Below are 121,896 nucleotides of genomic sequence, written 5' to 3' on the forward strand. Positions count from 1 at the left end.
CATAAATTCTGGAAATAAACTCGTGCAGCAGTATGAGCAGAAACTGGATTGTGGGATAGCAAACACTTTTCTGAAATATTTAACTCCATTATTATCATAACATTTCATTCAAAATCAAGCAGATTCTAGTGTAATTTTTAATATATGTTTTAATCCCACAACTGAATGCCGTAATTTAGAATTTTATTTATAATGTCATTGCTTTTTACTTTTCTCGTGTAATGATCAGACAGTTAGGATCCAAATGCAGGAGGCGTGGATGTTTGATTAGGAAGCTCAATTTGAAGTGAAGGATAGGCAGGGTCAAATGCGATTAGTCAAAGAAGCAAAACTATCCGCAGATTCAGGTACAGGCAATGGGTCAGTAACAAGAAGGCAACCGAAACCAGGAAAGGCACAGGCAGGAATCGTATTTCGTAAGTCAGAAACACAGATCGTACACAGAATGGCTGTTATAGACGTAGGAACCACTCAGTAAGGTGCAGGCACTGAATACTTCACGAGGTCTTATGGGAAGCGCTGGTCTTATATTCAGAGTCTAATTACTGGTGATGCATCACAGCAGTTAGTACTTTGGGGAAGGCGACTGCTGGAGGTGTGGCAGTTTGGGTGGGGGTGGGCGTGGTCGCAGCTGATCCGCCACGGATGTGACATCTCATCAGTATAAAAAGCTATAAATTTTCAATTTCCACCATTTATGTGTGACCCAGCATAATGAGAGCATTCTAATAATGCTTAGCCTCAATCCACTGCAAATATCCAGGTCAAAGCCGTAATGCTAAGGGAGTATTACGTATTTAGAAGCCAATTTATTAGCCGAGCACAAACTGTAATAGATGAAAATATGACTTTTTCTGGGCTAATTCAGAAGGGGTGTTTTAATAGCATTGACTATCAATAAAAAGGTAGAAGGTCATTTGACCGTTTCATTGTCCTTGAGATTTTGGGTTCAGTATTGGGGTAATTTTTGCTTGTAAGAAGGTCACCATTCTTTTACCTTCAAGAAGGGCAACAAATACATCTAAGGGACATGGAGCAGGTTTATTTGGAGGTGTTTCCCTTTTTTGGGGGGGGGGGGTGGATGTGGCCAAAATTACACAAAGTTTAAGTCAAGGAGACTGTTTGCTGAAAGGGAAAGGAGGGGGCAGGGGAAAAGGAGCCAAATGAGCAAGGACAGGTTCCCAGGCCCGGGACTGACATCAGCTCTTTTTCTGGGTTACTGAAAGCAAGCAAAACAGAGCAAGCATATAGATAATTCTTGTTACTGGACTCCCCCTCCCAACCTGGCCAGAGTCCAGGCCCCCCACCCACCACCCCTCGCATTACCATTTCCCTCATTTATGGAATAAATTACCGTGTAATAACGGGTGGCACTATGGCCCAACACCTCCAGGGTTTGGTTGTTTGAACCCTGCCCCCTCTGTCATGTGAGTCCCATTCTGTCATGTGAGTTCACCTCTGTCATGTGAGTCCCCCTCTGTCATGTGAGTTCCCCTGTTATGTGAGTCCCCCTCTGTCATGTGAGTCCCACTCTGTCATGTGAGTCCCCTTCTGTCATGTGAGTCCCACTCTATCATGTGAGTCCCCCTCTGTCATGTGAGTTCACCTCTGTCATGTGAGTCCCGCTCTGTCGTGTGAGTCCCCCTCTGTCGTGTGAGTCCCCCTTCTGTCATGTGAGTCTCCCTCTGTCATGTGAGTCCCGCTCTGTCGTGTGAGTCCCCCTCTGTCGTGTGAGTCCCCCTCTGTCATGTGAGTTCACCTCTGTCATGTGAGTCCCCCTCTTTCATGTGAGTCCCGCTCTGTCGTGTGAGTCCCCCTCTGTCGTGTGAGTCCCCCTTCTGTCATGTGAGTCTCCCTCTGTCGTGTGAGTTCACCTCTGTCATGTGAGTCCCGCTCTGTCATGTGAGTCCCGCTCTGTCGTGTGAGTCCCCCTCTGTCATGTGAGTCCCGCTCTGTCGTGCGAGTCCCCCTCTGTCGTGTGAGTCCCGCTCTGTCGTGTGAGTCCCCCTCTTTCATGTGAGTTCACCTCGGTCATGTGAGTCCCCCTCTGTCATGTGAGTCCCAATCTATCATGTGAGTCCCGCTCTGTCATGTGAGTCCCCCTCTTTCATGTGAGTTCACCTCGGTCATGTGAGTCCCCCTCTGTTATGTGAGTCCCCCTCTATTATGTGAGTCCCCCTCTGTCATGTGAGTCCCCTTCTGTCATGTGAGTTCACCTCGGTCATGTGTCTCCCTCTGTCATGTGGGTCCCGCTCTGTCATGTGAGTCCCCGTCTTTCATGTGAGTCCTGCTCTGTCATGTGAGTCCCGCTCTGTCATGTGAGTCCCGCTCTGTCGTGTGAGTCCCCCTCTGTCATGTGAGTCCCGCTCTGTCGTGCGAGTCCCCCTCTGTCGTGTGAGTCCCGCTCTGTCGTGTGAGTCCCCCTCTTTCATGTGAGTTCACCTCGGTCATGTGAGTCCCCCTCTGTCATGTGAGTCCCAATCTATCATGTGAGTCCCGCTCTGTCATGTGAGTCCCCCTCTTTCATGTGAGTTCACCTCGGTCATGTGAGTCCCCCTCTGTTATGTGAGTCCCCCTCTGTTATGTGAGTCCCCCTCTGTCATGTGAGTCCCCTTCTGTCATGTGAGTTCACCTCGGTCATGTGTCTCCCTCTGTCATGTGAGTCCCGCTCTGTCATGTGAGTTCCCGTCTTTCATGTGAGTCCTGCTCTGTCATGTGAGTCCCGCTCTGTCATGTGAGTCCCCCTCTGTCATGTGAGTCCCCCTCTTTCATGTGAGTCCCGCTCTGTCATGTGAGTCCCCCTCTGTCATGTGAGTCCCCTTCTGTCATGTGAGTTCACCTCGGTCATGTCTCCCTCTGTCATGTGAGTCCCGCTCTGTCATGTGAGTCCCCGTCTTTCATGTGAGTCCCGCTCTGTCATGTGAGTCCCCCTCTGTCATGTGAGTCCCCCTCTTTCATGTGAGTCCCGCTCTGTCATGTGAGTCCCCCTCTTTCATGTGAGTCCCCCTCTGTCATGTGAGTCCCCCTCTGTCGTGTGAGTCCCGCTTTGTCGTGTGAGTCCCCCTCTTTCATGTGAGTTCACCTCGGTCATGTGAGTCCCCCTCTGTCATGTGAGTCCCAATCTGTCATGTGAGTCCCGCTCTGTCATGTGAGTCCCCCTCTTTCATGTGAGTTCACCTCGGTCATGTGAGTCCCCCTCTGTTATGTGAGTCCCCCTCTGTCATGTGAGTTCACCTCGGTCATGTGAGTCCCCCTCTGTCATGTGAGTCCCAATCTATCATGTGAGTCCCGCTCTGTCATGTGAGTCCCCCTCTTTCATGTGAGTTCACCTCGGTCATGTGAGACCCCCTCTGTTATGTGAGTCCCCCTCTGTTATGTGAGTCCCCCTCTGTCATGTGAGTCCCCTTCTGTCATGTGAGTTCACCTCGGTCATGTGTCTCCCTCTGTCATGTGAGTCCCGCTCTGTCATGTGAGTCCCCGTCTTTCATGTGAGTCCCGCTCTGTCATGTGAGTCCCGCTCTGTCATGTGAGTCCCCCTCTGTCGTGTGAGTTCCCCTGTTATGTGAGTCCCCCTGTTTTGTGAGTCCCACTCTGTCATGTGAGTCCCCCTCTGTCATGTGAGTCCCCCTCTGTCATGTGAGTCCCCCTCTGTCGTGTGAGTCCCGCTCTGTCGTGTGAGTCCCCCTCTTTCATGTGAGTTCACCTCGGTCATGTGATTCCCCCTCTGTCATGTGAGTCCCAATCTATCATGTGAGTCCCGCTCTGTCATGTGAGTCCCCCTCTTTCATGTGAGTTCACCTCGGTCATGTGAGTCCCCCTCTGTTATGTGAGTCCCCCTCTGTCATGTGAGTCCCCTTCTGTCATGTGAGTTCACCTCGGTCATGTGTCTCCCTCTGTCATGTGAGTCCCCCTCTATTATGTGAGTCCCCCTCTGTCATGTGAGTCCCCTTCTGTCATGTGAGTTCACCTCGGTCATGTGTCTCCCTCTGTCATGTGAGTCCCGCTCTGTCATGTGAGTCCCCGTCTTTCATGTGAGTCCCGCTCTGTCATGTGAGTCCCGCTCTGTCATGTGAGTCCCGCTCTGTCGTGTGAGTCCCCCTCTGTCGTGCGAGTCCCGCTCTGTCGTGCGAGTCCCCCTCTGTCGTGTGAGTCCCGCTCTGTCGTGTGAGTCCCCCTCTTTCATGTGAGTTCACCTCGGTCATGTGAGTCCCCCTCTGTCATGTGAGTCCCAATCTATCATGTGAGTCCCGCTCTGTCATGTGAGTCCCCCTCTTTCATGTGAGTTCACCTCGGTCATGTGAGTCCCCCTCTGTTATGTGAGTCCCCCTCTGTTATGTGAGTCCCCCTCTGTCATGTGAGTCCCCTTCTGTCATGTGAGTTCACCTTGGTCATGTGTCTCCCTCTGTCATGTGAGTCCCGCTCTGTCATGTGAGTTCCCGTCTTTCATGTGAGTCCCGCTCTGTCATGTGAGTCCCGCTCTGTCATGTGAGTCCCCCTCTGTCATGTGAGTCCCCCTCTTTCATGTGAGTCCCGCTCTGTCATGTGAGTCCCCCTCTGTCATGTGAGTCCCCTTCTGTCATGTGAGTTCACCTCGGTCATGTCTCCCTCTGTCATGTGAGTCCCGCTCTGTCATGTGAGTCCCCGTCTTTCATGTGAGTCCCGCTCTGTCATGTGAGTCCCCCTCTGTCATGTGAGTCCCCCTCTTTCATGTGAGTCCCGCTCTGTCATGTGAGTCCCCCTCTTTCATGTGAGTCCCCCTCTGTCATGTGAGTCCCCCTCTGTCGTGTGAGTCCCGCTCTGTCGTGTGAGTCCCCCTCTTTCATGTGAGTTCACCTCGGTCATGTGAGTCCCCCTCTGTCATGTGAGTCCCAATCTATCATGTGAGTCCCGCTCTGTCATGTGAGTCCCCCTCTTTCATGTGAGTTCACCTCGGTCATGTGAGTCCCCCTCTGTTATGTGAGTCCCCCTCTGTCATGTGAGTTCACCTCGGTCATGTGAGTCCCCCTCTGTCATGTGAGTCCCAATCTATCATGTGAGTCCCGCTCTGTCATGTGAGTCCCCCTCTTTCATGTGAGTTCACCTCGGTCATGTGAGTCCCCCTCTGTTATGTGAGTCCCCCTCTGTTATGTGAGTCCCCCTCTGTCATGTGAGTCCCCTTCTGTCATGTGAGTTCACCTCGGTCATGTGTCTCCCTCTGTCATGTGAGTCCCGCTCTGTCATGTGAGTCCCCGTCTTTCATGTGAGTCCCGCTCTGTCATGTGAGTCCCGCTCTGTCATGTGAGTCCCCCTCTGTCGTGTGAGTTCCCCTGTTATGTGAGTCCCCCTGTTTTGTGAGTCCCACTCTGTCATGTGAGTCCCCCTCTGTCATGTGAGTCCCCCTCTGTCGTGTGAGTCCCGCTCTGTCGTGTGAGTCCCCCTCTTTCATGTGAGTTCACCTCGGTCATGTGATTCCCCCTCTGTCATGTGAGTCCCCCTCTTTCATGTGAGTCCCGCTCTGTCATGTGAGTCCCCCTCTTTCATGTGAGTCCCCCTCTGTCATGTGAGTCCCCCTCTGTCGTGTGAGTCCCGCTCTGTCGTGTGAGTCCCCCTCTTTCATGTGAGTTCACCTCGGTCATGTGAGTCCCCCTCTGTCATGTGAGTCCCAATCTATCATGTGAGTCCCGCTCTGTCATGTGAGTCCCCCTCTTTCATGTGAGTTCACCTCGGTCATGTGAGTCCCCCTCTGTTATGTGAGTCCCCCTCTGTCATGTGAGTTCACCTCGGTCATGTGAGTCCCCCTCTGTCATGTGAGTCCCAATCTATCATGTGAGTCCCGCTCTGTCATGTGAGTCCCCCTCTTTCATGTGAGTTCACCTCGGTCATGTGAGTCCCCCTCTGTTATGTGAGTCCCCCTCTGTTATGTGAGTCCCCCTCTGTCATGTGAGTCCCCTTCTGTCATGTGAGTTCACCTCGGTCATGTGTCTCCCTCTGTCATGTGAGTCCCGCTCTGTCATGTGAGTCCCCGTCTTTCATGTGAGTCCCGCTCTGTCATGTGAGTCCCGCTCTGTCATGTGAGTCCCCCTCTGTTGTGTGAGTTCCCCTGTTATGTGAGTCCCCCTGTTTTGTGAGTCCCACTCTGTCATGTGAGTCCCCCTCTGTCATGTGAGTCCCCCTCTGTCGTGTGAGTCCCGCTCTGTCGTGTGAGTCCCCCTCTTTCATGTGAGTTCACCTCGGTCATGTGATTCCCCCTCTGTCATGTGAGTCCCAATCTATCATGTGAGTCCCGCTCTGTCATGTGAGTCCCCCTCTTTCATGTGAGTTCACCTCGGTCATGTGAGTCCCCCTCTGTTATGTGAGTCCCCCTCTGTCATGTGAGTCCCCTTCTGTCATGTGAGTTCACCTCGGTCATGTGTCTCCCTCTGTCATGTGAGTCCCGCTCTGTCATGTGAGTCCCCGTCTTTCATGTGAGTCCCGCTCTGTCATGTGAGTCCCGCTCTGTCATGTGAGTCCCCCTCTTTCATGTGAGTCCCGCTCTGTCATGTGAGTCCCGCTCTGTTATGTGAGTCCCCCTCTGTCATGTGAGTCCCCCTCTTTCATGTGAGTCCCGCTCTGTCGTGTGAGTCCCCCTCTGTCCTGTGATTCCCCCCCTGTTATGTGAGTCCCGCTCTGTCATGTGAGTCCCCCTCTGTTGTGTGAGTCCCCCTGTTATGTGAGTCCCACTCTGTCATGTGAGTCCCCCTCTGTCATGTGAGTCCCCCTCTGTCGTGTGAGTCCCCCTCTGTCATGCGAGTTCCCTTCTGTTGTCCAAACACTTGCAATTAGCATGACTGGCTTCTAAATGAGTGTGAGTCTATGTGCCCTATAATGGACCGGTATCTGGTCCGGAGTGTACCTTACTATACCTAGGAGCGTACCTCACTGTACCTAGGAGTGTACCTTTAGGCTCCACCCCCAACCCATTGCTGAAGTGACCTCCACACTGTTTTTACAGTATGAAGTGCTTTTACAAGGAAGCAGTTGTGGAGGAGTGCAGTAGATGATGTCGAGATCAATTGGGACTGTGTTGGAGATCAACCAGCTGGAAGATGGATGGCTATTGCCTATACTTTTATTTCACATACCTAAAATATAACTTGATAATGCATTGATACATTTATGTAAACTCTGTATAACAATTTTTATATGATTTGTCAAAGAACAGCAAATCAAACAGGAAATTTTCAGGAAAATAAAAATGCATAGCACTGATTATAAATCGTGAGAATTGGGAGCAGTGATAAATCCAAAATAATCAGCTCAAACTCTAAGGCATTTTCTTCATTGTTACATGCTAAAAGGGTTTTGAGGAGAACTCTATGGATAGCACGTGGATTATTGCGATCCATCCTATTAAGCTAGGTCATATGCCAAAGTACAGTCAGAAATATGAATTTGAAAAGAAATGCTCACCTCCTGCTGAGGATTTCTAATACTGATTCTAACACATGGTGTTATTTATCGATATTGCACAGCTGTGGGGTGAAAGAAGTTCAAAATATGACAGCCTCCCTTGATTTATTCATTCAAATGCTGTGCACAATTTTAGATTTTTAAATAATCAGAAGAACATCAGAGAACAAGATGAAAATACAAATAAGACACATAGTTACATACATGATTTTTTAAAGAGGTCGACATGAAAAGCTATTTTGGTTAAATATGGACTGTAAAATGCTGCTGCTTACTTTATGTATTGCATATAATTTTGGAGAGCATTTTGGGAAGGTTTATGATGAATTTCTATCCAGTTTTATTGACTGCCCTGTTCCAGCTGTTAAACAGCAGTACACACTTAACTAGGCTGCACACTCTCCATTCCACCTTTGGTGCTTCCTGGTTGTTTTGGAGGGAAACCGGCCTGTAAAGCCTGTTGAGATGCACTGCTCTGCTAGGGCAGATTTGCTACACGGTGGTCTCAGCTACTTAGAGGTATTTTGACTTTAAGTCTCTCATCAGATCCCCGGTCATCCCCGTTTTGACATGTTGCCTGTCCTCGATTTCATGCTGCCGCGATCATCACTCCGTCTACTGCTTTCTCGATGCTTCCTGAGTCAGCTTAGCTGGTTTCCTGTTGCATTCGGTGTTTGATTCATTGAACCTTTACATCCCCGATCATGCCCCCTGGAACCTGCCACGTCTCACCTGGCTATACTGCCATGCTTCTGCTGAGGGTAACCCTCTGGTTACCTGTGGCTCAAGACCTGCTAATAGAGGGAAAAATGAGAATCAACCAGCTATGTCCCTTCACTGTTATTGGCAGATTAGCAAAGACCATCATGCATTGCGATTTGGGAATTCTTATTATGAAAAGTAACCATATTAGAGGACCCTAATCTCAAGGGAAGGCAGCGAGAGGCTGAGTGGGCTGAGCCTCCATGCCTGTGATCAGAAAATCACTGTTTTGAGCCTTACCATCAGTAGAATAATCAAATCCCTACAGGCCCTTGAGTGAGGCTTCTAACTCCAAGCTCCACGGGCACTGCACACTGGGGGGCACTGCACACTGGGGGGCACTGCACACTGGTGGGTACTGCACACTTGCTGACCCTGCGCTGTGACCCTCAAGCTTGCTGTCACCTACATATCTCTTGCAGAGCAAGATAAGTTAGGCAAAACAAAGCATTCCACGCACTCAAGTTGCAAAATAATTACTTATAGCACAAAAGTAAGCAGTCGTAAATATTATTTGCCTCAGCCCATTTTTTTACTCTCTGCCATTCCCTTTATAAAACCTGAAGGTTGTTTACTTTTAAACTGTTTTAATTATGCACAATGTTTTTAATATAATGTGCAGCTGTTGTTGCCTAACATTATAGTAAAGTAATGTTTTGGTTAAGTCATGGATATGAATATGTTACTCCTTACATTATAATTTTTGAAGACTGTTAATAATCCCACAGGCTGTGCACAGGCCAAACATCAAAGATCCAGTTCAGAACTATCCAAATTTGTGTCCGTGACCAGCAGGTCACTAGCTGAAATTCCCTGGCCAGTGAATGGTTAATACCATTGGAACACTTCATGAATGCCCTTAACCCAAATCGCTGCAGAGATAACAGCAGACCCAACTCTCTGACCCACCCTTATATGTCGCTTTGAAAAAAAAGTGTCTTCTAAATAAATGAAACGAAAATTAAATTTATGTTGAGGTTGCAAAGATAATTACTTTTTTAGCCTCAAATTTAAAGTGGTCCCCTAAGGACAGTCTACACTCATTTGATCATACTTATATGCCTAGTTCTGTATTTCATTTACTATTATTATCATTAGTAGTAGTAGTAGTACAGTAGTAGTAGCAGTAGTAGAAGTAGTACTTCATCTCCTACTTAGGTAAATATCAAATTTCAGAGATATTTGTTTTTTGCTCAATATTTAAAGGATTTCGCCCTCAGATTCACTTCAGCATCACGGCATAAACACCAGGAGTATTATTGACTGAAAAGACTCATTCTCAATTCACACTGCAGTTTCCCTTTGCCGGTGGGTTTTGCAAGCCGACAATGAAGCAGAGAACAGAAATATTACTTGCTCTTAGGGTCTGTAAAGAAAACAACACAGTTTTTCCCCCTTGGCTTTCCAATATCACCGTCAAGCTAACATCACGTGCTTTGATAAGAGTCTGTTGTTTTTGCTGAAGTAAAACAACACCCAGTATATTGTGAGTCTAGTTTGCTGCACCAGAAGAAGAGATCCATTAGAAACAGGTTTTGTCAACATGTCCATTGGTGAGGAACCCAACCCCTTTCATTATAAAAGCACCCCTCTGCTGTTACTGTTGGCCCTCATAGATACCTACAATCCCTTTCAATCTCTAAGAGGTATTTATTGGACTTTACACATAGTGTTTTACTTTCTCCTCTTGTGTTGTGCAATCTCATATACAAGGAGTCAAGTTTAAGTGATGAAATAATATTATACTTGGCCAGATCGCTTTGTACATACAAAAATTCTGAAATGCTGTCCAACTAGTCACATTGCAAACTACTTAAAGTAGTAATTTATAGAACACAGATTATATGTCTTTTCTCCTTAAAAGTTTATTGTAGTTTATTTGGCATCTATTCTATCTTTTATATTGTTCATTTTATTGTTTGAGATATATTACTCCTTTTCATTTTGCTATCTAGTGTTCATCGCGTCCGTTGGTGTCTCTGTCTGTCTGTGGAGTTGTAGCAGAAGCAATTTCCCTCCGGGATCAATAAAGTGTTTTTCTGATTCTGATTCATTCATTTTATATGCCTGCCTGGCCTGTGCAGGGTGATGAGGGTTCAGAGCCTATCCCAAAAGCACAAGACAGGGAGTAACCCAGGAGAGGCTGCTGACCCATCACTGGGCACACTGGTAGCTCCAATTCACTCAAGAATGCTTTAGGACTATGTGGGGAGACTGGAGAACCAGGAGGAATCCCCAAAACAACTCAGGGTGAACATGGAAACTCCATACACATATAGCCTGGGGCTGAGATTTGAACCCTGGTCTCCAGAGGGCTGAGGCAACCACTGTACCACCATGCCTGCCCACACATGCAAAATATTATGGAAGATCTGGAGATTGTGAAAATATGGTTAAATAAGATGATCTCTTACACGAGCAAGTCAACAGATTTTGGCATTTAAGAAAACGTTTGTTTTGAATTGTGTGATACAATTCAGTTTCTAAGCAAACATATTGCTCAAGTGTGAGTCAATATGGACGAAAAAGAAATAATACTGAAAAATTCAACACAGGAAACCTGTGAACCTCATCTGAGCTGGATTCATATTCTCAGCAACCAGGTGAGATATCTAAAAAATAGCTGAAGACCACTGGCTGAATATCCAAGATCAGCTTCCTGTCCCATGCGGCAGAGGGCATCCTGGGTAAGGGTCCTTGTTCCCAACAACTGTTTGCAACTTTTCTTCACAACCAGTAGCTCTATAATACTCTATGTTGCGCATGTTTTGGTATGAACCAACGACCAAAAAAACTTTACCATTATTTATTAAAAAGGTTTTTTTGTCTCATTCCCTTCTGACTCCTTTTTACCCTGAAAAGAGAATCTCTTAACAAGTGCAGTTTCAAACTCTACATGTCACGTCGTTCTGCTTGTCAAGCCACCCAGGCCTTTCCACATTTAGCAAATGATCATGAGAAACATAATGAACCACCATCCTCGTCTCTGCTGTTTTAAAAACATTAACAGGTTTCTTCAGATGTCCAGACCAAATGTGTTTCTAGCCCTCCTGAGAGGTTTGGATGCGAGAAACTCTTTTTGAGCAGATGAGAGAACCTTCAATGGCTTCTATAGCTTTGATACTGCTGCTTTTATTACCAACTGTTAGTATCGGTTCAGGGCTATATTTAAACTTCCAATATTGCTCGCCAGATCTCAAAATCAAATTCAGGAGGAAATATTTGAATAGAAGCCAGTATTTCTCACTTTAAAATTTCTTGTGGAATTTAATTACACTTTAATCTAAAATTTCAGCTAGATTTTTAACTGAATTTTAACATAAATTACTTTTGTTTTCTGCTATCAAGTATATTAATTTAAACTCATGTAAATCTGTTAATGACTCCTGTGTATTTTATGTGAAACAAATCATTTTATATGTCTATTCAGTATAAATGGAAATACCTAAGTAAAGAATTCTCCCTCTTTGAAGAGCTGCATTTGGCTAATAATGGCTAAATTCAAATGAAATTCAGGAGCTCTATTTTGCATTTAACACCTTCTGTGTTTCTTCTCCATTTCAAATCCCAAATGCACAGGGAATACATGCAGTGTCCTTAGTGTTATGACAGTTCTTTAAGCTGAACCTCAGAGAAAAAGCAATATCTCAGTGATATGCAGCGATTAAGATCGTGAAGATGAACTAATTGGTGGATTTGGTCTCCGTGTCACAGGTGACTTACCCCTACTCACAATACTACAGCCATTACGTTTGAAAGCCAAGATTAATCTCACTTGAAGGATCCCAGCAAAATGGAAGCCTTCAGTACATTTGAATCACAGAGCATACCGTGGAACTATTTTGACTTCTTTTAACACTTATGCTTAGATTGGAGTATGCCTGAAGTGTGATGCACTTCCGAGTGGCAGTTGTTTCAAACAAGTATTCAGGCACTTGTCCTGCACTAGCTGACAGATGGAGCACAAAATTCATGAAGCATAGATTACAATCCAGATCACAATGTTGTGCTCGCCAGATGAAAAGCAAATTAACTTTATTTACATTTACAGGGAATACATTTTTTTTCATTCCCACTGTTTGTGTGAGCTATTCTAGAACATTTCACTATTATTATATAACTACACTTCCAGAATCAAAACTTCCTATGTGCTGTGACAAAATGTGTTTTGACATCTTCTGCTCAGAACTTGGCACAGACACCAAGTTAAATTGCCATTGATTCTGAATGTTATTGACTCCAATATCCATTGAAATTTAACTAATGTGTGGTAATAGCCCGGAGATTTAAACCTTAGCACAAGATGACAGTCTCAGCCTTCTCTAAATTTTTTTTCTTCTTTTTAGTGAGAAAATCATCTGGGCGCTTTTTCTGCTGCTGTGTTCACAACTGCCTGTAGGTTCAGACAAGCGCAGTTCTCGTAGATTTTGTCTTCAAATGCTCAAGAATAAAGCAGGAAATGTCTTAGGCTGGGGGCAGAGATTAGTACCAGAAGGATGGATAATGCCAAAAGCAGTACGGATCTGTACTGGAGAGCTACAGATTAAAGTTGAGACTGGCTGTTGTGGTGACTTGCCTGATTCGTGTTAGATTCCTGCATAATTCTAGGCACGTTGGCCACAGTGTGCTAGACTCAAACACACAGTGGTTGTTCTTTACATATATTTGCAATACTCCTCAAGGATTACCCAGACACTATATCCCCTTCACATACATTAAAAATAGCTGCCTGGACAATAAGCCTAATATTTATAAGTTATATATGCTACATATTTTGCAAAGATGAGTCATGGAAAAGGACACCTGGCCTTAGAACTCATATGCACATTATGATGCAATTAGATCTGCAATGCAGCAGCCCGGTTTGAGTCTGCACTGGAGCTTCACAGAAATATGAAATGTCATGACCTATACAAGACACCGACTGATCAGAAGAACCATGATGTTCTCCTCCTGAAGCATACAGGCAATAATGCCGCATCACCTCCCATCTGCCGGCTGGCCGTCGCTGTTGTATTTTCAGCCGGGGAACGGGAAGCCATAAGTGTTTAGCGTGAGCGAGCTGTTGGCAGCGCCAGACTCAGATCCACCGTGCGCCTTCGCGGGCGAGAGAGTGGCTCGGCTGTGCCACCGAGTCGAAGACCGGCTTCCCTTTCTGCCAAATGTCAACATTTTGAAGCTCCCATTCGGAGGCAGCAGTCTGGCTTCGCTACGGCTTTGCGGCGTCAGCCAGTATTGGCACGTGAAAGCGCGATGGGACGGGAAGCGCACTGCCTGCCGGCGGAGTAACGGCGGCGTGTGCCGTAGCAGATTTCAGGATGCATTATCAGCGGCGATTCTGAGGAATTCACGAGGTAGGGGACATCCTGGATGGGATGCCAGCTCATCAGAGACATCAGACCATTTCCTGTTTGTTTTTCCCAAACAATTATGGTCAGGGCCAACAATAACGTACACAGTATAAACCAGGAGAGGAGAGTAAATCATCCAGATGACCTGGAACAGAGACTAATAACTGACAATATACATCCACCTATCTTCCAGCTGTTTATCCAGTACAACGCTGCAGGGGGATATATATATATATATATATATATATATGCATGTATGCTTGTGTATGTCTGTATATGTATATATATATATACACACACACACACATATTTTTTGGCACTATTATGCAGCACAAATGTAACACTTCAGCCGAAAACCAGGTGTGTTTCCTTAAATAACGGCAGCTTATCTAGCTTGTAGTCCAAAGGCAAAGGATCTTGACTCTTTTGCTGTAGCTCTCTGGTGTTGGGGCACCATTATAATTCGAGGTCTTTTGTGTCTCTGCAAACTGATGGCTGATGCATGACTGATGGCTTTGTGACACTTTTAAAGGAACCGGAACAATGTGGACTATTGCTCTTGCTGAAGTTTTTTGGTTTGGTAAATGACATTGAAAAGTAATGCTTTCACTCACAGCTCACAGTTGTGCCCATTTATACGAATTGAAATTTCACTGGAACAGCTTATGTTCTCTAGTCCACTCTGGACAGGATGGTGCTTCAAACAGAAGCCAGACTCAACAAGTGCACATTCCCACATTTATACACACAAACTCTGCATGTACAGGAGTAGCTCCTAGCTTTATATGCAGACAAACACCTATGGGAGTTTTACTGACATAAAACTGTTCTGAGGGCAAAAAGAAAAATGATTGGTTCAGAGAGACAACCAATCAGATTGTAGAAGAGGTGGGCCCAAGCAACTAGAGGAGGTGGGACCAAGACATCTGACTGGTTAGTCCCACCTCCTGTAGTTGCTTTAACCCACCACCTCTACAATCTGATTGCTTATCTCTCTGAACCATCATTTTTCTTTCTGCCCTCAGAACATTTTTGTGTAAGTAAAACTCCCATGAGCAAATTAAACACCCAAGGCGTTTACGCAGGAACGAACAAAGCCGCCCGACGCTGGTGAAAATGAAGGAAGGACTTCAAAGTACGCCCATTTGTGAGACTTAATGATCAGCTCCCAGATGCTGTGTTTAGCCATGCCTTGTTTTCTGATTGTGGCAGGCAGGAGGAAGGCAGGGGCTAGAGGTACCCGCATCTGGTACCAGTCCCTAAACACAGTGGAGCACCCCCATCCCACCCTATCTCATCCCTTAACCTGACAGCTTGCCAAGCAGTCACTGACCTCCAGTCACAGACCATCTGTCACAACCTCTCACTCTCAATGAGCTGAATAGCTTGCCCGACCCTTAGCAATGCAGCATATTTTATTTGTCAATTTGTTCTCCACATTCTAACGTGCAGAGCTCCTGCAGGCCATTGGGTTGCCTTCTAGCATGTGACTATCAGGGAGCCATTTGAGTCATGTGACCTGAAGACCCATCCAATGACAGAGCTCTCAGTAAGCAGTCCATTCCCCTGTCTTACCACTAATGCAGGGGGTGACCACAGAAATGTTTCATTAATTGACCACCAGTTCAGAGTGTGAAAAATTCACAGGGAACCCTCATCAGAGAACGACCTATAAAGTTCTGGGTCTTTAGTTCTTAGTTACTTATGCGATTACACGTTAGAGGTGGGGAGGGGGGGGTCACTATTTCTGGTTTTCTTTCACTTCACTTTAGGATACATCGAAAATCCATGCACTAATGCGACTGCTGATGCATCACTGCCCACTTTGTCATCAGAAATTTCCTGCATGATGTTGAATCAAGACCAAAGTAGTTGATTTTAACTATTTTTAATTGGCATTCTTTGGGGAGTCTGCATGATTTATATGAATGACTTATTTAATAAGGAATTGATGTTTTTTTTTTGTGTCCTGCTATTTTGTCGGCTATCCTCAGGAAATGCAGTGGCATCACAGCAAGGCCAGACTAATCCTCGCCTGGTCATTCAGAAACACTCTGATTAGCACACATCCCCACAGCATCACGCCATTACAGTTTTAGTTACCATCTGTCTTTCAGGCATGTTTTTGTTTGATAGTTCAACAGAGAGTTGCTGTCCTGATTGACTTTTACAGGATGTATGTGCTTATTGATTCCACTCATAAATTTTACTGCATCCTCCTACTTGGCATCTAGGACCTAGAATTCACTCACGATACCATGGCTAGCAGTACTGGTGGTGGTGCCGGGGGGGGGGGGGGGGGGGGGTTCCATAGTTCTTGTCATTGTAATGAAATTTTAGGTGTAAATTTGAAGGCAATCAGGTATTTCCAGCTGTCAAATCAGTCAGTGATAATTTACAGCCTGGCATGGGGGAAACAGTGCAATTATCCAGCAACAGGCTAGAATTGGCGAATTGCAATGCATATTTTACATAATTTGAAAGAAATGAACAATGGCCAATTGTTTGGCTAAGTGCCATATGTCATTATCATCACTGCGGCATATTTAGCGTGCATAACTAAAAATAGGCTTCAAATGAGATTTAATTAATGTATAGAAAATGTTAACACATAGCCAAATATTGTATTTGTGTTTTTGCTCTTTGTCCGCAAGTGGGTCCACATACCCCACACATATTAATGATTGGTTCAGGATTTGATCCTTATGATCTGCCAGTGGGTTCTGCTTCACATCGAAATGGTGTGAGCAGATTTGGCTTAATGCCCAATGACGGGGGGGGGGGAGGTTAGACAAAAAGGACCATAAGAGGCACTCGCAGATGGTCAGCCATAGGCTGATGCCTCAAGCTATAGGCAGTGCTGGGACCACAGCGATCAGTTTGGGAGGGGCCACTCTTAGTGGAACATCAGTGGCATCTGACCCAAAGAAACACTCACCGCAGGACTAATATCATCCACCAAGCTCAGTTATGGCCCATGACCTCTCACCCCTATTTGTAATAGAACCCATTAAAGAAGCACTACTTATGTGGGCAGTGCCCTGTGACATCGCCACCTGCAGCATGTCGCCAGCTTCTCTAGCCAATAGTCGCTTCATTCAAATCAACCCTGGGACGAGAAAATTGGGAAATGTAGAAATATCGCACTAGATGAACCTCAGCCTCTGAAACACTTTTTTTATTTAGCTCATTTCTGCTTGAGTCCCCTTTGGAGGTGCCTCGTGTTATTTTGGCTTTATCTGTATCCTCATTGCCAGAATGGCGCCCGTCTGCGTGGCAGGCAAATAAATGCCTGCGCTAATGACTAGCATTATAGTGGGCTCTCAGCTCTATAATTTTAGGCTTTAATATTCTCCCCTTTGTCACTGAGTGATAGATAGTGGACAGCCTGGCATTTCGCTTTTAATCATGATTTATGTTATGTCTAAAATTGCCTGTAATACTAGCTGTTTAAGCCCTCGTGTCCCACAAATCATGGAACATACAGTGAACATCCACTAATTATAATCTGCTGCTAGGACTAAATGAAATATAACCCCTATAGAAATTATGCAGCATTTTTGTATCCGCTTGATAAATGCAAAGCGCGGAAGATTACACACGCAAACATCTACAAAGGACTTATGTTTGTGTGTGTGCTTCTCCTCCGTGCATCTCAACAGAGCATGTGCCACTGCATGTAGATGCGTGCAACACACAATCAAATTCATAAATAGCAGCCGAAATTCCCTCGTTGGATATTTCTTCCAACTCATTTAATCAGCAATCATCTTGAGCTAAAGCAAAGCGCCCTTGCAGCAGTGGGTATTGACGACCAGACACAACAGCAGGATCGCGGAGCAGAAGTGCAAATGGAACATGTTAGGACAAGCATGAATGGCTCTGATATTTTATTAGATTTTATTGTTGTGATCCCGAATTCGGTGCCATTCCTCCAATCAATGCATTTGAAAGAGCATAGGTACCACGCATTTATAGCTATGTCAGGCAGTATATTATGAATCTGCTACCCACACAAACACACACCCCTAACTTCATAACTTCTTCATCAGGAATCCCCCCCATAACCAGTTACCCCAATGGCCTACCACACAACAAATCATATCTCACATATTCATTCCTGTAGAGAAAAATTCTGCTTTGTTGCCCGTATCCCGGCAACACGTCTCCACGATCTCTTGCTCCGAGCTCCTGCACTCTAATGCCTGTCAGAAAGCTTTCCTCCCCGGCATGCTGTTCTTCCCTCTGACACGGGCAACGTGGCTGTTAAGCATTAATGGTAAAGTGATTCATAATTACGTTTTGCAAAGGTCACTGAGATTGGTAAGGCCAGAACCACTCTCGAAATGTTATTTTCTAGTTCACTGCTCCGTAACTCTTTACGGCTGTTGTGCTTAGCTACGGCAAACACGACGTTTTAATCAGAGCAACATCCGATGCCGCCCGCGAACCCCCCAATAAAAAAAAAAAATCATCTATCGAAAGCTTAGGGGTTGAAGATGTAACACGTATACAGTATTTTCAACAGACATGCCGCTGCTGTGGAGTGAGAGTGCCCCTTGGTGGTGGAAGTTGACATCGCAACCCGTTATTACAATGGGCTTAGATAGCGGGAGTTCACAGCTGTAGAATGCTCCCTGTATGGTGAGGTCCACAGAGGTATCTGTTATTTTCTGAAGTTTACCATACAGCATGAGCGGGCCTTCACCTCGACCCTCCTTCGCAGTCTGCTTCCCTTGTCTCTCGTGCTTCAGCGTCACACTTCTCTAATTGCTGTGTTGCCACCGTGGCAGGGATAACCGTTTGTCAGGGCAACCAGAGCACTTCCACGCTTCTCAGCCTTGAGGTGTTTTAACAGGAACACCTATTTATAACAGCCTTGCTCGAAGTACGACCGCTGGCAATTAATAGAGAGAAGCCCAGGAGGAATCCAAGTTTTGCTGGAAATTGAACTGTAGTTACAGTGGTGGCAGGTGCTGGGAGCAATCTCACCCAAAGCCATCCTTCTATTTCCACTTGGTAACAGCCTGAGGAATCTATGGACCAACATGTCTCCAGCATGGCCACCATCTCAGTGATGGTACCTTCACTGACTGGGAATCCATCTGCAATTTTTCACTCTTTCTATAAACTATTTCCTTAATATCCTCGCAATATAGCTGTACAAAAATGCTGTCTCACAAATAAGGTCAGAGCATTATGTCCATAACAGAAACTAGCTAATCCCCAGGGTAAGCCCAGCAGATGCTTTAGTGCCGACATATCTCACGATAAAGTAGCCAAATAACATTAAATAAAGTCGCCAATAAGCATTTACTGGATTAAAATAACTAGACTATTCCTGGTGTTTACTTCAAGTGAGAAACATTCGAATTTTAATTATCTAACAGCTTGCCACAGCAGCTATACAACCAAAATAGAAGTGAACGAATAGATTTATGGAGCTGAGGAAGAGATTGTTTTACTTGTAACGCTTATTTAAAACCTCTTTTCCAATGTGGAAAAATGTATAAATTGGGAAAATACTTGGTAACACTTTCTATAAATGCCATGGATATAAGAATCTTTTAACACATTTATAACACATTATGCTATAAATATTTATAAAAAGGCATACCAGAATATAGGCAAGTTTATTATGCATTATGAATGCTTTATGAAGCTGTTGTCTATAATGCACTATAGATACCTTCATAATGCAGTACAAAGCATCCTTAATCCTTATACCGAGCATTATAATGTTCTTCATTGCTCGTTCTAGCCCGGTACTGATACAGTAATAGTAGATAAATAGGGATTAGCAGGCTGTTTATGGTTCATTACTCTTGGCACGGTAGCAGGAAAACAACCAAGGCAGATTAGTAGAGTAAAGCTAACAGTGAAGTTTTCATGGTAAGATAATTTTTTTTTAACTAATGTAACTTTTAAATATTTGTTACTAATTATTTTGATGTATTTCTTTTAACTCTCAATGAAGAGGATTTTCGGTACTCATTTTACCTGACATATGAACAGAGGCAGTATTAAAACCTTCCCGACTGTGTGAGCAACTCCGCAGCAATGGCATCACTAGATCCGAAAACCTGTGTTTTCTGTTGTGCTTATGTAGCACGGGAATACATGCCCCTATCCAGCAATCAGATTTCAGCTAGTAATTACAGTGCACATTTCCATTCACTTTGTCAATGATGGGGAGAGAAAATGAAACATGAAAGTACAAAAAAGGTCAATATGAAGAGAAAGGGTTCTTTTAACGCCTCAGTGATCCTCCACAGCTACATTTGTGCGTTTCCTCAGCATTGCTGAGCTGAAGTCTTCTTCTTTCCAGACAGTGCATTCATAATGTAAACAGTGTGAAAAATGACATAGAATATGCCACAGTGCCAGGAAATTGTGTAAAACGTAATAAGTAATCAATGTGGCTCCGAATTGGATCCACTGACATCAAAGTGAGGAACAAAAAAGTCCCGTGTTTAAACATGAGCAGTAAGAAACATGAAAGCCAAGGGGCCAAGCATGTTATGATGAAAAAAGCTGTAAAAATAATACAGGGGAATGGCTTCTATCAGCAACTGCTATTCTGTGCAAATAATAACAGCCACTTCTACACTGAACTCGAAAATGCAGGAAAACTGGCTGGGGAAAAAAGTTAATATAGTGGAGAAAGAAACTCATCTTGCATGAGCCCTTACGCAATAAAATAAGCTTAGTTTCAGGGGAAGGTTTTGCTTCCGTGTTTCCTGATCACTGTCTGAAACATCCAGTCATGAGGAAGCAGATTCATTAGGGAGGAGCTTCTGTGCAGTGAGGAGATTGGCCTATATGAAGCCCCCCCGGCACTGGTACTGATGGGCTTCTCACTGGACCTTTATGGTGCTCTAATGGGGCAGCCATGCAGCAGGACAGAGACGGGAGGTTAGTTTCCCAAAAGCATAGTTGCTAACTATATTGCTAAACCATAGTTGCTAATTTTGTTGCTAACTATGTTAGCAGCTTACATAGTTGGAATCGTTCAGTTGCAAGGTTACAACTATGTAAGCTCCTAACTTTGCTAGGAATTATGCTATTGGGGAATGTACCCAGGAATGGGAAAGGAGAATTCTTTTGGTAGGCATAAAGGGAAAAATATTAGTTTTTCTTTCGTTTTTATTGGAATGTCCTCTGAACAAACACGCTATCAGCTTTAAAATATAAGGCACACTTTCGCAAGGTATAGTACAGCCATTAAGATCCTTTGTGTCGTGGGCAAACTGAAGAGCTGTTGGCATTGCATCTAGGTTTACTCCAGCCTACGGAACTTCACTTGTTCCATCCTCAGCACATCTTATGAAAGCAATCTAAAGCTAATAAAAGCCAAACTACTAGCTACATGATATGCGGCAGGTTTCCCATCGTGCGACACCGCAAACTGATGTCTTACACATTTTCTTTTGTAATTCTCTCTACCTATTCACCTTTCCTGCTGTGGTCACACCTGATATTGTCAAAGCTTGATTCGCCTTACTTTTTGTGGCTGCTGTTTAATTAGAAAGATGATGTATCAAGAGACCCTGACGAGGCTCTCTATCAATTCAGGCTTAATCATTTCCTCTGAAGCTAATACAAACATGAACCCTTCACCTTTATGGTATTGTCTCTCCAGTCAGCAATGACTGCAAAGCGAACTAATTTCGGTCTCAATCCTGCGGCGGCCAATGTGTTGATTCTGGGCTGTTTAAACTCCACACAGAAGCCAGACGTCTTACTGTTGTTTAATAAGAAAAATGCTATCTAAGAAGGTGGCTTTCTTTGTTCTGATTGGCCTTATATAATGAGATCTGCAGGGTTCCAGTTCAAAATCCAGTGGAGACTGCAGTATTCCAATTACCCCAGAATCACGGGTAGCAAATAAAATACCACAAGGTCAAAGGCTTTTTGGGCATTTTCACAGAACTCCAATATCAGCGAGACCCTTTTTCCATTATATTTGGATAATGTGCTATACACAGCAGTGGGCTGAGAATGCAACATGGCACATGTCATACACCCTAAAGTCGTGTAGCTGAATATACTCCTGTACAGCATGAAACACAGTATACCCCGCTGTCATATAATGATTACCTTTGACAAGAGACAGCTGGCAATGGCGCGTCTCACTCCTTAATGCTGAGCTGTCCGTAGCCTCACATCTGCCGCAAAGTGCTACGTTAACACGAGCCTTAGGAAGGGCTGATGTAGAGGGATGTCATGGCACGTCTAACCCCTAGTAATGTTCTCCTGCTATGAACATTCCTCCAAGAGATCCCACCGTGGTCTTGTGATAAGCCACCCTAGAGAAATATGGGATAATCAACCGGCCAAGGGAACGTGGGACATTTAAGTCCAGGAACTGAAATATCATGTTTGGGTAGGGCCGGAACTTTGAAAGGTACCTGTGCTCTTAAGTTACTGAATTAACCTTATGTCACTGAGTCTATTTTAGGGGATAACTGCTCAAGAGAGTATAGGGATACAAATACTGCAGTTTTAACCAAAAGGTTACTGGTTCTGATCCAAGACATTGAATTTATGGTGTACCCTTCTGCCAAATATGATGCATTAAATGGTAAAATTTTAACCAATGTATGTTATTTTGGATGAAGACATTATGTTAGCCAAATAGATAATAAATAAAAGAAGGTGACATTAAAACATTGACATTTCCTCAGGCAGGGGCCAGATATATTTTGCAATGGCTGCAAGCTGGGTCCTCCCTGCCAGCTCTGAGGCGGACAGGCACAGGGAGGGCTGTCCGTCAGGCTGGCTCGCACGTCACCGAGCCTTGTCACCCCAACGGTGGATGTTAATTAACTAAATAAACTCCCACACTGTCATTTAATTCCCTTTAGGTGGCACTCTGGAAATTGCTTCATTTGAGTCATCTGTCAGCCAACCATCTTGGGTTGGGGTTGACTGGGGGGGGGGGGCAAGGCAGAAGGAATATGTTGAGAGGTACTTCAAGCAACCTGCAACTGCCATATTATTTATGTATGTGTGAATATATAATATATTCATATATAAAATTCACCCATTCATTTTTAGTTATGGATACCCACATGGTTGCAATGCATTCTGGGAACTTTGACAAAGCATTTTCCCAGGTTGTGCTTAGACAACATGGTGGCATGTTCTCCAGCTAATCACAGGCCTCTGTTACGAAAAGGCCCCTCCCATTGCTTTCTACCGTAATCGTGTAATATTCTGATGTCATTTTATTCTCGTAGTGGCCAGATGGATAACTTAGTGCGCCTTTCACATCCGCATCCTCGAAGATCCACAGCAGTAAAGCACTGCTTCCATCCGACATAAAAAAACAGATATAATGGCCACGCTAATGGAGAGCCACACTGCTATCCACTTACTGTGATGAAACCCCTCTACACACATTTACAGTAAAACTTTTCTGACAAGAAAACAAAAGTTTAAAACCTTTCATTTGAGCTGAGAGGCGAGACAACCGGTAAGCCTGTTTTCCTGAACTTTATTGCCAGATGAATAATGTACTTTTTTGTACTTTAGGTAATGCTGCTGCTCAGAATCCATTTCTGTTGTTCTGCTTTTTGAAAAACAAAGCAAATGGCCACACAGAGGTGAGTTCTTGTGCACTGTATGTCAGTTTATCTAACATAAAGTTCCTGAATACGGTGTTACATAGAAATAAAATAGTTTTTTGAGACCATGCGTCAGCTTATCAGCCCTACCCTCTGCCTGGCCTACTCCTCCAGTAAGCAGCTATAAAAGGTGGAGTTTGGAAATCTTATCTTCCATCTGTGTTGTCACAGCAAAAGACACAGACTACTTGCTAGCGGTCAGCCAGACTCATTCTGTTTCTTCCTTTTCCACAGATGCGGTCTCAGCTGGTCTTTGTGTCAGGCTGATGGTGGACTGCAGGTTTGTGCCTGACCTTTCCATTTATGGTAATTCTGAATATGTGATAGTTTGAGTGACTCTTATTGGTCCGGCTCAACAGTAGTGCAGTGCTGAGAGGCCACCATATTGCCAGTGCAGATTAGTGAGATTGTGCTTCCTTTTTGAGTCTCTAACTGGCGAATTTTCTCGTTCATCTACCGAAAATGTATGTTTTTAAGGCGTTCTGCGCGCTTGTGGTTCACCTCTGCAATATTGCACCTGCAAGGTTTAATAGGATGCCTTGTCACATGGTGGGGTCCGATCTGCCTGACATTAGGCATACTGGCTCGGACAATGCCAGCAAGCATTTTGTATCACATTTTAATTTGGATCTTGACCCTGCAGAAACTGCTTGACGCTGCAACTTTACTTCAAGATATTTGCGCTTAACAGTTTTCATTTACCTCAGTGCCGCCCATTTTAATCGCTCACTGTGCATCTGATCTTCTATTCGTGTTTCATTTTCTCTGTTTGTGTTTTTCACTCTCTGTAGCATAATTCAAACGTCAGCATCGCCGGGGGGTGTAAACACATTCGCAAATTGTTAAAAATGTTACCACGTGGCCGCTTCCCTTAGTCCTTCACCATCCAAAAAGATTGCCGTTATGGAAATGATCAAAACAATTAAAAGGGCTAGAAACTAGGTTGGAGCTGTGATCCCCCATCACGGCTAGACCAGGCTGCAGTTGAGTACGTCTTTATTATTGTGCTTTGGAGCAATAAATCTGTACTGGGGGAAAAAAATCCTCCCTGAGCATGAATTTAAAGGTTGCAGCCATGTTGCATTACTAGAACTTTTGTGTTTGCATTATATTTCACAGTTTATGTGGCTTGGTGAGTGATGAATATGACTGCAGAAGCATAACTGGGAGAAGGTGTCCAGGGATGATGTAAGATTCATAAGTGTTGATATCATTAAACAGTAATGTGCAGTTGTCTTTTACTACTCAGCCTCTCAGTCCTGCAAACTGTATTTCCTTGCATTTGACAAGAAATGCTAAAAAAAGTAATGTAATGCCAGCTTCTCCAGACAGTGGATCATCTATACAGTTTGCAGACGGGGTCAAGAGGTTCAGTCTCTGTGCGGTTAAGCATGAAATACATGATCAAAGTGAAGGATTACCTGTGTCTGCTTCCTCTTCTTAAACTTACCATCAATCCTGCACTTGCTATAAAAGTATATGTACCAATGTTAATTGGTCCATATCTAACTAGAGTTTATTCAATTTAAGGACTTAAAGGTTAAGATGACTTGAGGCTTTGATCTTTAATTAAATTAATCATTGAAATTTGGCTTATTTGCATTATACAGCGTATCTTAATTCTGTGAATATGTGCTGAACAGCTGTCTGGTCTGTCTGAAGAAGTTTGATGTCTTGGTTGTTTTATTGGGTGCCTTTCCTTTCTTGCAGTCCTTTTCTCTGTGTTTTTGGCTCTCTCTCTCCCTCCCTCCCTCCGTTTGCCTCCGTGCCTCTCTCCTCCTGTGCCTCTCTCCTCCTGTGCCTCTCTCCTCCTGTATGTTATTGTTAGCCTCCAGCAGTTCCAACGTGGGCCCAGCCAGCATCAGGCCGTTCCCCTGCTTCCATCTTCTTCTGCGCCAATTGAATAGAAGTATAGATGTGACCTCTCCCGCCTCGATTTAGCATTTCCCCCCCGCGCCCACATTACCCAGAGCTATCACCATGTTGCGGCACCACTGGAGTGACTCACCACGTAGAATCTGAGTGTGTTTCAATAGCCCTGGGCTTTTATTATAGAGCTCCATTATGTCTGACCTTTGCACAATTTAATCAATGCATCGCAGTAAGCAGACGGAGCCTCCATCTTTGGCCAGCCTGCAGAATATCTGGAATACTACTCAAGCAGCGATACGGAAATGTCACTTCCACAAAACAGACTCTCCCTCAAGAAATACTGTGTCCATGTGGAGCATGGTGACTATGCAGGAAGTCCCACCGCTATGAGTTTCTTCAGTACCCATTGCGTTAAAAATTGAAAGTATGACAGCTATTTTTCCCGCATTACACTATCTGTGCTCTAACTGCAGGACAGGCTTCTGGCAAGACGGTCCATTTGTGGGGTTTATTTTGGCAATAGACAAAAGTGTGTTTATTCCTGTCAGCCTTTCGGAGCAACACTTACTACCATGGGCTAGTGTTCAGCGTCACTATCAAAAATCTCCCACAGAACTCGACTGTGGTGATTGTCAGCTGCTCAGCTGAGAGGGGATGAAAACTAGGCCTTTTGGAACTCATTTAATTTTCCCTGCTGGTGATTTCCATACAGTGTTAAGTCCAGAGTTGTAGGACCATCACACTCATACTCAAGAACAATCTCTGAGTCATTTGAATGAGCACATACACGTTATGCAGAAGTACCATCTGGCTGTGTACATATTAAAGCCTACAAAAGAGTCATCCACTCATGTGCATTTTAAGCCATACAACAGCCCTATCATCCTGTGTGAATGTTAATTACTATTTCACATTACGTTCTGTATTTGCTTTATAAATTGATTCCTCTATAGTGTCTGCTTATCCTACAATTTCCTACATTTAAACAGCTCGAAATGTCAGCTGAGGCTGGTTTAATTTGAGTGACACACCTAGAAGCAGGACTTAAAACCTTAAGTTTTTAATAATAAGTCCTGCTCGATCATTATTGTTCAGCTGCAGAGAGCATATGAGGCAGGGATTTCTATAGGGTTGGAGCCACAGGGGCACTGGCCCCCTGTCAGTCACCGATTCACAACATATCATTGGCTAATGATAAGATTGCCCCATTTGTATGAATTATGACCCCACTTATATTCCCCCCCCCCCCCCACCCAATTATGACCCCATCTTATATTCCCCACATTTTGGTGACCTCAAAATTCTAGGATCACCCCTGATGTGGGGTGACAAAGGGATATCAATCTATCTGTACCAACATCAATATAAATATCTAACTACGTATATCCGTATCAACTATATCAACACACGGACAGAAGGCATGTTTACTATCAGCTAAGCTTATAGCATGCGCATGCTGTCAGATACATTCACAGGTGGGCAGACGCAGAGCCCCAGAGATGTGCCATGAAAACATACAGTAATATACTCACAGTGTGACATGCATGCAGTTGTGCGTGCACATTCGCGCGCATGCATGCAGTTGTGCGCGCACATTCGCGCGCATGCATGCAGTTGTGCGCGCACATTCGCGCGCATGCATGCAGTTGTGCGCGCACATTCGCGCGCATGCATGCAGTTGTGCGCGCACATTCACGCGCATGCATGCAGTTGTGCGCGCACATTCACGCGCAGTTCTCGGTTATCAGTCATTCGGATTGACGGACAGTTCTAAGCATCCTTCTCAATAGCACCGCTGTATTGCTTGATTGACTGACGCGCTGCGAGCACTAAACGGATGTCAATAGTAAGAAACGGGAATCTTCCAGGAAGGCAGGGCACTGACGAGCAGGCAGGAGAGGTAGGCACGTCAGAGGAGAGCGTTATCGGCGGGATGCTGGAACTCCCGGTATCTGTAACATGCTGGTGCGGGCGGGGGGATGGACCGCCCCGTGGAACATGCAGTCGTGAGCTCTCGAACATGCCAGCTACACAGGTGCAATGCAGGATTAAAAAAATAAGAAAGGGTAAGAAGCAAGAAAAAACAACCCACGTGCACTCTGGTGTCCGCCATTGCCGCCACCACTGTATCTGCAAACTTTTGCCCCAAGTTTGAGGCTGTTTAAATAAGGTACATGGGGGGGGGGGTGGGGGCATGCCTCACAGAGCAAACAGGAACCCCCACAGGTTCTAAAGGCACCCATCATTTCCAATATTCCTCTTGGGACACATAGCCTGGAGTGAAAACCACTAATCAACCAAAGTTTTACACACGACTCCATCCAATACCAGATTTTCTCCCCTTGCCATCGCCCCCCAACCATCTTTTTTCAGGCCTTAATTGAAGGCAGCCAGCAGAAGACAAGGGAAAGCTGATTAGGCAGCTACATTCTATTGTGACCCTGATAGCAAATCCATCATGTAATAAAACCAAGATAGATTATTGCTTTTCTGCAGTGTGACCAAGCTGCAGCCCTGACTTTCATGGGCACTTATTGCAGTTTTTAGTGCCATGGCTACACTGATTTCAGATCAGTAGTTTGGAGAAGACAGCCAGGAAGTTCGGAGTTCTTTCTCCAGGGCAGGGGTCACCAACCTGGCAGGATGCCCCTAACATAGCTGTGAAGTCTCCCTTTTTGGCTGGGAAACTACCGTATTTTACTCCTCTTTCCCGCCATCCTCCCATATTAGTATTTTCCCGTAAATCTCCCGTACTATAATATCATAAAAAAAAATTCCTCTGCCTCTCCAAACTGAACTGTCAGTAGCCTCGCGAGAACTGCCACCTGCAGCAGTCTGCAGGTCATTTACAACATTAACCAGGTCATAAATGCGGAGGTTAAAATGGCAATGCTGTGTGCCAAAAACAACGTTACTTTCACCTTCTGTGACGACTTCAACACGGATACAAAGTCTGCAACAAATCTGTATAATAAGTCATTAGTGAATGCCAGAGTGCCACATGAGTGAACATGAGAAATTAAAAGAAAATGCGTAATGAAAATAAAATGTAAATGACAAGTGGTTATTTTAGATTTCTTGTATACCTGTCTTAAAATGTAAGGGATACTGGAGCTTGGTTGGGGTGGTGGGATGGCTCGCGATGGGTGCTGGAAAATTTCCCTTATTTTCAAATCCAAAACTTGACAGGTATAGCCCCTAAGGACCACGTGAGTCGCCCGCGGACCTGTTCTAAAAATAGCACAACTCACCAGTGAGCAGCGTCTAAAATTTTATCCTGTTATTATTCTTCTTTAATCACACTTGCATTTATATAGACTTGAAAATGACAATATCTAAAAAAAAGCATTTCAAACATGTTTATTATACATGAAGTTTAGATAAGTTTAGGAGGGCGTTTCAAACTGGTAGCCCTTCGTATGGCTCAGTACCCATGAAGTAGCTCTCAGTTTCAAAAAGGTTGGTGACCCCTGATCTAGGGTGTATTCTGTATGCTTTTAAAATCTTTAATCTTTTAAATTTTCTTTCTCTTTTTACTAGCTTCCATTAAAGTTCCAGGCAAAAACACACACTCATGGGTTTTTCACATATATTTCACATACACAATAGAGTATGGGGTGTTATTTTCTTAATATTTCTTAATATTAACAAGTCTGGTCTTTAATATACTAATTTTGGTAACACTATGAATGCCATGTCTATAAGAATCATATGAACATTCATAACACATTGATAAAGCATTATAAATATGGCTATAAATAATTATAAAAGGCATAACACATTATAGTCGTGTTAATTATGCATTATGAATGCTTTATGAAGCTCTCATCTATAATGCACTATAGATATCTTAATTCTTATACTGAGTATTATAGTGTATTATGAAGGTATCTATAATGCATTAAACATGAGCGCTTTAAGTAAAGTGTTCCCATAATTTTCTTATTATCTTAACCAAATTCACCACAATGGAAAACTCAGTCTGGAGACATGGCAACATCTTCGTTGGCGATGGAAGATGACATAAAATGGGTACACAAGAACGGTCAAGTACACGTACTGAGAAACACCCTCATTCTTTACAAAAGCGACATCCCATCACAACCCGTTTTTTGATCATTTACTCACTCAGATGCTGGAGTCCGTCAGACAGAACCTGTGATTCCCACTGTTAATCCGGAGGGTCCAGAGACCTGACACAACATATTCTGTAAAACTGAGAGAGGACTTTTTTTTTTTTTATCAGGATCTTTAAATGACATGAGATGTCCCAGCTCTGCAAGTGTGACCCAAATGGATACATTTCACCCTCTCAGAGATGGTACCCATGACTGGGAATTAATTGAGTTTCACCAGCTCTTTCCCCCAAGACTGAATGCTTCATTTCATGGGTCATCAACTTCATATCTCCCTGGTATCTCAATAAAATTTACACTATGTGAAGATGTATGTATATACAAATGCATATACAGTGTATATGTAAGGACAACACAACCTTTTAAAAGTAACATTTTTTCTGTATTTACACTCTGATAATGAAACGTATTACCTCAGATTATTTGAGGCTTATATATGGTAATCAGCAACATTTATCTGACGACCAAAAGCAAACATATTAATTTAAAAAAATAAATGAAAAGAGCTTGGTGGGGTTGAGTGTGTAGCCCTTAATAAGAGTCACTGTTAATAAGCTTATCTATGACCAATTGCCTTCCAGATGACACAAGAAGCTATTTATCCTCCACATGTGGTCAAGTGTAATGACTGTGATTAATTCAGAATGAAGGCAGCCGTTCCCTGCATCTCAAAGCAAAGACTCGACAACTTCAGAAGATCCCTGGAAAGGGCCAGAAGAAGAGAGGGCTATAAAACCATTTCATGGGCTTGAAAAATACCTTGTATCACTGGCAAGATAGTTGCTAATAAATGAAAAGTATATTGCACCACCTAGGCCTTGTCAGGATAGGTTGTCCCAACAAATTGAATCAGAAAACGAGGAGAACACAGAGTTCACTAGGAGTCCAATGGCCACTTTTGAAGGAGCTGGAGGCCTTTCCACCTGTGAACAATGCACGCTGCTAAAGCAACAGTAGGGTAGCTAAACATCAAAGAAGTAAATGGTCTGGAGTGGTCTTGTGAAAGCCCTGACTTCAATCATCCATGTTATGACTTGGGGCAGTCCATCTTTTATTCTCTCAGGGATGTTTATATTTATCAAGTAAATATTCTCTATTTTTTTTACAGCTTATTTACTTTCTGAAATTTGGAGAGCTTGTTTTTGCTTATAGATCCTGTGCTGCAAAATGTAAATAAAGGTGGATGAAATTCTAAATTCATTTGTCTTTGTTTTCACCTGTCAGTTTAAAAAGGGTATTTCCTGTCTCTGTGCCTATATATTTCATAAATCCAGCTTGGTTTTTATTTAATAAGGCTAAAACAGTCGGCATGATTTCTGCATGTTTTAAGGTTAAAGACCAGATGTAAATATTTTGATTTATCAGGTGATTGATTATTTAGGTATCAAAGGGATTGTAAAAGCCAGTGAACAGACCCAGATGACATGCAGATGGGACCTATTCAGGAAAATGAACACAGGGTGCAAAAGCAGCATACAGTACATGGGAAAATGTTAAATAAATGTTTTAGTGAGACAGAGAAACAAAATAAAACACAGATGCGTCAGGGTAAGAAAATGTACCATAACAGGCATCAAGATTACTGAACAACTGGACAAGCAATAGCAGCAATCAGTCATTAACACTGGGCCAGTTAAATGGACAAGCAGGAATAACGCTCAAGGAGACCATGTTACCTCCATTCACCCATGAGCAGAGGTGAATAGTCCAGGTCCAGAAAGTAAAAATTCAGACCAAGATTCTGTTTAAACCAAGCAGTTGAGTACTTGTGACTGTGACTCTTTACTCAGCTGGCTGCCTGAAACAAAATCTTGGTCTGAATTTTTTACTTTCTGGACCTGAAATGTCACCCTCTGCCCCAAAAATGCTCAGAAGCAGTGTTTTGAGATTTATTCACATCCCTGTTTACTACTGTTTTATCCACACTGATAACATAGGACGCATGTTCTCTATAGGAGAGAAAGAGAACCAGAAAAAAATAAAACATAAAAAGGTGGAAAAAAATAGGCATCAAAAATATGTGGGCAGTGGTGGCTTGATGGTTAGGGAAGCGCACTTGTAATTGAAAGATTGTTGGTTTGAATCCCCGACCAGCAAGGTACCACTGAGGTACCCTGAGCAAGGTACCGCCCCCAAGCACTGCTCCCTGGGTGCTGAATTAGCTGCCCCCTGCTGTGTCACGAAAGTCACATATGGGTCAAATGCAGAGGACACATTTTGTTGTGGTGTGTTGACAATGACCACTGATCACTAAATTCTAATTCTAATAAGGTGGCCCTGGGCTTGCAGTTTCTAACTCAACGCTAACATCAACCCAAGAGTACACCAGATGAAATTCGCTTTTGGATCAAGTCCAAAATGCTATTTAATATAATGCATATGATCTCCATATGACACATTTATGTGCTTAATTCCAGGGAAAAAAGTGATAATGCATTGATAATACATTGTTTGCGGCGGCCATTAATCATCCTCCAAACAGATTAACAATGATCATATGCATTGCAGCAGCTGAAAATACATGGGGAGCAGAACTGAAGTATTTGTGGTTTTTTTATTATTTTGAATTGAGCTACACAGATGTATAATAAGTACTGTAAATGAATTTAAAATGCAAAAGAACTGCTTATACTTTTCAGTTGTTTTCACTTCGTTCTGTTGAGTGATTTTGTAAAGAAGTGAAATGTTTTTGCAGACAGTTCAAATGCCTGAGCTCACCTTGACTGAACTAGATTACCAGGACTAAAATTACTAAGGGGCAGCCCTTGGTTGATGTTCCCATGTGTTGCTATTGACCTACGGAACAGGATGTCAGCTACATAAGCTTGGAGACACTGCAGGCACAATTTCAAGGCAAGACCCATTTAATGAGGAAAGCACATTTAAGGCGGAGCCAAACGACAGTTCAAGGTTCCTCTCTGTGCCTGCATATTTTAATTAGCAAATCTAATTGCGGAATAAAATTGTTTGAGCCGAAACTAAAATAAATTAAATAAAGCCAACTGATATTAGATTCTAATTTAGACCATGGTGCTGATGAATCGAAATTACATTCACCTAAATTACACAAAGATATGCAAAAAATGTTATCAGTATGTACTAGCTTGTTGCCTTTCTTTTGCAATGAATTTATAATTTTTTATAACTCTTAACAATAATGAAATATAATTTGCTGATGCTTTTCATGCTCAGGCTTTGATTTCCATTTATGGTCACATGTTTTCTGTACCAGGCCACAGAAAAAGAGCTGATTGGTTACTGCCAGCTGCTCTGTGGCACAGGAAGCTGCCCAATAAGGTGCGGCCTACAATTCCTCGCATGTGCATCTCCCCCAGCCACACCTTTCCCACAGCAGCTGGTACAGGTGTATTTTTGGACTGAATCAGGGAGCGGTGCGAGATGGGGGGTGGGAGTTGTGAGATCATGAGGGAAGCGGAAATGAGCAGTGGCCACACACAAGGACACGCCAGAAAAAGTCCACGGCACTGAGCGGAGAGACGTCCTGTAAGAACTGAAGTTTCATGCCCAAGGTCTAAAGGTGAGCTCATCAAATCCCTCATTTTTATTACGCTCCCTGGCAATCTATTTTAAATGTGGAAAGCTGAAAAAATTGCTGAAAAGGGCCGTGGCAGCAGGACGGGATTGGCTTTCCCTCATATAACTGAGCCTGATGCATTCCGTTGAATGCAAAGGACCGTGTTAAATTCACAACCATGTGGGTGATGAGAGGCACGACGAAATAAGGAATAGATCTTGGATCAGTGTGTCAAACTCCCCACTGATGTCACACGGTTAAAAACGATTCTTTACCCAAATTTAACCGGAATCTCTAAACCTAGAGAAAGGAATTACAGTTGTAAATCCCTGAGTTTCCTCAAAGGAATCTGCATGATCACTCATTTCTGAATGCCATGTGCTCACAATGTGATTTTCTTTTATGCAGTTCTACTGCTTTTATGCAATCACTATCAAGGAATAGTAAAATATTAATACTGCCATCAAAAACACAGAGGAAATATCTGAAATTGTTGATATACAGTAGCAGTCAAAAGTCTGGACATTGAAAATCATTTGCTTTTCCACATGATAACGACCCTAAGCTCACCTCGAAGTTATGTAGTAAATATTATTCTGTGAACAAGGAAAGAGATGGAGTGCTGTGACAGATGACGTGGCCCCCACAACCCCCCCCCCCCACCACCACCACCACCACCACCTAAACCCTATAGAGCTGCTTTGGGATGAGTTGGATTGGATTGAAGAGTAGGAGCAAGGTAGCCACCTTGTGGCCAGAACTTGTGGAAACTCCTTCAGGACTGTTGCAGAAGCATTCTAGGTGGCTACATCTGGAAGCTGGTTGATAGAACGCCAAGAGTCTGGAAAGCTGATATCAAAGCCAAAGGGGACTATTTTTAAGAGTCTAAACTTTAAGAAAATGTTGAGATTTTGAACACTTCTCTTTGTTGTTGCAGTATTTGATATGTATATTATTACTCCATTGCCTTGAAACCTATAAGGTGACTAGCATAGCTGAAATAGAGACAAATGCATTAAAAGCTGGTGTGTCTGGACTTTTGACTGGTACTGTATTAACCCCCTGGAGTCTGCGGCCTCTCAGCTGCTTTCAAGGTAGTCTGACATGCCTTGACATTTTTAAATATTTCACCTATCTAAGAAACATTTATCCCAAAGTGCAATTTTACACGTATTCAACTCTCTATATCATCCACCCATATTCTGACTCCTATTCGGGTTGCAGGGGGTCCGGAACGTATCCCAGAGACTACAGGCGCAAGGTAGGGAACAACCCAGGATGGGGCACCAATCTATCGCAGCTCTCTGTATCAGTCAGATATAAACATATGTAGCCATTTTGGGTCACACTCAAAAATGGCTGTATTGTATGGCTTGCTGTCCATTTGCCAGAGGTCTGGAGTACATCTTAACCTCCACTCTTTAAAAATACAATGGCATTTTTAATTGCCTGTCTCGACTTAATTAACTGACCATTCATCTCTGTTAAAGGTTACAAGCAGCTTCTCTTTAGGCTTGGTAGACCTAAAAGCCATATAAAATGGTCTAATGGATTTATATGTGTGAAGACTCCTATTCAAGGCCTTCCAAGATTTTCTAATCTGGGCAAAATATCGAATGGAAATTTGCTTCTAAGATATGAATCTTGACTCGAGATCTGTGATGACTTGAAATTAGTCTGGGACATAAGCCAAGGATGGGATAGCTCTGCAAGATGCTTATCAAGTCAAATCAAGTAGGTGTATTGTCATTTCAGCCACATACATAGTATATAGTGAAATGAAACATTGCTCCTCCAGGACCATGGTGCAACACGAAAAACAAAAACAGAAACAACACAAGACAACACAAGTGCAGGCAGGCCAGCACTATACAGAATAAAGGAGATTATCTTTTAAGGTATTTTTACATTATAAATAGCAGTAAGAGTTTGCCTCAGAGCAGGTGGCAATAGTGAGCGATGTTGTCCTTATTGTCATGATGCATCGCACATCTAACACACTTGTGTCTTCACGAGTAGCTCGTCACCATGTCCAGAAGATTCTGGCTGGGCTCGACGGCTGGTCGTCGTGGAGACCGGCAGGCGGTAGGATCCGTCGCCGCCTGTTCCCAGGAGTACCCCTGCCTCGTCTTCGGGCCCTCCTAATCTCGCAGCTGGAGAAACAGCGGCCCAGTCCAATATACGGCAGTCTGAGAGCCGTCGTTAAGCCCTGCGACGGATATCTCCCTGAGATCCTGGAGCCGCGGCTGATAATTGGAGTCGTGCCAGAGGATTCTGGGGAGGTCTGGAGGGCGAAGGAGAAGGCTCGCTGCGGGTGGGGGCGGGGGATAATACATTGTTTGCGGCAGCCATTAATCATCCTCCAAACAGATTATTTTTGTGTTTCCAAAAAGGGACAAGCATGCCAAAGAGGAGAAAGTAGCTTGTGTGAGGGTTATTTCTGTTTTGCCTGCTCCAGCTCTTTTGTCCCTCTCAGCCATAGATTCTCCCTGGGCGCAGAATTCAGACCCAGTGCCATCCAGCTGGCTGGGTTACTGCAAAAGCCACACTAGACCTGCCAGGTCAGGTGACCTGGGTTACGTCAATGGCCGCCCGGGCAAGGCTGTGATATGGGGTACGGCCAGTGCTACATTTAAGGGGGTTGGGAACCCATGGGCTGAAGCCATTGGTGGGGCCCAACCTAAAGCTTAGAATTCTGCTGAGGTGACAATAAAAAAATTTTGAGGCCCCCTACAACTAGGGGTCCAGGGCTACAGCCATGGTTGGCCTGTGCATAAGTCTGGCCTTGGGTGTGGGTGTGGCAATGAAAAAGAATGGGCGTGGCAGTGTCTTAGGTATGCCAATGACCTCGGGGGTGGTAGTAAACTGGGCGTGGCCTAAAATGGCAGAGGGCTCAGAGTTGAAATGGAATGGCTTGAGATGAGCGTGGCAGTGAGCTGCGTGTGTCAGCGTCACGCGCTCACACACACACACGTCCTGGGGGGACTTGTTCCCGTCTGCCACGGCACACAGTGGGGAGCGATGCATAGATTAGGCAGGCAACCACAAGCCCGAGAGCAGTCTGATGACAGATCAGCGGGGCATCATTGCGGCCATGAGCAGACATGACGGGTACAAAGGATACAGCAGGCCCAGAAGGTAATAAATGTTTAGTTTGAGTAAATTGTACAGTTGCTAAGCCTGGCCACACATTTCCACTGTCACCAAGGTCTATAATCTTTTAAGCACAAATCCCGTTACAGAGGGCTGGAAATCCATTTCCTTTTTCCACCTCTCTAAAATTGGTTTTGGAGAAATAACCATTCATCTTTTCTGTGGATGTAGGAGCATAAATAGCCATAGCCTTTAACAAGCTCACTTGCACCCGATAAACATATTAGCCTGGTTCTCTACCTGTGTCACAAAAAAACGGCCGCCATTCCCATCACCCTGCCCCTATTTGACCAGCCTCACGGCCAAGAGTCTTACGAACATCCGCAGACATTTTCCTAACCACTCTTTCACCGAGAGCATCCCCGACGGTGCCGACGCGACATAAAAAGCTTTCAATGTCTCTTCATATCCACGTACGTTACTGCGGTTCATATTAACCTCGCTGTGATTCTCACATGCATCACTCTTGAATTAGGGCAGGGCCCCATCCTGAGGAAAGTCCACAAGCAGTGTTGCTCTAGCAGGCTCATTATGCAAAGACAACATTTTAACCCTGTACTGGAGCACAAGTAGGATGCCTATGATACACGCAGTGCCAGTCAAAAGTTTGGACACGTCAATAACACACTATAATGCCTGGTATAAGAATTAGTAAAGCGTTACAGCAGGAGTGGCCAATCTTATCCGCAAAGGGCCGGTGTGTGTGCGGGTTTTCGCTGCAGCTCCCCAATTATATTACTAATTAGAGGACTGATTGGCTGAAGAGTCCTCACACCTGGGTTTGAACAGCTGACCTAAAGGTTACCCCAAAAACCTGCAGATACACAGGCCCTTTGCAGATAAGATTGGCCACCGCTGCATTACAGCATCTTCTATTGTCAGTCATAATGCATCATACTGTTAATTAGATTTTTTTGTGGGCAGTGATGGCTTAATGGTTAGGGAAATGCACTTTCAATTGAAAGATTGAAGGTTTGAATCCCTGACCAGCAAGGCACCACTGAGGTACCCTGAGCAAGGTACCGCCCCCAAGCACTGCTCCCCGGGCGCTGAATTAGCTGCCCCCTGCTATGTCACATTGTCACATATGGGTTAAAGGCAGAGCATTTCGTTGTTGTGCACTGTGTGCTGTGTTGTGTCAACAATGACTGCTGATCACTGAATTATGACTTCATAAGCTCCAATGAAGTTCTCATCTATAATGCACAATAGATACTGCATTATGAAGATGCTATCCATCTGAATATATTCTTTTCCATAAAAAAAAAACTTATATGCAGAATATAAAATTCATTTTGTTGCTTTGCATCTTTTCACCGTGCAGAAATACCTTCTTTTGGCATATTTCCTGACAACGCAGGTCAGATTAGAATTTTTCAGATTTATTGTCTAGTTTTAAACATTTCTTAGAAAAGTAAACAAAAAGTGTAATAAATTACATTACTTTAATGAAGCAATAAAAATAGTTACATTACTTATTACATTTTTTACAAGGTATCTAGTAATTGTAACCTATTACATTAGAACAGTAATCTTCCCAACATTGTATGTATGCAGTATATAGTGATCTGTGTTTCACATGTGTTTCAGTTTGGTGGATCACTGCAATACGTTAACTTCCTTCACTTGAGTAAACACACTGTACAGTGCCCAGAAGTGAAGCAGGCCAGTCACCTTTTAATGCCAAGGCCACATGCTGCCCCTCGTTGCTGACCCCTTGCTTCAAGCGTAGGTGCAGGATTCTTCCGTCCCTGGGGTCTTGTATCATACTGCGCTTTCTTTCCGAAGCCTTGGCTTCCAGCGCTACTGAGGCGCTCCAAGCGGTACCCTGGGTAGCAGAGTACATGCCTCACCCTTTGTCGTCTACCTCCAAAGGCACAAATTGCCCATTCCTACCCTGACAGGGACTCTTTAGGCGAGAAATGCTAGAACTTCTGGAAAGCAGGCAACTGGAAAACAGGTATGGGGAGATATAAAAAGCCCGGCTTTACAGCCGACTCCCTATCAAATTTTAATGTGTTTCAACTGTTTTTTTCTGAATGTACCGTCATTTTCTTTCCCCCATTTTTTTTCGCAGTGTTATTCATATCTGATTCTATAACAGCCTCACCTGTCTGCAGCATCATCTCCACCTACCAGGAAGCAGGCTACAGAACAGACGTCCGCTCCTCCAAGACACTTCACACGCGGTGAATCACCGGCACATGTACAGGAGAGCTAAGCACTGATTTGAGAAGCGGTGTAACGCTCGCTGCCAGCAATCAGCGATTCCTATCCACCTTATATGCCAACAAAGCCGCGCTCTGAAGCCAGCCAAGGATCTTTGGCCGACATCTAAACCCCGCTCTCCCTTGGCAGAGTGACAGCTTTGTTTTTTTCTTCCACTAGGGGCATCATATTCTGAAAATAACAGGCAAATCTGAGCTCTGATCCCAGTAGCAGAGCTGCAGCCCGTGCTTGCTTCTCAGGGCGACCGTGGCCACTAGCGTAAGGGAAACAAGATGGCCGTCAGTCATAATGCAGAAAAGATATGCAATCATAATTCGGCAAGCTGAAAAGTTATCACAAATGATTTACACAGTTTAAATGGCTGGGTCTCTTTGGCAGCCTGTGTTCCTGGTTCTGTGACTATTTACCCTTGCTTGAGGGCTGGTAAAACGCAATACTTTATATAGTTGGTGTTTCGGTGTTTATTTTCAATTAGCTAACTGAATGAAATTAGATGGAGTCGAGTCCCTACAGAGGTGTTCAATTCAAGATTTTGGTGAAGTGAGGAGTTTAAGAGGTTGGGCTGGGTAGAGCCTCCTTGGTGGTAATTTTTTCACCTCCTTTCTTCCTTCTTGCACTGGGCAGCCTCTTTTGCCAAGATTATTGACCGCAGGCAACTGAAACACTTACCCCTGCTATGTTCAGTATCAGACGCCACAAGATAAAATGAGTCATTTCAGCAACCCCGTGGACTTGCTGTACCCGTTCAGTGAGAGAAGCCAAGAAGTCATCGACTCGTTCATTCAGCACATACATAACAACACCTATATGAAAAGGTGTATTACAGGCATATCAGACACAGAAGCAGACATCTCACAATTAAACCTGGGTATTCATTTAAGGCATACAAACACCCTCACATAAAAGGACCTGACAGCTCTCTATAAGGAAAAAGCCCTCCACTTCAAAGATCTCCCGGGGAAATTAAAAACCGTTAGGAAACAGGACTCATGATCATAACTTGTTGGCCTTTACTGCCCTCAAGTGGTGTGTTTAGAGGCTGCGCAGTGCACTCAAGTTCCAGAAATAAAATCGGTGCAATCCGTTTTCATTCTAGGGCTACCTCTAATTAGCATTGTCATCACCTGCTTTATTGTGTATGCATAATCCACTGGAAAGGATTCAAAGTGTATTCATTTATCCTTGCAGGAATACTTTCATTCATTTCGAACATACACCAGTTCCTTTGTCTATAGAAAACATGAGATCCCAACTGACTCCCAGCTAATTCTTCCAAAGCATTAGCCGAATTAAAAATGCGTTAGAAATGCTAAATACTCAACATGTCAATATTTTTGTTGTGCATAAAAAAATAAAATGATTCAGGAAATTACAATGATGTGTGAAGACAATAAACAAGAAATAAAAACAATTCAGACTTTGTCAAAATTGATATTTCTTTCAAAGAATGATAATAATGAGTATAAGAATTATGACTGAAATAATGAGATGTTTCAGAAGCCTTTGTTTGCTTTATAGTGTTCTCTTTTTTAGACTCTGTATCCTGTGGGTCTGATGACACATTGCTGTGACATAGTATGACATCTGATATGATTATTTCCATAAAATGTCAAGCACAACTGCTTCAACAAAAATGAGCTTAACAAAACTCTCATTGTTATCATATAACTACAAGCAATGTCTGGAGGATAAAAAATGGGTAATGAATTAAAAAACAAGTCAAAGATAAAGATTAAAAATGTTACATTACATTAGCAGAAGTATTCTTTGATGGCGCACTGAGTGGTTAGACAGTCGGATACACACATTACACTGCCTAGCAAACAAGCACAGTGCCTAGCCTGCTTGATGCAATCTCAGAGATAAATAAAGCTGTTTAATAGCAAAGTAGCAGCCCTTTGAAATATTGTAGTTACATAATTTGCAATCAACACTTTTCTTCTGACATGAAAGTTTCTTGGTAAACCCTGCAACGGCCAGACAAATGGCTGCCTTTGTTGCCTTTACTCCTTATATCCCTCTAGGAAACTATACTGACCCCATAAGGGCAGGAGTATAATTACAAGTAAGTAAAAAATATCTGTTAGCGAACCAGTGTTTGTTACAACCCAGTAATTTGAAAAAATTAAGAGTCATTTAAGCTTGTGTTTTGTTTTTCTTCTTTTTTTTGGGGGTGGGGCAGTAACGGCAATTTATACCACCAGAGTTGGAGGTATGAATCCCACCGATCTACTAAATGTGTGTGGAGTCTGAAATCTATGTCCTGCTGGTTTCCTCCAGGTACTCCACATTCCTGCCGCAGTCCAAAGACATGTAGTCGGAAACATGAGTCAGTGCACGTGTGCGTGTTCCCTGAGATGGACTGGGATCCCATTCAGACTCTACCCCAGCCTTGCCAAGGATAGGCTCCCATACTCCCAGGGTCTGCTTACCTAAATGGGGATATATTTACATTTACATTTACATTTACATCATTTGGCAGAAGCCCTTAGCCAGAGCGACTTACATAAGTGCTTTAAGACTCCACAATGAATTTTTCCCGATACTAGCTCAATAAAACCAAGGCTATGAATACCATCGATCTAATACTCTGTTGGAAAAGTGCTTTTTTTTGTTTTTTTGGTTTTTTTTTTAAGGAATGCCAGAAAGTATAATGCCAGAAGTGCTAATTCAGGTATTTCTGGAAAAGGTGTGTTTTAAGTCGTCTTTTGAAGACATTCAGTGACTCAGCTGTTCAGACATCTAGGGGGAGTTCATTCCACCAACTTGGTGCCAGAGCAGAGAAGAGCCGGAAGGTGTGTCTTCCTTGTGCCTTGAGGGGTGGTGGGACCAGTCGAGCAGTGCTGGAGGATCGGAGAGATCGTGGTGCAGTGCGGGGTGTGATGAGGTCTTTTAGGTAGGATGGAGCCAGATAATTTTTGGCTTTGTATGCGAGCATCAGTGTTTTGAATCTGATGCGGGCAGCCACAGGAAGCCAGTGTAGGGAGCGCAGCAAAGGAGTGGTGTGGGAGAACTTGGGGAGGTTGAAAACAAGTCGAGCAGCTGCATTCTGAATCAGTTGGAGGGGACGAATGACGCTCAGTGGTAAACCCGCTAGGAGCGAGTTGCAGTAGTCAAGGCGGGAGATGACGAGGGACTGAACGAGTATCTGGGTAGCCTGTGTAGAAAGAAATGGACAATAAATACACTTGAATAAATATATCAATAAATACACTTGAATAAATTAATCAATGCAGTTGAAATGAGATGTTGATGGTGTGTATTAATGGTAACAGTGACCTGTTCACCAAATTACAGTCAGGATATTAATAGATACATTCCCATTGGGAAATTCTCTTTATGCCTCTGTAGGGGAGAGCAAGTGGGTTACAAAGGGCAGCCATCCATAGCAGCACCCAGAGAGGAAGGGGTTAAGGGCCTTGATCAAGGCCAGGCTCAAACCTGCGACCTTCCAATCACAGGCACAGAGGCTTAGCACCACACTCTGCTGTACATATACCTGTAAAGGTAAGATATAAGCTCAACACGCAAGTTCAGCCTCGCCATCTTACGTTTGATGTAAAAAAGCAAATAAATACACACCAACACACAAAGCACACAACTGGGCAGAAGAACTCAGATCAATCCAACCAATCTTGTTAACAATACAAAAATTGTAACAGTGTAATAAAATGTTTATATATAGGAATAATGATACACACTATGTTATTTAAAGTAGAGAGATAATTAATGTGTATATATTTGGTAGATTTATAGATTATCCATCATGCAGTTCACTGGGGGGAGCAGAAGGCAAGGGAATACTATAAGGAAAAGTGCAGTAAAGATGTCCCAGTGTTCTTGGTTGATCATTTGAATACAGACAGTGTTAGCAATTCATGATCATGGGGGAGGTCAGGGAGAGAATGGGGGTTCCAGTCGGCACCACTAGGGTGCTAAGGAAGATAATTCAATTGACAGTGGCCAAGCTACCATTTGCTCTCACGGGAAATCTCCGTCCTGTCCTGTCCAATCCCTGTCTTAGGACCCTCACAGTCTTTATATGTAAATTCACTCACAACACCTACACACAGAACCTTGTTGGGGAGGGTCTTTGGGGTATAAAGGGGGCTGAAGAACTGTCCTTAATTTGTATTTGAGCTGCCTTTCAGTACCCGGTCTATGTCTATTGTCTACACTGTATTACATTATATTATTTTTACTGTTCAATAAACCACCACTTCACCGAAACTGCAGAGACTCTGCAAGTGGATTAATTGTCATTGTTGACCACAGCACACAGTGCACAACAACGAAATGTGTCCTCTGCATTTAACCCATATGTGACTTCGTGACATAGCAGGGGGCAGCTAATTCAGTGCCCGGGGAGCAGTGCCTGGGGGCGGTACCTTGCTCAGAGTACTACAGTGGTTCCTTGCTGGTCAGGGATTCGAACCAGCAATCTTTCAATTACAAGTGCACGTCCCTCACCATTAAGCCACCACTGCCTTAAAATAGCCTGTTGTTCCATTGCATTATTTTTATACTTTTTGAACAATTCTGGATACATGTTTCGAGGGTTGCAAAGCATAAATATTAGCAAACTTAAAACAATTTGATCATTATTTGATTACTTAAATAAGGGTAATATCCTCAATGGGATACAAGTCCATCACATGACACATCTCTAGATAATGATTTGATTTTATTCAGTACATTTTTTTAGTATTGATTTTATATTTTTATATTTGAATGCTTTTCTAATAATGATTAGGTGATCATCCCGCAATACAATCCATCCATTTTCATACTGCTTACTATGGGATCAGGGAAGCCTGTCCCAGGAAATACAAGGCAGAAGTACAACATGGACAGAGGCCTGTTTCTCACAGGGCACATACTAATTCATATGCAATTTAGATTAGAGATGCTAATTAGCCTAACTGCTAATGTCCTTGCACTGTGGGAGAAAAGCAGAGTTCCCAGAGGAAACCCACACAACACTGGGAGAACATGCAAATGCCACACAATGAGCAAAGATGATATTCAGTTGTTCAACCCTGACCCAAAAATGTGCGTCAACAGTGCCACCCATTGAGCCACCGTGTATTGCAATACAGGCAGTGCCAAGGTTACGAACGAGATAAGTCAGTCTTTATGTTGAATTTGTGGGTTTGTCAGAAAGTAATGCACAGTAAATAATAATAATAATAATAATAATAATAATGGTAACACTTTGCAATAGTGGTACATAAATTATCATATATTAATAGTTGAACTAATGCCTGAGTCATGATGAGTTAATGCATTCACTAATGATTAGAACATTGGTAAATACTGAACCTAAATCAATCATACATAAATAAGCAGTAAGTATCATTGTTAATTAGTAATGCATTCATGGCTCACTTTAATAATTAAGTATCTATTAATAGCCTACTATCTACAGGGTCGGCTTCTGGTCTTTGAGGCCCCACCCTTAGTCACTCCTCTGTCCAACTCCGCTGTCTATAGCCATGCAATACACAATTAGTGCTGTTTTATCTAAAGTCAGTGTGAACACAAGACCTCTAGTAGTTTATTTGTTTATTTATTTAGCATGAACTTCAACAATTTCAAGCCTCTTTTCTGTAAGGGTATAGAGCAGCTTGGATGCCTGCATGTTAGATTCAGTTCAGTACAGCACGCTAATTGATACTCAGCCCAGAGCAGATCCACATATTAGCTACAGTATATGGAATCATGCAAAGCAGTTGGTCCTGAAGTCTGGAACTTTAAGCTGATCAACTCTCTGCAATTATCACACAGAAAACGGGCATGCCTGGATTCTTCTAGACACATATATGATCTGGACTTGGTACAATCCCATGCTCCATATTATGTATGTACTTCATCATTTAGTTAAAGATGATGTGTCCTATCAAGTAAAGTCATGATGTTATCATATATTACCTAACCATCAATCAACATGTGTACTTCATTAGGTTATATATACTTAAGAATCACATCATTACAAACATTATTAACAAAACTGTCCGCAAGTTCCAGACTTCAGGACCAACTGCTTTGCACGAGTCCATGTAGCCGACATGTGGATCTGCTCAGGGCTGAGTATCAGGTAGCCTGTTGTACTAAACTGAATCTAACGCGCTAGCATCCAAGCTGCTCTGTACACACAAATTAGACTTTTTGTTTGTTATTATGAATCATTGTATTTAATCTGAATTTTAGGCTTTATGACTTGTTCATAAGAACCAGTTGTCTGTAAGTCAGATGTTCTTAACCCGGCGACTGCCTGTACATCCACATTTAAAATATTTAAATATGAATGAATAAAGAATAATGGTCTTGTCCCCTGACTTTAACACAGTCGTTATTACATAAATGTGCCAGTAAGGTCTGGTGCAACTATGCCTTTCACCATCAAAAGAGTGTAATCTGTGGCACCATCTGAGTGAGTGCCGTTGGAGTCAGGAAAGCGGGTTAGCTCTGATGTGTTCAGGGTCAGTGCGTCCCTCTGGGATTACATGCAGAGGGCATATGCTCTGTCTACTGACCAGCTGTAGTGTCCCTGCACAGCACTGCTCTGTTTCGCACACAACTTCACGGCGCTTTCCAAGCAAAGCATCCCTGATGCAAATATTTAGAAGGATTTCCAGAATGTACACTGCAGCCTTTTTACTCTACTGGATCATCAAAATTTCCATATCACTCTTCATGGAACAATGACACAATCTCAAAATCTCGTTTAATGAGAAACAGAGACAGCTGAATTACATGAAAAAAAATATAAACAAACCAGACTGTATTCTTAAATAGCTAATAAATTTAGCAAATGGGAAAAATAAAAATAACAATCACCAAATTCCTTAGAATAGAAAATTACTTATATGTATAAAGCAACAACTATTTAATAATAATTATTTTTAAAATGTATTTAAAGTATTAATAAACAAACCATTTTAAGCTCCATCCTTATCTATAAATACCAGGAAGTTTCCATGACATAATGCATTTCCTTCACGTTGCCTAACGAGAAACAAATTCTAGAAAGTACTTTAATTATTCCATTGCTCCCTGCTGGGTTTACATGTTTCACCATAGTAGGATGTTTTATGTCCCAAATTCAATTACATTTTAATGAAACACCTGCGTCTTTTATACCGTACTTTTTAAGTTAGTAAATCTGCCTTCTAGTGTCGTTACAAACTTGTGATTCTGAGATGATTATTTTAGTAGATTTTAACACATTAATTTTTGGATTAATGCAAACTGTCTGAAGAAAAGTAACTTTCATATTTACTGTTACGCATTCAAAGAGTAAGAGAGAAATGAATACTGAATTATATTTTAAAAACAGTTATAATTAAGAATGATATTGACAGTGACTTACAGTGAATAGCCAACAGCAAATACAAATGAGAAAGTTTTCATTAGTATCTCAGTAATCATAATGGAACAGCCCACAGAGTAGCAAAGGATACACACAATAAAACAAAGTTGCACTGGCAGATTACTGGTGTCTGGCACAACGTCAAGCTCTTTGGAAACAATCAGCACAGACGTTACAGTCGTTAGAATAGGGAACAGCAAACATCACTGAAGATCGGGGTTCATACAGAATCAGATTATGTGGGATAGTACTTCTTAGAAATTTTAGTCAGGGGCACCATAAAGGGCAGGGAAATTAGGGCCATTCCAAGGGGCCCTACTTGGATTATATAATTGGATTGGTTTAGTGTGGGGTGGGGGCCCAACATCATATGCACCCTTGAAGGTCCAAAATTATTAGCAGCAGTTAAATAGTTTTTAGCTAGAAAAAATATTTCATGGATGTTATGATTTTTCACAACATGGCAAATGAAATATTACAAATAAACACTACATAATCTTATTACTATCTACTCTAAATTTGTTTTAGTTTAATGACCATATATAGGGTAAGGGCATAGATTGTTAATCCGTTGCATTTCTAGTGCAATGAAACCGATCAAAAAAGTAATTAAATTGCAAGAAAAAGTGTTTTCAGTTGTTTCACCAAAATCAAGATCAGGATTATAATCATGAAGTGCTTTGAGAGGCTGGTGATGCAGCACCTGCACCAGACCATCAGTGTGGCTAAGGACTCCCACCAGTACGCATACAGGCGGAACTTTTCCACAGCAGACCCCATCTCTGCTGTGATACACCAGGCCCCCTCTCACCTGGAGAATAAGGACTCCTACGTGAGGCTGCTGTTTCTGGATTTTAGCTTTGCATTCAATACCATCATTCCGCAGAAGCTTGTGACCAAGCTGGCAGTATTAGGTACCTCCTCACATCTGTGTAACTGGGTCCTGGATTTCCTGACCTGCAGGCCACAGAGAGTAAGGATCAATAACAACATGTCCTCCACTATCCTCCACTGGCTCCCCCCAGGGCTGTGTGCTCAGCCCACTGCTGCACACACTAATGACCAATGACTGCAGAGCTCGCTACAAGAACAACCTTGGGGTGAAGTTTGCAGATGACACAGCGGTGACAGGACGCATCACCCATGGGGACGAGACGGCATACAGGCTGGAGGTGGAGGACCTGATAGGGTGGTGCAGGGACAACAACCTCAACCTCATAATCCAGAAGACCAAGGAGATGGTCGTGGGTTTCAGCAGAACTGGCACCCCCCCCCCCCCCCCCGTACCCCCCCCCCCCCAACACACACACACACACACATACATGGAGCCGCAGTGGAGATGGTCACCTCCCTCAAATACCTTGGGGTACAACTCACCAACACCCTCACCAGGCGCACCATCACCACAGCTGTCACTAAGAAGGCCCACCAGTGCCCCTATTTCTTGAGGAAGCTGAAAAGAGCAGGACTGGAGGCTGACGTCCTCAGGTCCTTTCACAGCTGTGTGGTGTGGCAGCTGCACTGTGGCAGAGAAGGAGGCGCTACAGAGGGTGGTAAAATCTGCCCAGAGGACCATCGGGTGCAGCTTACCACCCATCAGGGACATTTACATCACCAGATGCAGGGAAAAGCCTCCTGCATCCTTCATGATCCCACCCACCCTGCACATGCACTGTGCACCCCCCCCCCCCCCCCCCCCCCCCCCGCCGTTGGGAAGGAGGCTGCGCTGCATCCGAGCAAAAACATCCACAAACAGCTTCTGTCCAGCTGCAGTTTGACTTTTAAACTGCTCCACCACCCAAGTACATTTTGCACTATAATTTGCCTTGATTTTGCACTATAATTACTTGCCTTGTCACTCTGTCACTAACCCTTGAAATTGCACTGATCACTTGAAGTCGCTGCTACCATACTGTGCATTACTTTTTAATTTTTACTTCAGAGGTTTTACCTTAGCTCATTTCATTTCCAGTTCAGATATTTTCCTCTAGCATTTTATTATTTGTTTCATCTATTTATTGTTTAGTAGCATGCTGCACGCACGAGACCTGAGAATCTGTTTTGTTCTAATAATGTCAAGTGGTTTGAATGAGGATCGGGATCAGGATCGGGATCGGGATCAGGTTTGGGATCAGGATCGGGATCAGGATGGGCTTCACCTTTTCTACCATGCAGGCTGAATAAATTGCTTAAAAACAGCATTTGGTGATTCGGATGGCAGAGAATACATACACACACGCAAACATTACTTTTTATTAACTACAGATGCCCATCTTCAAATTGCTGGTCTGAGACTAGGGCAGGCCAGGAGCCTATCCTAGTGCCGGGCACAAGGCAAGGGTACACCTGGGACAGGATGCCAGCCAATCACAGGACACATATACACTGGCATACACTTTGGGCAATTTAAAGACACTGGTTAGCTTAACTGGACTGTGGGAGTAAAGGAGAGTTACCCAGAAGAAACACACATGCAGTGGCACTAACCACGGGACTACCAAATTTAATAAGGTCAAGAACTTACTCTTCCTGCCTGGTTTGCATGTGATGCGTTCTTTATTGAAGGTACAAATACATAGATGCTTAGAAATCTGTTGATGCAGAAAACAGAGCATGCTGCTCCCATACTGGCATACCATTAATGCAGGAAACGGGGCAGGGGGCTTTGGAAGAGAGTGTCCAGTGCTCAGAGGGAAGTTGTAAGGGAAAGTTCTATGCTAAGTTGGAATGGGAGCAGCCAAGCCTACTTCACTGGCTCAGAAATATTTAGTGGGATCGGAATGGTCACACATCTGGACGTGGACGTGGGAGCCGATGCCCGGATAGACCTTCTGCATAGGTAGCATAGTTCCAAGTCGCTCCCCCTTCCTCAGCATCCCGGAAGTCTTCACTGGCTTTAAATAGAACAACTTAAAGCACAGACCTGCCCGGAAGGTTAAATGCGGAGTTGAATTAATTAATTAGCCAATCAATACATTCATTACTGAATTCATAAATCCATCACAATCAGGAAGATTAACTTGTTAATGGAGAATCAATAGCAGAACTTATTCAAGTAATTAAATAATAATCAAATATGTTTTAAGTCTATTAATATTTATATTCTGCATCCTTGGAAACATGTACCCAGAGTAGTTAAAAATGTTACATATAAACAAGGATACACATTACCAGATCAGAAACCATTCACATATTTCACATTCAAATGAACTCAGTTATTTTTAGCAAACCCTCTTATCTACAAAAGAAATGAATTTCCCAGGAACTAGCGGTGTCTCGAGTGGCACACCTTTTCCAGTATTTCCATTTACCGTATTTTCCGCACTATAAGGCGCACTAAAAAGCCTTCGATTTTCTTAAAAAATAACAGTGCGCCTTATAATCCAGTGCGCTTTAAACGTGGATTAATTTCTGTTGTGCATACTGAACTCGAAGCGATTTGAATGTTTTAGTATTGAAAAGTGAGTGTATTGTGTAGTGCTTCACGTGTTATAAATTAACAATTTCAAGAGTTATTATGAATACGCTGACTTTTGATTTAGCGGTATAGGACCGTATTATAAGTGTTCAATTTTGAGTTATTGTTAATAGGCTGACTTTTGATTTAGCGGTATAAGACTCTTTTTTTTTACGTGTTAAAGAGTAGTGAAGACACTCATAAACGTTTGAACAATGTTGACAGTCATTGTGAACACGTGATGTAAAATAAATTTTGGTTGACTGGCTTATCTGACTTTTGTTTTGCTTAAAGCGCCTTAAAGTCCGGTGCGCCTTGTATGTGGAAAAAGTTTGAAAATAGACCACTGATTGACGGTGCGCCTTATAATGCAGTGCGCGTTATAGTGCGGAAAATACGGTATATGTTTAGCAGATGCTTTTGCCCAGAGGAACATACAAGTAAGGACAGCTTGGGGTCAGAGAGTACCCAGTGCCCCGAGAACATTCGGGGGTCAGCACCTCACTCGAGAGCCCAGTATTTAAATAAGTTGGTGGTACTGAACTAAAACTCAGAGAAGCTTCTGTAAATTGCTTCCATTTCCAGCATTTACCATAATATATCTGGCTAAGATATAAGAGTGACAACTAGCACTGAATGATCAAGCAATAAAGACATTAGCGGCTTTACCCTGTCCACTGAGGCTAACGCCGTTGTTAATGGCTGGGTTTTTGTTGTTCTTGTATGGACGGGCGAGTCCAGTGATGTTCACATCAAAAGGAGTTAGGACGGTGTCACCATCAGAGCAAGAGATGTCCAAGCCTAAGTGCTTCCTCTTTCCACCATCCCTGGAAGGTAATAAGGTTCATTAAAGGGACTGAGATGTTTAGCGTTAGAGTAACGCCACACATCACAGGAAATATTGCAGATAAACAGTATATAATTTCATCATTATTACTACATAGTAACTAGTAATACTCAATTATTTTATCTGAAGTAAGTCTAGTTATTTCTTTTTAGGCTTTTAGTCAACAAATTCAGAACCTTAACAGAATCTGGAAATGTCACTGTGACTTTCCATTTGGTGATACGCTCTGTTGCATGTAGCTGTTTTCTCAATTTTAGATAAATATGCAATGAGCAAAAGTACCTGAAGCCTATCAGCTTTAGCCTATCAGCTGCTGGAGTTCTGGCCTTTTAGAAATGCTACGTATATTAGCATCGTCTCTGTCATTTCTGTGATTCGACATCAATGTGCTTTCCCAGCAGTATATTTGACTGGCCCAGTCCATTTTATTAGGCTGTTGTTGTGCTTTACCTTCTGGCTCCATAGCTCCCACAGCCGAATTTGTCACAGCCCCTTGGTTTATTTGCCGGGTTCCCTTTGCAGAGGGTGCCAAACTTTACCATCTCAGACCCTGTAATTACCACCATAGTCAATACCATTATTCTGCTGATATTTGTGTATGTGTGTCAGTGTGCGTAGGAAAGTGTTATCGCATGAAGGTGTGTCCATGCACGATTATGCATGAAAATGTGTGAAGTGAGGTAACGCAGCAACCAATGAGCGTGGCAGCTATGCAAATTGCAAAAATGTGGTAGTAAAATGAGAATCAAAGATAGAGTAACGAAAAAAAAATGCACAGAAGCATGAATGCAGTGCGAGTATCAGCTGAAAGACAGCATGCCTGTACTCACTTCTGCTCACTGCATCGACAGGCCTGGAGGGATGCTTTGCACACAGCACTGAAAGAAAGGAATGAAGAACATAACAGCAGCTTTTCACTTACACCCCTAATGCACTATGTCACAGCAGATTGAAATATTTATTTATATAATTATATATATATATTAGTGCTGTCAAACGATTAAAATTTTTAATCAGATTAATCACTGGGTTGCTGTGGATTTATTAAATATCATTCATTTTAATCTATATTAATCGCATTTCATTTTGCATGAGCAGAGTCAAGAAAAGGGAATATATATGCACTTAACATGTTTATTGAACATCTTCCATTCCATCTGCCACAGAAGTGCAATACCATGGACCCATATCAAAAAGCAAGATTTTTTGCTTAGCCGGACAACTAGTCGGATTTAAGGTACCTCAGTTTAAATGGTCTTTATCTTCGTTCACTTACAATTAGCCCGAACTACCGTAAATCCGACAAATAGCCCGGTTAATTGCCATTGTTAGCAATATCAGTTGATAACACATTACACGCAGTGCTTTACGTATAAAACTCCGTTGGCAACACGTCCACAGATAACTTGGACGGTATAGTGTGTGCGACCGTGTGGATTATGTTAATATTACATTGTTGGAACCAAATGTCCCCCATAGTGTAATAAAAACAGAGAATCATATTTATATAATGTGCATTACACATAATAATTGTGAAATATCCTAACTATTAACCTTTTGGATTAACTGCTTAAGGATATTTGCCTAGAAATAATGTGACAAGTATTATGCCCAATTTTTGAAGACTGTAGCTGATGTTCTATAATCGACACTGCTCTATCATCAGGGTGCAAAGAAAGATCCAGCAGTGAGCCGAACTGGACGAGACCTTACCAATTGGTACAAGAGCTGCAAGAATGACCAGTGTGTTCATGATGACCTTCAGCGGAAGCTTCTAAAGCCTGTGTCTTTCAAAACCTGAGGTCTGCAGGAACCAGGACATGTGTCAGTCCAGTGCTGGTGGTACCACTTTATATCAAGGGAGTCACGTGGCATTTGGGCTTTATCCATTTCAACAGGGAGGAAGTTTCAAGCAACAGTTGGAGAATTTTCTTCACTGCGCCAAGAACCATAGCATCAAGTTCTGCATTTCAGCTGCCTATCAGGATACATCGGTTCCTCCTAAACCATAACTGTGGCCAGATTACACGCCTACTGAAAATCATCTGTTTTTCAACAAAATAACAATGCTAAGCACTTACAGTACATGCAGTATTATTTTTTCTTGTGAACGGTTATTGTTTCGTTTGAGTGCTGCTTTTACAGATCCTATAGGTGTTTATGCAATATGCACACTGGCAGTTTAAATTGTGCATTGAGGAACAATATCATATCAAAACAAAAAGCTGAACATGAAATGATGTTCACAGAGAAGCTGAGGGTACTTACTGAGGCTTTGGTGCCGAGGTGGCTGCTCTGCTGCTCTGTCTGATCGTTTGTTCGCATGTCCGGTGTGTCAGAGGGTGCATGTGCAGGGTGTTACCTGTTATACTTCATACCAGAAACAAAAACCAGTCTCATGCCATATATTCATAGTCATAATCTGTGAGGTATTTACTTTAAACAACTTGTGTTTTTCATGGAGTGAGTTCCACATTAGGGCTGGGCATTGTTAAAAATCTTTCAGTTCCAGTGCCAGAATGATACCTTGATTTTGATGCCAGTTCCTGAACAATACTTTTTTGATACCAATACGTTTTTAAATCAATTATAACAACAAAAAGAATACACTAAACATTACAGCACTAATCTTTTATTTGAACAAGTCATTTTGTTAGTTATTGGTTAGGTACTGGGAGGATCATAATGGGACACAGCCTTTTATTTATATTTTACCAGGTCCCTCCAGCTTCATCAAAAGTTTGGAGTTAGATACATTTTTTTAGGGGCGCAGCATCTGTCTCACAGTCAGTGTGTGACACTTTAGAGCCCAACCCAGGGGCGTTGCTAGAGATTTTGGGCCCCATGAAAGCATATCATATTAGGCCCCCCAGTCCAAACCAATCCAGTTATTTTCCTAATTTTTTAGGGCCCCTGTCACTCAGGGGCCCTTGGAATCGTCCTAGCTTTCCTCCCCCTTACGGCGCCCCTGGCCCAACCTACCGCATTAATCGGATCTTGCTCTGCCACTTCCACCTTGTCTGCAACCCATATGTGTGCGCATCCCTGTAATAACGTGTCTGCAGCGGGATCACATGCAACAAATGATATTTTCTGATTGGCTGGTAGGTCAAATTAACTCGGTGGAAAACTCCAGTCTGTATGCCTGCGCATATAATTCTACATAACGGGACACCTCTCTGGGCGTTATCCCTTACTTCTCAGCGTGAGACACGCAAGGTGTGACACGTGAGTGTGTCAACTGGTTGAAATGCGTGTATCGCAAACAGAACGTGAGACTTCAGAGCCCTGGTTTTATTTATACGGCGCCGGCACAGGATTAAGGGAAAGTCTGACTTATTTCGACAAGTCGGGCTCATTTAAGTGGGAGTTCCATTCCATCAACGTGTCTTCAATGAATCCCCGCTGAGCTACCAAGGTAACTTAGGTGAGTGAACAAATCTGCTCCAGGGGGTATTCCATGAAAGTAGCTAAAGAAAGGCTCAAACTAGCGCCATCTCTAAACTTAGCCTCAAAACACCTAAAAACAACAGTAATTTCATTCAAGAGTTTTCTGATCTTCTGTCATTTATGGCCTCTTGTTTTGATAAATTGCTGATTGTAGGGGATTTTAACATCCATATTTGTTGTCCATCAAAACCCATGGTGAACGAGTTTTTGTGCTTTGTGGATTCTTTTACTCTTATCCAATCAGTATTGGTTCCAACACATCAGAAGGGGCTTACATTAGATATGGTCTGGTTTCACTGTCTCCAAACTGAAAGTTGTTCATGCTGGCATTTCTGATCATTTTATGGTTGTGTCTGAATTTTCATTGTCTCGTCCCCATACCACCTCCTGCCAGCCCCATGCACATGTCCCTCTCCTATCTATAAACTCTACCCCAGCCACTCATTTTACTAATAAATTTATGCTCACTCACTCACCACATACACTCTGGATTCTGTAGATCTTTTAAAACTAAAAATATCCAAGGTAAAGAATGTTGGCACCCCCGCTGAATGACCACACCCGTGCTCTTAGACACGAGTACAAAGGGCAGAGCATAAGTGGAAAAAAGATAAACTTCAGGTCTCATATGAAACTTTTAGAGATTGTTTAAAGCTTTACCAAAGCTCTGTTAAGGCTCACTATCACACTGAACTAATCAATAAAAATGCCTACCTTAGCTTCTGCTACTGAAAAAAAATAAAAAAGTGCTGCAACAGATGACCAGGCCCCCACAGTCCCCCCACCTAAACCCTATAGAGCTGCTTTGGGATGAGTTGGATGAGTCTGTCTGGGGGATTTTTTGGCCGTTTCTGTTTTAGTTAATCCCAGAGATGGTTGATGGGGTCGAGGTCAGGGCTCTGGGTAGGCAAACTCACCCAGCTCTGTCTTTATGGGCCCGGCTTTGTGCACTGGGGCTCAGGTGTCCATGGCTACCAAGCACTAGTTTCCGTATCAACTGACCCATTGAGCAATTAACGCTCAACAGTCACAAAAACCCACCATTTTTCACGGACGTATGGCAATTTCCTTTTTGTGTGGCCTGTGGAATCATAAGGCATTGCTATCAACGGTTAGGTAAGTTATGTAATGACTGAATGGCTTTGTCGTGTTACTAATTACAGGGCAGGACATGTGCTGACAGACGTGTCCAAGTTCTTACAATGATCTACTACTGGATGAGGTTAATGGCCAAAAGACAAATTGTAAAAGTATGTATTGTAACAGTTATGTAGTGTGTAATACAACCTGGCAGCAGAGGTGGACATTTCAGGTCCAGAAAGTAAAAATCCAGACCAGGATTTTGTTTCAACCATCCACTTGAGTACTACTGTATATGACTGTGACTCTTTATGCTCAACTGGTTGGTTGAAACAAAATCCTGGTCTGGATTTTTACTTTCTGGACCTGAAATTTCCACCTCTGCCTGGCAGTTATACCATTCAAATAAGGTAATTCAGAAAAAAATGCTTGAAGTCCAGTTTACTTGTGAACAAATCCAGTAAAAAAATTATCAAGTATAATGTGTACTAATACATCACATAAATCTTTTCTATGTAATCATGTAAAAATAAAATAACAGCATGATTAAATGTATACATAAAATGGGAGAAGTCAAGCAATAAACATTGTGACATCAATGCTGTATTTATATGTTAAATAACTGATAGTAAAGTGAAGGCCAAACATAGCCCCAAGAATGTGAACAAAAATGGTCTGTGCCAATAATTAACTGTCAGCCTCTTCTTGTTCATCCTCTTCCTCCTTGGCATCAGGATCATTTGCTGGCTAAATGGCAATAATGTGAGACAGAAATCAGGCAACATGCTAATCAATCAGAGTATGGTATAAAGACAATGCATATTCATCATGCCTTTTATGACATTTTTCTTTGTTAAACGTTAGATTATTATTATTTTGCTGTGAAAGAGAAGAAACTTCTTTCCTCAGTTAAATTAAAAGTTGCAGCAAGTAATCTACTTCAAAGAATCTAACATGTTTATATGGTTCATTCTGTAGAACTTTATGTACATCATGTGTGATGAAAAGGACAATGGCTATTGTAAAGCGCTTTGAGATGAAGTAATGTGATAATGCGCTATACAAAAAAAAATTTGTTTGTTGTTTGTTTGTTGTTATGTGTGAGAAGGGAGGGCTGCAGTTGGCCAAAGTATCTTAATTGGCCATCGCATAAATGTCCCTTTTGCTTTGGTCACATCGTAAGAGCCAGCTGAGATGGAGCCACTCCCTTGTTCTTGCAATACGTGTCAGCTGGGGCTCAGCAGATCACCTCGTCAGACTGTTCTTTCCGCCATGAGCAGTACAGCCACAGGGTCGCGGCCAGAATGCCGATCACCGTGACCAGCATAGCAGCCGTCATGATGAGATCTGCAGCACAGGAGACAGAGGAGGAAGATCCCCCATGTCTGACAGCCCGTCCTTCAGGAGTTTGCAACAAACCGATGGCCGAATGCTGATCAATCTGCCTGTGTGACTTTTCCCTCTCCCTCTTTTCACATGTGCATCAATACACAAGGATGAAAGGTAAACCTGAAAAAAAACATTTTAGCCTGTTTTTCCTTTCAAACAAGCTCTGTAAAGTATTGTGTGTCACCAGACAGAAGCGTAGCATTTAGGGCAGGGAACGACCACATGTAAGGCCGGCCAGTACACTCATACCCTCCTTACCATTGCTCTGCGTTGTTGGTTTGGGATCCATGTAACCATATGATGTTTGATGTGTAAGACGTCTGCTCCTGCACACCTGCACCACAAAGACAGCAGTGACTGCACAATCATCTTTGGACATGTGTGGGACATACCCAGTCAGTCAGACCTTGGGCCAGAGGCTCTGATCCCTCGAGGAATAGGAATGTGCGTTTTTGGTACCACTTCATAAAAAGACTACCCTTATAAAGGGTTTATGCATGGTTTGTAATCAGATTATTTATTATGTTGGAACACCATGTAAATCATTAAAAGACAATTATAAACAAGTTATAATGTTTTTTAGTTTATTTCGCTACCATTTATAAGTGGCAAAAGTAAGCCTTTTTGTAAAGTCGTACCTCTTTTTGTTGTGTCCAAGTATTCTTTACTACAATGTCAGCCATGAGCTGGGGTTCATGTTTTGGCTCTAAGAGTCAGTTTAGGGTAAGACTTTTATGTGCCTTGAAGCAACTCTGTGGTGAAAATAAAGTGATGATTACACTCACTCTGATGAGTCACCATCTGTCTGTTGCACTGTTACACTACCATTGGTTTATACTTAAAACCTTAACCTTGAAGATTAAGATTAACAGTTAAATTAAGACATAAATGAAGATGTAATTACAATTCTGTGGAGCTAAATGGGTCACTCTGCCTGACATCTATTAACTCTCTCACCCCTCTTTTCAGCCTTGGGATGTTCAGGTCAAGACAAATTTCACTGAAAAAGAACCAGATCTGGATATGCTTCACAAAAAGAGCAACATGGCTTCTTCTGATTATTATTATCATTATTATTATTATTATTATTATTATTATTGTTGTTGTTGTTGTTGTTGTTTGGGAAAAATGAAGCATAGCTGTACAATGAATAAAAAATCCATCACAAAATTAGTAAGAATATGTTGTATTATTACAATTCAAGTATCAGAGCAATTTAAGTTTCAAAAGAACAGGTCGCAGCAAAATAAACAAGCCAAATTATTATTCAAGGAAATTGGCAGAGTCATGGCATCAGCACATCAGGATGTTTTACACAGTGCAAACCTTCTCAGTGCAGTAGCTCGCTGTGATGTGCACCATGATGGGGCGCAAAGGTTTTGCTAAAAGACACAGTTTTTGTTCTTTATCAGTCATGCCTTCCAACGGTTCTTGGTGTAATCTCTGGTGTGGTCTGGGTGAATATCAGCTCTTCTCTTGTCTGTATTACATTTGTATGTATAAATTGACTATAAACCCCGTGACTAATCTCAGAATTTTCTTTAGGAAGACAATGCACAGAGCACAAGCATCTATATAACTTAATAGGGACACTTAGTCCTAATAGCCATTATCTAAAACACATAATAAATACTTTTTTGTTGTTTTTGTAATGCTGAATATTGAGTTTTTCATCTCAGTGGCAGTCCTCTAACTATCTGCTCCTCAAGTGTGGGTCTTCAAACTCCAAACGATCAGGACTATTAGTATTTTAAGACTAATATTATTAGAAGACCATACAGTCACACCACCACAACTTCAACCAGAACCTCTAAAAACTAAGCAAAAATAAAAAAAAGTCTCTTTAAACCCTCTCACCCCACATTTCAAAATAAGAGTCTATGTCAATTAATTAAAATCCTATACTTCACTTTTTGCAATATGAGAAGTTCCCCACGAAATAACAGAGAGCTTCAGTGCACGGCAGGCTCCTCGGGTCTTTGTTTCAAGTTTCACTTTCAGACAATAGAGTTTAAGGGAAGGGGTGCTGCATGTAAAGTCAAAGTGAAAGTTCTGAAACAGTAATTTTGCCATGCAGCACAATCTTTATCAAAAGCTGGACTTGTGGCAGAAACAGGAAACCTGCTTTTGCTGTTACACTAACCTCAGAGAAAAGGAGCAACTGCATTGCTTTAGTGTATCTGAAGCGCTTTAATTTTGTTTTAATAGATTTTAAAATAAACACAAAAATAGACATTCAGTACTTCTTCCATTAAACCTAAAAATGAGCCCAGCCAAAACATCAATTTTTACTTCAATTTGTCCCAGGTTGGTCCGCCTTTTTACAAATAAAAAACAACCTTGATTATTCAACATGTAACTTTTCCAGTAAGCAAACAACAAACTGAAATTAAGCCGTATTTATCCTGGCAGAGGTCGCAGAAAAGGTCTTAGGCCAAAAAACAGCCAGCAATTAAGAAGGTCCACAGAAACAGTTCGCAAAATCGCCTACCTGTGCCAAAAAGCCAATGCCCAGGACGGTACCGTCGCTCACTGTCCAGGGCGGGAAGTGTCTGATGCTGATGCAGTTGAGGAGGCGGGAGATGGGAGCGAGGGCCAGCCGCCCCACTGGGCGTCGTCGTCATGCTGGAGGCCTTATCTATGTAAGCAGCAGCATGTAGAGGGTCAGGGACGCCACGTGCAGCCGCTTGATTACGTGATGAACAGGCAGTTGCACACAGCCCTGAATGGCAGGCAAACGCCATCCTGCCACTAGCAGCACTTGGGTTCACGTTTCCATGGTGCCTCATTAAGTATTAAACCAATGAATCTCCTCGATTCAATAAACTACATTAAGGGTCCTTAATGTCCTCGAACCTCGGAAACAAAGTGGACAGGCCACAGTAAATATTCCCAGTTATGTTGTCTTCACATCATATTTTATGCAAAGATAGATGATGATGCATGCTTGAAATATTCCCTCATGTGACATTTGCTGTTCCCGGATCTTCTGATGCTCTCTGGCTTATGCTTTTTGCTTTGACTGCATGGCAGCTGCTAGGACCATTGCCCTGAATGCAATCACAGAAACCCGGTGGTAACTTGGCACACATCAGTAAACCCTTATATAAATGTTCTTCATCAAAGTGACATTTTCCCCCATTTGTAAGTCTGAAGGATAGTATTACAGCACCATTTTGTATTTTTGGAATCGTCTCTATAGTCATGGAGTCGGCTTCTGCTTTGCCCTAATGTTTCTCTCACCCTCCTTTCCTGTAGTCTTTTCTTGCCTCACATTCTGACTTAGATTTTCACCAGCTGTTTTCTCACTCTTTGAAGTCAATCCCATCAGAGGAGGATCTCCTTTATCACCAGAAAGAGCAAGAGTCAGAGAGAAAAGATAGCTGAGCTACACTAAGCTTTCAGTCATCAATAATCAACACAGAGCAAGAAGCCAACAGCAGCCTGTCACTGAGAAGAGTTTTTATGATCGCTGTAGTCATCTTTTATGACTGCATATCATCTGATTATAAATGTTTACAAAAAGGGTAGTTCTGTGTTGGAGCAAAAAATAACTGAACTCAGGGATTGAACAGTAACAGACAAACATTTTTGAAATGTAATTTTGGTAACACATACTGTAGGTGGCACAAATACTTAGAAGTAACTCAGTCATGAACAAATATAGTAGCTACTTGATTAAAAAAATGCACCATGATTCATTAATGATGAACAAACATGAGACCAGTATTTCACTTGTGTTATTCATGACTTGTTCCTTCAGTAGTTCCTTAGTAGTTCCTTCAGTTGTTCAGATAAAACATGCATCACGATTCATTAATAATGAATTAACATGAGATGATATGTAACTAAGACTTAGTTTGTGGTTAATTAATACATAATAGCATAATACTACATTATTTGTGCCCCCACAAGTAAAGTGCAGCTTTAATTTTGGTGTCACTCATTTATACACTGACCCTCATAAACACTGACCCTCATGTACACTGACCCTCATAAACACTGACCCTCATAAACACTGACCTTCATATACACTGACCCTCATATACACTGACCCTCATAAACACTGACCCTCATAAACACTGACCCTCATATACACTGACCCTCATAAACACTGACCCTCATGTACACTGACCCTCATGTACACTGACCCTCATAAACACTGACCTTCATATACACTGACCTTCATATACACTGACATGTACAAGATGCATGAGATTCTGGGTTTTATTGTGCAGAAGTTGCACCACTTGAAAGTGATCAGCACCATCAATCTGCATGACCTTGTGAAAGCCATCACATGCGATACAGAAAACATTAAGTGCATGTACGGAGAATGTTCTGAATGCAAAGACCTCTCTTGCCCAGTCTCTAGCCAGTACAAATGCAGAGAGTCAAGTGACGTATCTCCAGTGGGCAATAGTGGATAAGGAACACAAGAATGACCCCAGTGGCAAAACATCTAAAATCACAATCAAAAAAGAGTTCCAGACCACACAAGAAGAACTGCTGGAACTGCTGAACCTGCAACTGCATAGGTTTAAGAGACACACTTACAAAATCAATAATCAGTTTAGCCACTATAGGGCACTGAGACATGGCTTGAAAGCACATGAATGTCTAATTCATGTTGACTTTTCAGAAAATTACCTCTGCAAGTACAGCACAGAAATACAGGCAGTCCACTTCGGAGCATCACACCAACACACGGGTGTGTTTTATGTGCATACATCCCCCCGCCCGATGTCCTTCTGCACAGTGTCCCCCTCAAGACAAACGGGCCCACCAGCAATTTGGCAGCACTTGTCACCACTGCTTAATGACGTGCAGATTGCACATCCGGAGGTCTCCACCATCCATTTTTACAGTGATGGCCCATTCACTCAGTATAGACAGCGAGGGAATTGTTTCATGTTTTGTACTGAGCTGTTCAGAAGAGGATTCACTGCTGGGACGTGGAACTTCTTAGAGGCGAGCCATGGGAAGGGTGCCCCAGATGGTGTGGGAGGAGCCCTGAAGAGGACGGCTGACAGTCTGCTCAGCAAAGGGACAGACATTCCTAATGCTGCAGAGCTGTATGCTGTGTTGCAAAAGGCAGAAACAACAATCATGTTGTTTTTTGTCAGTGAGGAAGCAGCAGAGGAAGCAGGTTTGGAGATGCCCAATTATGTGCCACCTATTCCGTTCACCATGCGGATGCATCAGGCAGTGACCCTTGCCCAAGGAGAACTGACATACAGGGACGTCAGCTGCTTGTGCACAACAAAACAAAACCTGACCTGTGACTGCTTTAATGCAAAGCATTTCACATTCAGTCATCAACAGACGGAAGATCAGTGGCAAAGTCCTGAAGTTGTTGGCAAATGGTGTACAGTATGGTGAAGTTCGAGGGTGACCTATACCCTGGCATCATCATAGATACAAGTGAAACACATGTTGAGGTCCGTTGCACAAAATTGGGGTCAACAGGTTTTTCTGGCCAGCGCGTGAAGACATGCTTTGGTACCTTTTTGAGGATGTTTTGTGTATCATGCCACCCCTGAGGCAAGTCACATGTCGCTATATGGAAATCGAAAAAGAACTCTGGGCCACACTAGAGAAGATCTCTTAGAAAAGGCCAGACAAGGCTGTTTTCATGCACGCACATAAACACACACACACACACACACAAATGCACGCACAAACACACCCACACGCACACAGACACACACACACACATGCACGCATACACACACGCACGCACACACAAGCACATGTCTCTGTTACCCAAAGTTCATTCCTGTTACCCAGTGTTCATTCCTGTTACTTGATTATTTTTATTAAAACAAATAAAGATAAGCCACTTTTTTCCAATTATGTCTGGTCCATCATTTATCCATTTGTTTAATAAATTACATGATAAAAAATTTAATCAAAAAAAATTATAAAAAAAATTTAATCAATTTCAGGTTTGGGTCTTGAAAATATAAAATGGCTTTGCATCTTTTGGAAAAATACAACGTGCATGCCTATATAGTGATTTTTTTTTAGTCATAAATATTATTTGAACATGTAGTCAACCATTTCTTTAAAATAAACACTTTCTTGAGAGAATATCAAATGAATTAGTTGACATACTTTTAAACATGCTTTTTAAGTTTTGAGTTTTGGTAACAGGACTGAGAAAAATGTAACCATCTTTGGCTTAGACCAGGCCAATAGAGCTAGCTAGCTAACTTGTGAGATATCATTAGCTAGCACAAAACCTGACAAGTCAAAACACAGCAAGTTAGTGGAAATGTAACAAGTGATGATTTAAATCCCTTGGCTCCATTGTAAACATGAAATGTAACATTAGCCCCTTCTTTACTCGCATTTTCTATTAGTTAAAAGTTACAGTATGTTAGCATACATGTCCATGTTTATGTATTATAAACAAGCTAGCTGCATGGATGTAGACATAATTAGCGTGAAACATAAGAATCCTCATTTTCATGCTGTTTTGCCATAGTTTCATTGTTAATCCAAAACGTGCCTCTAGTGTAACTGCCCTATTGTGTTACTTTTACCTCATTCTAGTCCTGACAAGCCACAACATAGCAAGCTAAACAAATGCAACTAAGGAGTTACGTGGTACAGTATATACCATGAACCTGCATCTACACTCAACTTGTGTGGATCACAGATCAGTTCCTTGTAGAAAGGTTCTTAAAAATAAAACTATTTATATATTTGGTGTGTGAGGTCTAATATTCAAGATAAATACTCAGATAAAGCATATTTATCAGGTTTCACATGCATAGCCTTAAACAGAGCACCCCAACCTGGGCCATCCATAAATAACACCAGGTCCTCTGCCCATTCTGCCATCGACTTAAATCTGGGTTTAACATGTACTAAGGCCAAATATGCACTTTGGGCACAGAAATACCAATATATGGGCATGTCACACGTACATGAGCCTTATGCTCATTCTGCCATCGACTTAAATGCTTTTAAGAGCGTTTTTAACTACACACTCTGGAAGGCTATTTTAAGTCAAGCACCTCATGTAATAAAACAAAACGTGTCACATTTATTATACATCAAGAAATAAATGTCATAGTCCAAACCAGAAATATAACTGGAAAGGGCAGCTGTCGGAATGACAACACTGTATTCCCCGGACAGCCCCGTCACCTGCTCTGCTCATGTAATCCATACTCCTCACACACTCACCAATCTGTACAATTACTAGGAGTATTGTATGGATTAACTGGAAATGTTAATAAATGTTTTTACCTAAATGTTCTGAGACCTATAAGTGTCATTTATATTATGTGTATTTTTATATGTCTGCATATTTATGTTCCATGTATTTTCTCATTTGCACTGTGTTCTGGAATTTTCCTGTTTGGACTGGTCTTCCTTCCCCAACCCCAGCATTATACGGCCTGTACCACAGGGGTGCCCAACCAACTGGTCGATCCCGGTTTATTTCCAGGTTGATCACAGGAGATGATTAATGGATAATGCATCATTTCATTGGTGGCTGACTATTTGTTTGCAATCAGCGAAATATACCAAGGGAACCCCCCCCCCCCCAAGCGGCAAAATTTACTAAGGGGGGATCAGCATCACATTCCCAGGCTGCAGTTTTGTTGCCAGTCCACCCGTGCCAAGGTGAATTGGTTTAGTCTTGACTCTTGGTTGATGTGTTGCGGGACTGGGAATGTACTGATGCTCGAGTGTCAAATTAACACTTTGAAAGGGTTTAAGTCATCAGGTGCCCAGTTAGAAAAGTGACAATGAGTATAATAAATATGCATGTAATGAAATGGGCCAGTGTCACGATGGGACACAGTAAAGGATGCAAAGGATTTATTACAGACTGAATACAAGACAGGAAGCAAAACGATTACAACCTATCTTGCACATTATTAATTTGGTTACGCTTCAGGTCACATCATAAGGTGTGTGATTGTGTTGACTAGGTCCTGATCTCAGTAAGGGGAATTTCCAATGCTGTAAGCTAACTTAAAATATGTCTATATTATACTAATATTTTGCATCTTTTGTGATATATTAAGTCGTTTGGGGTGTCATGCCTAGAAATAGTCAAAGAGGTTTGGTTCCTGTTCTAAAAGTTTGAGAAATATGTGCATAATACGTATATTTAAGCACTTTGAGTTATGTGCTTGATGGAAAAATAGGATCCGTAGAGTGATGATGACTGAGCAAAACTCACTGTTCTGTTTAGATAAGACAGTGAGCTAATTGTCACTAGTACAGAGCAAGGGGTGTAAATATTTTTTTTCCAACAATTACAATTTTTCAAACTTCCCATACAAAACTACTTTAGATCTATTCTGCATCACACCTCCTGGCACATTTTCATCTGCCCCCAAAACTTAGACAGCAAGGTGCTCCTGGATTGGCTGCTGCTTGACAAATGTATGCCGCTGTTATTGGAGGATACTTGTTGCCCAGCATGGCAGCAGCTGAGCACCCTGAGAACTTTGTCCCTGAAGTCATCAGACACATAGTTGTAGATGAAGGGATCAATGCAGGGACCAAAGCAGCTGAAGGCCAGGCTGACTACATAGGGCACATAGAGGTTGTACTTGTTGTTTATGCAGTACAGAAGCAGGACAATGTTGCTGGGGAGGAAACATGCAAGGGAGACCAGCAAGACCAGGGCGGTGAGGCACGCAGCGTGGGAGTAGCGGTGCCCACTGGCCAGAAGGGTCTTCAGCACGGCGCCATGGCAGAACACAGTTACCAGCAGAGTGAGTGAGAAGCAGAAACCAAAAAGGCCTACGTAGGGGAAAAAGGAAGTGGCCGAAGCAGTAGTGTGGACATCATAACAGGTGTTGATGGGAGGGTCGTTCAGCTGGTAGGACTGGCGAAAGAGTAACAGGGGTAGCATAGTCAACAGGACCACCACCCAAACGGACACACTCATGGCCAGGGAGGTGCGATGGCTGCGCAGGGTCAGAGCACTATAGGGGTGAACCAGAGCTATATACCGGTCTATGCTGATAAATGCCAGGCAGAGCACAGAACCATACATGCTACCGTAGATCAGAGCCATGACCAGTCGGCACAGTGGCTCGCCGAAGAACCAGTTCAAACCAGCAAAGTAGTAGATGATGCGGAAGGGCAACATCAGAAGGAGGAGCACATCCAGCACTGCCAGGTTGATGAGGAGGATGGTGGATGGGATCTTCTCCATGTGAAAGATCATCACCCACAGGGACAGAATGTTTGGTGGGAGCCCAACAAGAAATGCAACCGAGTAGAGGAGGGGCACCACAATCACGATGGTGGAGCTCTGGATCTCCTGCTTGTCCTCTAACACCTGGATGACATCACAGGGCATGTGGTCGTCCGGTAACTTTGTGATGACTGCTTGACGCATTCCACCTAATAAGAGACAGGACCAGAGGAGTGTAATGAGTATCACCTTCCTACTACTTACTTTGGTCTGGGTCCATCATCATAGGGCACAAGACAGGGGTACACCCTGGACAGGTCACAGAGCTCCTGCATGCACACTACACGAGGAGAACCTGTAAGCTCCCCAAACAAAAAGCAGAGGCGGAGTCAAGCCCCCAAACCTGGAGGTCTGAGTGTTATTCACTAAACCAGTGCCTTTTAGTGATGAGCAAAATGACGCTTTCTTTGGGACACAGTTCATTTCATTCAGTTCACTTAAAAGATCACCAACTTGTTCAGTGGCACTACCTCTTTGTATAAAATAAATCTGAAACACTTGTGGTTCGATACGTCAAAAAATAACCCATTATTTAGGCTAAATAGTAGTGCTGGGCAATGATTAAAATCTTTAATCGTAATTAATCGCATGATTTGTCTGATTAATCATGATTAATCGCAATGTTATGCGAAAATTTTATAATGAATTCAAAAGTAGTGTTTTGTGCACTTTATTTTAACCCTCTGGGGTCGGCGGTCCCGCCTGACAGAAATTTCGCCAAATCATGTAAGTAACATATAAACATTTAAAAAACACCCTCAGAAACCTTGGATGGTCTACTTTTCAAATATATATAGGTAGAAATTGTTGCCATTTTCAGCAGCAATTCTTGTACCTGTGTCCATGGCTCAGTGTGCTAAGCCTGTCTGCCTGTAATCACAAGATCGCCAGTTCAAACCCATCCTATTTAGAACGTGAATAGCGATCTTCAGCTGAGAGCAGTCCTATACACTCCTGATGCAAGTAAGACAAAGAAAGGAGGTACAGTTTGCCTTTTTTCCTATTTAACCTAATTTAAAAAACTTTAATACTTCCAAAAATGGAAGTTTTGAAAAGAAGACCGATTACAGATTTAGTCAGTGTTTTTTCATGATTCTACATAATGATTTCAGCGAGATATAAACTGAAATACACAAGAAAGATAGGTGGTTGACGATGCCCTCGTCCCAAGTGTTAATAATAGTCACTGCATCATATTTATCGCTTTCTATATTTATATGGTCACAGTTTCATTTTTCATTCCATCTACCAATAAACTGTGAAAGGGATTTTATTGTTGCTACTTTCTTGCGTTTCAATCAATATTCATTGTGAAAGCCACTGACTTTGAGGAAAAAGAGTGTTACTCCAAAATTCTAACACTTTAGTAACCAAACCACATAAAATTTCAGAATGTCTCTTTCACCTATGTGTAGCCAACCCCTGTGTCTAAGCTTCAGAGCTCAAAAGTCTTACCTAGAAATGTCTACAATGTGATTTTTTACAATTTCTCAGCATGTCTGAAAATAGGTTTTTGAAAAGTATATGTTTAAAGATTTTAACAAAAAATAGAATAATAACATTTTAAGTGGTCTCAGATTATTGGTGCTGAGTTTGTGCTGAATAAAAGTACATGTAACAATGCAGCAGTCTTAGCCCCACCCCAAAAGCTCTCATTGATTGAAACGCGTGATGAAGCCCATTCCAAGCCAGTACTGATCAACATCCCTCCCCTCCTGTGACCCATGGTTTGTAGGTGTATTCAGAGCAGAGCATGTGAGCGGAGTGGAGCGGTGAGAATTTCCGCTCCTCGCTCACGAGGCTGTTGGCTCCGCCCGCTCCTCCGCTCTAATTCGCACTAAGCCGCTCCGCTCAACGCCGCTCCTCGCTCCACTAAAATTTCCTCCCGCTCCAGTCAAATCGCTCCACGCTCGCTCCAATTTAAAAGAGGGACAAATAATCTGCATGCCTTACAAAAGTCACCTTAAACCGAAGCCTTATATCATAAAGAAATATGAGCAACGGCAACATTGCCAGTCAGAACAGAAAATATTTATTTTTAAGCAACTTATAGGCAACAACGAACAGGTTTGGCAATGGCATTCCACACAAAAATAGGCTTAAAAATAAAGGAATCAGTGGGCTTAATAGCCTAAATATACATGCACGTTTTAAATTTCTCAATTTTTTTCTGTTGATGCTGCTGCTGCGTCTCTCTATAAAATAAAATTTCACTGACAGCGTTACGTGAAATTTAAAAAATCCTATTAGACCTACTTTGAATGACAAAATGAATTTATTTGATTACCGATCTTTACTTTATAGGCTTTTATACTTTAATTTACTATAGACTTGATATGGTACAACCATATAAAACTTGCTCGCGTTTTGCTTTGGCTTCCGCCTGTTCGTGTAGCACCCTCTCATGTTTCTGAGAAAAGTGATTCCAAAGTGAATCTTTACTCACTGAAACAGTTTCACCACATTATTGTTCTTGCTCTACATTATTGTCATCTATACGTTTGATAAGAATAGTACACTTGTATGATTTATCAGTTTCCTTTGTGAAATACTTTGCGAATTCCATCTCGTTCCAATTTGTGTGACAGTCTTGATAATTGTACAGATGAATTCTGGGTAGATTTGGGCGCGCCTCAGAATCGTAGTGTGAGCGGTATCGGAGCGAAATTGGAGAGACAGAGCGACTGCTCCAGCCTTAATTAAAAAACCGCTTCGCGATCTGACCAAATTCAGCCGGCTCCGCTCCTCGCTCACGCTCCGCTCCACTCCGCTCACATGCTCTGATTCAGAGCCAGCGAGCAACAGACTTTCAAAATAATACTACTACTAATATAATAAACTGCGTTAATTCGCGATAAAATAATTGTCGGCGTTAATAAAGTACTGCGTTAACGCGATATTAACGCGTTAACTTGCCCAGCACTACTAAATAGTGTTAAGGAGTAAGCTAAATACCACTAATAAGTCATGTATTTGTTTGTTAAAAACACACACCTACCAGCTCATCACTTGGTCAGGTAATGAGTTCAAATGCTAACAATTCTTGGTTAAAATCATGAAAATGATGTATCTCCAAAATCCAGTACACTATATGCACACTCTCTTCCACATTCCGAGTCCGCCAGCTGTTTCACTTACGGCACTTAGTAAAGTACCATGAAGCAAGCAAGAATAAGCAAGAATAATGAACCAGAAGTACTTCCGCTGTCATGGTTATAACAAAGTATTTTTCAAAGTAAAAACATCTGTGCTCTGAGATATCAATGTGACTTGTGTCTTCATGAAAGTACACCAAGATTTTGCTAAGTTTCTCATAGCGAAAACAAATTCCTTTCAGCCTCGTCATCGGTACCGGCTGAAAACTGGCCATATTGCGATTCTCTGAAGTATCATGGAGTGGGCGTGCTTTGATGGTTAAAGGAGTGTACGTTCCAAATTCCAGTTGACGTGTAAGGTGTACACTCTCTTCAAAAGCCCACCCACCCATTAAAAAAGTGCCAAAATTCCAGAAGCAAAAAAAGGAAAAACATAAGGGATTGACCGCATTGAAAGAGATTTTACAGCAGTTAAATTGTACAGTTTCCATTGAGATAGTTTGTTTGCTTGCACTCACACCTGTTTGTGATACCTGTTAGTGCCTCCACTGTTAATTTTGTTGCCAAAAATATGGCTTGACAAAGGGTTTTTGCCTGACGGTAACTAAAACAAAAACGTGACTATAATATGCGTTAATAACAATGATGAAATTAAACATATTACTAGTCTGTCAAATATAAATAAAACAAAAATAAAAGTCAGATTTCGTCACCACTGCATCCTTATCTGATAAAAATGGAGGCTTGAAGAACAACTACTAAGTGGGGCATATGGCAATAAGCTTTGCACAGGGGCTAACTTAGGAGTTAAGTTGGCATTCATGTCATATTTCTGAGGACAAGCGGAACAACAAAAAGAACAAATCTTTGCAGGTGAGTGAACGCGAGTGTGTAGTTCCTGTACGGGACTCATTCCCTGCGAATGATTGGTTTGTGAACATCACACCATTAATGTTTTTATTGTTCTACACATTTAAATAAATGACAGCAGTGGGGTGGGTGTTTCCCTCCCCTTTACTTCCCTTTTGAGCATTCTTGTAGCTCTTATTAGCATATCAAATTGACTCCAGTGTAGATTAAAACACCGGTGATCGTCATTAAGGTGCATCTTTCCTGCTTCATGCCCTCTGATGCCGCTGATGTTTGTTGGTCTTCAGCTTGCTGCTGGTTTCCCTGACTGTTCCTGCTTATTTAGGCTTATTTGCTGCTGATCCCCAGTCAAGGGGCTGTTTGCTGTGTGGATGCCCAGGCCAGTGGATGACCAGTGCTGCTGGACCATATTGGACACGCTGCTGATTTTTTCCGTTTTTACTGTTTCTGTTGTATTTTGTTGTGTTTATTCTGCAGGTTCTTTCAGGTGTCCTTCAACGGTCACCCACTTTGGGCTGCCGTATCTTAGCGTAGTCAATAGGAAGTCACACTACGTATCATTATCATACCCTCCTTGCCCTCCTTGCCACATAACTGTCTAAACAAGTAGTTTAATATATACTGTACACACTCATGGCCAGGTTGCTGGATACTCCTGCTTTTTAATCCAAACTACCCGCTCCTCAACTCATGTACCTGCAACTGAAAACAGAGCATGCAGACCAGGTCAAGAAGTTCTGTTACTGTGTGGCTAAGCATTGTGACAGCTGTAGAAGTGTAGTGTAAGAGATTTTAATGCCGATATGGTTTCTGCCAGACAAGGTTGTATTAATACACATACTGTAAGGCTTATGTCTTGTATAGGTTAAATGAGACTGAGGCTGGGGTTGTCCAATCCAATACTTTCCTTTATCCCTAGAGAGTTCTTGTACATTTTTGAAGTGTGTTTTTGCTCACTATCATGCTGAGGAAATTACAGTAGTCTGCAACATCCCCAGTGCATTTATTTACTCATTCCCCCCCCCCCCGTATATTTACATCCAGGCCTCCATATTAACACTCATGCTGAGCAGGCATGCAGGCAGCTCAGGCTCAGAGGTCGCAACTCACCAGGTGCAGGGGGTAATGAATCCTTGATAGGTGGGAAGGCTGGTTGGGGGGGCCAGGGCTGGTTGGGTGGACCTCCTAAAACAAGAGAGTGTCAGTTAGTCCTTTATACAGTAGGTTAACCAATAGTTTAATAGCTTGTTTATTATGTTTGTTATTGTTATGCGTGACTATATAAATGCACTAGGGATGTTGGCAAACTACTTAATTTCTTCAACACAATAACGAGCAAAAACACACTTCAAAAATGTACAAGAACTCTCTAGGGAAAAAGGAAAGTAAAGGACAACCCAGCTCATTACCTGTCATGACCGGGTCTGAATCCTCAACCCCATTTAATGGGTCCTCGTTCATCAGTAGGAAGAAGAGGCTGGTCAGGTTGCTCTGACCTTCTAAAATCCAGCCGAGTGCCAGCAGCAGCTGCAGGGCTCGAGTCATGGGAGATCGGGCCATGGAATCGGGAACCTCTCTTTGTAGTGTTCTGTTACGTTTGGGTTCTGCCTGCATCTGCACATGATTGCAGGAACAGCCATAGTAAAAACAAAACAAAACTAATAAACACAAATCAGTACAAAACTAATAATAAAAACATCCAAGCAAAACTGCTAAACAAATAAGTTGGAAATAAAAACTGCAGGGATACCAGCACAGATGAAATAGCAGCGTGTCTTTTCACGGCCCAGCAGCGCTAGTCACCCGTTGGCCAAGGTTCACACATGGTGAATTACCAATAGTTGTCATGAAGGCTTGCTGGGGGTAGAAAAATTACTGATACATATGCAGTTGAAACCAGAAGTTTACCTATGTAAACTTGAAGTAATAAAAATAAAAAATAAAATTCTCTCTCTCTTTATTCTGACATTTAACATCTAACAAAAACTTTAGGTGATACTGACCTAAAACAGAAAAAGTTTACTCGGATTTAATGTTCAACAATTTTTCTGAAGTGTATGTATACTTCTGGTGTACATGTGCAAACAATTACAGACACATAGTCAATTTAAAATTTGCCTTTACCCACACATGTCCATACACACACAAGCTTACACAAACTCATAATGCACAAGTTTGTAAGCATACACACTCACATACTTAACAGGGAACATCCAAGTACATATGGTTTCAGTCAATGGTGTACACACCCCCACGTAATCCCAAATTGGTAGCTCAAACCTTGGCCATTTCTGTTCCAGAAACAGATCAGAATGAGTGTCACCTAATACTCTGAACCAAACATACCTGACAGCAGGTTTAGCTGAGCAAATCTCGTGGTTTTGAAGTGGGCAACCACAGTCACCCAAAGTCAGTTTTCTGGCTACGCCACTGCTTAGCTGATGGAATATAATGAAATTTTAAAAATCAAGGACCCCTTTGGTGTTTAATCTCAAAACCTGTGCACATAAAAACCATGCGCGTGTGTGATACAAATGCACAGAACAGCATCTGCGAACAGAAATCTCTCTCTATGTGCTCCCATCTGCACAACACAACATTCACTTCCTAGTCAAGTTGAATTTTACTCCTTTGGAGGCGGGATCAGTGGCTAATGTTTCCTCTCCTTTGATTGGTCACTTGGAAAACTAACTATGATTGGCTGTTTGCTTTGGAAGAAGATGAAGTTCATCAACCAGTCAATGAGGGAATAGCCAGGTATGCATTCTGTCATGGAGCTAGCAAGTCTTACACCAAATTTGAGGTGGTACTCGGATTCATAGATATGTGTTTGTGTGTGTGTGTGTGTGTGTGTGTGTGTGTGTGTGTGTGGTCCAGGTATACCTTACCTTATGGGGACCAAATGTCCCAACAACGTGATGAAAACCTGTTTTTTTTACCTTATGGGAAAACTCTATTTTATAAAAATCTGTGACTGCAACGGAAAAACTAAAAATGAAAAAACTCTTGTGTTTTGTTTGGTTACTTATGGTTATGGTTAGGTTACTTATGGTGTGCGTGCATGTGTGTGTGTGTGTGTGTGTGTGTGTACTTAATTAAAGCAGTGCTTGAAATTCAGCGCAGGATTGCTAATATCCCATTCAATTTTATTTGTTCCCACAGTCTACTATCATAATGCAGGAATTTCCCACTTTGTCTTACTGCATTTATAAAAGTAAGTGCAGAATGGCTCACTGTAAGTAAATTTCATTGTGAATAACAAGGCATCTCTTCCAACAACATCACAAAACCAGTTCAGATCCTGAGAGCAGCGCTCCCCTGATATTAGTTGCTTCTTGGGTTAGAGTTAAAACCGACGAGAAGTTGGGTTAATATCAGACTTTCACCACAACACATAACAGCTAACATCTCAATTCAAAGTTAAAGTATATCACACCAGTAATATAGACAAAATAAGAAGAAAACAAGAGGCTTGGACCTAAAGTGAAATGGAAAAACTGCTCAAAATAATACAAGTTACAGGCAGCAACTGTGATTGATAACCTGTAAAATGAACAATGTTACCATTAGATTCTCCACACATTCTGTAATTTTTGTTGTTGAACAAGGCTCAGCAATGGGATTTCATTACCTTTTATCTGGCACTTCCCCAAGGTCACCTCAAGTCTGAAAAGTTTGACACACATACCATACACATATTTTGTATTCATAGATAAGTGATGGTTTTCACCCTTTGCAGAATTCTCCATTGCAGACCTAATAACTTCGATTACTCTAATAATTGGAATCAAGTTAAAGTTCTTTATTGTTTGTTCAGTGACAACACAATGAAATTCTTAGCTTGTTTACTTCTGAATGTTAGAGACATATTTAAAAAGAGACTAGAAGTATAAAAGCACAAAATATACACACATCAGTACACACATGCATAATATGCGATCATACAGGTATTACATTATTAAATTATTAAATATGATTATTACATATTACAAATGAATAGTTTAGCAAATGGTTGTCCCTTTGAGCCAATAAATTTATGTTGTGAACATCAGCAATATCTCTTAGTATCTTTTATTCAGTGTAGAATTTCAGAATGTAATACTTAATGATTTGTTGATTCTGGCTGATAAACACACTGACCTGTGAGTAATGTGTGTTTCAGCACCATTTTTTCCCAATTCAAGCACGGTACATATACATACATGCACACGTGCGTGCGCACACACACACACACACACACACACATATTTAAATCAATAAAAAGCTTTTCACGCACCTGTTTTATTTTCATAAATGAAAACTTTTGAATAGTGTTGTGTGTATCAGAGACATACATCTTGGCACCTTGACAACTATGCTTTGTTCTGTCAACAGCTGAGACGTCATCTTCTCGAAAGCCTTTTGAATAAAATACAAATGGGATTCAGTGCAGCACCGCTAAATTTACCTGAAATCTCTGTGTCGTCAGGAGCTGTATCTTCTGCAGGCCCTATATAATCGCATAGAAGTGCCCCCTGATATCACACAGGCTTTGCAAGAGCTCTTTGACCTTGTGAGGGCACATCTGGATCGTCCAGCCCCATGTGCCATAGTGGAGGTCGCTGCCTATTAACCCAACTTCTCATCAGTTTTAACTCTAACCCAAGAAGCAACTAATAGCAGGGGAGTGCTGCTCTCAGGATCTGAACTGGTTTTGTGATGTTGTTGTTATTCACATTTTACTTACAGTGAGCCATTCTGCACTTACTTTTATATACAGTAAGACAAAGCAGGAAATCCCTGCATTATGATAGCAGACTGTGTGGGAACAAATAAAATTGAATGGGATATTAGCAATCCTGCGCTGAATTTCAAGCACTGCTTTAATTAAGTACACACACACAAACACAAATTAAATGTTCACAGATTGATATGCGCCGGTATCCCGTGCAATTTTATTTGTCCCCGCACAATCTTCTATATGTGTGTGTGTGTGTGTGTGAGTGGGTTTACCTATCCTTACGTGATAAATATGCGTTTTTTTTCCCTTATGGGGACCGGTTTCCTGGTCCCCATAAGGGAAAACTCTATTTTATAAAAATCGGTGACAGCTATGAAGAAACTACAAATGCAAAAACTCTTGTATTTTGCTTGGTTACTTATGGTTATGGTTAGGGCAGGGTAGGGGTTAAGGTTGTCATAGTTAGCGTTAGCATTTTTCCCATTGAAATGAATGAGCAGTCCCCATAAGGATATGTTTACCCTACGTGTGTGTGTGTGTGTGTGATTTCAAGTACCACCTCAAACCAATATTACCAATATTAAAATAGGATCTCTGAAAGATGTTAAGATGTAAGTGTAAGACTTATACTTGCTTTGACATCATGACGGTGAGAAGCTGGCTATTCTATCCTCGACTGGTCAGTGATCTTCTTCATCTTCATCCAAAGCAACAGCCAAGTGTAGTTTTCCAAGTGACCAATCAAAGGACCGGAGACATCAGCCACTGTTCCCGCCTCCAAAGTCTCAAAATTCAATCTGTCTAGCGAGTGAGACGATGGCTTTTCTGTTCGCGGATGCTGTTGTGTGCGCTCATATCACATACACACGTGTGGTTTTTATGTGCGCGGGTTTTGAGACGGATTAAACAGCATATACGACTATTTACGTACTGACCCTCTATTTGTATTTCGTTTTTTATACTCTGTAAGTGTTACACATAAGTGTTTGTCACAGATCACATGTGGCTTTGACTTAAAATTAAACATTTAGCCCACTTACATACATACATATATATCGTATATCGCTATTTTGCCTAAAAATACCGAGATACGGGTTTTGCTTCATATTGCCCTTTTACATACATATCAGTCTGTGAATGTTTCAGGTTTTTGAACATTAGCTTCATTCTCAGACAAACCCCTAACCCCCTGCTTTTTTCTGCTTTTATTATCTTTTGACAAACATTTGTATCCAGAGAGTCTGAAACCTTACAAATTTCTAATTTCTAGCTTAATGATACTTAATGATATTTTTTCACATACAAAGCAAGGCACTGTTGTGTTCTATTTTTACTCAGCTTATGTGGATCACACATCAGTTCCTTGTATATATGTGGAACATGCAAAGTTCTAGTATTTGATAAATGATGTCTAATTTAGCATATCGGTGACACTAAGGGTGTGTCCGAAATCGCGCACTTGCGCACTTTTAGTGCGCGATTTTAAGGCGTAGTGCGTTCACACTGACAACTAAGCCAAAATTAAGTGCATTGAAAGTATCCGGATGGTGCACTGAAAACGGCCAGAAAACGCAGTGCAGATTGCAGAACGATTGACAGTTGGACACTACTCGCACTAAACGGACGCCATTTTGACTACGTAGCGGAAGGGGAGGGACTTTCGGCAAGTTTAAATAATGGCGGACAACACAGACACGCAAGCTCAAGCGGAGGCAACTGCGTCATATAAATGTAACATTAATAAAATTATTTTACTGATGTATACTTTGGTGTGTAGCCTGTCACTCTCTGACGACAGTTATAGATAAGTTTGAGTTTGCGATTATATCGGCTTAGAAGAGTTCGCACACGTAAATGTTAGCAATTTTTTAGCCGGTTAGGCGGTCGTAGATAAGTTATATACACGCAAATAAAACCACAAGGAAATTCATTGTAAACAAAACACGGCAAATATTTTGGGGCGCTGGAGAATCGCGATCAAATGCTAGTCGGTCACTTCCGGTAAGTGCAAAACGTTAGTGTTCCATTTATGACAGCACTTACCCATGGTAGTGTGCACTACAGGAGGAAGTGCGCACTACGCACTACATCTCAGTGCACTGAGGCAAGTGCATAATCAAAGAGAAATTAAAATGGCGTTAAGCTTGCGACTAAAGTGTATGACTGTTTGACCAGATCCTGTCATGAATTTCCGGAAAAAGCTCCCGGAAATGTCCTGGAAAATGACTCATTAAATAGAGTGGGAACCCTGATATGGAGGCTGTGCGACAGAAGCTTCAAGGGAAAAAAATATCAATCGTTGTCGACGAAACTACCGGTGCAAGAGACTGCAGCGTTCTGAACATCGTCATTGGTGAGGATAATAAATTAAAATACATTATACTAATAAGAATGTAATGCGAATTACATGCATTACGATATTGAAATGTGTTTGTTAGTTATGCCAATAAGTGAAAATGTGCATATTTCTGGTAAAAATGAACTGTATCTGAATGGATAATAATTATTAGGTGATTGTTGGTGATTATCCATTGTTATTCTGTTATTTTGCCCAAGCAGTAATAGGCTCCCTCCACAACAACAAACTGGATCTCAATGATGTCTGGGCAGTGGTCACAGACGATGCTAATGTGAAATACATAATTTTCTTTCTTTTGCATGAAAAATTAATGTTTTTGTTGTTTACAGGTAAATGTTTTGCCAAAACAGTAAATGTTCTGCTGAACCCAGGACATGAAGTCATTAAATGTGAGATTTTTTCCTATTGCATTGTTCTTTTTTCTCATCCACTCCATAATTAGACACTTTTTAGGTGAATAAATATGATAATAATGTAAAACATGCAATTCAGAAGAATAAAAATGGAAAAAACAGAATTTAGAAAAAATAAAACAGGATTTATGAAAAAAATGAAATGGATTCCATAAGGCCCTACCATTCTTCTTTAATCACATTTGCATTCATCCATCCATCCTGCTTATCCTACTGGGTCTGGAGCCTATCCTGGAAGCAATGGGCACAAGGCAGGGGAGCCAGCCCATCGCAGGGCACACTCACACACTCACACATGCACATCTAAGGGCAATTTAGCAACTCCAATCAGCCTCAGCATGTCTTTGGACTGTGGGGGGAAACTGGAGTACCTGGAGGAAACCCCACGATGACACGGGGAGAAAATGCAAACTCCACGATGACACGGGGAGAAAATGCAAACTCCACACACACGTGACCCAGGTCCCAGAGGTGTGAGGCAACAGTGCTAACCACTGCACCACATTCATACAGATTTGAAAATGACATTATTTTTAAAAAGGATTTAAAACATGTTTATGAAACTGGTAGCCCTTCGTATGGCTTAGTACCCGTGAAGTAGCTCAGTTTCTAATAGGTTGGTGACCCCTGGGTTAGACAGTCGGATACACACATTACACTGCCTAGCAAACAATCCCAGTGCCTAGCCTGCTTCATGCAATCTCAGAGATAAATAAAGCTGTTTAATAGCAAAGTAGCAGCCCTTTGAAATATTAGTTATATAATGTGCAATCAACACTTTTCTTCTGACATGAAAGTTTCTTGGTAAACCCTGCAACGGCCAGACAAATGGCTGCCTTTGCTGCCTTTACTCCTTATATCCCTCTAGGAAACTATACTGACCCCACAAGGGCAGGAGTATAATTACAGTGGCACCTCAGTTCTGGAACTCATTAGAACTTGAATTTCTTAAAAATCGAACCAACTAGTTCGAAAAAAAATTACCTAGAACTTGATCTGAATCTTAGAAGTCAAACCGTGAACGCCGACCTAAGATAACTTGTATGCGCGGGGAAATGAGTCACGCGGCACGTCTCTCAGCGGAAACAAAGGGTAACGCTTCAATCTCAGCCTTGCATGCGCTGTGATAGCATCGTGCATGTTTACACTAGCTGAATACATATATTTAGACAGTAAAAATACATTTAGACAATGACAGACAGTAACAGTAATTATTATTATATAATAAAATACATTTTAAAGTAAAGATTTCTTATTATTTTAATATTAATGATAAACCATTAATACATTTAACTATAATAATATTGCCGTGCCCAGCGGGGACGGAACAGAGACATAGGCGCAGACGTCAGGGTATCGGGGAATATGGGGTTTAGTTACAGGTAAGGCAGGCAAAACGCAGACGGACAATACAATGACCGGACTGGGGAAACAAACTGAAACGCAGACTAAATACAGAGGACTAATGACAACAACCAGAAACAGCTGATCACACGGCACACGAGGTTAACGAGGGGGCGTGGCACACAGAAGGAGCGGACGATCGGGGCAGGACACATTGATTTTTTTTTTTTTACTTTACACATTGTTTGGATGCATTTATTTTCTTACTTTGTAAATTACTGTTTTGATAAATGTTCTTAGATGTGTTTAGTACAGTATATGCTTTTCTTGTTTCGTCCGGTTCATTTTGTGTTTAAATGCTAAAAAAAAAAAAAATTCGGTGTAATTTTTTGGGGCCGGTGTAATATCTAATGGGGAAAATTCGATCAGAACTCGAACTTTTTAGGATTCGATCCGGAGTTCTGAAAGGATTAAGTTTGAGTTCTGAGGTACCACTGTACAAGTAAGTAAAAAAACATCTGTTAGCGAACCAGTGTTTGTTAATTAAGAGTCATTTAAGCTTGTGTGTTTTTTTTTTTTGGGTGGGGGGGGGCGTAGTAATGGCAGTTCATACCACCAGAGTTGGAGGTATGAATCCCACTGATCTACTAAATGTGTGTGAGTCTGAAATCTATGGCCTGCTGGTTTCCTCCAGGTACTCCACATTCCTGCCGCAGTCCAAAGACATGTAGTCGGAAACATGAGTCAATGCATGTGTGCGTGTTCCCTGAGATGGACTGGGATCCCATTCAGACTCTACCCCAGCCTTGCCAAGGATAGGCTCCCATACTCCCAGGGTCTGCTTACCTAAATGGGGATATATCAATAAATACACTTGAATAAATGAATCAATGCAGTTGAAATGAGATGTTGATGATGTGTATTAATGGTAACAGTGACTTAAAAATTACAGTCAGGATATTAAAATTGATACATTCCCATTGGGAAATTCTCTTTATGCCTCTGTAGGGGAGAGCAAGTGGGTTACAAAGGGCAGCCATCCATAGCAGCACCCAGAGAGGAAGGGGTTAAGGGCCTTGATCAAGGCCAGGCTCAAACCTGCGACCTTACAATCACAGGCACAGAGGCTTAGCACCACACTCTGCTGTACATATACCTGTAAAGGTAAGATATAAGCTCAACACGCAAGTTCAGCCTCGCCATCTTACGTTTGATGTAAAAAAAGCAAATAAATACACACCAGCACACAACTGTTTAGCGGAAGTGCATGCGTTACCAGCTGTATGTGCCTCTCGGTCGGCGGCTTTTTTCGAAAAGCTTTACTTTGCCGCTGTTGTCACGCCCACAGGGGCAGGGCCAGACAGGTGCAACACATCAACAGACGATTAGCCGCCAAAAAAGAAAAACCGAAAAGCCAACCCAAACCTTCCTCGCGAAGTATTGCGCTGATGTTTCACAGCCTTACCGAGCATTTGTTCTGTCTTTCGTTTAACCTTGCCTTACCTGTTAGCCCTGTGTGCTAACCTTACCTTTCTGCCTTCCCTCCTCAGTCCAGCTCCCGTACCTGACCCACCTGTCCTGCCTCTCCTGTTCGCCCCTCCTTGTGTTCCCCGGTCTTGTGTCTCTCCGTCGGGCGGAACCCTCTGGTATCGACCTCGGCTTACGGACAATGACCACGATTACTGCGCGCCGCTTCTGTTCCTACCTCTCAGCTTACCGAGTCGGTGACATCACCCCTGCCCGTCGCTCTCTTTCCGCTTACCTGGGCTGAAGAACGTGTGATCACACTCTGTGCCGTATTGAACATTTCCTGTATTCCTTCCCAAACCGACTCATTAAAGCTCTGTACTCCCTGCACTCCTGGATCCCTGCTTCTCTTCCTAGCCATACGTAACAGCTGTGATGCCGTATCAAATGTTTTTTAGTAAATTAGATGTGTTTTTCACTGTTGAAAGCGTTTTGCTGCTGGCACAAAGTTTACAACGAACGACAATGTTGTTTTCATCTTTACCTGACACAAAGTCGAAATAATGACTGTACTTCCAGCACTGCCCCCCCCCCCCTGATAAATTTGCTAACCCCCCCATCGGTCGCATATGCATGATATGCTTCTATGCTCAAATATGCGTTACAACAAATGCACTGTCAGCAAGGTGTTCTCGAATCACACGCGGGGGAAGGGGGGGCACAGAAAGCAGCAGCTCAGCGCGCCTCTGGTTATCGTCAACAAACGCCGGTCGCGAGCGGAGTTAAGGAAGAGGACTACCGGTGAGTGAGTAAGTCATTATTTCTAAAAAAGAAGAGTTGAAATTATTTGTTCTGTAAACTTTACCGGCTGGACTGACGTGTTTTTTTTAGTGCCGAATTTAATTACCTCGGTACTATACGCTATTTAACTTGCTTTCTGGCATGTAGATTTGTTTGCAAAAAAGCACAGCAACAGGCGAATAAAACTGTATTGAGTGTGTATAGCATGTACTTGATTACTGTATTTCAGTTTGTTTGCCAGTGGGCCATAATAAAATATACAAATGTACTTGTAATGCCTTTTTATTTTATTTTTTCATTTTTGGGAATATATGTAACATTTTAGTGTACATAAAGATGCAGCAACAGTCAAATAAGTCAAAGCTGTATTGAACATAATTGGAGACTAGTGTGGTGTTTTTAAACTTGGTTAAGCTTGTTCCCAGTAACAAAACAATTCATTGAATAACACGTATACATAACACATTAAAACCGGTTTATTGTGGAACTCAAAATGTTAATTGTACAATGTCATTGTAAGTCTATGCACATGTGATCACTGGAATATTAAATGTAACACAAGAAACCAAAGTATATCAGTAGGTGATCCCTTAAATCTTTCTCATAGTTTTCAACTAGCTATACTAAAACAGCATAACAGAATTCCTGAAATTCAGCTCGGCTGTTGGTGTGACACCCCAAGATTTTCAATGGCCCCATCTGGCCTCCCCTATGAGAAATTTCTGGAGGCGCCACTGACTTTCAGTTGTTGAAAGTACACCTCTCGCCCTCTCGATCATCCTCCATGGTTTATTTAGCTTTTTGGTTAGTGGTGAGCATAATCTAGTCTGATCTGTCGTGTGTTTACGTCATCATAAGACAAGCCATTTAGGACAAAATACTATACAAAATTTACCAAGGGGGGACCACCCCTGGTCAGCATCACATTCCCAGGCTGCAGTTTTCTTGCCAGTCCACCCCTGCCAAGGTGAATTGGTTTAGTCTTGACTCTTGGTTGATGTGTTGTGGGACTGGGAATGTACTGATGCTCGAGTGTCAAATTAACACTTTGAAAGGGTTTAAGTCATCAGGTGCCCAGTTAGAAAAAAGACAATGAGTATAATAAATATGCATGTAATGAAATGGGCTAGTGTCACGATGGGACACAGTAAAGGATGCAAAGGATTTATTACAGACTGAATACAAGAAAGGAACCAGGAAACACAGGGACCATGAGGGGTCAAAACAAAGAAATAATATAACACTAGTGTGTTTGTTAGCCAAGAGTGTGTTTGTTAGCCTGTGGTGCTATGTTGCTTGCTATGCTATTACACATGGAGCGACAGAATTCTGTTTTTTGTCCAGATAGCTTACATAACATTGGATATACAATGTTATGTAAGTTCACACTTTCATCATGATAATATGTGTAGCTTACAGCAAACCGATTACAACCTAACTAGCACATTATTGATTTGGTTAAGCTTCAGGTCACATCATAAGGTGTGTGATTGTATTGACTAGGTCCTGAGCTCAGAAAGGGGAATTCCTGCTGTAAGCTAACTTAAAATATGTCTATATTATACTAATATTTTGCATCTTTTGTTATACATTAAGTCTTTTGGGGTGTCATGCCTAAAAAATCCAAGGAGGTTTGGTTCATATTGTGAAAGTTTGAGAAATTGTGTATAATATGTATATTTAAGCACTTTGAGTTATATGCTTGATGGAAGAATAGGATCCTTAGATTGATAATGACTTTGTTTAAATAAGATAGTGAGCTAATTGTCACTGGCCCAGAGTAAGAGGTATAAATATGTTTTACCCAACAATTACATATTTAAGACATTTTACAAACTTCCCATACAAAACTACTTTAGATTTATTCTGCATCACACCTCCTGGCACAGGTAAAAAAAATTCATCTGCCCCCAAAACTTAGACAGCAAGGTGTTCCTGGATTGGCTGCTGCTTGACAAATGTATGCCGCTGTTATTGGAGGATACTTGTTGCCCAGCACGGCAGCAGCAGAGCACCCTGAGAACTTTGCCCCTGAAGTCATCAGACACATAGTTGTAGATGAAGGGATCAATGCAGGGACCAAAGCAGCTGAAGGCCAGGCTGACTACATAGGACACACTGAGGTTGTCCGTATTGTCTGCGCACTGCAGAAGCAGGAGGATGTTGCTGGGGAGGAAACATGCAAGGAAGACCAGCAAGACCAGGGCGGTGAGGCACGCAGCGTGGGAGTAGCGGTGCCCTCTGGCCAGAAGGGTTTTCAGCACGGCGCCATGGCAGAAGAGAATTACCAGCAGAGGGAGCAAGAAGCAGAGACTGAAAAGGCTGGCATAGTAGGGGAAAAAGAAAGTGGTCAGCAAAGGCTCAAGCTGGGCATCATGACAGGTGATAACGGAAGGGTCGCTCAGCAGGTAGGACTGGCGAAAAAATAACAGAGGCAGCATGGCCAACAGGACCACCACCCAAATGGACACACTCATGGCCAGGGAGGTGCGATGGCTGCGCAGGGTCAGAGCACCAAAGGGGTGCACCAGAGCTATATATCGGTCTATGCTGATAAATGCCAGGCAGAGCACAGAACCATACATGCTACCATAGAGCAGCGCTATGACCAGTCGGCACAGTGGCTCGCCGAAGAACCAGTTCAAACCAGCAAAGTAGTAAATGATGCGGAAGGGCAACATCAGAAGGAGGAGCATATCCAGCACTGCCAGGTTGATGAGGAGGATGTTGGATGGTATCTTCTCCGTGTGGAATATCAGCACCCACAGGGCCAGGATGTTCGCTGGGAGCCCAACAAGGAATGCAACTGAGTAAAGGACGGGCACCACAATCACAGTGGTGGAGCTCTGGATCTCCAGCTTGTCTTCTTCTGACACCAGGATGAAAATTCTGTTTGTCTGGTTGTTTCTCTGAGCTGTTATATAACTTTCACCTAATAAGAGACAGAAACAGAGGAGTGCAATGAGTATCACCTTGCTACTACTTACTTTGGTCAGGGTCCCAGACATTATAGGACACAAGACAGGGGTACACCCTGGACAGGTCACAGAGCTCCTACATGCACACTACACGAGGAGTACCTGTAAGCTCCCTAAACAAAAAGCAGAGGCGAAGTCAAGCCCCCAAACCTGGAAGTCTGAGTGTTATTCACTAAACCAATGCCTTTTAGTGATGGGCAAAATTACGCTTTTTTGAGACATAGTTCATTTGATTCAGTTCATTTAAAAGATTAGTTCTGATCACCCACTTGTTCAGTGGCACTTTCTTTTTGCATAAAATGAATCTGAAACACCTGTGTTTCGATATGTCAAAAAGTAGCCCATTATTTAGGCTAAATAGTGCTAAGGAGTAAGCTAAATACCACTAATAAGTCATGGGAGTCATCAGACCCCTTATGATGAATACAAACATAGATTCACGTTTTCCCTTGCCCAGATGCGGGTCACGGGGGTGGGGCTCGATGGCGAGCGCCTGGTGGCCAGGCCTGCACCCATGGGGACTGGTCGGGCACAGCCCGAAGGAGGCACGTGGGTCCCCCCTCCAATGGGCTCACGACCTGTAGGAGGGGCCAAAGGGGTTGGGTGCAGTGTGTGTTGGGCAGTGGCCGAAGGCGGGGACCTTGGCGGTCCGATCCTCGGCTGCAGAAGCTAGCTCTAAGGACATGGAATGTCACCTGTCTGGTGGGGAAGGAGCCTGAGCTGGTGCACGAGGTTGTGAGGTTCCAACTAGATATAGTTGGGCACACCTCAACGCACGGCTTGGGCTCTGGAACCAGTCTCCTTGAGGGGGGTTGGACCCTCTTCCACTCTGGAGTTGCTCACGGGGAGAGGCGCCGAGCGGGGGTGGGCATACTTATTGCCCCCTGGCTGGGCGCCTGTACATTGGGGTTTACCGCAGTGGACGAGAGGGTAGCTTCCCTTCGCCTTCGGGTGGGGGGACGGGTCCTGACTGTTGTTTGTGCTTATGCGCCAAATGGCAGTTCAGAATATCCACCCTTTTTGGAGTCCTTGGAAGGGGTGTTGGAGAGCGCTCTTTCTGGGGACTCTATTGTTGTGCTGGGGGACTTCAATGCTCACGTGGGCAATGACAGTGAGACCTGGAGGGGCGTGATTGGGAGGAACAGCCCCCCTGATCTGAACCTGAGTGGTGTTTTGTTATTGGACTTTTGTGCTCGTCACGGATTGTCCAAAATGAACACCATATTCAAGCATAAGGGTGTCTATATGTGCATTTGGCACCAGGACACTCTAGGCCGCAGTTCGATGATCGACTTTGTGGTCGTGTCGTCGGACTTGCGGCCGCATGTATTGGACACTCGGGTGAGGAAAGGGGCAGAGCTGTCAACCAATCACCACCTGGTGGTGGGTTGGCTCCGCTGGTGGGGGAGGAAGCCGGTCAAACCTGGCAGACCCAAGCGTATAGTGCGGGTCTGCTGGGAACTTCTGGCGGAATCCCCTGTCAGAAGGAGCTTCAACTCCTACCTCCGGCAGAACTTCACCCATGTCCCGGGGGAGGCGGGGGACATTGAGTCCAAATGGGCCATGTTCCGCGCCTCCATTGTGGAGGAGGCTGACCGGAGCTGTGGCCGTAAGGTGGTCGGTGCGTGTGGCGGCGGCAATCCCCAAACCCGCTGGTGGACACCAGCGGTGAGGGATGCCGTCAAGCTGAAGAAGGAGTCCTATCGGGCCTTTTTAGCCTGTGGGACTCCGGAGGCAGCTGATGAGTACCGGCGGGCCAAGCGGAATGCGGCTTCGGAGGTCGCTGAGGCAAAAACTCGGGTATGGGAGTAATTTGGCGAGGCCATGGAGAACGACTTCCGGACGGCTTTGAGGAGATTCTGGTCCACCATCCGGCATCTCAGGGTGGGAAAGCGGTGCGGCATCAACACTGTTTATGGTGGGGATGGGGCGCTGCTGACCTCAGCTCAGGACGTTGTGGGTCGGTGGCGGGAATACTTCGAAGACCTCCTCAATCCCACCGACACGCCTTCCATTGAGGAAGCAGAGTCTGGGGACTTGGGGGTGGACTCTCCTATCTCTGGGGCGGAGGTCGCTGAGGTGGTTAAAAAGCTCCTTAGTGGCCGGGCCCTGGGGGTGGATGAGATCCGCCTGGAGTTCCTCAAGGCTCTGGATGTTGCAGGGCTGTCTTGGTTGACACGCATCTGCAGCATCGTGTGGACATCGGGGGCGGTGCCTCTGGATTGGCAGACCGGGGTGGTGGTCCCCTTCTTCAAGAAGGGGGACCGGAGGGTGTGTTCCAACTATAGGGGGATCACACTCCTCAGCTTCCCTGGTAAGGTCTATTCAGGGGTGCTGGAGAGGAGGGTCCGTCGGATAGTCGAACCTCGGATTCAGGAGGAGCAATGTGGTCTTCGTCCTGGCCGTGGAACAGTGAACCAGCTCTATACTCTCGGCAGGGTCCTGGAGGGTGCGTGGGAGTTTGCCCAACCAGTCTACATGTGCTTTGAGGACTTGGAGAAGGCATTCAACCGCGTCCCTCAAGGAGTCCTGTGGGGAGTGCTCCGGGAGTATGGGGTGCCGGGCTGCCTTATAAGGGCTGTTCGGTCCCTGTACAACCGGTGTCAGAGCTTGGTCCGCATTGTCGGCTGTAAGTCGGACTGCGCCAGGGCTGCCCTTTGTCACCGATTCTGTTCATAACTTTTATGGACAGAAATTTCAGGTGCAGCCAGGGCGTTGAGGGTGTCCAGTTTGGTGACCTCAGGATTAGGTCTCTGCTTTTTGCAGATGATGTGGTTCTGTTGGCCTCATCAGACTGTGACCTTCAGCTCTCACTGGAGCAGTTCACAGCCGAGTGTGAAGCGGCTGGGATGAAAATCAGCACCTCCAAATCCGAGACCATGGTCCTCAGCTGGAAAAGGGTGGAGTGCTCTCTCCGAGTCAGAGATGGGGTCCTTCCCCAAGTGGAGGAGTTTAAGTTGTTCATACGTGGAAGGATGGAGCGGGAGATCGACAGGCGGATCGGTGCGGCATCAGCAGTGATGCGGGCGCTGCATTAGTCTGTCATGGTGAAGAAGGAGCTGAGCCAAAAGGCAAATCTCTCGATTTACCAGTCGATCTACGTTCCTACCTTCACCTATGGTCATGAGCTGTGGGTAGTGACCGAAAGAACGAGGTCGCGAATACAAGCGACCGAAATGGGTTTCCTCCGCAGGGTGGCTGGGTTCTCCCTTAGAGATAGGGTGAGAAGCTCTGTCATTCGGGAGAGACTCAGAGTAGAACCACTGCTCCTCCGCATCGAGAGGAACCAGATGAGGTGGCTCGGGCATCTGGTCAGGATGCCTCCTGGACGCCTCCCTGGTGAGGTGTTCCGCGCCTGTCCCATTGGGAGGAGGCCCAGGGGAAGATCCAGGACACGCTGAAGAGACTATTTCACCCGGCTGGTCTGGGAACGCCTCGGAATTCCCCCAGAGGAGCTGGTTGAAGTGGCCGGGGAGAGGGAAGTCTGGGTTTCCCTGCTTAGACTGCTGCCCCCACGACCCGACCCGGAGAAGCGGTAGATAATGGATGGATGGAAGTCATGTATTTGTTATTGAATTATAATGTAAGTCTCTCAACATTGTACTTTAGCTACTCATATTTTTTAAAAACACACACCTACTTGGTCAGGTAACGAGTTCAAACACTAATAATTCTTGGTTAAAATAATTTAAATCATGAAAATGATGCATCTCTAAAATCCAGTCCCCTATATGCACACTCTCTTCCACATTCCGAGTCCACCAGCTGTTTCAATTACGGCACTTAGTAAAGTACCGTGAAGCTAGCAAGAATAAGCAAGAATAATGAACCAGAAGTGCTTCCGCTGTCATGGTTATAACAAAGTATTTTTCAAAGTTAAAACATCTGTGTTCTGAGATATCAATGTGACTTGTGGCTTCGCGAGATTACACCAAGATTTTGCTACATTTCTCATAGCGAAAACAAATTCCTTTCAGCCTCGTTTCCATGACAGCGTTACCATCTGAAAACTGGCCATATTGCGATTCTCTGAAGCATCATGGAGTGGGCATGCTCTGATGGTTAAAGGAGTGTACGTTCCAAATTCCAGTTGACGTGTAAGGTGTACACCCCCTTCTAAAGCCCACCCACCCATTAAAAAGTGCTGAAAGTCAGAAGCAAAAAGAAAAAAAAACAAAATAGAGAAAAACAAAAAAAACATGTAATTTTATTTTTTCAAATATATTTGCAATGTGTATTTTCATTCTGATACTTAATAAAACTGCAGTAAAAACACCTTAAGTTTTCTCTTTAAGCATGACACTTATACTGTGCATGCTAATTTCTCTTTAGTTGAGGGATTTATTTAAGGGTGTTGTCTTACGCTTGAAGAACAACTACTGAGTGGGGTATATGGCTATAAGCTTTGCATGGGGGCAAACTTAGGAGTTAAGTTAGCATTCATGTCATATTTCTGAGAACAAGCAGAACAAAAAGAACAAATCTTTGCAGGTGAGTGAATGCGAGTGTGTAGTTCCTGTACGGGACTCATTCCCTGCAAATGATTGGTTTGTGAACATCGCACCATTAATGTTTTTATTGTTCAACACATTTAAATAAATGACAGCAGTGGGGTAGGTGTTTACTTCCCTTTTTGAGCATTCTTGTAGCTCTTATTAGCATATCAAATTGACTCCAGTGTAGATTAAACTACTGGTGAGTGTCATTAAGTTGCATCTTTCCTGGTTGCTGTTAGTTTCCCTGACTGTTCCTGCTTAGACCTGTTTGCTGTTGACCCCCAATCAAGGGGCTGTTTGCATGCCCAGGCCAGTGGATAACCAGTTCTACTGGACCATACCTAACATGCTGCTGATCTTTCTGTTTTTATTCTGCAATTTCTCTGTATTTTTTTTCTCTTTCATTCTTTTTATTTGAGGTCTCCCTGCTCTCTTAGGTGGTTTGCATGTTTTTTATTTTATTACCATTGTACCATCCATCCATCACCATAATAACTTAATCCCAACTGGAATCCCAGACCCAATCCTGGGAACAAGGGGGGGGGGGCAGGCAGGAACCAACACACCACAGGGTGTGCCCACTCAACCAATAACAGGGCCAACTTAGAGATACCATGCACAACCCAGGGATCAAATCCAAGACCTTCTTGCTGTGAGACAGCAGCACTAACCACTGTGCTACCTTGTTGTCCACTAACATTGTACCAGCTTTGATCAATTCTTTTGCCAACTACGTGTGTTGTTTTAGGCTTGCTTTGATTTTGTGCAGGGTGGTTTGTTTTATTGTACCTTTTTCTTTTGGTTATGGAGGGTGACAGTGTTCCCTCACAGCATGGAGGTGTGTTGGACATGACTGATGATTTGCTGAAACGCATTATGTTCATCGCACCATGATGAAGGAGCTCTTTCAGCAGGACTTCCCTGCTGGTTCCACAATGTTCACTTTGGGAGTTGCTCTGTACATGGGTGTTCAGTGTGGGCAAATTAAATATTTTGCATTGATTACCCAGGCCTCCACATCAGCACTCTCCCTGAGCAGGCATGCAGGCAGCTCAGACTCAGAGGACGCAACTCACCTAAAAGAACAGAGCAATTCTCAGTCCAATTTAAGCAGTCCTCATACATCAGGGGGAAGGAGAGGTTGGTCAGGTTGCTCTGACCTCCTAAAATCCAGCAGAGTGCCAGCAGCAGCTGTAGGGCTCGAGTCGCGGGAGGCCGGGCCATGGAATCGGGAACCTCTCTTCGTGGTGATCCGTTATGTTTGGGTTCTGCCTGCATCTGCTCCAAGGGGACAGGATGTGAGACAGTCTAGCCTCCCCTCTATACAGAGCTTATGGGCTTTCCTCTTTCCAGGAACCCCCTCCTTTCCAGTTTCTAATACAATCATATAGACACACTTAGGTACTTTGGCAAAAAAAAAAGTCACACTTTTTCATATTTTATTGAACCACCTTTAACTTTGTTTATGCTGCAAATTTGTCATGGAATTGTTTCCACGTGCTTATGCAATATCACAACATTTTTTTTATCCAAATTTGCATTAATTTCTTGCTGAGAACCTGTATTGATGACAGGTGACTTGAACCACTCCATAAAGTCTTCAGCACATCTGAAAGCTTTCAATGGGGTGAAGGTCAAGACTCTGCGGTAGCTAATTCATGGGTGAAAATGATTCCTCATGCTCCCTGAACCAGACTTCGACAATTCAAGACTGATGAATCCTGGAATTATCATCCTGCAATATGGCCATGTCATTACGAAAGGAAAAATCCATCGATGAGATAACCTGGCCATTCAGTAGATTCAGGTACTCAGCTGGCTTCACTTTATTGCTGCATAACATTGCTGAGCTGTAATAATGATCCAATCATTGGCTATTAACTACTTGCTGATTTACACATGGGTCCATACACACAAATGTACACAATCTTTAAAATTCACACATTTTTAAGTATGCACACTCACATGCACAAACATGGGAACACCCAAATACATATGGTCTCAATCGATGGTGCACAAATGTCACTCATGGCCAGAGGGGGCAAGATGCAAGGAAGGCTGAAGAGCCAATGGAGCATGTGAGTAAGGCGTGTATGCTAGGTGGGAAGAGTGTTTAAACAGGGTGACCAGACAATCCATGCCAAGGAGGACACTTTGAGCTACAACTGGATTTGTAAACCACCATTACAGTCAAGAGGATCTGGATTTCACTTAAGCCCTGTGTAGCTTAGTTCTTTCCCTGTTCCACCATAAATGATTCAGCTCAAGAGCTGTGTGGTAATTAACACAAGGAGTTTAATCAGGCGTGTTAAATGAGGGGAAACCCAAAAATGTGCAGGGCTCTGGCCCCCCAGGACTGGAGTTGGGCACCCCTGTGTTAGAATCTGTGTGAGTTTGAGTTGTGGTGCATCTGCTTGTTTCAGTTTGTAGTTCTGTTCCTGGGGGGTATTTTTCATAGGTCGCTTAAATCATCTGAGATCAGACACCTCATCTTGGATGAGTTAATGCCGGTGAAACTCATCTGGGATAAGTCAGTTTTTCAAACGCAGCTGTGTAGTAGACTAGTTTAGCTGGATCCATTCATCTAAGATGATTGCGTGCGCCTGCGCTGCTTGAAAAGCCCATTTATATCGAGTCTAGAAAACTTTATTGGCAAGTCTCTCATTGACTTCCACAAAATGTCAAAAAACAGGGTGCAATTTTTCACGCAAGCCGAGCAGGACCTTTTATTAAAGGGGTATGATGAATTCAAAGATTTAATATGTACTAAAGAAAAAACATCAAAAGTGGCCCAAACCAGAAAAGACGGCTGGCATAAAGTGTCCGACAAATTAAAGGTGAAAGCAGTTTTTAGTTATTGTATTTATCACTTGAATGTAGTATTACGTTCATTGTTTCATTATTATTTAATTGTCATAATTACAGAAATAGAATACAATCATACAGGGCATGAGAACAAGTTAAAGTGAAGTACAAAAATATACTTCAAACTGGTAAACATGACATTTCATTCATATATATGTGTGTGTGTATGTATGTGTTTTAAGTTTTTGTATATGAAATTTAGGAAATCTTTAATATTTATAAAACATTCCTTTTGAAGCTAATAAGAAAAAAGCAGACAAATATTTCAACCCAAACAGACTTTGTGAATTGCCTGGCAAACTATACTCTTTGATATATTTTCCGCATCGCCTGAAGTATACAAAAAAGTGCCGCTTGCAAATATCTCAAGGCAATGCACATTGTCTGTGTGGCTGTGAGAGCCCGACTTCACCTAGTTGGACTTCTACTATACGGAGCTAATAAATCTTTAAGTATAATATTCCATCTCGGCTGAAGCGGTATCTTTCTAAAAGAATATCATCCGGCAACAATAAAGAATCTTGCAGATCGTGCAAAACCCTCTCAATTTGAAATTCCCTTCTTATTATTTGTGCACCGATTGCAATTGGTCGCTCATCCATTAATGGTGAGGCCATGAGTGAATGGATTTCAATGCACGGACACTGATTAAGTGTGTGAGCTAATCAATGTTTACATAGAACAAACCGAGCAGGTTTGAGGATTTGGATGTACTGCTATGATAACACATCCAGCAAGAGTTTTGAAAAACCGACAGATGCAGGATCATGCCAAATCGTCAACAATTACACCCAGCTACACAAGTAATCCACGTACGAAAAACACCCCCCTGGTCTGGTTCTATTCCCTTACCTGTTGACTTGTTGTAGTTAGTCCTTGTTAGTTCAGTGTCCTAGTTGTCGAAGGCACAGCGCAGCAGACCGATTACCAACGGCTCGGTCTGCTGCAAGAAGTTGTGTATTGGCGGTCCCAGCCCGAGGTCCAGGAGGACCCCGTAGCCCTGGAACTGGCCAACGGGGGTGCGGACCTCCTCGCGGAGGAGCGCCCACCCGAGCAGGAGTATCCCCTCCGTCGAAGAGCGCATCGCCTGGATCCTGGGCGAGGTGTCTGAACCGGTTCCGCCTTCCGCAATGTGCGGCCGGAAGAAGCGGAGAGAGAAAAACGGAGTGCAGCAGGAAGAAGCCCCGACAATCTTCCTGGGAGCCTGCTCTGTGTTCCCCGCCTGGGAGTCAGCCAGTGGGAGTCAGCGCGCCTGGCCGGTAAGGGGAACAGCGCCGTGAGGGACGCCATTCCCCGAATCCCCACGGCTCTTAAAGGGGCAACATCCTCTTTAAAGACACGTGCTCGGGCAACCGTAATGGATGTTCCAGACCTGCCCAGTGTTCCAGACCTGTCTGTCTTGGTAGTACGACCTGCTGCAGCCGCTGCACCCGAGGTCCTCGCGCTGCCCGCTGCTTCGCCTGAGGCGCCTGCTACGGCCCTGCCTCTGACCGCTGCTTCGCCTGAGGCGCTTGCTGCGACACCCCCTGCTGGCCACGTGTCAGCGGCGCCCCCTGCTGGCCGCACGCCCGAGGTGCCCACTGAGGCGCTCCCTGCTGGCCGCACGTTCCGAGGTGCCTGCTGAGGCGCCCCCTGCTGGCCGCACGCCCGAGGTGCCCACTGAGGCGCTCCCTGCTGGCCGCACGTTCCGAGGTGCCTGCTGAGGCGCCCCCTGCCCGCGGCACCGCCTGACCCGCCTATGCCGGCGGCGCCCCCTGCTGGCCACGTGTCGGTGGTGCCAGCAGCTCCCCCTGCAGCTGCTACACCAGAGGTCCCAGGCCTAGCCTGTCTCGCCTGTCCAGCCCGTCTCGCCTGTCCAGCCCGGCACGCCTGCGGCTCCGGCTGCACCGCCTGCCGCCTCGCCCGAGGCTCTGACTCCTACGCTGACTCTGTCTGTTCTAGCTCACCCAGCTCCGGGCCCCACCCGCCCTGCCCCCTGGCTTGCCCTCTCTTGCCTTGGCTGGGGCTTGGGGTGCGCCTGCGGGTCCTGTGGCTCCGGGTCGGCGGTCGCCTGTGGGTCCCCCTCCGACACCTCGTAGCCTGGCCTCGGTCCCGCCTCCGACTCCTCGTCGGTCGCCTGCGGGTTCGTCTGCTCCGGCATCCCCCTCCTCCTTACCTTTGCTGGTGCCCCCTCCGACTCCCTCCTTGTCTCCTCCGTCCGTCCCTCATCCTGTCTCCTTGTTCCCGTCGTGGTCCCCTCCTGCTCCCTCTGGGCTCCCTCGGGCTCCCCTTTGTCCTCCATCCATTCCTGTCTGGTCTCCCCTGTCTGCTCCTGGTCCCTTTTTCCCTCCTGTCTCGGCTCCTTGTCCCCCTGTCGTGCCTCCGTTCACTCCTGGTCCTTTTGTTCCTCCGTTCTTTGTGCCCTCTGTCTCTCCCTTCCTGGTCTGTTTGTCTGCGTTCCCTGTTCTGTGTCGGGTCCTGTCCTGGCTTTTGCCCTTGTGTTTGTTCTGCGTGTCTGTTCTATTTCCGGTGCCCCGTTGATGTTTTGGTTTTGTCTTCCAGGTCCTGTTCCCTCGTCTCGTCCGTCACCTCCCTTGGGGCGCGCCCGGTGTGCGCGCCTTTGGGGGGGGTTCTGTCACGCCCAGCTCGTCCAATCCTCGTGTGTGCCACGCCCACCTCGTTACCTCGTGTTAATTCCCGATTGTCATCACCTGCTTCCTGTTCCTCTTAGCTTGTCCTGTGTATTTAGTCCGCGTCTGAGTTAGTCTTCCCAGATCTGTCATTGTATTGTCATGATGTTCGTCGATGTCTGCCCGGATCCCTGAATAAACCCCGTTTGTTCGTATTTACGGCTTCGTATTTGTGGCTAATTTGCCACATTTCTGCCCAGCTAGAGCTGCCCTGGTCAACCATAAGGGAGGTGACTGAAGGTCAAAACATTTGGAAGCAAATTCAGTTGAAGTGTTTGGCCAAGCAAGCAAACAGAAAGAGACCTGATAACCCAACATCAATGCCCAGAGGTTGACATTTCAGATCCAGAAAGTAAAAATCTAGTCCAAGACGTTGGGAAACGTATTTATTCTTGTTGTGCACTAAAGAGGACATGCTGTTAAATTAAAATAAGAATAAATTTGAAAAAATCTAAATTGTTTCCTCCAAAGACAAATAACCTACAATTGAAGGACACTTTTTTCCTTGGGTCTCAGGAGGATATAGTACACCTGCACATGGAGTACATACCAGAGCATGTGAGCGGAGTGGAGCGGTGAGAATTTCCGCTCCTTGCTCACGAGGCTGCAGTTGGCTCCGCCCGCTCCTCCGCTCTAATTCGCACTAAGCCACTCCGCTCAACACCGCTCCTCCCTTTACTCACTGAAAGTTTCACCACATTGTTGTTCTTGCCCTACACTATTGTCATCTGTACGTTTCATAGGAATAGTACACTTGTATGATCTATCAGATTCCTTTGTGAAATACTTAGCGGCCAATTTGTGTAACAGTCTTAATAATTGTACAGATGAATTCTGGGTAGATTTGGGCACGCCTCAGAGTCGTAGTAGTGATGGGAAGTTCGGATCATTTTACCGACTCAGACCTTTGAGTCTCGTTCAGCAAAATGAACGAATCTTTTTTCGAGTCATTTCGTTCATTTTAGCAAAATATAATTAAAATGTTACCTGTTACCTCCCTAACACATCTACTGCTTACACAAATGTTGATCACACTACAAACAAGACAAAACTATAATGCTATAACAAACAGAAAATATTAATTCATTGTTTACCTGGGTCTTTAGTCTATGATTCGCTCACCTCGCCTCTTATCTGACAAGTTTTCGGGTTTGAGTAGTTCGTTCATCACGACCAATTCTGTTTCCGGCTCAGACTGCATAGGTTAAACTTATGGAGCTGTGACGTGATGAACGAACGACTCAAACCCGAAGACTCGAGAGATGAACTCATCAATTCTGTTTCCGGCTCAGACTGCATAGGTTAAGCTTATGGGGCTGTCACATGATGAACGAACGACTCAAAAAACCCGAAGACTGGAAACACGTGAATCAATAATTCCAATACAGAAACTATAGGAAGTTGCGCAAATGTGCATCCGCGACTGAACGAATCACTCCCACGAGACGACTCGTTCTTCCCGAGTCACATTAAAGATTCATTCAAAATGAACGAATCGTTCAAGAACGACCCATCACTAAGTCATAGTGTGAGCGGTATCAGAGCAAAATTGGAGCGTGACAGAGCCACCGCTCCAGCCTTAATTACAAAACCGCTCAGCGCTCTGACCAAATTCCACCCACTCCGCTCTTCACTCACGTTCCGCTCCACTCCGCTCACATGCTCTGATACATACACATCTATTAATACCAGAAAGTCCAGGTGTGGTTATTCAACACTGAGCACTGCTGTGCATAGGTATACCTAAAATCAGATGATAGCAGGGGGATTAGGCTTACCTTGGGGAGGCAGACTAGCTAGAAAGTGTCTTCCTGGTCTCCCACCACACACTCCTAAAGTGAACTCAAATCCACAAGGTGGGAGGACACCACCACCTGGTGACTTGCCTTCCCCCAGGGGCATCTACCAAACTTGAAAAAACAAGGGCCACAAGCCAATAGGAAATGGTATACATAGCCAATCTAAACCAAAATTTGCATTTACCCACATATGTCCCTACGCACACAAGCTTACTTGTAAACATTTGTATGCATACATACTCACAAAACTGGGAACATCCAAGTACATATGGTTTCAGTCAATGGTGTACACACGCCCACGTAATCCCAAATTAGGAGCTCAAACCTTGACAATTTCTGTTCCACAAACAGATCAGAATGAGTGTCACCTAATTACCGTGGCAACTAATACTCTGAACCAAACATGGTTTTGATGTGGGCTACCACGGCCACCCAAAGTCAGTTTTCTGGCTATGCCACTGCTTAGCTGATGGCATATGGGCCTCAGTGAAAAATAATCAAGGACCCCTATGGTGTTTAACTAATCTCAAAACCAGTGCATATAAAAACCACACGTGTGTGTGTGTGTGTGTGATACGAGTGCACAGAACAGCATCTGTGGACAGAAAACTCAACCTCTCTACGCGCTCCCATCTGCACAACACTCACTTGCTAGTCAGGTTGAATTTGAATACTTTGGAGGCGGGATCAGTGGCTAATGTCTCCTCTCCTTTGATTGGTCACTTGTGAAGCTAACTATGATTGGCTGTTTGCTTTGGAAGAAGATGAAGTAGTTCACTGACCAGTCAATGAGAGGATAGCCAGGTATGCATTCTGTCATGATGTTGGAGCTAGTAAGTCTTACACCAAATTTGAGGTGGTACTCGGAATCATAGATGTGTGTGTGTGTGTGTGTGTGTACATAACTAAAGCAGTGCTTGAAATTCAGTCTGCTGTCATAATATCATAATTTCCCGCTTCGATTTACTGTATATAAAAGTAAGTGCAGAATGGGTCACTGTAAGTAAACCGCATTGTTAATAACAACAACATCACAAAACCAGCTTAGATCCTGAGAACAGCGCTCCCCTGATATTAGTTGCGTCTTGGGTTAGAGTTGAAACTGACGAAAGGTTGAGTTAATATCAGACTTTCACCACAACACATAACAGCTAACCTCTCAATTTAAAGTTAAAGTATATCAGACCAGTAATCAATACAGACAAAATAGGCAAACAAGAGCTTTGAAATGGAAGTGAAATGGAAAATTGCCCAAAATAATACAAGTTACAGAAGGCTACTGTGATTGATAGAGAGAAGAATGTTACCATTAGATTATCCACACATTCTGTAATTTTTGTTGTTGAACAAGGCTCAGCAATGGGATTTCATTACCTTATATGTGGCACTTCCCCAAGGTCACCTCGAGTCTGAAAAGTTTGACACACATACCACTTAAATGTGATATATTTTGTATTCATAGATAAGTGATGGTTTTTCCATCATTTTTAATCACCCTTTGCAGAATTCTCCATTGCAGACCTAATGACTTTGATTACTCTAATAACTGAAATCAAGTTAAACTTCTTTATTGTTTGTTCAGCGACAACACAATGAAATTCTTAGCTTGTTTACATCTGAATGTTACAGACATATTTAAAAAGAGACTAGAAGTATAAAAGCACAAAATACAGTGATACCTCAGTTTTCGAACTCATTATAACGAATTTCTTAAAAGTGGAACCAACCAGTTCAAAAAAAAAAAACTAGAGCTCGATCTGAATCTCAGAAGTCAAACCGTGAACGCCGACCTAAGATAACGCGCGGGGAATTGAGTTACGCAACACGTCTCTCGGCGGAAACAAAGGGTAAAGCTTCAGTCTCAGCCTCCCGCTGTGATAGCAACGTGCATGTTTACACTAACTGAATGCATATATTTCGATAGTAAAAATACATTTAGACAATGATAGACAGTAACCGTAATTATTATTATACAATAAAATACATTTTAAAATAAAGATTTCTTATTAATTATTTTAATATTAATAATAAACCATTAATACATTTAATTATAATAATATTGTTGTGCCCAGCGGGGACGGAATGGAGACAAAGGCGCAGACATCAGGGTATCGGGGAATACGGGGTTTAATTACAGGTAAGGCAGGCAAAACGCAGACAGACAATACAATGACTGGACTGGGAAAACAAACTGAAACGCGGACGAAATACAGAGGGCTAATGAAAACTAGAAACAGCTGATCACACAGGGATTCCACACGGGGTTAACGAGGGGGCGTGGCACACGGAGGGAGCGGAAGATCAGGGCAGGACACATTGTTTGGATTCATTTATTTTCTTACTTTACAAATTACTGTTTTGATTAATGTGCTTAGATGTGTTTAGTAAAGTATATGCTCTTCTTGTTTTATCCGGTTCATTTTGTGTGTAAATGCTAAAAAAAAAAATATTTAGGTGTAATTTTTTTGGGGCCGGGAACCAATTAATTGTTTTCTATTATTTCTTATGGGGAAAATTATATCACAACTCGAATTTTTTAGGATTCGATCCGGAGTTCTGAACGGATTAAATTCGAGTTCTGAGGTGCCACTGTATATATACCCACATCAGTTCAGACATGCATAATATACAATAATACAGATATTATATTATTAAATTATTAAATATGATTATTACATATTATAAATGAATAGTTTAGCAAATGGTTGTCCCTTTGAGCCAATAAATTTATGTTGTGAACATCAGCAATATCTCTTAGTATCTTTTATTCAGTGTAGAATTTCAGAATGTAATACTTAAAGATTTGCTGATTCTGGCTAATAAGCACACCGACCTGTGAGTAATATCTGTTTTGGCACCATTTTTTCACAATTCAAGCACGGTACATATATATACATGCACACACAAACACACACACACACAAATATTTAAATCAATAAATAGCTTTTCACAACAGGGACCTGTTTCATTTTCATAAATGAAAACTTTTGAATGGTGTTGTGTGTATCAGAGACATACATCTTGGCACCTTGACAACTATGCTTTGTTCTGTCAACAGCTGAGACGTCATCTTCTCGAAAGCCTTTTGAATAAAATACAAATGGGATTCAGCGCAACACCACTAAATTTCCCTGAAATTTCTGTGTCATCAGGAGCTGTATCTTCTGCAGGCCCTATATAATCGCATAGAAGTGCCCCCTGATATCACACAGGCTTTGCAAGAGCTCTTTGACCTTGTGAGGGCACATCTGGATCGTCCAGCCCCATGTGTCATAGTGGAGGTCGCTGCCTATTAACCCAACTTCTCATCAGTGTTAACTCTAACCCAAGAAGCAACTAATAGCAGGGGAGTGCTGCTCTCAGGATCTGAACTGGTTTTGTAATGTTGTTGTTATTCACAATGAACTTTACTTATAGTGAGCCATTCTGCACTTACTTTTATATACAGTAAGACGAAGCAGGAAATCCCTGCATTATGATAGCAGACTGTGGGAACAAATAAAATTGAATGGGATACCTGTCATGACCTGCTCGTCCGATCCTCCTGTGTGCCACGCCCCCCTCATTACCTCGTGTTACTTCCCAATTGTAATCACCTGTTAAAAAAAAAAAAAAAAAAAAAAAAAAAAAACCTGTTGCCTGTTATGTTCAGCCTGTCCTGTGTATTTAGTCCGCGTCTGAGTTACGTTCGTTGCCGTGTTGTTCGTTTCCCTGCTAATAAAACCCTTTTGCTTTTGGATTCTCGTCTGCCTGCCTTGTATTTCCCCGCTTCCTGCCTGCTGCCTGCAGTCAGTTTATACTCCACCCCTGCAGCTGCAGCCAGATGCTCTTGTCACGTCAGCTGCAGACAGACCTAAGCCCAAATCGAACGCAGCCACAGATTCGATTGCTTAGCCTTGGTATCCCGGATGTATAACTCGTATTTTTAACCTCGTATTTTTGCATGTGAATTCGGACCGTCGAATTGGAGCAACATTGAAATGTTGTCTTTGTATTTTTTAACCTCGTATTTCTGCATGTGAATTCGGACCGTCGAATTGGAGCAGCATTGAAATGTTGTCTTTGTATTTTTTAACCTCGTATTTCTGCATGTGAATTAGGACCGTCGAATTGGTACAACATTGAAATGTTGTATTTGTATTTTTAACCTTGTATTTTTGCATGTGAATTTGGACCATCGAATTTCCTATGCATTTTTCCAATGCATAAATATTCAATGTTAGAATTTCAGTGGCATATAAAATTCAAATTCTGATGACACAGATTTACTTCCATAGATCTTCTTCATCTTCACCCAAAGCAACAGCCAACTGTAGTTTTCCAAGTGACCAATCAAAGGACCGGAGACATCAGCCACTGTTCCCGCCTCCAAAGTTTCAAAATTCAATCTGTCTAGCGAGTGAGACGGTGGCTTTTCTGTTCGCGGATGCTGTTCTGTGCATTCATATCTATGGCGTTATATTAGTGTCACATTCCCAAGCGCGCAGAAAAGCTCAGATTGTCGCACACGCTCGCTTAACCTGTCCTACGCGCTGTTACGTGCCGTAAGTTTCGGGTTGGTGCCGAGTAGGTTCGTCGGACGCCCTGCCCACTCGCCAATCGTCTGCTGCCGCTTCGGCTCCGCCCCGGACCTGGCCACGCCTCCCAGCTGCGCCGACTTCCGGTTCCGGGAGCTGAAAACCCGACAGGAAGACACCTCAGGAGCTCTGCTCGTTTTGGTTTTCTATGATTGGTTTGCTTGTTGGATTTTATATGTGTATGGCTGGTTTTGGCTTCTGGACTACGACTTTCGCTTCTTCCCTCTCTGGTACTGTTGCTTTGATTTGTTTGATTTTCTGGTTTTTGAACTCTCGCCTGGCTCCCGACTATTCTCTTTTGCTTGCCCCCTCGCATACCGTGGTTTCTCTGTCTCCGTGTATTTGCCGCATGTTTGTCTTGTTGTGGGTGCGTAAGGAGTGACTGCCCTTTTGTTTTGCGAACGTGGTTTATTGTGTGTTTTGGACAGGAAGTCAGGTTTAGTCATTGTCGTTTTGTTTGTTGGTTTTTCACTTAGGGAAAAGTTAGTTTGGGACGTGTTCATTAGCTGTTTTGGTTGTTGCTTTGGCCTGAGTCACTCCGGAAGTTCGTTGCACCTCGTGTTTGTAACCGTGTTTGTGAATAAATATAAAAAAAATACAAAAAAAAGATCCCTGTGTTTCCTGTGTTCCCCTTTCCCGTTCCCTGTTTGTCTCGTCTTCCCCTCTCCCTCTCCTCTACCTTTCTGGCGATTAGTTTGGGACGTGTTCGTTAGCTGTTTTGGTTGTGTTTTGGCCTGAGTCACTCCGGAAGTTCGTTGCACCTCGTGTTTGTAACCGTGTTTGTGAATAAATATAAAAAAAATACATACATGGCGAGAGCCCCTCACGATTCGCGTGCCAATGTCGTACAGATCATCCAGGTACGCCGGGATTGTCTTCGGGGAAATTGTAGTGGGAGGGGCGGTGCTCATATAGGGCTGGCTTACGCGGAAACCTTGACTTAACCAAGAACAAAATACAACACAATACATTGTGTTCCCCTTTCCCGTTCCCTGTTTGTCTCGTCTTCCCCTCTCCCTCTCCTCTACCTTTCTGGCGATTCCGAACCCTAGACTGGGGATCGTAACAGAAATTGGGGGCTCGTCCTTTCTTTTCTTCCTTCTGGTGTTTGTCTGGCGGATTTTTTTGTGGGGGGGCGGTGTTGTGGTTGTGTTAGTGGGAATGGCCCAGTTCGATCTTGTACCTTTCGCCCTCCAGCCTACGTTCGAGCAGTTTGATTGGTGCCGTAAGGACGACTTGCTGAAAATAGCGGACTTTTTTGAGGTGTTTGTCCCCGTTGAGGCATCCAAACAGGCGATAAAACGGGTTCTGCAGGACGAGCTGATTCAGCAGGGTATCCCACCTGAGTTGGGCAGTTCCCCGGGTGTTGCATCCACTCCCGTGCAGTTGTCGGCTGCAGCGGAGGCCAGCGGCGACAATCCAGGGCTGAGGATCCACATGGATCCCGGCGATCCTCGCTCAGCTAGGGAGGAGCTGCTGCTTACCATTAAGCTGAGGGAGCTGGAGTTGGAGATAAAACGGCAGGAGTATCAGGCACAACTTCTCCATGTCTGGGCTGTGGAGATAGAGGCTGAGAAAGAGGTGGCATTGCAGAGGCTAAGCAGGGCTGAACCAAAGCCTGAGCCCCGTCCGCGGAAGGTACACTCGCCGGGTGTCGCCCCTCTGGCAGACCTACCCGCCCGTGACCCAGCTGGTGCCCAAGACGCTCCTCGCCCGTGTTCTCCTTTGGGTTCGCCAGCTTCCCAAAGCACTGAAATTGGGCATTCCGGATTCGATGTGAGCCGCCATGTTGGGCTTGTTCCCATTTTTCGTGAGAATGAGGTAGATGCCTATTTCTCTATCTTCGAGCGGATCGCTACGACCTTGAACTGGCCCAAACACCTTTGGTCTTTGTTGTTACAATGTAAGCTAGTGGGGAAAGCACAAGAGGTTTGTTCGGCTCTGGCATGACATTGCGGGAGAGAGGCTTGTTCCCCTTCCTGAAGTCATCCCATGTCAGAATGATGTTGCGGTGGAACTCTTGACTGTGTTTCCTGCTTGCGTGCTTACCCGCGCCCAGCAGTGCCGGCTCGCGGACATCGACTTGGCCGATACATTTATGTCCGACCCCGCTCTGCCAACCCCCTCGACAAATAATGATCCGGATTTCCCGGTCCCTGTGAAACTTGCTGTGTCCCCTAAGGTTCCCTCCACCACTGACGCTTTGGTTGTGGCACAAGCGGATGATCCCTCCTTGGAGGCTTGTCGTGCTTCCACTGTGGACAAAGGCGAGTTAAAGGACCACCTCACCGCATATTATTTTAGCAACCGAGTGTTGATGCGGAAGTGGACCCCTCCAGACTCACCTTTCGACTGGGCTACTGTATTTCAGGTGGTAGTCCCCGGGTTATATCGGGAGTATGTGTTATCCCTCGCTCACGATCACCCGTGTTCGGGTCATCTTGGGATTAGGAAAACTTCTGGCATATTTTTTTTGGCCTGGAGTTAATGCTGATGTAAAAAGGTACTGTAGGTCTTGTCATGCTTGCCAGGTGGTGGGTAAGCCGAACCAGACCATCGCTCCAGCTCCCCTACGTCCGATCCCTGCAATAGGAGAACCTTTTGAGCACATTCTCATCGATTATGTGGGCCCCTTACCAAAAACTCATTCAGGAAATTGTTACCTATTTACCCTTATGTGTACCGCTACTCGGTTTCCGGAAGCCATCCCTATTCGTAGTCTCCGGTCCCCTGTTATAGTCAAACATTTGATTAAGTTTTTCACTACTTTCGGGCTTCCTAAACAGGTACAATCAGATCAGGGCACAAATTTCACGTCCAAGTTGTTTGCTCAGGTTGTTCGCGAATTGGGGGTGCGTCATATAGTTTCTAGCGCCTATCACCCTAAGAGCCAAGGGGTGTTGGAGCGCTTTCACCAATCACTTAAAAATATGCTGCGTACCTTTTGTTTGGACACCGGGAAGGAGTGGGATGACGGGGTGCCCCTTCTCCTTTTCGCTATACGTGATGCCGTCCAGGAATCCACCGGATTCAGTCCTGCGGAGCTGGTGTTCGGTCACGCTGGTCGAGGTCCCCTGAAAATCTTACAGGAGCAGTGGTTATCCCCAGGTGCGTCATCCCCATCGAAAAACGTGTCCAAATTTGTTACCTCCCTCCGTGACAAAATGTCTGCTGTTAGGGAACTAGCTCACCGGTCTCTTGGAGCCGCGCAGGATGAAAGGAAGATGAAAGGAAGGTTCGACAAGTCCGCAAGGACCCGGTGCTTTCAACCAGGGGATCGTGTCTTAGTCCTTCTGCCGCTGCCTGGGTCCTCCCTGCGCGCCCGTTTCTCGGGTCCATATGTGATACAGGACAAACTCAGCCCCACTAATTACGTGTTAGAGACTCCTAACCGCAGGAGGAAAACTCGTATGTGTCATGTAAACATGATAAAATCTTACCTTGATCGCTCGGTCTCCGCCCCCTCGCCCGTCTCTGCTCCGGTTTCCACTCCTGTAGGCGTCGTATCCCTTAGCCAGTACTCCCCGGAGAGTGACGATTTACACCTCGGTAGAAACTGTCTTCCCTGTGCTCGCCTCCCCAATTCTGAGGCTCTGCAAAACCTTACGTCCCGGCTCAGCCACTTACCTCGGTCTGCCCAGGCTGATGTTGCGTCGGTAGTAGGACGTTTCCGGCCCCTATTCGCCGATGTCCCCTCGCGTACCCCTGCTATTGAGCATGATATTGATGTTGGAGATCATGTCCCTATTAAGCAGCATCCCTATCGGGTAAACCCTCAGAAAAGGGCTTTGTTGTCTCAGGAGACCACTTACCTGATAGAGACCGGTCTCGCTGTTCCCAGTAATAGTCCCTGGTGTTCCCCGTGCCTGCTTGTTCCCAAGCCTGATGGCACATTCCGGTTCTGCACGGATTATCGGAAAGTTAATGCCGTTCCCCCGTCCTGATGCTTACCCCCTTCCTCGCATGGAGGACTGTGTTGATCGCATCGGTTCTGCGAAATATGTAACCAAGTTAGACCTGCTAAAAGGATATTGGCAAGTTCCCCTAACGCCCCGTGCTTCAGAAATCTCTGCATTTGCCACCCCTGACACCTTCCTCCAGTATACCGTGATGGCTTTCGGACTACGAAACGCCCCAGCTACGTTTCAGAGGTTAATGAATAAAGTGTTGGGTGAGGTCCCCAACTGTGAGGCATACCTAGATGACGTGGTCATCTATACAGACTCGTGGGAACGGCATGTTCAGTTGCTGGAGCAGGTGTTCGTTCGCCTGCAAAAGGCTTCACTCGTTCTCAATCTCGAAAAGTGTGAGTTTGGACAAGGTACGGTTAGCTACCTCGGGAAACTGGTTGGCCATGGCAGGGTCAAGCCCCTGGACGTAAAAGTCCAGGCCATCGGCTCGTTTCCTGTCCCACAGACACCGCGGGACTTGAAGCGGTTTTTGGGGATGGCCGGTTACTACCGCTGTTTTTGCCGTAACTTTTCAGATGTGGTCGCGCCTCTTACCCATTTGCTTCGCAAAGGTACGAAGTTCGTTTGGTCCCCTGCATGCCAGGCTGCGTTCGATGCTGTAAAATTACTACTCAGTAGTTCCCCTGTATTGGCCGCTCCAGATTTTACCAAGCCCTTCAAGTTGGAGGTGGACGCTAGTGGCGTGGGTGCGGGTGCAGTCCTCCTGCAGGAAGATCACCACGGGCTCGATCACCCCGTATGCTATTATTCCAAGAAATTCGTGAAACACCAATTAGCTTATAGTACCATTGAGAAAGAGGCCCTAGCCCTCTTATTGGCCCTACAGCATTTCGAAGTATACCTCGGTGATAGTATCCAACCAGTGGTCGTCTACACCGACCATAATCCTCTGGTGTTTTTAACCCGCATGTGCAACACAAACCAGCGTCTCATGCGCTGGGCTCTGATCGTTCAGTCATTTAACCTTGAGATAAGACACAAGAAAGGGGTTAGTAACCTGGTGGCAGACGCTCTTTCCCGAGCCTAGTCGCCTTCTGGGTATCTGTCGTTTTTTGTTCCCCTTTTCATTGTAGTGGGCGGTGCTTGTTATTCGTGTTTGTGTCTGTGAGTCTGTGAACGCCTATCGGGTTCATTCTTGTGTGGGGGGGTGTTATGTGCCGTAAGTTTCGGGTTCGTGCCGAGTAGGTTCGTCGGACGCCCTGCCCACTCGCCATTCATCTGCCGCCGCTTCGGCTCCGCCCGGACCTGGCCACGCCTCCCAGCTGCGCCAACTTCCGGTTCCGGGAGCTGAAAAGCCAACAGTAAGACACCTCAGGAGCTCTGCTCGTTTTGGTTTTCTATGATTGGTTTGCTTGTTGGATTTTATATGTGTATGACTGGTTTTGGCTTCTGGACTTCGACTTTCGCTTCTTCCCTCTCTGGTACTGTTGCTTTGATTTGTTTGATTTTCTGGTTTTTGAACTCTCCCGACTATTCTCTTTTGCTTGCCCCCTTGGATACCGTGGTTTCTCTGTCTCCGTGTATTTGCCGCATGTTTGTCTTGTTGTGGGTGCGTAAGGAGTGACTGCCCTTTTGTTTTGCGAACGTGGTTTATTGTGTGTTTTGGACAGGAAGTCAGGTTTAGTCGTTGTCGTTTTGTTTGTTGGTTTTTCACTTAGGGAAAAGTTAGTTTGGGACGTGTTCATTAGCTGTTTTGGTTGTTGCTTTGGCCTGAGTCACTCCGGAAGTTCGTTGCACCTCGTGTTTGTAACCATGTTTGTGAATAAATATAAAAAAAATACAAAAGAAAGATCCCTGTGTTTCCTGTGTTCCCCTTTCCCGTTCCCTGTTTGTCTCGTCTTCCCCTCTCCCTCTCCTCTACCTTTCTGGCGATTAGTTTGGGACGTGTTCGTTAGCTGTTTTGGTTGTGTTTTGGCCTGAGTCACTCCGGAAGTTCGTTGCACCTCGTGTTTGTAACCGTGTTTGTGAATAAATATAAAAAAAATACATACATGGCGAGAGCCCCTCACGATTCGCGTGCCAATGTCGTACAGATCATCCAGGTACGCCGGGATTGTCTTCGGGGAAATTGTAGTGGGAGGGGCGGTGCTCATATAGGGCTGGCTTACGCGGAAACCTTGACTTAACCAAGAACAAAATACAACACAATACATTGTGTTCCCCTTTCCCGTTCCCTGTTTGTCTCGTCTTCCCCTCTCCCTCTCCTCTACCTTTCTGGCGATTCCGAACCCTATACTGGGGATCGTAACAGCGCGCTCAACTCGGCCACCGCGCTCTCACTCACAGTGTGTCTCTCGCTCTCACACATCTCGGCTACGTGCTCGCTCAACTCTTTTTGTACGCTCGCTCAAGTTGGGCACATCGTTACAAAAGTGCCATAAAACCAGCCAATCGCAGACTTGATGTAATTCTGATTGGCTGTTTCCTGTCCAATCAGCATTCCGGAAACTGTCTGTCACCCGACATAAAATATATGAAAGTAAATCAGGTTTTTCCAAAGGTTTTCTGTTAATATTTTTATTATTGAATTCTATTACAGAACTGCCTATTTAGTTTAATGAATTGTAGAACAATTATCGTTTTTACGATATTTCCACAGTCCTCCAACCATCGGTCGATATTTAACGAATTTGACTCATCTTTCTTGTATTATCTTTGGGTAGCTTAGCGTTTGACAATGTTCTCGGAATTTGAACAGCAACACGAAAATAGCGCACCACGGCCACATGTAAGCAGTTTATTGTGCTTTAGTTTGATTATTTTCAGCTTTTATTAAATTCCGCATGTCTAATTTTACCAGTATAATCGTTATTATTATTATTAGCTTGCCAGGTTAGCTAATACATTAGATTATTGACAATGACTAGGATGCTATGAGGTGTATATTAATTTATTACAAGCTTCCACTTCAGCCTGCAGTCACAGAATAAACTACATAACTGAGATAATATAGGAGGTATATCAGAGATTACAGAAGCACTCCAAAATTGTCATATCCCGCTCCGTCCGATCCCGATGTGTGCCACGCCCACCTCGTTACCTCGTGTGATTCCCTGATTATTCTCACCTGTGATTCGTTACCCTTAGCCTGTCTCTTGTATTTAGTCCGTGTCTGAGTCAGTAGTCCCGAGTTCTGTCATTGACGTTGCTGTCGTGTTTTCCCCGGTCCTGTCTGCGTGCAATGAAGTCACGTTTACCCTGCTTCCTTGGTCAGCTCGTCTGCTTGCCTGCTCGCCTGCACCACCGATCGTGACAAAAATCTCCATCATCTGGTCCAGTGTAAAATTAATGACAGCTCTATGCCCACAGTGGAACTGGAAACAGAAGTTGGTCCAGGTTCTGGCTACCCCAAAATTGTAATAGAGAGAGAGAAAAACTGAAAAATCTGTTGGACACACATTTGCCAGTTGCATACATTGCTAAATGCCTTGGTGTTTCAAGAAGGACAATATTCCTTGATAATTTATTAAAGCGTCTCCAATTTAACTAAGGCCCTCAGACAAAAATTATTTTATATAACTTCATACTTCTGTTGGAGTTACTGATTGGAGGAATATTATGAATAAATAGATTACAGGATGTGAAAAACAATGCCAGAAATATTGTCAATGGTAATAATCCAGGAGCATTTATTTACACTGCATGTACAGTAAATATATTAATGGACAATGTGTAATACTGATAACACTTTATGACAATATGTAAATAATATATTTTTCATAGTAAGTCAAACTATAATAATCTGCAGAGAGCTGAAAAAAAACTTTATAGCCATGTTCAAAGAACTGAAATATTGAGTGGGATTAACCATATTTAGTTTCATATATATAGGAATAATATTCAGCATCCCCTTAAAAAAGAGATTTTTATATTATGTAAATTACAAGTGTGTTAGCTGAAAAAATGAGTTCTCATTCTTATCACAGAACAACATTAGCGAAATTGTTCCCCCCATCTTGTGCGAGTAGTGTCCATCATTCTGCACTGCGTTTTCTGGCCGTTTTCAGTGCACCATCCGGGTACTTTCAGTGCACTGAATTTTGGCTTAGTTGTCAGTGTGAACGCACTACGCCCTAAAATCGCGCACTAAAAGTGCGCAAGTGCGCGATTTCGGACACACCCATTATTTCTAAAAAGAAGAGTGGACATTATTTGTTCTGTAAACTTTGCCGGCTGGAGTGACGTGTTTTTTTTTGTGCCGAATTTAATTACCTCGGTACTATACGCTATTTAACTTGCTTTTTGGCATGATACATTTAATTACTTAACTAACGTTAGCTAGTGCTGTATGCTGTTTAACTTGCTTTCTGGCATGTAGATTTGTTTGCAAAAAAGCACAGCAACAGGTGAATAAAACTGTATTGAGTGTGTAGCCTGTACTTGATTACTGTATTTCAGTTTGTTTGCCAGTGGGCCATAATAAAATATACAAATGTACTTGTAATGGCTTTTTATTTTTTTTTTCATTTTTGGGAATATTATATGTAACATTTTAGTGTACATAAAGATGCAGCAACAGTCAAATAAGTCAAAGCTGTATTGAACATAATTGGAGACCAGTGTGGTGTTTTTAAACTTGGTTAAGCTTGTTCCCAGTAACAAAACAATTAATTGAATAACACATATACATAACACATTAAAGCCCTTCTTTAGCCCTTCTTTTTGAGAAAGACCTTCTTTCCCATTCTGACATTCAGTTTGGAGTTCAGGAGATTGTCTTGACCAGGACCACACCCCTAAATGCATTGAAGCAACTGCCATGTGATTGGTTGATTAGATAATTGCATTAATGAGAAATTGAACAGGTGTTCATAATAATCCTTTAGGTGAGTGTAGATGTAATACTGATGAATGTATAGCAATACCCTCTTTTCATGCTCGAGCTGTTGAATTTCAAGCTTCAGTTTCTTTATTTGCAGTTGTTTCCTCCTGCAGTCCAACTCAAGCATGCACTTGTAAAGTGAACGCACATTGTCTGTTCTAGCCTACACAGGGGGGGGAAATGGTGAAGCATTGCGCATGCAGCTTATGAACCCGGAGAGTCAAAGACAAAGCAAAAGTGCACTTTCCGTGTGGGAGGTCAGAGTGGAGGAAGCCGCAGGGGGTTGCTGCAACGCCTCCTAAGGGAGAATGCAAATTACAACTTAAGGACAGTAGAATGACAGAATCTGTGCAGAGGTCTAAATGCCATGCTATACTGTATTATCCTGGGGGAATCACACATGTGATGCAATGCATCTACCTGGATGTGCGTGTCAGACAATGCCGACAAAGTGTCCTCACTCAAGTCCTCCTGAACAATAAAGGTATACATAGGTAAAGATGCATCAACATTGGGCAAACCTAGTCATTTCTACACTTAACTGTACCTGAGGATCACAGGAGGTACTGGGCTCTGCAGGTGGCTGGAGCACTTGCATATTACCCCCCTCCTTGAATTTGAATTTCATGATTGTACAGCGTGATAATTTGTGCAATGTTATTGCAATATTACCCTGCACATAAAGGGTGTGTCAGCGTGCGAGTCGGCGAGCAGGGAAGCAGAGGCGAGAGCAGCCAGGTGGACGGACAAAACGGGGTTTATTGGGGTACGAAGCAGACGGAGACTCACACATGGGACTTTGACGATGACAGATCTGGGGAAAACTACTCAAGACGTGGACTAAATACAAGAGACTAGGTAAACGGAACAGGCGACAGGTGAGAACAATCAGGGTAAAACAGGAGGTAATGAGGTGGGCGTGGCACACAGTAGGAGCGGACGGAGCGGGGTGTGACAGAACCCCCCCCCCCAAAGGCGCGCACACCGGGCGCGCCCGAGAGGAGGCGACGGACGGGACGAGGGAACAGGACCTGCAAGACAAAAGCAAGACATCAACGGGACACAGGAAACAAGACAGAAAAACAGAACAGGAACAGGGACGAAACGAAGGACAGGACCTGACAAAGAACAGGAAAGGCGGAGAGACAGACCGAGAAGGGAGACACAGAAGGAACACCCACAGGCGACACGAAGGGGCCAGGAGTGAACAGAGGAGACACAGAGGGCAGAGGAGCAGAGACAGGAGGCAGAAAGGGAAAGGGAGGAGGAGCAAGGGGAGCACGAGGGAGCCCAGGCGGGCGACGGGCAGCGGCCGGAGGGGCCGCAGGGGAGAGGGAGGAGGGAGCAGGAGGGGACCACCCAGGGGCCAAGGGAACGGGACGAGGGAGTGACGGAGGGGACACGGAGGGAGCAGGAGGGAACACCAGTGAAGGCAGGCAGGAGGGGGCGCAGCCGAAGCCGGGGAAGGCGCCGTCCGACGCCCAGCCGGAGCAGGGGGGCCCGGAGGCGACCGACATGGAGCCGGAGGCGGGACCGAGGACCGGCACCGAGGATCCCGGGCCCGACGCCTATGTCCCCGTCCCTTACGGGACACCGAAAGGCGGGGTCCTGGGGGGCGTCGGCCTTGCCGGGGTAAGGGTGAGGGCGTCAGGAGGGAGGCAACCAGCGGGGCAGCCGGAGCCTCGGGCGTGGCCGCAGGCGGAGCAGCCAGAGGCGCGGGCGTGGCCGCAGGCGGAGCAGCCAGAGCCGCGGGCAGGACGGGAGAGGCGGCCTCAGGCAGGGCCGCGGGCAGGACGGGAGAGGCGGCCTCGGACGGGGCCGTGGGCGTGTGGCCAGCAGGAGGCGCCTCGGCGGGCACCACAGGAAGAGCGGAGGCTGCTGCAGGCGTGCGACCAGCAGGGGCCGCCTGGGCAGGCGCCTCGGGCGTCCGGTCAGCAGGGGGCGCCTCGGCGGGCGCCGCCAGCACGCGACCAGCAGGGAGCGCCACAGCGTGCGCCGCCATCACACGGCCAGCAGGGGGCGCAACCGCAGCCACCTCAAGCAGTTCAGGCACCAGCAGGACCGGCAGTTCAGGAGCCGGCAGGACAGGCGAGACGGGCAGGTCAAGAGCCGGCAGGACAGGCGAGACGGGCAGGTCAAGAGCCGGCAGGATAGGCGAGACGGGCAGGTCAAGAGCCGGCAGGACAGGCGAGACGGGCAGGTCAGGAGCCGGCAGGACAGGCGAGACGGGCAGGTCAGGAGCCGGCAGGACAGGCGAGACGGGCAGTTCAGGTGCCGGCAGGACAGGCGAGACGGGCAGTTCAGGTGCCGGCAGGACAGGCGAGACGGGCAGGTCAAGAGCCGGCAGGATGGGCGCCGCCATCACGTGGCCAGCAGGGGGCGCCGTCGCGGGCACCTCCATCGGGCGGCCAGCAGGGGGCGCCGTCGCGGGCGCCGCCATCACGCGGCCAGCAGGGGGCGCCGTCGCGCGGCCAGCAGGGGGCGCCGTTGCGGGCGCCGCAGCCAGAGTGGTGGCAGATGCAGGGACTGCAGGCAGAGCAGGCAGGACAGGCAGAGCAGGCAGGACAGGCGGGTCAAGCAGGACAGGCGGGTCAGGTGGGTCAAGCAGGACAGGCGGGTCGGGCTGGACAGGCAGGTCGGGCGGTGCTGCAGGCAGATCGGCGGCGGCAGCAGGCAACGCAGCCGCGGGCAGATCGGCGGCGGCAGCAGCAGGCGGTGCCGCGGGCAGATCGGCGGCGGCAGCAGCAGGCGGTGCCGTGGGCAGATCGGCGGCGGCAGCAGGCAGCGCAGCCGCGGGCAGATCCGGAACATGCAGGTCCGGAGCAGGCAGGAGGGATGCCGAGCGCGTTGGAATGGGGAATGCCGTCCCGCACAGCGCGTATCCCGCCTAGACCCAGGCGCTCCGGCCGATAGAAATAAGCCTCCAAAGGAGGCGGCTTCTCCGGGTGGAGGCTCACCAGGCGGGCAGCGGCGGTGTCGTCACAGGCAGGGAGAATAGAGCAGGCACCTAGGAAGAGCGTCGGGGCGGCTTCTTCCCCTTTTCCCCGTCGCCTTTTTTTCTTGCGCCGACCGGGTCCGGTAGGTGGGGGCGGAGTTACCTCCGTGCTGTCGAGCGGCTGGAGCTGTTTCTCCCTCACCCGGCGGACGAGCTGTTTCAGGAGGGAGCGTACCTCCTCTATGTAGCGCCCCTCTGTCCGCGGGTTTACACCCTGGAGGAGCTCCTCGCTACGCTCGACGAGGGTGTAGCAGCTGGGATCCTCTTGGATCTCCGGCTGCTCTCGCCAATACGCTACCTCGTGCAGCAGGACGAGCCAGAGATCCTCGCCCTGCTGCGGTGCGTCTTTCCAGAGATCTGTCATTCTGTCAGCGTGCGAGTCGGCGAGCAGGGAAGCAGAGGCGAGAGCAGCCAGGTGGACGGACAAAACGGGGTTTATTGGGGTACGAAGCAGACGGAGACTCACACATGGGACTTTGACGATGACAGATCTGGGGAAAACTACTCAAGACGTGGACTAAATACAAGAGACTAGGTAAACGGAACAGGCGACAGGTGAGAACAATCAGGGTAAAACAGGAGGTAATGAGGTGGGCGTGGCACACAGTAGGAGCGGACGGAGCGGGGTGTGACAGGGTGCACATATCTGAGGCACCAGGGTCTGACCGGACACCACCCTCAACTAGTGCTGTAGTTCTCGAGACCGGTCTTGGTCTCGAGATCGGTCTCGAGACCAATTTTTTGTGGTCTCGGTCTTGACTCTATTTGGTCTCGGTCTTGTCTTGGTCTCGGTCTTGTCTTGGTCTCGGACATAGCGGTCTCGATGGGATGGGGAGAAAAAGAGAAAACTGCACATCCTCACAGAACAGTATCATTATTTATTACGCGCCTCAATTCAAATGCAACCAGTCAGATGCATCCATTTCAAAAACGTTACATTTTATAAATTTTTTCCACGGACACTGCCAGTGCTTCACAGTCCACACACATCATACACATTGTATCATACATCGGCAAAAAAATGTCCGAAAATGTCCGCGAAGTCTATAGCATAGTTATAATTCAAATAAATTAGGTATTTTACATTGATTAGAAAGCACGGTCTTGGAGGTGCAAGTCAATCTGGAGGCTCATTCTCTTCAATTCAAAGCAAAGGATCATTAAATAGCTGTATTCATAGCTTACCCGAGGCCTCTGTCCCTGGTATAAGAGACTTAATATGAACATCTTTCTGGTACATCCCATCTCTTTCCCTTGACGAGGTCTGATAAAATGGTTATAGGAGAGGATTGATGAGAATATTATTTTCCATCAGGTCTCGTAACTATGACAAATCTGGGAGATTTTAAATGAGAGACATATGGACATACGGACAATATAATTGAAAAGATAACATGAATTTGATTTAACGAGTAATGACACTTTACAGCAATGCCTTTTTTCTCTACAGTTGATCTGGGTAATGTGATGTCGATTCTAGCCCTAGTCTGTTTTCAGTCTTGGTCTTGGTCTTGGTCTCAACCAGTCTTGGTCTTGGTCTCGCCTTAGTGTGTCTTGGTCTTGTACTTGGTCTTGGTCTTGGTACCCTCAAGTCTCGGCAGTGTCTTGGTCTTGATACCCTACGGTCTCGGCAATGTCTTGGTCTCGGTTTAGGCGGTCTTGACTACAACACTACCCTCAACCCCCTCCATGATGGGCCGTCCTACGTTGTTGGCTACTGCCAACTCTTCAGCACGACTGAAGACTTCTGGAGGTGGCCCTCCACCCGTTGCCTTTATAGACAGCTTTTTCTTATTAGCTGTGACACGTAGAAACACACTATTATCTGGAGGCTACACACAAATATTTCATAATGAGTATAAATACATAGCCGTACCACTTGTCATGATGTTTTTATATTTCATCCTGACTTGCTGCCAAGTACGCTGTGCAGTATTACTGCATCTAGAATCATATCAGTTAAGTTACCATTAGGTTTAAATTCTGAGTAACATCACAGTAATGGAACTTTAGAGAGCGTTACATTACTTAACAGCAAATAATAGGCTTACTTCTGAATTGTGACGCATTTGTGAGCCTCTGTATTTATTAACAGTATTTCAGTTCTTTTCAGACAACGCTTCATAGTCTAATCAGCGATCGTTGATTTGAACTCCTCGTAACCTTACATGATTATCACGCACTCTGCCTCCGTAAGGTACAGAGCTCGCACCATGCCTTGCGCTGCCAATCGTGCTCCATTTATGTGAACGCGCACAAGCGCCAATTAAGTTAACACCGATTGAACAAATCAACATCTTAACTGCCATCGTAGTACTGATTAGCCCCGATTGATTCAACCTGATTTTGTCAACCCCGCGTTCGCAAATTACCTCGGGGTTAAGTCTGATTTGGTTAAACCCCCTTCGTAGTACAGGCGACTGGTCAGCATCACATTCCCAGGCTGCAGTTTTGTTGCCAGTCCACCCCTGCCAAGGTGAATTGGTTTAGTCTTGACTCTTGGTTGACAGTGTTGTGGGACTGGGAATGTATTGATGCTCGAGGGCCAAATTAACACTTTGAAAGGGTTTAAGTCATCAGGTGCCCAGTTAGAAAAGAGACAATGAGTATAATAAATATGCATAATGAAATGGGCTAGTGTCACGATGGGACACAGTAAAGGATAGAAAGGATTTATTACAGACTGAATACAAGAAAGGAACCAGGAAACACAGGGACCATGAGGGGTCAAAACAAAGACAAATAATATAAGACTAGTGTGTTTGTTAGCCATGAGTGTGTTTGTTAGCCTGTGGTGCTATGTTGCTTGCTATGCTATTACACATGGAGCGACAGAATTCTGTTTTTTGTCAAACTGGATATAACATTGGATGTAACATTGGATATAATTTCACACTTTCATCATGATAATGTGTGTAGCCTCCAGCAAAACAATTACAACCTAACTAGCACATTATTAATTTGGTTAAGCGTCAGGTCACATCATAAGGTGTGTGACTGTGTTGACTAGGTCCTGAGCTCAGCAAGGGGAATTCCTGCTGTAAGCTAACTTAAAATATGTCTATATTATACTAATATTTTGCATATTTTGTGATATATTAAGTCTTTTGGGGTGTCATGCCTAGAAATAGCCAAGGAGATTTGCTTCCTATTCTGAAAGTTTGCGAAATTGTGTATAATATGTACATTTAAGTGCTTTGAGTTATGTGCTTGATGGAAGAATAGGATCCGTAGAGTGATGATGACTGAGCAAAACTCACTGCTCTGTTTAAATAAGATAGTGAGCTAATTGTCACTAGTACAGAGCAAGAGATGTAAATATTTTTTATCCAACAATTACATCTTTCAGACATTTTACAAACTTCCCATACAAAACTACTTTAGATCTATTCTGCATCACACCTCCTGGCACATTTCCTGGCAAAAAAATTTCATCTGCCCCCAAAACTTAGACAGCAAGGTGCTCCTGGATTGGCTGCTGCTTGACAAATGTATGCCGCTGTTATTGGAGGATACTTGTTGCCCAGCACAGCAGCAGCAGAGCACCCTGAGAACTTTGCCCCTGAAGTCATCAGACACATAGTTGTAGATGAAGGGATCAATGCAGGGACCAAAGCAGCTGAAGGCCAGGCTGACTACATAGGGCACATAGACTTTGTAATTTTTGCCTGCACACTGCAGAAGCAGGAGGATGTTGCTGGGGAGGAAACATGCAAGGAAGACCAGCAAGACCAGGGCGGTGAGGCACGCAGCGTGGGAGTAGCGGTGCCCACTGGCCAGAAGGGTCTTCAGCACGGCGCCATGGCAGAACAGAATTACCAGCAGAGGGAGCAAGAAGCAGAGACTGAAAAGGCTGGCATAGTAGGGGAAAAAGAAAGTGGTCAGCAAAGGCTCAAGCTGGGCATCATGACAGGTGTTGATGGGAGGGTCGCTCAGCTGGTAGGACTGGCGAAAGAGTAACAGGGGCAGCATGGCCAACAGGACCACCACCCAAACGGACACACTCATGGCCAGGGAGGTGCGATGGCTGCGCAGGGTCAGAGCACTATAGGGGTGAACCAGAGCTATATACCGGTCTATGCTGATAAATGCTAGGGTGAGTACTGAACCATACATGCTACCATAGAGAAGAGCTATGACCAGTCGGCACAGTGGCTCACCGAAGAACCAGTTCAAACCAGCAAAGTAGTAAGTGATGCGGAAGGGCAACATCAGAAGGAGGAGCACATCCAGCACTGTCAGGTTGATGAGGAGGATGTTGGATGGTATCTTCTCCGTGTGGAAGATCAGCACCCAAAGGGCCAGAATGTTCGCTGGGAGCCCGACAAGGAATGCGACCGAGTAAAGGACGGGCACCACAATCACGATGGTGGGGCTCTGGATCTCCCGCTTGTCTTCTTCTGACACCAGGATGAAAATGCTGTTCATCTGGTTGTGTGAGATGACAATGCTGTTTGTCTGGTTGTGTGGGATGACATTGCTGTTCGTCTGGTTGTGCGGGATGACAATGCTGTTCGTCTGGTTGTGCGGGATGACATTGCTGTTCTTCTGGTTGTGCGGGGCGACAACCGAGGTGACAATGTATGTTGCCTTCTTTATCAAAAATTCACCTAATGAGAGACAGGAACAGAGGAGTGCAATGAGTATCACCTTCCTACTACTCACTTTGGTCAGGGTCCCAGACATCATAGGGCACAAGACAGGGGTACACCCTGGACAGGTCACAGAGCTCCTGCATGCACACTACACGAGGAGAACCTGTAAGCTCCCCAAACAAAAAGCAGAGGCGGAGTCAAGCCCCCAACCATGGAGGTCTGAGTGTTATTCACTAAACCAGTGCCTTTTAGTGATGGGCAAAATTACTCTTTTTTTTGGGGCACAGTTCATTTCATTCAGTTCACTTAGAAGATTAGTTCTGATCACCCACTTGTGATCAGCCCATTATTTAGGCTAAATAGTGTTAAGGAGTAAGCTAAATACCACTAATAAGTCATGTCAATATTGTACCTTAGCTACTAATATTTGTTAAAAACACACACCTACTTAGTCAGGTAACGAGTTCAAACACTAATAATTTTTGGTTAAAATAATTTAAATCATGAAAATGACGCATCTCTAAAATCCAGTCCCCTATATGCACACTCTCTTCCACATTCCGAGTCCGCCAGCTATTTCACTTACGGCACTTAGTACCATGAAGCTAGCAAGAATAAGCAAGACTAATGAACCAGAAGTACTTCCGCTGTCATGGTTAGAACAAAGTATTTTTCAAAGTATAAACATCTGTGCTCTGATATATCAATGTGACTTATGGCTTTGTGAGATTACATCAACATCCCCAGTGCATTTTTGTACTCATACCCCCCCCCTGTATATTCACATCCAGGCCTCCACATCAGTACTCATGCTGAGCAGAGATGCAGGCAGCTCAGGCTCAGAGGACGCAACTCACCTAGTGTAATGGTTGTCTTGGTAGTCGGGAAGTTTGGTTGGGGGCGCCAGTGCTGGTTGGGTGGGCCTCCTAAAATCCAAGAGAGTACCAGTTAGTCCTTTATAGGTTAACCAGCAGTTTAATAGTTTGTTTGTTATAGGTGCTGATGTGGAGGCCTGGATGTAAATATCCAGGGGGGATGGTGATTACATAAGGCCCAAAGCATGTAACTAGGTACCACTATGTTTCTGAAGAATGATATGAGCGTTTCTGGCAAATGTCAGTCATTACTTTCCTATAGAAATTTGTACAGCCCACTTCAAAGTCAGAAAACCTCTTTAAAATATTGTGCTGGTCTCATCAAACATCCATAACAATATTTAGCCCTGTTCCATGAGTGGCCTTGAGCCAGTGTATGCTTGAAGCTAGTAAACATGACGTACAGCCGGAGAATTATACAATTTTGTCATATTTTATGGCTCGCAGTTAACATTACAGTTAACATATTTTCCCTCAGACTGAGCTTTTGCAGCCCTTAATTTCACCCTCAGATCATACTTTTTTGGTGGCATGGTGCTGAAAAAATAACAAATAGTATGAACATCTTCAAGGCAGGGGTAGAATCAAAGGCATGAGTACAGGAAGTGCCCTTTTTATTTTGGAATTTGCCTGCCCCCCCTTTTTCAGCGTAGTTCTACCCCTCTTGAAATACTCACTAACTTTGTCTGAAAATGCTACATGTATATATGCACATACATGTATGCAACTGTAGGGCTTCGTGTACATTGCAATACATCATGCAAGCGTGGCCTAGGCTTGTGATTCAATTACCTTATAAGTGACTCAAACATTACTCTGGCACAAAAATGACCTTTTCAGAAAGTTAGTTGTAAACTTTTGTGATGTTTTTCTATAGTTACAGGGTCATTTTAACACAAATTTTGTTGAGACCTTGATTGGAATGAAAAACAATAGACCTTGATTATCAAGGTCATGGATACAGTATATGGCAGCACTACCTTGAGACCCTCATGTGGTGACCCCTAACACCAAAGGCAGTAACTTAATTGATTATGGATGTGGGAGAACCATGTACTGTATATTGGTCAAACTAACCACATTCAGCTGTTATAAAAATGTAACGTACAGCCGGAGAAACTTGTTTTATGCCTATTTCACATATTTTTCCAAACTTGTAATTAAAACTCAGGTGATATGTAACCTTATGTATAAGGTTGAAGAAAAACTTCTTGTATCCATAAAAAAGGTACAGACACATGGTCTATTTCCAGTTAAAACAAGTACCTGAGTGCTTACCTGTTCTAAACCAATATGCCAGGAAATAAGACCTGTGTAAATGAAGGAAAAACCTGGAAATCTATTAGTGTAACCTTATTGGCTAGTATATTTCTACTTGATTGACAATAGCAAGAAAATTGCCAAATTTCTTCAACTACACATATATCTGAAGGAATTAAGATGAAAAAGGACTGTCTTGGAATTAAATACATTTTATTTATTGTCTTTTGATGACTATAGTAAAATTAGCCAGAAACACTGAAATTTGCTATTTTTCAAAGAATCGCACCCTCCAGGCGCAATATCTTGGCTCTCCTTGATCAGAACATGAGAAAAGAAAAAATTTTAAGATTCAGTATCATGTTCTCTAAAACCTCAAAGTAATTACAACAGTGTTTAATCATTTAGAAAGGAACTGCAGCTTGAAAACTAGAACCAACCCCTGAAAATACTGGTGGTACCTAGTTACATGCTTTTAACCATAAATGCACTGGGGATGTTGGCAAACTACATAATTTCTTCAGTACCATAACGAGCAAAAACACTTCAAAAATGTACAAGAACTCTCAAGGGAAAAAGGAAAGTAAAGGACAATCCATCTTATTACCTGTCGTGGCCAGTTCCGAATCCTCAACCCCTTCCCCTGAACCCTCGTTCATCAGTGGGAAGGGGAGGCTGGTCAGGTTGCTCTGATCTAAAATCCAGCCGAGTGCCAGCAGCAGCTGCAGGGCTCGAGTCACGGGAGGCCGGGCCATGGAATCGGGAACCTCTCTTTGTAGTGTTCTGTTACATTTGGGTTCTGCCTGCATCTGCTCCAAGGGGACAGGATGTGAGACAGTCTAGCCTCCCCTCTATACAGAGCTTATGGGCTTTCCTCTTTCCAGGAACCCCCTCCTTTCCAGTTTCTAATACAATCATGTACACACACTTAGGTACTTTGGCAAAAAAAAAGTCACTCAATTTAGTATTTTGTTGGACCACCTTTAGCTTTGTTTATGTTGCAAATTTATCATGCCATTGTATCCACGTGCTTATGCAACATCACAACATTTTTTTATCCAAAGAAGAGAATCTGTATTGATGACAGGTTACGAAACACTCCATAAAGTCCAAAAGACTTTCAATGGGGTGAAGGTCAAGATTCTGCGGTAGCTAATTCATGGGTGAAAATGTTTCCTCATGCTCCCTAAATCACACTTTGACAATTCGAGACTGATGAATCCTGGCATTATCATCCTGAAATCCCCACAGCATTTGGAAAGCAAAAATCCATCCATCCATCCATCCATTATCTGCCGCTTGTCCGGGGTTCGGGTCGCGGGGGTAGTAGCTTCAGGAGAGACACCCAGAACTCCCTCTCCCCAGCTACCTCTACCAGCTCCTCGGGGAGGACGCCGAGGCGTTCCCAGGCTAGCCGAGAAATATAATCCCTCCAGCGAGTCCTGGGTCTGCCCCGGGGTCTCCTCCCTGTAGGACATGCACGGAAAACCTCTCCGGGTAGCTGCCCAGGAGGCATCCGCACCAGGTGTCCAAACCACCTCCACTGGCTCCTTTCGACGTGAAGAAGCAGCGGTTCTACTCTGAGGCCCTTCCAGATATCCGAACTTCTCACCCTATCCCTAAGGGAGAGCCCAGACACCCTGCGGAGAAACCTCATTTCGGCCGCCTGTATTCGCAATCTCATTCTTTCGGTCATTACCCATAGCTCATGACCATAGGTGAGGGTAGGGATGAAGATGGACCAATAGATCGAGAGCTTTGCCTTTCGGCTTAGATCTGTATTAGCCACGACGGACCGGTTAAGCGCCTGCAAAACTGCAGACGCCGCTCCGATTCGTCTATCCAGCTCCCGATCTCGCCTACCCTCACTCGTGAACAAGACCCCGAGATACTTAAACTCCTCCACTTGAGGCAATACGTCTTCCCCAACCCGAAGAGGGCAAACCACCCGTTTCCGGCTGAGAACCATGGTCTCGGACTTGGAGGTGCTAATCCTCATCCCTGCCGCTTCGCACTCGGCTGCGAACCGCCCCAGAGCACGCTGGAGATCCCCAGCAGATGAAGCCAACAGGACGACATCGTCTGCAAAAAGCAGCGAGGCAATCCTGAGGCCACCAAACTGGACACCCTCCACACCCTGGCTGCGCCTAGAAATCCTGTCCATAAATATTATAAACAGGACTGATGACAAAGGGCAGCCCTGGCGGAGCCCAACCCGCACCGGGAACACGTCCGACTTATTACCGGCAATGCGGACCAAGCTTCTGCTCCGTTCATACAGGGACCGAATTGCCCACAACAGCGGACCCTGGACCCCATACTCCCAAAGCACCCCCCACAGAGCACCTCGGGGAACCCGGTGGTAAGCCTTTTCCAAATCCACAAAACACTTGTAGACTGGATAGGCAAACTCCCAGGCCCCCTGCAGTACCCTTGCAAGGGTATAAAGCTGGTCCAGTGTTCCACAACCAGAACGAAAACCGCATTGTTCAAAAATTCTTTTCACGGCCCAGCAGCGCTAGTCACCCGTTGGCCAAGGTTCATACATGGTGAATTACCAATAGTTGACATGAAGGCTTCCTCGGGGTAGCAAAATTACTGATACATATGCAGTTGAAACCAGAAGTTTATATATGTAAACTTGATGAAAGTAATAAAAATTAAATTCTCTCTCTCTTTATTCTGACATTTAACATCTAACAAAAAATGTTGGTGATCCTAATTGACCTACAACAGAAAAAGTTTACTTTGATTTAATGTTAGACAGTGAGAAAAAAAAGTTTTTTGTGTCTTTTTCTGAAGTGTATGTAAACTTCTGGTTTCAGCTGTACATGTGCAAACAATTACAGACACATAGTCAATTTAAACCAAAATTTGCCTTTACTCACACATGTCCCTACACACAAGCTTACACAAACTCGATGGTGGTGCAGGAGGTAGTGCTACCGTTCGGCAACCGGAGGGTTGCAGGTTGTAGGTTTACATAGATTGTAAAGCGCTTTTAGTACTCGTAAGAGTAGTAAAAAGCGCTATATAAATGCAGTCCATTTACCATTTACCATAATGCACAAGTTTGTAAGCATACACACTCACATACTTAACAGGGAACATCCAAGTACATATGGTTTCAGTCAATGGTGTACACACCCCCACGTAATCCCAAATTGGTAGCTCAAACTTTGGCCATTTCTGTTCCAGAAACAGATCAGAATAAGTGTCACCTAATACTCTGAACCAAACATACCTGACAGAAGGTTTAGCTGAGCAAATCTCATGGTTTTGAAGTGGGCAACCACAGTCACCCAAAGTCAGTTTTCTGGCTACGCCACTGCTTCGCTGATGGAATATAATGAAATGAAAAATAATCAAGGACCCCTTTGGTGTTTAATCTCAAAACCTGTGCACATAAAAACCACAAGCATATGTGTGATACGAGTGCACAGAACAGCATCTGAAAACTCAACCTCTCTACGCGTTCCCATCTGCACAGTACAGCACTCACTTGCTAGTCAGGCTGAATTTTAATTCTTTGGAGGCGGGATCAGTGGGTAACATTTCCTCTCCTTTGATTGGTCACTTGGATAACTAACTATGATTGGCTGTTTGCTTTGGAAGAAGATGAAGTTCACCAATCAGTCAATGAGGGAATAGCCAGGTATGCATTCTGTCATGGAGCTAGTAAGTCTCACACCAAATTTGAGGTGGTACTCGGAATCATAGATATATGTATGTGTGTGTGTGTGTGTGTGTGTGTGTGTGTGTGTGTGTGGTCCAGGTATACCTTACTTTATGCGGACCAAACAACGTGATGAATACCCATTTTTTTACCTTATGGGGACCATAAACTCTATTTTATAAAATCTGTGACTGCAATGAAAAAACTAAAAATGCAAAAAACTGTTGTATTTTGTTTGGTTACTTTTGGTTATGGTTAGGGCTGGGTAGCGGTTAAGGTTGTCATAGTTAGCATTAGCATTTTTCCCATAGAAATGAATGAGCA

At 44.0% G+C, this 121,896-nt stretch overlaps 4 protein-coding genes and 2 long non-coding RNA genes across 17 annotated transcripts; 2 read left to right on the forward strand and 4 right to left on the reverse strand.

The window, feature by feature from the left end:
* The first annotated feature begins 32,616 nt into the window (after positions 1 to 32,616).
* Positions 32,617 to 39,220, forward strand: LOC140593318 (uncharacterized). 4 transcript variants are annotated; one of them, XR_011993598.1, is made up of 3 exons: positions 32,617 to 32,716; positions 33,938 to 37,826; positions 37,944 to 39,220. It is a non-coding gene; the product is annotated as an uncharacterized lncRNA (long non-coding RNA). The 4 variants fall into 4 exon arrangements; XR_011993601.1 differs by having other exon boundaries at positions 33,938 to 34,798; XR_011993600.1 differs by lacking the exon at positions 37,944 to 39,220 and having other exon boundaries at positions 33,938 to 34,611; positions 34,733 to 37,932.
* Positions 39,221 to 48,004: 8,784 nt separating this feature from the next.
* Positions 48,005 to 51,633, reverse strand: LOC111843734 (leukocyte cell-derived chemotaxin-2-like). The gene is made up of 5 exons (XM_023811545.2): positions 51,485 to 51,633; positions 50,602 to 50,649; positions 50,222 to 50,321; positions 49,594 to 49,751; positions 48,005 to 48,390 (listed from the first exon to the last, which is right to left on the reverse strand). The coding sequence occupies exons 1-5, from the start codon at positions 51,522 to 51,524 to the stop codon at positions 48,224 to 48,226; spliced, it is 513 nt and encodes a 170-aa protein (XP_023667313.2). The 5' UTR covers positions 51,525 to 51,633; the 3' UTR covers positions 48,005 to 48,223.
* Positions 51,634 to 58,367: 6,734 nt separating this feature from the next.
* Positions 58,368 to 121,154, reverse strand: LOC111843587 (proteinase-activated receptor 4-like). Of its 9 annotated transcripts, none has more exons than XM_072717465.1 (5): positions 121,141 to 121,154; positions 70,641 to 70,747; positions 70,300 to 70,504; positions 70,001 to 70,075; positions 63,513 to 65,074 (listed from the first exon to the last, which is right to left on the reverse strand). In XM_072717465.1, exons 3-5 carry the CDS (start codon positions 70,502 to 70,504, stop codon positions 64,023 to 64,025), a joined length of 1,332 nt encoding a protein of 443 aa, XP_072573566.1. In that variant the 5' UTR covers positions 70,641 to 70,747; positions 121,141 to 121,154; the 3' UTR covers positions 63,513 to 64,022. The 9 variants fall into 9 exon arrangements, 8 of the variants coding, with proteins under 8 accessions (XP_072573566.1, XP_072573569.1, XP_072573567.1 ...); XM_072717468.1 differs by lacking the exons at positions 70,641 to 70,747; positions 121,141 to 121,154 and adding exons at positions 71,237 to 71,328; positions 94,781 to 94,804; XM_072717466.1 differs by lacking the exon at positions 121,141 to 121,154 and adding an exon at positions 79,300 to 79,766.
* On the forward strand, positions 75,148 to 80,262 carry LOC111843735 (uncharacterized). Its single transcript, XR_011993603.1, has 5 exons — positions 75,148 to 75,611; positions 75,786 to 75,963; positions 76,299 to 76,358; positions 78,735 to 78,890; positions 79,277 to 80,262. It is a non-coding gene; the product is annotated as an uncharacterized lncRNA (long non-coding RNA).
* Positions 81,866 to 88,692, reverse strand: LOC111843746 (proteinase-activated receptor 4-like). The gene is made up of 2 exons (XM_023811571.2): positions 88,545 to 88,692; positions 81,866 to 82,926 (listed from the first exon to the last, which is right to left on the reverse strand). The coding sequence occupies exons 1-2, from the start codon at positions 88,690 to 88,692 to the stop codon at positions 81,866 to 81,868; spliced, it is 1,209 nt and encodes a 402-aa protein (XP_023667339.2).
* Positions 113,823 to 115,637, reverse strand: LOC111859811 (proteinase-activated receptor 4-like). Its single transcript, XM_023842819.2, has one exon. It carries the CDS (start codon positions 115,592 to 115,594, stop codon positions 114,563 to 114,565), a length of 1,032 nt encoding a protein of 343 aa, XP_023698587.2. The 5' UTR covers positions 115,595 to 115,637; the 3' UTR covers positions 113,823 to 114,562.
* Positions 121,155 to 121,896: the final 742 nt, after the last annotated feature.

This window comes from Paramormyrops kingsleyae, chromosome 10 (genome assembly GCF_048594095.1).
Source record: "Paramormyrops kingsleyae isolate MSU_618 chromosome 10, PKINGS_0.4, whole genome shotgun sequence".
Classification (NCBI taxonomy): domain Eukaryota; kingdom Metazoa; phylum Chordata; class Actinopteri; order Osteoglossiformes; family Mormyridae; genus Paramormyrops; species Paramormyrops kingsleyae.

Excerpts from the sequence above, each read along its gene's own strand:
- LOC111843734 (XM_023811545.2), bottom strand. The coding sequence starts at position 51,524 with ATGAACACACTGGTCATTCTTGCAGCTCTTGTACCAATTG. Across the intron at positions 50,650-51,484 it reads TGCAGCTCTTGTACCAATTG|TGCTGTGTGCAAAGCATCCC; the intron begins GTAAGGTCTCGT and ends CCTTTCTTTCAG. Across the intron at positions 50,322-50,601 it reads TGTCGATGCAGTGAGCAGAA|GGTCTGAGATGGTAAAGTTT; the intron begins GTGAGTACAGGC and ends TGGTAATTACAG.
- LOC111843587 (XM_072717465.1), bottom strand. The coding sequence starts at position 70,504 with ATGCAGGCAGAACCCAAACGTAACAGAACACTACAAAGAGAGGTTCCC. Across the intron at positions 70,076-70,299 it reads TTCAGACCCGGTCATGACAG|GAGGTCCACCCAACCAGCCC; the intron begins GTAATGAGCTGG and ends CTCTTGTTTTAG. Across the intron at positions 65,075-70,000 it reads TTCATTACCCCCTGCACCTG|GTGGAATGCGTCAAGCAGTC; the intron begins GTGAGTTGCGAC and ends GTCTCTTATTAG.
- LOC111843746 (XM_023811571.2), bottom strand. The coding sequence starts at position 88,692 with ATGGCCCGGCCTCCCGCGACTCGAGCCCTACAGCTGCTGCTGGCACTC. Across the intron at positions 82,927-88,544 it reads GAATTGCTCTGTTCTTTTAG|GTGAAAGTTATATAACAGCT; the intron begins GTGAGTTGCGTC and ends GTCTCTTATTAG.
- LOC111859811 (XM_023842819.2), bottom strand. The coding sequence starts at position 115,594 with ATGAACAGCATTTTCATCCTGGTGTCAGAAGAAGACAAGCGGGAGATC.